Source organism: Excalfactoria chinensis, chromosome 4, assembly GCF_039878825.1.
Source record: "Excalfactoria chinensis isolate bCotChi1 chromosome 4, bCotChi1.hap2, whole genome shotgun sequence".
NCBI classification, from domain to species: Eukaryota; Metazoa; Chordata; class Aves; order Galliformes; family Phasianidae; genus Excalfactoria; species Excalfactoria chinensis.
This window is the reverse complement of record NC_092828.1, coordinates 66,638,612-66,782,790: the sequence shown is the minus strand read 5'-3', so window position 1 is coordinate 66,782,790 and position 144,179 is coordinate 66,638,612. Positions and strand designations below refer to the sequence as shown.

Genomic DNA, 144,179 nt, shown 5'->3' with positions numbered 1-144,179 from the left:
ATTTAAATCTTGTAGTTCTGAAAATCTGCCTTTTGTGCAGAGCATCCAGTTATGAAAGGTATTGACTTTGTCCTGTCACTGATTGGGGTTGAAGCTGATAGGACATGGGAGGGGCATAAAGAGAAGGGTTAAACAGCATCTTGCAGGATAAAGGCTTTTGTTTTAAAAGTTTTCTTATTTGTTTGTGTCACGTAGGATTATCTGTGTCACAGAATTATCTAGATCAATCTATGCCCATGATGGGGGGAAGTAGGCCTGTGACACCCCTGGCCCCAAAAATGGGAAGGGAAGAAGGGCAGGGAGATGGGAGCTAGGCTGAAAAACAACAACTGTGCTCCTGATTGTCAAGAACAAGTGAAGGGAGAAAATAAATTGGAACATGCTTTTGAGCTCACCATTGCAGGGACTTAGGAAAAGCACATGCAGGCATTGTGTTTGTTATGGAATCAAGCATCAAGTGGAGTGGGGTGAAAAGAAGAAAGGTCAGAGGGAGGGAGGAACAAGAAGGGTGGAAAAGAGGCAAGCAACCCAACGAGAATTTTGCTCAGGGGCTGCAAAGATGCTACAGAGACTTTGCTCAAGCTAGAGGTACAGCAATAAAGTAGACTGTAGCATGAAGCTGAGTAGCACAGAAATCGCTTCATCTGGCTAATGATAACCATCAGAAAATAACCAGGGATTGCTCATCTGTGGTCTGCAGAAAAGCCCACTGATGCTTCTCACCCCGAACACCAAGCTGTCAGTATGATGTACTCAAGAGGAGAAGTCCTGTATTAAAGGAGATATATGCACTATGATAGAACATAATTGAGTAAAAAATTATTGCCAAATAATACCCAAGGTGTGGATGTTTCATCATTCACTTATTTATATTGATACTACCCTTTTTAAACTGGTATCACAGCACCCTTCCCCAAAAATCGTTTTCTAGTTTTACATTCCCAGTGGATGGTTGTGGGTGAGGACTGTACTTCTCTGTGAGGGTACCCAGAGAGCAGCTAATTATTATCATGCACACCTGACAGAATTTCCATCTCATTTTCTCTCTTTTTCTTTTATATTACAGGAACTTGACTGCAAAAGAAAAGACCTAATTTTAAGCTTAGCCAGATAGACTTCAGAAAAAACAATTTTAAGTCTAGGAGGCACATTAATAATCTCAGTCTGATTTGCATGCAAGTGGTAGGCCTGGAAGACAGTAGATTTGTGTATTTCCTACTTCTAGCAGTTATTCCAGGTTAATGCAAAAAAGATAATACCTCAAGAAAAGGAGATGTCTTGTGTTTTTTGGCTAGATTTTATGATTTTTTGTCTTTCTAAGATGTCTCCAGAAGTTTATGTTCTCCAAAGGAAGATAACCCTCAGGATGCAGGCAGGAACTAAATTGAAATGGTGGGATTACAGAATAACATTTTTAAGTCTTTAAGTAGATTAAAAATATTTTCCACCAATGAAGAACTCATTACAGACAAATCTCTAGTAACAGAGGATTTGTTGGCTAACATTGACAAAGTCTTGACTGGTACAAGAAGAGAACATTTGAGAAATGTTGTACCATTTTAGACTTCTCCAAGTTTAACAGTGATTTCTGCTGCTCACAATTTTAATTTGTAGTCTCTAGCTGAGTTAATTGAATCTCTTTGAATCTTTTATATGATTTAACTGTAAAGATGCTTACGTACCTCACACCATGGATCTTCGGAATATGAAACTAGCAAGGACTTAAACCAGGCTCTACGTATAAGAAATCAGTTCTTTCTGATTTCACTGGAACTTGAAATTCACAAGATTTATCTGAGGGTACATATTCTGGTATTTAGTTCATCCCTTGAGTCCCAATTATGCTACAATGTACGCTCAACATAATTCCACCAAATCAGTGCTCTTAACTTCACTCCCTATTTCTAGATACCAGTTACTGCTGTGCTTGTTCTTACAACATATCTCCACCTAAGGCTGTGCAAACCCTCCTGCTAACCAGAAGAGAGATGGCATGTGATCCTGGTGGGCAAGAGAAATGAAGCAATGAATACAGATCCTGACAGCAAGATCTTACTAACAATTTATGGCCTCATCATTACACATAGCTCTGACAGAGCATATATATGCTGAAGGGTATAATGAAATTATCACTACATAAAAGCTTGGTGTACATCTATTGAGTTTTTCACAGCTATCTCCCCTGTGGCCCCTTTGTTTTGAAAGTATACATATAAGAGATTCAGCTGTGTCTAAAGTGCTTTCATTTAAGATGTTAAAAATCAAATGTTATTTAACCTCCTATCAGGGAAGTGACATATCAGCACTGTGCCATCTAAAAGATACTACTTGCTCATTTAGTGAAGCTGAAGGTTTGGAATCACTAACAAAACAGTTCTCCTGCTGAATCCTTTTTGCTTTTACTTTATCATTAGGAGATGCAACAGAGAGTGAATGGTGTTTTTTCTGTCTCAGGAGAATCTTGATATTTGTCCACACATTTAAACAAAAGAAAACTGCTTAATATCTGTGCCAACATGTGACACTAGTTCTTGCTGCAGAGTCATGAAAAATTCACACATTATGCATTGGTTAAGAATGTCATCCTTTCCTAAGACCCAAAAGGCAATCCTTCACTTAAACATTGATTCAGAATAAAAATATCACGGAGACTTGTCCCCAGCATGGTACATTACACAAGCACGAAGTATCAAGAAAGGAAGAAAGGTCACATTAAAGAGAAGGCAAGATGTATTTAATCTGGTTAAACAGACTAGCTCTGCAGGGCAGAAACTGTCTAAAATTGTGATTAACTAAAGCCTTACACAGCCATGCTCTTACCCAGTGGAGCTTTTAGGCACTTGAACATCAGCAGTACTCATGATTATGGGAGTTACAAGGAAGTCTGAAGCATTTGATTTTTATTGGCATAGCTTATTCCCTCTGATCTTTGTTTACAACTTACTAGTACAATTGTCAGCCCTATTCTTTGCATTTTTCTATTGACATAACTGCAGCTTTATACTTGAGAATTTGCACTGACATTTTTTACATTATAGGATCAGACCCAATAAAAAATGTGTAGAGCCTATTTGCCAGTTTATCTTTAGACAGTAATATCTTACCCTTTGTCACCCATGATCAGTATGTTAGGAAGCCCAAGGAACTCTTTTAAACTAATGAGATAGTTTGACTATGTATGTGTCAGTTTCTTTAAATATGATCAGAGTTTCCTGTCTTCAGAGGTTGATTTTCGTGGATGTGCCTGTGATATAATGACCTGTTCCATCAGGCTTCTTTTGGATTGACTGTTATTTGGGCAGGTAATTTAACCTTACTTAGTACATAAATCCCCTTTGTAACTTTGTGGGAAGGTGCACGGTAATGTTACTGGTAACCAAAGATCTCTAGAAACCCACTTACTATTGACAAGAAGCTATACTCCAGGAGTAAGATGGCAGTCCTAAGGCAGTAGTCTGACAGTGATAATATGGAGTGGTTTTCTAGTATCTGTCCAACTATGTGGAAGTACTCCAGTCATAATTGTTGGCAATTCCAAACAATACAAGTTTGGTTAAGCAGAGAAAGAGAAAACTACATCTGTTGAATACCTTAACTGAGAAACCTTCAATTGTCTTTCTCATCTCTCTATTAAGTTCAAAGACAAGGGACTTCCCTGCAAAATACTGTGTATTTCCTCGTTCAAATCGCAAATGACACAGTGACATTATATCTGATGCTTAACAACAGTTTTTATACTCTCATGTGATTCAGCATGCAGGTGTTCTAGAAAGAAATTCACAGACAATATTAGCCTGTTATAATAGCAGCCCTCTCTCACAGGAATGACTTTACTTGTATGGGTCTCACCAATAAAGAATTTGAGATAGCAAGCTAGGAAAATGCCTGCTATGCCAAATCCATCCAAATTGTTATCTTTGCCTTTAATAGTCTGTGTAAGGAAGATCGTACAAAATTCTATCCAGAATCCTTAAATGATTATCCATATAGAACCAGTGATACTCTAGAGGTTTTTATCATAATCTGCATATGGTTTCAAATGCACTTCTTTCTGAAAAATATCAGATGGATTTAATTATAATGGTGAGAACAGTACAGGACATTTTAGGAGACACTGTCAGTAAAGAAGCAAACATACTAGATACTGAGGCTGGACTTGATCTTTGATGTCTTTTCCAACCTGAGTAACTCTGTGATTCTAAGATACTTCTTGTGCTTTCTATACCAGAATAGCTCAATACTTTGTAACATTATTTGGATTCTAGTTTAAAACTAAACAATAAAATTGTTCATAATTCTAGTCAAAAGCCATGCGATGCTTCTTTGCCCTTCCACAGTGCTTCTCAGATTAAGAGCATCTGCAAATATTTTATAAGCATTTTTCCAGCCTCCTTGGAGTTTAGCTAAATAAATTGCATGTCTTTGCAGACACTTGTGGAAACACTCCAAGCTTAAGCAATTGTGCATCAAATACTGTGTTGTTGAAAGCCCAGCTCAACATCCTTTTTCACTATCCCTTGGTGGAATTATTTTGTTACTCTGCTGTGTCCTGGTTCTCCTATTCTTTTAGAAAATGTGATCTTTGAGCTGAATTCCTGTGACTGGACTGGTTTATAATTGAAGCAGTTCCAATTTTACATCAACTTTACAAGTTTGTCACCTTACAGAAATCAGTTTTGCTACACAAGGAGGAATACACACAGTGTTCTTTTGTGGCAACTTGAACTATTCTAAGCACAGAAGCTGTCAGATTGCAAATATTTAGATGAGACACTGCAAGAAATATAATGTGAAAGAATTCTACAGCTTTCTGATCAACAGAGTATTCATCACAATGCAACATTTATCTTGAGGTCAGGCACCAGATTGTCATCGTATTAATCATTTTTGTGTCTCAACTCCAGCCTCAGAGAAAAGGGAGTTAAATAACTCAGTTTACAACTACTAAAAATAAACTTGCAGACTTGCTGGATTCCGCCACATTAAAATGTAAACAACTGTCGGCTCCTCTGGAAAAGCTAGTTATGCCCTGCCTCTGACTTCCCCAGGAGAATTTCTATATTTTAAAAATGTTTTATGCTGAAGATTTGTTTCCATAATTGGGACTGGCCAGTTTTCTCAACAGCAAAATGAAAACTAAACTCTTTCCAAATAAAACAGTCGCTACTAGAGGCATGGCACACAGGCCGTGTAGAGGATGGCGTGAGCCATCTTGGCTGGGATGATAGCCAATCATTTTCAAATGTAGGTGCCTCAAGAGAGGCAGATAAATCCGTATTTAGATGCCTAGTTTAGAAGTGCCTGATCAGGCTTCACCTCCCTCACAGAACTCACAGATCCTAGGGGTGACTACCTGTCAAACCGAGGTTATTTGAAAAGGAAGTATTTTGCATTCTATTTTGGGGGCTAAATTAGGAACCACTTTTGACATTAAAAAGAATCTCAGTCCAAAGTTTTAAATGCTTTGTTCAGAATGTTTTTCTTATGTTACTTGCTTTCTGAAACTACATCAGACATTTTGCCTTAAAACACGCACTCATTGCAGTGAGCAAAAGTCTTCTGAAAGTTCTGAGAATGCTTGGTGCAAAGGTGGTTAGTCAAAACACTCATCTGACTAGTGCATAATTCCTCACTATTTAAGATGGCTTGGTTAATCCTTTTCTTAATGCCCCTTCTCAGCGTGACATAGATTGCAGAAATTGCATCTGTCAGACATGGATAATAGTTATATATAGTTATCTTAATGAACATTCATGGATCATGCATACTTTTTCAGATCTGGGAACTAATGAGTTACTATGTATTGAACCATCTCTTTCAAATGTACTGGAAACGTGAAAGAAGAGTCAAAAATAGCCAAAGTAAATGAGAAAGAATGTTTCTTCCCTTCATTTTAGGAGAGGATAAAAACAGAGTGAATATAATATAAGGTTAGAATATGCCTTGATAAGCAATACAGATAATATCTTAGTGTAGCATCATCCAAGATGACTGTCAATTCTGCGAAAACCTGCCAGCTGCAGAGGCTTTACTGTTTCTCCAGGTATTTTCTTCCAGTGCTTCCTTATCATTAGAAACATATTGCTTCTATTAACTAGTCTGCAGACAGAAGTCTTCTTCTGTCTGTCCCAGAAGGATTTGAATGACAGTTATTCCCTCCCTATACAAAACAGCCTCTCAGTTATTTGAAAATGATGTCCTCCCTCAACAGTCTCTTTCTTTAAAATAACATGACTTCAGTCTTATCCCATAAATAATATCATCTACTAACTTGCAGTCTTTCTCCTTGTTCTCACCTGGGGGCTTTTCAGCAAGCAAGTTTGTTCCCAAGCTATCTTCTGGAGTTATTCAAATTATTTCCCTGAGATGAAACTAGGTCTGGCTGCTGGGAAAGTTTCCTACTGGAACCACTTCCTAAAGACGGGTTGGGCTGCATCAACTTAATCTCCTCCTACACTTCCTTTACAGCCCCCCAGCGCTACTTAGCTAATCAGACACTAGTACCTTAGTGTAGGCAATGTGTACCTCTAACAGTGTTACAAAAACATGATTCTGGAAGGCTCCAGCACAACCCCCTACTTATTTCAGGCATTCTGAACAGAAAATGATGCAAACTAACAAAATAATGGCTTCCTACTACAGAAAGATTAAATATATATAAGTTAATCAAGGAAAAAAGCTGGGGGAAAAAAGTAAGGAAGTTATGTCTTCTATTTTCAGGACCTCCAAAATCGAGGCCGTGGTTCAAACACCATGTATTGCCCTTGCCTGTTAATTCCCTCAGGTTCCTCAGTATCCTTGTGTATCCATTTTCCTTGATACCAATCTGTGAGAAGATGAGGATATCAGTTTTCGCACATTCTACGCTTGTCTTTCTTTAGTTTGTAACTGTCATCCTTTTCACTTGTACTTCTCCTGAGATAGAGGCAACAGGTCTTTAGTATGAAATAGTATTATTCCACCGTGACTGAGAGAAGAATTAACGTGAACTGTCCATTGCTTGGGAATGGCCTCATAAGAATTACTAATTCTCCTGGTTTTTTTTTTTTAGTATTTTAACTTCTAGAGTGTTCTTCAGAACATAAAAATGACTTTACTATTCCAGACTTTAGATCCATCTAGCCCTTTATTCTATGTCTAACAAAAGTAAGCCAGGGCTAGATGCTCTGAATAATAAAATAGGCACAAGATAAACAGGTAATAAATAAACACAGGTAATAAATTTAAAATCTGTGGCCAGTGAGGCACTCAAGTCAATCTTACTGTTTAATTTCTTGTAGAGATTATGAACAGATTTAGCCTTAAAACACACCAAATAATCTATAACAAAGAGCTTCACAACTTAAATAAATATTCCCTGAAGAATCACCCTCTTTTTTTCTTTTGTATCTTCCTGCCACTGGCTGGCTTATTTTGTTGTCTCCTCATTCAAACAGAAAAGAGGTTGAGTGACTTTTAATGCTTTCTGTAATGCGCTTCTTTCTGCATAGTGGTATGATAGTTTTTTCTTTCCCCAGGAAGGTAATTATGATCATCACATGGAAGCTATTTTAAAGCTCAGAACCTTCTCTCCACTTTTGTGTTATTCACTGGTCTCTACTCAAAAAAAGTTCTCTCATCCTTTCTATCAGCACCTCATTAAGAGAAAAGTTACCAGCCCTGGCTGACAGTTCAGCCATTTTGCATTTCTGTTCCTTCAGATCTTGGGCACACGCCAGCCACTCCTTGTGGTTGGAGCATCTTGTCTCTTCGTTCCATAATCCATTCCACTGACACTTTAGCCTGTGACATATTCTCTAATATCTCTTCCAACAAAAAGAGTTTGAGTGTGGAAACTTCCCTGTTTGTCCATAGCAAATGTTTCTATGCTTTGCTTATCTATTGGCTCTAACACTTCTCTGGCAAACTTTCTGCTCCTGATGTGTTTGAAAAAGAATTTATTATTACTTTTTACATCCTCCCCAATTTATTTTATTTTATTTTATTTTTTTCAAAATCTACTTTGGCATTCTTTTCAAAGTTAACCTGCCAAGACTTGTGTCTTTTTCTGATCATATCAGTTGGACAGAACTACAGCTTTATGAAGGAAGCCTTGTTCTTAATAACTAAACCTCCAGTTTAGTTGTTTTAATTTTTTCTCTTAGGATAGGCAGCATGTATCTGATAAGGGTTTCCAATATGCTGTCTTCAGATAGCCTCTCCATTACTTAAAGTAAATTTCACACTTTGCACCACCTCTTTTACTAAAAGTTAGAAGAATGTTTTTGATTCAAACCCTAGAAGGTCCATAACCCCAAATGGTAGATTCCTTCATGTTTGATGCTTTTCTTATGCTAGAACTGGATTCAAAACCTAAGATAAATAAGACAAGAGATAGCAGCACTCATGCAGTGGTTTCATGAATGCAAAAGGCCTCAAGTGTTTTTCAGAAAAGAGAAAATGATTATATCAAATACACTTTATTTTATACCTACCATTGACATGGATACACAAGCATTTTATTTTTTATGTGAAATAATTAATTGTAACATATTAAGATAAAGCAATATACTGGGGATATGTATTCCAGAAACTGCTATCAGCTTTGCTTTGCTATGCTGTTACTATTAATTCCAGGCAATGTTTTCCACTTTGACCTTCTATTTCATATAAATTTCATACTCTTTCAAATTTCCAGTGAGTCAGCTTTATTTAGGTTTCACAGGCTTCAGTGATAAAAACAAAATAGGAAAAAAAGAAAATCTAAGCAAATATTTGTATTTAAAAAAAAAAAAAAGAGAGAGAGAGAAAAAAGACATAGTGAGAATCACAAAGAGTGACATGCTTTCTGTCAAAATCCTCCTACTAAACCAAATAATAAAGCCCCTTAGATTCAAATCAGAGTACTATAATTTTGAAATATGCCTTGTTTCCCTTGCTTCAGCTAGATGTTCACAAACTAATTTCTTAAAGATGAAGAGCTGCAGAATTTCCACATTTTTATTGGAAATCCCCTTTGATAATTTTGTTAAAATGCAGTTCTATATTTGGCTCCAAAATAAACAGCTGGATCAACTCCTGTCTTTTAGAGAGAACAAACAGTGAAAGAAGGAAGGGAAAAATTCCTTGAAGATTTCTTTTTCGCTTTTCTTCCAAGTTCTCCAAGGAGCAGGACCAAGATTTGATCCAGTGAAATAATACACAGCACATATATCCCCAAAACCACAGATCCTGATAAAATTCAGAGGACAGCATCATAAGACCTTCCCTGTGAGGACAGGCTAAGACAGAAGGGGCTGTTCACTTGAAAAAGAGAAAGCTCTGGGGAGATCTGAAGGCAGAATTTCAGTATCTAAAGAGGAGCTATAAGAAGGAAGGGGACAAACTCTTTAGCAGAGTCTGTTGAGACAGGACAAGAGGAAATGACTTCCAGGTAAAAGAGAGGAGATTTAGATTGGATATGGATTGGATACTGCCAGGAGAGGTAGTGAATGCACCATTTCTGGAGACTTTCAAGGTCAGCGTGAATAGGGCTCTGAGCACCTGATTTATCTCTAGATGTTCCTGCTCACTGCAGAGGAGTTGGACTAGATGGCCTTCAGGTGTCTGAAATGGTTCAGTGATTCAAAGATTCTATATTCACACATATTGTTCAGAGCCACACCATTTCATTGCTGCTTCCTAGTGTCACAGCTGTGATAGAACTTTATCCTAGAGGCACCTCCCAGCTGATAGGAATTTACCGGTGCAGAGGGATCAATGGGAAAGAACTGTCTAGAAGGCATTTCACATCCTGCTTCTTTGCCCACTACAGAATGTTGTGCTTCTACCCAGTGAATCCAATAAAACAAGCCATGTTAAGTTGAGTAGACATGAATATGCACATATGTATTTTTTTTAAAAAGGCATCTTCCAAGTATGCAATGTAAGGCTATGATAATAGATCACCTATCAGCTCCAGTGAAAATCAGCATTGTTTTCACAAGCAGCAGTTTTACCTAAACCCAGTCTGATCAAGCCTTGGAAGATATTTCTGGCAACAGTAAAAATTAAGGTGCATCAAGCCTCTCTTGTCAATTTGAGTTGATTCAGCAGAGTACATTGGATGCAGATAGCAACCATCAACATCCATCTGTGCTTCTAAATGAGATTTTCCAGACTGAGATGCTCATCAACAAACATAATTGTACTCACCCAAGAAATCAACCTGGAAGTCAGTTGGGTGGACTTGAAACAAATTGGTTACATCTGGAATAAACACCAGGGCTGCAACTTTACCTGCCGGTTCTGACCCTTCACAAAAGAAGAGTTAACCCCAAAACTTTGTAAGTATTCCTTATGAGTATTAGATTCCTTGAAATATTAAGGAAGAAATATTCCCAAATGCTCTGTTGTGTTTTGTATGTTTCAAAGGTTTTGATTTCCCCGTATTCTGCAACATTTAATTGTTCTATAAAGTAGGAATTAAAGTTCTTCTTATTGAAAAACAGATGATTTTGTGATGTAGATTTCACTTTGTGGTTTCTTTTGTGCAATATAATCTTAAGTGAATGTTATTTTTTAAAATTCAGATGAAATTAAAATCTTCAAACTGTTAAACTCTTGTATCTCAAAACTATAAATATATCAAGACAATCTTAATAGAAACCATTTAAGATCAATTGGGAGCAGCCCAGAGGGCACGAGTCTCCAGTTGGCTGGACATTACAGCAAAGAGAAAGTTGTTTGTGTCTTTGAAATTTACTGCCAGAACAGACCCAGCAGACATAAAACGAGAAGTTTAGAGCGATTTTGGCAGGCTACTCTGAATCACTTTATTATTCTACTGTAGTTGAGCTTTTTCTTCCACTCTCCTTGAGGTTTTCCACCCTGACATGACAAAGATAATAGCCGTAAAATAGCATGATTATTAATATAGGTACCTTTCCAATAGGCAACAGAAAACATGAAAACATAGGCTTCTCTGAGCAATTTCATTACTGCCCACCTGAACTATGAGCAGTGGAAAATAATCAGTGGACCTAGCCAGCTTTGGGAGCATCCTGGTTATGTACCTGACTTGGGCCCCAGGAAGGCAGCACACTTCCCAATGGCTCAGGTCTGATCTGCAAATGTTAAACTATGTGATGATATAATTACATGATATTTTGTACTGTTCTATGTAAATGTCTTTCCCTTGTAATTTTAGCTTGATATGAAGTATGTTTATTTAGGTTCTCCAGATTACAGATCTAATATTAACAAAATTTAATGTAGCTAATTTGATTATAATAATGACTGCTGTCAGTAAAAAGATAATATTTTCTATTAAACAATCAGACAGAAAAATGACTTTATAGGAGCCCAAACTTATTATATAATTATCTTGGGAGATAATCAAGACAGTTAAATTTAAATCTTTAGTGTTTAGAAAGCAAGCAGATATATTCTACCAACAAGTTCTTATCAATCTATCTGAAGTTAATCCTCTGAAGGATGATCATAAATTTAACAACAGCAGAAGTTAAGATACTTCTTTTTATCTTAATTATCACTTGTATCAGTTTGGATGCCTGTATGTATTCAAATATTTATCAGCTGTGATGGTATTATTTTTGCCAGATGCATAATGAAATCATCTATCATCTGCAAGCTGCAGTCATTTCTGCATACATGCCAAAAGAATTCTGTCCATGGAAACCAGGGAGAAAACCCCAAGCTTCCTTTTCCTTCGAGGAAAAGAACTTTCTGTCTCACTTCTTTTTTTTCCCCCCTCTCAAACAGATAGCACATTGGGGTGACTGTCCCATAATGGAACCAGAGCACAACTGAAGAGAATTAGAGTATCATGGCAACTCACATATGCTATGGGATCAAATGTAATTGTCAGCAGCACTTCAGGGAAATGAGCAGCAGCCCTCACTTGAAATTCAAGCTGTTGTGCAATCACTAGGGTGCCTCAAGACAAACTAATGAGCAAGACAACTGAGAAGTAATTGTTCTCCTTAAAAATGGCAAATGCCAAAGTCTTTTTGTGAAAGCAAACGATCTTTTTGGATTAGCTGCACAGCAAGCTGTTTCTGGTTTTATGACTTTGAAGTGACATTGCCTTAAATGAAAGCAAAATGCATATTCTAAAATGATATTACATTCTCCATCTCAAGCTTGCTTGTATCTAGAAAATCAGTATGTAATTAACCTTCTTAATAACACCCTACAAAGGAGTTTATAGTTAACTTTAAAAAAATTTTCCTCCTGTACTACCCACACAAAAATGAAGTTGCAGATGATCATTTTGGTCTTTACATAACGTTTGGAAAAGTTAAAGAAAAATGTCTCAGAATTGATCATCCTTCACAGTTTGAAGTAGGAGTCTCACGGAAATAGATAATTTGCAGTTCTTGGCTCTTTTGCATGCATAAAGATGACCCACATTTTTAGCTCTAAAACCTGTTTAAATTTAATATAAGCTAATGTGCATACTTCCAACAAAGCCCATTTGCCACTACGGTAGGGAAGCTAAATCAAACTATGGCTTTTAGTTATTTGCTTGTATATATCACAAAAAGCAGTACATAAAAATTAGGATTCTATTCTGAGAACCAAAAAAAGAGGGAGAAAATAAAATGAAAGGGAGACAAAATTCAAAGAGCACAGCAGTATCTAGAACATTTTTCCACTCTACATTAGTCCTCAAAGCTGAAAGCACTCATCTGCATAATAAAGGCTTACATACAGGAGTAGATTTTGCTGCTAGTTCCATCAGGAGCCTAGTAAGTAACCCATGTGTTCGGTGCTTTCCACGTCAGTGAGCACATGGGAGCAGAACTTCTTTGCTCCAGCCAGAGGCTGAATTTGTCTTCTACTTTTCATAGAGTTTTGACAACACTGAGATTTTCCTGGGTTTCCAAACCCAGAAAAGGCAAAAACTGGTTTGCCTTTCCAACTTGTCTTCATTGTTCTAGAAATACAGAGAAGATGTATTTGTATTTTAAAGCACAAAGAAAAACGAGAGCACACAATTTGAAGTGTCCCTTGGCACATTAATAAATCCTGTTTAACCAACATAGTTCATCAGTCCCTTCACTTCCATTTAGTGAAAAAAGCCAGAGCAAGCTTTGCAGCTGCTACTTTTCAAGACAGCATTTCAGAGTAACACATCCATCAACATGTCTTGCAAACTTATAAATGCTCCAAAGTAATGTAAAGGAACAAATCATAGAGTAATAAATATGTCATGTCATATTCAGAGCTGAGTTATGTGAATATACACTGCTATTGTTTTAAAGAAGGCCTGAAAACACTGTCTACTGCTGCTTTTCTTTCCTACTTCTTCTTTTATTTATAACATAGAACTCAAGCAGAATTTACTTTATTGTCTTTATTTGCATCTATCTGTGTTATCTTGAGATAAAGAAAGAAAAAAAGTTCCCTTTTGTCATTGTTGGCAAATGAGCAAGGCACATATTTAATTACAGATAATTAAATAATTATATTTAATGGTTGATATGACAGTTAGTTTTACATTATTTTAAGTATTTAATAGTAAACTGAACAGTCAGTTATAACAAGTAATTTATTATTTGGTTGCATACTTTCAGCCAAAAAAAATGCAAATCTATGAAGTTTCCAAGTGTGTGGGACCTCATAATAAAAAAAAAATAATAATCTAGAAACCAACAAATGTAATTTTAAAACAACAGAAAATATTAATTAATAATACTACTACCGTTGTCTTCTTACTTCAGCACTGAATCATATAACAGGCAATGATTTCACATGGCCTGAATGATATAAGCTAATTCTGATCTTGAGAAAATCCCATTTTCTTTATGTCCCAGTTCTTCGTGTGTGTACTGGGATAGAATCACTTTCTTCTTTCAGAAAGGTAATTGAGAAAAATACACTAAAAACTGTGAATGAGTTCCAGATAGACAATTCTAATTATCTGACCAAATATGTAATCCAGCAAGATACATATATTTACCTCTGTGATGGGCAAACTTGGTTCTCCTGGTAAGCTTTGTCTAGCACATTTCTTATTCTCCTGGCCTTTTTGTTGAATATTCTTTTAGTTCTTATGCAATAGCTATTACAATGATACATTAACACTATCCAAAAGCATAGACTTCAGAATCCTAGTGAAGGTGCAATCATCCCTGCCATGGTAATCTGGGTGGAAATGTTAGTCTGACCTCACGAACCTCATTTCTGCTGTATTCAAAAAGAGAATAGTCCCATACTGAAATCTCATATCTGAATATACCTGTTCTGTGCTTGGCATAAATGGATCCTGTGAAAAACCACTGCTGTGAGTGACCACAAAGTGAAGTTATATTATTAGATCGGGACAGTCTGAAACACAAATACAGGTTGGGCAACAAAAGCATTCAGGACAGTCCTATGGGGAAGGACGTCAGGGTGTTGGTGGATGAAAAGCTCAGCATGAGCCAAAAGTTACCAAATGACAAGAAAGAAATCAGGTCAGCTATCAGTAATTGTTCCTTCTCCCAGTTAGATAATCGGAGCTACAGAACTATAGTACTTAGATTATGCATACATCTTTTTCTTTTTTTCCTAATTTGATCTGTATTTAAACACCTGAAATCAGAGAAGTATGTGACATTCCTCTTTTTTTTTTTTTTCTCTTTTCTTCTTTTTTTTTCATCTACATAGGAAAGATAAAACTCAACTGGAAAAACAACGTTCTATACACAGTTAGTAGAATCTACACTTTGGGTAGACTCACAACAGTCTTTACCCATCAGACACATTGCACGATTATTACTTTATTTCTTTCAAACTAGGTGAAGGGTTTTCTCAAAACAGAATGAGAACAATTGGAGACAGAATTTTGTCAGAAAATGACTTCCTGGTCATAAAGCTCACTAATAACTACTGTTTGGAATCAGCAAGCAAAGGTCACACAGTTGGTGTCTCTGCTCTCATGTATTAGGATAAATACCAAAAGAAGTGTGAGAGTTATTCATAACTCTAGAAACTGGGAGATACCAAAGATAAATTATGGGGTTAAAAGTATGTTTTAAATTCAAGAGTTAAATTCACATCACACTCCAATTAGAACTGAAAATCTGAGAGTCGGGATCATGAAATGATTGTAATTTTTATTTGAAAGCCTGGAGGGTCCTATCTCAAAACGAATTACTACTAAAGCATAATGCATGATATTTGATGAAAAGGAATAGAATGAACCCATTACTTTTCAAAACTTGACTTCAAAATTATACTAAAATAAGAAAAAATGAATCTCTTAAAAGTCAGTCCTCATATATTAATACATACTAGATGATAACATTGTTTCTATGGTACTGTGCCTTGGTTTTTGTGTGTTGCATTTTTTTTAATAATAATTATCCTTTTAATGAACCTTATTTTGTAAGTTCAATCTAGATAACAAACTATGTTATTGCTTTAAAGGAAAACTTCTGTCAGACAAAGTATACTTTTCATTGAATCTGAAACATGCAATTTAGAAACAACACAAGTAAGAAGAAAAAGATGTTGGGTACAACCAGTGATTTTCGTAAATGACAGCTTTCACAAAAGTAATCAAATATCCCACTTTATAATTAGACAACAGACAGGTGCTCAAGTATCACAGGAAATAAGTAGAAATATTTATAACACTTAAAAGATTTAGTTGCTGAACAAGTTACAAATTAAAATTAGAAATTCCTTGCTAAAAATAAGCCCTAAAGGAAAATCACCGAATCACAGAATTATAAGGGTTAGAAGAGACCTCTAGAGATCACTGAGTCTGATGCCCCTGCAAAGCAGGCCCCCTACAGCAGCCTACACAGGTAGATGTCCAGGCAGGTCTTGAATATTTCCAGGGAGGGAGAACTCACAACCTCTACGGGCAGTTCCAGTTCTCCATCACTCTCACTGTGACAAAGTTTCCTCGCTTACTGTTGTGGAACTTCCTGTGCTCAAGTTTATGGCCATTTCCCCTTGTCCTGTCCCCACAGACTGCTGAAAATAGGTTGGCCATGTCTTTTTGACTCCCACAGTTAAGATATTTATAAATGTTAATAAGATCACCTCTGAGTCTTCTTTTCTCATGGCTGAACAGACCCAGGTTGCTCAGCCCTTCTTTATAGAGAAGATGCTCCAGACCCTTTGTCATCTTTGTGGCCCTCTGCATGATTTTCTCCAGGAGATCTGTGTCTTTTTTGTACCAGGGAGCCCAGAACTAGATACAGTACTCCAGGTGAGGCCTGTCACTTTATTTCTGACTACATCAAGATGTAAATGCACATGCAGGAAGGAAGCTGCATTATAAATATGAGCACAGATTTCTGTTTTTCACAGCTGTCTTTCTTCTAAAAGAATTCTTCCCCTGACATAGATGTTCAACATAATAGTTAAGAAATGGAGACTAAATTGCTCTTCAGTTTTAAGAATGAATCTAAAAGTGGAGGGAATAGATTTTGTCTGTAGTTTCTGATTATTTTTAATAGCAAAATTTTTTCATATAATTCCTTCGTGTAAATATATCTACCCTGCGTAACTTGTAGTCATTGAGCATGAATAGGAACAGCTAATTGGCAGGATTAATAACTCAATTGCTTGATCTGATTTTCTTATTTTCTTGTTTTGTTTATTCTGAAAGCCAGAGAAGAAATCCTAAGAAAAAGCATATATAAGCAGTTTATCATGGTTAAAAAATATACTTTGAATGAAGAAATGCATTTGATCTCTAGCAATAAGAGCACCATCAACAAAAAATATTAGTTTTTTCCTGCCACAGAACTTAGAACTGATTGACAGATGCTGTTACACATCAAACACATCAGTGGCGTTTGTGCATTTTATAAAAGCACACATTCCTTTGTCCTTTGAAAGTCTGATTTAATCCATGTGGGTATCTCATTGGAAACTATATACTTCTCCAGTTTCAGATCAGTCTAGGATTTTACTGCAGGCAAGAAAGCTTATCCCTGGATAATTTTGAGTAGCCGGGGAAATTTATGAAAGTTTGTAATGGGTAACAAGCATCTCCAGCTTCTGATAATCTTTTGTCTCTGGTAATATAAAGTGCCTGATACATCCTAAGCATCTAAGGGATGACGTCACCTTTTATGCTCTGAATAGTCTGCCAGGGCTACTTTTGAATGTGAAATGATCACTCTCAAACATAGGAGGTCTCTATTCAGCCAGTCCGGCATCATTGCCTGTTAACTCGTCTTCCATGACTTGGGGATGATCAGCTCCTGAACCTTTAAAATAACATCCTTAAAGTATTCCCAGCCTTCCTGGACTCCTACACTCTCCAAAACTACCTCCCAAGGGACACTCTCAACCACGGTCCTAATGAGGTGAAAGTCTGACCTCCAGAAGTCCAAGGTGGCAGTTCTGCTGACTACCCTCCATGGTTTGAGCAAGGATTGAGAAATCTAGCATCTCGTGATCACTATGCCCCAGATGGCCTCCAACCTTTACATTCCCCACCAGACCTCCTCTGTTAATAAACAGCAGGTCCAGGATTTTGCTTCCCTTGTTGGGGAACCCCTGCACTGATGGGTGGTTTGTGCTTATCACAACATGCTTCAGAAGAGCTACTAAGAAGGAGAATAATAAATGGGCTAGACTAAGTAGAAGGTCAGCTCTGCAGTGCGCCTAAGTGTTCCTTGCCATTATTTGTTTACATGGGCAGCAGGGTGACTTGCAGTGTGACATCTTTTCAATCTGCATAATTCATTCTCACAGAACACAGAACACACAGATGGGAAAGAAAAAGATGGGAGTCTTGATGAAGAAGTAGTTCCATCCTGTGCTCAGTGACTAGAAAAATTAAAAAAGTTTTTTGTTTTGTTTTTTTTTTTCCCACTGGAACAGCAGGTAAGATTAAGTTGACTTTTATAATACAAAGAGCCAAACAGCTAGAAGATTGAGGGATTTGCAGACAGACACAGAACAGATAAAACATCTGTAGGAGAGAAATAAGAAGGGAAGACAAACTAAACTGGGGAGGAAAGTTACATGCTCTTCCTCTTACCATCCTTAAATGAATCATAGAAGTTCCATTCAGTGAGGAGTGGCAAGTCTGAGAATGCAGTTATGATAGGGAAAGCAACTAGTCTAACACTGTCACAGACATTTATTAACCTTGAAAGGCTTCTTTGTGCAAATAATGGAAGTGAAAACATAGTACTGTTTATGGGTTCCAAAACACTATGAATTAAGAAAGTATAAAGAATCTCAATGTAAACACAAAGACATCACTGAATATATTTATGTTTTGGTGAGCTGAAATGTATTTAGTTGTGTTTCATTTTTCCTCACTATTAATCTCCACTGTGAACACCTGCATGACTCTATGGTTGTTCCAAAGACAGATCTACCAACAGTAAAAAATGGAATTGTCTTTGCAGACTGATGATACAAAGCAATTCAATCTAATTTTCAATAGCAACTCCCAAACCTTCTTTGCACATTACTGTTAAAGATCAGACTAATAGGCGTGCTAGCTCTAACACACTTTACTCTGCTGTTAATTTTATGTTTTTCTCAGTATGCTGTTGTATACAGAAGACTATATCCTATATTTTTAATGTTTTTTTCTTTTTGAAAAACTAGACTGACATGTTTAAAGGATCTCAACAGAAAAAAAATGGCATTATAATAGCAATTAAGACTCTATTGGTAATCTATTTTCAGTTACTACTTCGGAAATATCAAGGCACCTACACAATAAATAAGATATATGAGTACTCCATATACCACTGTAAACAGAATATGGAGCTACAGTGAAGAAGACATAGTCCTGTCCTATAATAAAAATGGAAACAATATAATTTTGTTACTGAATATTTGAGATAGAATGACTGTATAATTTGCTCGGAACAAATATTAACATAGTTGACCTTCTTATAACTCATCATTTCAGTCTTCAGTAAGTCATATTCCCTGCCATTTGGGATTTATGGAGACATTGAACAATGAGTGACACTTGAATAACTAAATATTTCTCTGATATTTGCCAAATTATTGATGTCTGTCAACTCAGTGTTTATTTGAAAGAAGAATTTTGACATTACAGATTTAAATTCAAAATCAGTTTAGGTCTGAAAACTGTTCCAGTGAAACATAAGTAATAAAAAAACAAAACACAAGTCAGATAAAATTGCTCTAGGAGTGGCCACAACCACAGCCTGAACAAGGACTGCATGAGACAGAACAATTTAGGATTTGAAAGGAAATGAGTATTTGCTGGACGGTTTGCATTGCTCTGAAAGACAGTGATTTTTGCACGTTCCTTAATTTGATTCATTTGAGATCGAGTCAGAATACATTTACAATGCAAATAAAATACACACTCAAGTTTTCCTTAGAAGAAATGGTATTCATTTTACAGGGCAACCTGAGATGGTTCTCTCTTATTTCTCAAGTGCATGTTTATATGGAACAGCTAACAAAATTAATATATCTTCAGTTTCCTACAAATACCTGACTGGGAACCTGTATATAGAGTAGATGTAGTGAACTAATGAAAGATGTAATATTAAGACAGTTTATTTTAACTGGTGCAAGTTTGTCTGTAAACGTTTATTAGTTTTGTTGCATCTCCCTTTAGAAAAATGCTAACAAACTTCTCTTGCATCCCAGAAAGAAACAGCATCACACCAAGTACTTACTTACTGTGTACTAACACAGAAGACCCAGATACAAACAGACTGCTCTTCTGGCTGGTTTCTGGCAGCTCACAAAACATACTGAGATCTACCACAACTCTCACAAACTACTTAAAAGTTGAGCATTTAACCCTAATGTTTGAATATCTGAGTTTATTTTAGTTTAGTTTAGTTTGGTGCTTGTAGCTCACTTAGGCACCTACTTTCTCTTGGTGCCTTGAGCTAAGTGAGGCCATGAGTCTTTCCTACACAGCACATGGGGAAGTAGGTATGCCAGAAAGATGTAATTAATTACAACTACCACTAAAAACAGTTCCTGGTGGTTAGAACAAAAGTCCCAGATTTTCCTCCACCACATCCCAAGGGCTGTGGGGACAGTTCATTTGGAGGTGGTACTGCAGAGCTCTTGCCTAGATGTTGCCATTTGAAATGCAGTGGTAAAGCTTCAGCTGGCACTCCCCTATCACAGAAATGAGGGAACCATCTCAGAACTCCCCAGTCAGTGTTGTGTGTTATTTAAGGATGAACGTCTACTTTCCATACTAAATATTACCCTGTTATCCTTAGATATGCTGTTTATAAAGTCACAAATTTTAGGAAGTGACAACTAGTAGGATAGATAACAGCCTTTTCCAACCTTAGGCAATTACTGGGCAGGTAGTGCCTAAAATTATTGGATGTGGCAGAACAGAGGCCTACCAGCCTGCCTCTTGTTCACAGCCCTTCAAAGGTCATGTAGAAAAAAAATCTAGACTTACAGGTAAATTAAATGTATTCATAAACAAGCACTTCATTGCAGATTTTAAAAGATATACAGCTCCTGCATATACAAAGCAATACTTTGCACTTTCATTAGAGTCACAGAAGTTGTGCGTCAGCTCCTAAATTACCCAAATCTGGTCTTCAGTAAAACTCTGTCTTGTGCCATATTAAATTTCTGATTGAATTCCATAAGCTCATCTTGTTAAGCACCTGGAGAAAAGTTGCTCCACACTTTCAACACTCAAAATACCTTTCTTCTATCTAGACCATGATGTCTAATAGGACATTGTCTTATTTTCTTTGGTAAGAGATTTCATTTTTCTTCTCCATATGGCATTAAGAAAAAATCTAAATCTGACAGGAGAGCTTAAAAGGAAAAGTTAGAGGATAAAAGTTATGTTTTGATGGGACTGCCAAGTTATTCTGTTTTTTCTCCAAGAAGGGACTGCATTCAAGATGACTAAGAGGTATAAACAGAGGTTGGCAGTGTTAATTAATTCTGAAGAAATATAACTGGTTCACTTTCTGCTGCATTTTATAACTGAGCATCAAATCCTTCCTGTCTTTCCACTCCCTCTCTCCATACACATATAAAAGACAGATAGACCAGTATGGTCTTGTTATTAGAAAAAGTGAAAAGAACTGGTGATAATTGAAATTGCATTCATTAATCCTAGCTCTGAAAGTATCTTCAAATCCCATAGAGTTTATAAACCTACTTTTGAGCTCCTGACTCTGCCCAATGACTCCTGCTCCTGTGATCCATCACACAGATAGAAATACTGATTTTGCAACAAACAACACTTGACTCATGAATAATCTGATCAATGCAAATAAAGACTCCTTTTGAGCATGAAATATATTATGATCTCTTGATATCTTTATGTTCCAATTTATTTTCCATATTGGAGAACAAATTCTCCTGCCCAGAGCGTGGCAGAACAGTTAACTGGAAAATGAATGTGTTATCAAATTAATATAGACGTCCCCCTGAGAAATCTGATTTAGTGGTTGTACTAGACTAGATTAGATCTTACATTAAAAAAAAAAAATATAAGTGACTTGTAGCAGGATATTCTCATTGGAAAAGAAAAAAATAAATTCCAAACACCTTGTACAATGAATCATGTTTTGTTTTTAGCATCAAAATGAGAAAAATATAAAAGAGTACCCCTAATAAATAGCATTAATGCCAAGCCTATAGCATGAAGTTGAAGACCTGCCCGAGGCTTGGGTGCCAGGATTAACTGAAGATAACTCTAAACCCAGTATTTTATTTCTGTAACTTTTTGTGTACTTCTTCCTTCAGTGAAGAGTGAAGACTGAAGAAGTGAAGTGTGAGATTATAGGGCTTATCTTTTTATTTTTCCTTAAATACTCCCGTTGTTTGTATACCAGGTTGCTAATACATGAGAAGTGGGTTAAAGTATGAAAAATACTACTGATTAAGCCACAGAAACCTTTCTGTCTGTTTGTAAGGAGCTGCAGAAAATGAGAACTAGTAAAAGGTTCCCTTTTTACGTAGCAGCTAATGGTATTTTGTTGCAAAGGACAGAACATGCTAAGATGTCGAGTAGCAAAATTCCTGTCTTCTAAGATTGCATTTAACAAAGGGCAAATTCAAAATAGCACCAATAAAAGCCATAGTAAATATTGACATATGAAATAAACCTAGTTAATTTTTTTTCTGAATAACTCAACACTGGGAGTTAGAAGAATGCTCCTTATCATTAAAGCAGCAAAAGCAAAGAACAGCCCTCCAGTCAGAGCTGTATCAGGCAAATAAAGTTACCCTTAATTCCTTTCAAGACAAAATGATCAAGACAAAAGGAATTATATAATCTCATTGCTCACAATAGCCCAGATCCAGTCCCCTGCTCCTACTACAGTTCCTTTTGGGGGGTGTATTATCAAACATCAGAAGACTTAGAAGTATCATCATTATCTGCAACCAAGCATCAACCAAGAGGATCAGAGTTACTATGAAATCTACCTGTACTGGTACATACCTCCCTGTTTCTGATTGTCTGACTCAAAATCTACAGATTAAAACAAATATGGAAGTCCTAAACCTGGTTCTGTTTGTTTCCAGAGCAATTATCAGTATTGAAAATTCTGACAGAGTAGGAACGATTCTGAGTGAATCAGTACTAAGACAAGCAAAAGGGAGCGCTTACAGCTAGAACAGGACACACTACAGTACATAACTTGCACATTCTTGCCACAGCCATAATACCAGAGCCTGAATACATATCAAATTGTTCCTTTGTCCCACCCTTCCACATCATCCATCTGTACTTGTAACATTAAGAATTCTATCTGGTTGCTGTTAATGAAAGAATACTTCAGAAAGCATCACACTTGGGATCTTTCAAACATTGCAGCTTCCCTGAAGCTAAAACTACTGGTCTGAAATATGGTATCAGTGAAGTTTGAGATCCTGGACCACACAATTCCTCCTTCACTAGGACAGGAATCATCTAGTTTTCTACTAGAAAATGAATTTACAGCAATAGTAATAAAAAAAAATGTTACTTGCTTTGTGTTTAAGAACTTACAATCTTATTACAGTATGGTTTAAAAACTTTTTCTTAAGTCTCCTCAGCAGTTTTGAAATCAAATTCTCTGGTCAAGTGTGTGACAAAAATCACTCACTTTCCATTACCATGAGCATTGCACAAAGTGTTTTAAATGCGACAGTATTTCAGGCTTTTAAAAAATAACTACCTAACACAGTTATGGGTAGATACAGGCTGTGAGCAGCAATGACAACAGATTTGTACTGAGATCAGTCAAAACCACGAGTTTCAAAAAACAAAGCAAAACACAAAACCAAACTCAAACATCTGTGTCTAAGCTGAATCCAGAGAAACAATTCACATAACTGCAGCCGTGAGCTGTGATTACAATGCAGTACAGTCTAAATTACTGGCCCCTGCTCTACAGCTTACATTAATCAACTCTATGTTGATTAATGCTCTATGTAAAACAGCATTCAACCTGGGACTCTTTAAGCCAGTAGAGCTCTATGCATTGTGCTACAGCTCAACTAGGGTGAAAAAAAGCATCTAGCTCAGAATAGCAAACCATATAGCTTTTGGGAACAGCTAATGCAAAGTGGAATGCTTGAGTTGGAACTGCTCCAGGCTCACAAGATCTGACACTAGGTCAGACTTTCTGGTCTAGCCCCTTGGCTACAAAAAGGAGGGTTATCATCAGTCACATGATACATGAAAATAGTAGCAGGAGACAAGACTAAAAACAGGGATCGATTTGGGCTATTGGGGGCATGCTTGTGTCTACAAGGACCGTGAAGTCCAAAGTGATGTGCAGTGGACTTGAGGCACTGAGCAAGTTGTCTGAAAGTAACAGCCATTGATTTAAATAGAATTTACGTGCTTGGTTCTATTTCACATCCACTCACCTATCATTGCGCTTTATTATCAAACTCCTAGGTGTTCTGTGGTACTCAAAAATATGCAGCACACTGGATTTGCTTTACATTTTACTAGCTGTTATATTCCAGAGTGATCTTTTTCAAAGTTGGCAAGATACATGTTTGAGAAGGTTGGAGTTACAGAACTCTGTTTAAAATTGTTGCTTAATTTGTTTATAGGCCACATGAAGCAAAGTCTTCAAGGAAATTTGTGGTGAACTACTTCCTGAATGACAGCACATGTTGAACGCTACCTGAACAGCACACAATGAACTGCTTTGTTCAGAACTATGACAATGTGAGATGTCAAAAGAATTGGTGGGTTCATAATTTCTCAAGAGGAAGTCTTTCAGTCTCTTTCATCCAGCTCTCCATGTCATTACAGAGGGTAAAAATAGAATGGTTTCTTTTTGTTTTTTTGTATTTTTGTTTGTTTTGGCAAAGAGATTCTAATTGCTTGCAAACAAGGACAAAAATCCCATATATTAGATGAATGGTCACCAGGCATGTATCATACACCCCCACCAATAAGAAAATTCCATTACTAAATGGTGCATTTTTTCTAAACTGTATCTGTTCGCAGTGAAGCAACAACAAAAGCCTGTCTGTACAGTTCACAACTGCCTAAAATCTTGCTGTGCGACTTGTCACACACAATCAATTTCTAAGATACTGCATAAGACTGGGAAACAGCTCAGCCACTAAGTCAGTCCAAGTAATTTAGGGTCCTGGTAGATAAAAATGTTAGCATGAGCCAGCAGCATGCACTTGCAGCCTAGAAAGTCAGCAGTATCCTGAGCTGCATCAAAAGAGTGGTAGCCAGCAAAGCAAGGGAGGTGACAGTCCCTCTCTACTTTGCCATTGCAAAGGCTCACCTGGAATACTGCATCCAGGTCTGGGGTACCCAGCACAAGGAAGATGTGGAGCATTTAGTATTAACCCAGAGGATGGCCACAAAAATGAGTAGAGGGCTAGAGCACCTTTTCTACAAAGACTGAGGAAGTTTAGCTTGTTCAGCATGGAAAAGGTTCCAGGGAGACCTTATTGTGACCTTCTAATACTCAAAAAGAGCTTATACGCAGGAGAGAAATCACCTGTTTACACATGCAGACTACCATAGAACAAGGGCCAATATTTTAAGCTAAAGGAGAGGAGATTTACATTGGATGTCAGAGGGAAATTTTTCACTGGGAAGGTGGCGAGGTGGTGGTACAGGATGCTAGAGAAGATGCAGATATGCCATCCTTAGAGATGTTCAAAGCCAGTCTGGATAGGGCCCAGCACAACCTGATCTATTGCCTGATTTAGTGATTAGCAGCCCTGCCCTTGAGAGAGGGTTGGAACTGGGCAAACTTTAACTGCAACTTTCTGGCACTGTTGTGGATATCATACTTCTACTACTATAGCTGCAGCAAAATTAATCTTGCTTGATCTTTCTTGCTGTAACTGTAAGTAGACTTGGGCTACCAGCTATTTGTGATCAGGAAATGATCTCTGACTTGCATAAATCTACAGTTCGTACAATTTATTATGCCTGTACATCAGCAGTATCAATTGTGGTTACAACCTTTTTAATTTACCTAGCAGAGAGTAATATACAATCTTGAAAGGGGTCTATAATCCATAGTTCTGAAGTTGACAAGATAGGAAACCAGCCCTGTGGGAATATGCATAGGAAGGAATGAAGCATTTTATTATGTGTTTATCTTTAAATCCCAGAACAACCTAATTACTTTTGTGTACTCAAATGTTTAATGCCAAGCATACGTTGAACAAGTTGGCAGAACTGCAACCATAATGGTATGTGCGAGGCTGATCCCAAAGGGCATTTCATCTCAGAAAAACTGATTACTGACCAGCCTGCAAGGTCAGCTGCTCACTATCATATTTTCAGCATCAGTCAGTTGCATTAAATATATTGAAAAGCCCTTAGCATAAATAGTTGTGCTTAGATTGAATAATTTGTTGAAACTGATGAGACAGAAGTACTATAAAGTTTGAGCCAAATCATACCATTATAATTGACATACAGATTCAAATGACTTCAGTTCTGCTGATTGCAGGGTAGCAAGATGCTTCTATCTGAAAACAGAATTTGGCTCTATGACAACTTAAAAACAGAAAGAAGCATTTTGAACAGTTGGTAGATAAATACTGTGTACCAAAGGCCTTTGTATTTCAACAAAAATGACTCGCTCCCTCTTTTTAGATGGTTCTTTCCTCAAATGAAGTCGGTCTTGGGAAAACCAGAAAATCAAATATTTGTATTAAAACACCTTTTATTCCAAAATGAGAATCATTCTGTGACCTACAAAGCTGTTTTCAGTTATGTAGGAAATAACTGTATTTACAGAACACTTAGTAAATTTATCCTTGCATTCTGATAGCAGAAAGTCTGTCAGAGGAATTGAGACATTCTAGTAACTGCTTAAATGTTTTATATATTACAGATGGGTTGACATTTAGAAGATCACATCTGACTATTAACTACAGTTTACACTCATTAGTATGATTATGCACAAACTAATAATTAAAGAAGGGGCCAGACCATATGTTTGAGCAATGGTTAATCAACTACCATAATTAAAATGTTAGCAAACTCCCCAGCGTTGTTTAGACCTGCTACAGGGAAGCTTTTCCCCACATGATTCAGTTAACAGCATGGGATGAGGACTGTTCCCAGTCATCAGTCTGTATGTGGTCTTCTCCCGCTGTTACAAGAGTTTAATGCATGGGCAAAAGTATATCTCAGGCCAGATAAAATTCCATGGTCTGTTCAGAATCACAGAAACAGAATAACTTCATTTGGAAGGAAACCCTGATTCACCCCTGCTCCAAATTAAGGCTAACTTCATGGTAAGATCAGGTTGCTCAAATTCTTGTTCACATTTGTTTTGAGCATCTTCAAGGATAGAGATTCTGCAGCATCCCTGGACTACTGCTTCAAAGTTTGGTTGCCCTCATTTATTTTTTTTTTCTTTTATTAGGCAGAATTTGTTGCATTTTCTATTATCTTGCCAACCTTGGCTGTGCACACTATGAAAATTCTAGCTCCATCTTCCCTACCGAATTCTATAGGATACTAAAGACAACTACACACCTCCCTTTATCATCTTATTCACCAGCTATGCATCAACATACTTTTCAAGTTTCCTGGAAGGCTGCACCCAGCCATATTACTCTTCCATCATATACTGAGGTTATGGAGAACCAGAGCCTGAAACCATTAAGATTCTTCTAGATGTTTGGAGAGGGCCTTTACTGTTTTCATTGGGCAGAAGCCTAGCATGGCACGCACAAATTGACAACCTCACTGATTCTGACACACACTCTCAGCTGTTCCCTTGTTCATTTCTTTGCAGAGCTGCTCTCCTCTGTATGTAATAACAACCACCCTTCCTGCTATCCCACCCTGGCTTTCCTAAAAGGACACTTCCATCCTCTGCAGCATTCCTGTGATATGAGGTATCCTGCATCTCTGACCTCAATGGCAACTGTGCACAAACCTTCAACTTGACGTATTTGTTTCCCATGAGGAGTGGGCCTATGTACAGGCACTTGAGGGTGAGAGTCATAAAAGCTCTGCTTTTTTCACCTGCCACAAAGCTATGTCCTATCCTATGGAACCTCATATCCTTTGGTGGAAAGGACAGAAAACATTAGTGGGACTCCAAAGCCCCATAGTCACTCCTGATATTTCCATTATCTTTCGTAGCACATTATTGGTGATCACATAGGTGAGCAGCCGAAGGTAATTGTCCCCAGGACACAGCCTTGGCAATTTCAGTGCAACAATCTTAGCTCTTGGCCTGTAGCAAGCACAGACTTCTTGATATTCCTAGTGTAGGGGTAAATTGACTCACAAACAGAGTTAACATGTATTCAAATTAACAAGCTATGTTAACTCTGGTCTAGGATATACTTGTAGCTGATGTATACAAAGTCACTCCAATATTAGACTGGATATCAGAAGCAGTATAGCAACATTTGTACTGAGGCTAATCCAATTGGGATTTTAATACACAAATTCCATAATGAAAAGCAGTGTTTCCAAGCACTTTCCCACTAATGTGTTTTAGCTATTGCTGGTATTCAGTTTCCTCATTTATTCATTACTCTGGCAATACTACTAGAATACACAGTATAGCCATAAGCACCAGCTGAGCCCACAGTATTCACTGTGACTAGAACCCGAAGAGCTTCCTCCTGCTAGCAGATGGCACAGTTTCTGTCTCATGACACAGAAATGAACTTTGTGTTTAATGTTAATTTTTTTAAAAAGCACATGACTTTCATCTTGAACTCTCTTTGCTATCTGTTTTCTTAGTAGGTACTTCTGACAGCCCATTTTATAATTAATCCTGACATCTTTGGTGTTCTGTCTCTGCACAGAGAAATGGTGCTTGCTTGCTATATTGCTATTTCACATCCCACTGAGTTCAGAACAGAGGTGGTTCTGCTGCATTGCTTGAATGCTAAGCTTTGAGTAAGAGATGACAAGGTGAACCTAAGACTTTGATTAGGTGGATCCATTTTTAGGACATGATTTATATATAAAATTTGCATCAGATTAGTACAAAGTTCTGCCCCATTAAAATCTGAAGTGTTTTTTAAAGAAGTGCATTAAAAGGGTAAATTATTGATAAAGTAACATTATGTTCTAGGTAACTACGTGTTAGCTTTCTTATAACCAGAACAAGATAACAAGATTTTTTACTAATTTACTTATCAAAACCTGAAACATTGATTTTTGATAGTCTGAGACAAAATTACATCTCAGGACCTCTACCACAAGTGAGGCTGTAAATATCTGAAAACTGGAGGCTTTCTTTGTGCTCTCTTCTACCTCTGCAAGCTTTGTCTGCACAAGTGTGACAAAAGCGTAGGACATGGCAACCTTGTTTGGCAAAGAGGACCAAGTAACATGCAGAACCAGATCCCCTTGCTTTATACCAGATAAGGGTATTTTAAGAACAGCTGAACTGTCAGTTTATTGATTGCAAAGATAACTAAATTATTTTATAATCCTTTTCCCACACTTCTGCTGTAGTAGTCAAACAGTTTTGGAAGATGAGAGAGGTTTAATTTTATGCATTTGAAGCCAACTTATTTGTTGATGTTGTATACTAATTAGGTAGGATAAGTATTTAAATCAGCTCTAATTATTATTTGTTTATTTAAATGATACTGAAGTAAGGCTTGTCATTATGTAGCTAATAGGATCGGTGTTTTTATAGAAACTCTATTCCTTTGTTAAAGCTAAGAAATCTAAGAGCTTAATGTGAAATAGAAAATGTTCCTAAATAATATTAAAGATCATGTTCCAAATATTTTACATTTTAGGGTAAAATTCACTCATGGGCAAAAGCAGCACTGCAACAGTAGTAGACACTAATCAACATGCCTATTATTTACTTAATTTTATGTCATGACATAAAAAGCACATGGGATCTTCACGTTTTAAAGGGACAAAGTTAATTTCAAGCCTCCAATAATCATAAATAATCATGCATATTCTGTTCATTACTGTCCTGTGTCTTTGTCAGTGAGTCATATGAATGGGAGTGGGCGAATAGGGTGAGGTTCATCAAGGTCAAGTGCCATGTCCTGCCCTTGGATGAGGTGCTGTGAGATATGGTTTAGTAGCTTAGTGGGTAGTAATGGTTATAGGAGGACAATTGGACTAGATGATCTTGTATATCCTTTCTGCCTTTGTGATTCTATGATTCTGTATTAGCATATGGCAATTATAAGCAGACTTCCTGACACTAGCTGCAAGCAAAACCAGACTGGGCACATCCACGTCCACATCCACTTGCACTGTGCTGCAGAAATTTACAAAGGTCACTCTGAAAATAGTGCCTCCTCTTTATTTGCATAGAAACTAGAACAGATACAGAGTACAATAACACTAATCGACAGAACAAATTATCAGCCACAAAACACTATTTTTCAACAGAGTTACCACCATTAACTATATGTTTTCACCAGTAATGAGAAAAAAATGGCATGCCACACTCATAAAAATCTGCACCAGTGGAGATGACCCACTGTTGTCGCTGATGAAACATACCACCCACTTACCAGTGCTCACTTTCACTGTTTGGTCTACATCAACATTCAGCAAGCATCAACGAATGTCAGTGGGTGCCATTTTGTCTTCATGGAGGAATTCAACACTACATGTTGGCTTCATCTGCACTTCCATGTCAGCCACCATTCTGTCATACTGCCCTTCTGCTGCTGTCTGTCACACAGCAGCAACATGTAATGAAATACTGGCAGGAAGGTTCAACCTCTACTGCCATACCACCAACATCCAGCTCTGCTGTCATAAGCCAACAAAGTAAAATAGGAGGCATTGCATTTGAAGCAGCCTTTATACTTTTGCAAGTTGGTTTTGGTTGTTATTCTTAGTTTTTCAAGACATTTTCACAGATTGTACCTTTATATCAACCAGCAGACTGAAAGAGCTATGTAAAGATAGAAACTCCTGAAAAAGATCTTGCTGCAAATATTGTTGTGACTTTCAGAGATGTGTGTCTCATACTGCTGGCCCAAAAGTACAAGACAAGAATGCGCCACCCACACCGCAGCACTTCTCATGTGCCAGGGTGTGGAAAATAGAGAATTATCCTTTTTTTCTTTCCAATCATTTTGAGCAACCGACATCTTGTGTGTGCAATTGTATACAGCAGGATCTGTCCCATGCCATGGGATACTGGTTTCTTTCATTTGGTAATAGTGTTTATTTGTAACCTGGGATATACTGATTAGGTGACTTTCTGTAAACAAGTGCCTATGGATACATATCATAATTTTACTTATATAATAATTAAGAAGCATGGCTAAACTCCCGGGTTTCTTCTTCATATTACAGGACCAAAAAATAATAATAAATCACGAATCTACTGAACTTGATTGCACTGATTCTATGGTAAGGTAAAAAGCAAAAGCAACACCTTCTAGACTTGCATATGGTTTTGGCTTATTGATGAGAAGACAAGAAAACATTGTGAATGATGAACACTGAAACCGCATGTTGTCACTGAAAGAAATTCCTCTAGTAATATGTACTGAATAATGATTTGACTGCTGTAAGAGATTATTCTTTTATGCCAGGGGCAACGAGAGAGAGAGAAGCTGCAGATTAATGTCCAGGAAGCAGTCTTTTGCGTGGGTTTATCTCAAGGAACATGGCCATCTCAAGGGGTGCTGCACATGACTCTTACCCAGGCACCTAGAGATGTCACATAGGTAGGAAAAAAGGAGGATAAGAGAGGGATTAGCAACAATGAAGTTAGGGGTTTCTGACAACACATTCCTCATGAACAACAAGAAGGTTTCTGACATGAGAAGCCTCACAACCTGCCTCTCCTTCCTGGAGTTGCTCTGTGCTCTACCTGCTTGTTGCCTAAGGCCTGCCACTCTGCTGCAGCTCTCCCCTCAGTGTGATGCCTGCATGCTGAAGAAGAGGTGTCTGTCATCAGATTCTTCACTACAGAATGCCCGTACACTGACAGACTCTCCAGGGCCTGCTACCTGAGACCTGCTGCTTCCTTCCAGACTTCTTTCTGGACCTACCCAGAACTTGCACCCTCTTGCTGCCTAAGACCAGCCATGCTGCTGCTGCTCTCCCCCTGTGCGTTTTGCCCCGGACCATCAGAAGGGCTTGCAATGTGACTGCTGATGAATTCTGGTGGTGACTATCCCTGCTTTATGCAGTTCTTGCCTCTCTCTATCTTCAGTCTTAAATTAATCAGTGTAATTTTCATACTAAGTCCACTATGTATAAATTACAGGTAGAATACTTTCTAAAGACAGTTCTTCAGTGGAGACCGATTTCAGTAACTTTCTGAAATTACTGAATTTTCTTAGCTTTGTGAACCCCAATAAAAGTCAGATGAATACATACAGAATTGTTTTATAAATTCCTGTATTTCAGTTTTTATGTGGAGCTTTCTGTTCTGCAATTTCTAGCCCTTCATCTTACTACCCAGCTTCTCTTTCCAGCAAGGCTCAACCTGCACATGTATCACACTATGTTGCAATGATTTCTTCCTAAATTATGGCAAATGGCTTCTACAGGCATTTTCTGAATCTGTCCTAAGCTGCTGAACTCTTTTGTGTTAATCCATGGAAGGAAAGATTGAACATTCCTGACAGGTTTTTAGACTGAATCAGTCCTTATAAAAATAAGCGAAACATAATGTGTTCGCAACTCATTAGTTTAACCAGTGAACTATTGCCTCTCATTAGCAGAAATCTGAGTAAATATAAAGAAAAATAATTTTATTTAAATACACTTGCAGTTCAACATAATGGCACCATCAGTTTGTTTAGCAGACTCTACATTACAGTCCATGGGGGAATCTGTTAAAATATTGATAGCAGGATGTGGCCCATTAGGAGGACACACAACGTGTTCTATTTTAAATAGAGAATTAATAAAGATTTGTTTGAGCAGGATGTAAGAAGAATAACTGTAAGCTTTATTTCAGTGTATTGCTGGAACATGTAAGGATATCTCAGCTCTTGACTTTCATTCTTTTTTCCTTATACGTATATATTATAGGAAAAGAGAAAGAAAAGGAATAGTCTGAGCTGAAATATTTCTATTGCATAATAAACACTTATCTTAAGAAAAACTACACTCCTTAAATCCACTGAAGTACTCCAATGTGTGGAATTTTTCCTTAATTTTTTGCTGTCTTTTCAGATAGGTTTACCAGAATAGCAGATATTTCATAATTCTGAAGGAAAGCAAAAAAACTTCCATTTTTAACTCTTTTTTTAATAATTATTTTTTAGGCCTTAAAAAATGTATAGCAGACATTAGTATATTTGTCCTTCCTGCCTGCATGGAAATTACTGATGACCTTTAGTAAGTGTTTTCAAGATAATACTTTCCAAATGCTCAAAACAGGAAGAGAATACAACACTGGCAGTCCCTAAGTATTTAGTATTTTTAATGTGATATTCTTCTCTCATTTCACATCTTCCCCCCAGAAAAAGTCATCCTTCCCTCTATTTCTTTCCTCCCTCTGCTGTGGTAAAGAGAGAGAAGCACAAGCACAATGAAGTGGAGAAAAATGAAGCCTATCAAACCAACACATTCCTCAGAACTTAAGAGTTCAAACTAACAATCTCCAGCTCTGTTTCCTGTAAATGGTATTTTGAGCAATTTATCACCATATTATATGATGATAAAAATATATTGATGATCAAATCCTTTATGTTTAACAGATTGTAGTTTATGTAAAGTATTGTTACTTATTTTAGGTAATAGAGCGATATATGAAGACAAGCTCTGTGAAGGGATGCTGACAATGACAAGATTTTGGATGAAGCCAGCTTTTAGCTTTCCTTTTTGGCAGGACATTGATTAGGAGCTCACAGTTCCTTTGATCTCCCAGAAGGGATGGAAATCTGGCAAGTCTGTCACAGCTGCCAAATCTGATTTGATGCTGGAAACAACTTATTTAGAGTCCAGTATGCAAGGCAATTAAAATTAATGCATCTTGGAAACATGTGTGGCACCTGAGCAAATGCTAAATTGGCTCATTAAAATAGGTGAGATTATGATAAATAATCATTAAACTAATTATATCTGACTCATCTATCAAATAAAGGGAAAGTGAATATTCATGAATCCTTAAAATCTAAGAGTTATCTCTAGCTCTTGTGTCTGCTGTTTCCTTTTGTTTAGCTAGTATGCAGTGGTTTCGTTCTAGTGACTTCAATATCAGCCAGGCTAGGTTTACAGCCTTGAACCTATTCATACATAGCAAATGAATAAGCATCAGCTGAATGTCACTTCCTTTGGAAGTAAAACCAGCAAACTAAAACAGTGTCACTGAGTGGGGCCAACTGTCATTCACACTGATGGAGCTATATTAGCATCTGCTGGCAAGATATTGACTAGTTTCGTAAAAGAAGGGAATAAGTCAAGTGTTAAATCCTTAGGGTTCTTCACTGGCAGCTGCATCATAGGATGCGCTTTTCTACATCTATGCTTTTGTTTCTTTTTCACTTTTTTATCCTGATAAATTTCCTAATCCTATTTTATATGGGTTGTTACACCTAGAAACCTTGAGATTGAAATGCAGAAGACTACATTTTTACTAAGTCTTTTTTGGTGCAAGTCTGTCACCTCTCCATCTCAAAATGTAAATTCAAAAATAGATAATTCATTTCTGCATTTATTATCCAAGTAAATCTCAAAAACCTAGAAGACAGAAACTATGCAACATCCCCGGATAACCTGGATGATTGCCCTTATAAGCAAACTATTCCTTAGACATAGTACTGTTTATTAAGATGGCTTGTCACACATATGGGAAAAGTCTAGTAGGTCAGGCATTCCCTGTGAAGGCGCTTCAGCTTCAGAAGATACATATATTGCCACACCTTGGATTTAAAAATGGGGTATAAAGACTGTGTTTACCCTCACATTTCTATAACCAGTTTTATAATAAAATTGAATATAATCTGTCTTGCTGATGGGCAGGATATAAACTATGCATTTTTTTCCACAATAGAAATAATTTTGTTTCTGTAATTTGTGAATGTTTTGCAGAAATGTCTTTATTTGGATCAAGTATATAACCAGAATCACATCACATGTTTACAATGCCTCTTGCAGCATGTTGCATCAGGCAAGATCATAGAATTTCCTGGGATGATAAGGATATAATGATAAGATATAATTGCCTCCACTGCCAACCCTTAAACAAGGTCTGGGAAGGGGTAGAGCCAGGATCCACTCCTTTGGATCTCTCAGCTGTACTCCATGCATCTGAGCTCACCTGGATTGGCCCTGCCTTCCCACCAGGTGCTCAGTCATTGGTTCAAGCCATGACTTAGCATTTCCCCTACATATATAAACCACATTTTCTGTGCCAACAATTCCTAGAACTTCTTGAGAAAAGACAACATGAATGAATGGTGTGAAACAGGCTGTGTTGTTCTAAGTATGAACTGTAGTTACCTGAGCTCTGGACAGAGGAAAAAAAAAGTAGATGTGAAGTCTCTGAGACCTGAAACTGCTAATATGGAACGACTGTTGCTGCTGATTTGGGTCTTTATCTTAAAATAAATAAACAAATAAATAACCCTATAAAAAATGTTGGAAAAATATTTAATATTAACTAAGGTAGTACACTGTGAGGCAACCTAAGCAAGTACTTTTTTTTCTTATCTTAACACAGTATCTGTCCTTCAGAATGTGATGCAGCGTCAGATAAGATCTTACGAAATAGTTATAGCAATGAAGTATAAGCTAGCTGATAAATAGTGCCACTGTATCCTCCATGTTATGAGGATTAACTGGTGGGAAAACAGCCTGAGCATTTCTAAACTGAGGCTTTATTGTCTTCCTGGTGCAAGACTAATCTGCCGTGGTTACCATTTAATTGTGACATGACTCAGCCCATGCTACAACTGTAAATACCTACATATGCACTTCAGGAATATCAAAGCATTTCATATACACAACCCACATAACAAAATATTGAGCAATACAAGCACAAGTATTTCAAATACAGTTAAAATAATTACCACTGCATGTGACAAATTCAGTGGTTTATCATATAAATATTAGAGGCTGCAAAAGTAAAACTATTTCCCTAAAGATTACAAATAAATTCACTGTTCTGCTATCATCCAGGAAAAGGAAAATTCAATAGCTTTAGTCAGTGCCTGTCAAACCTCATGTAAAGAAAAGTACCTTCAGTCTTGTGATATATTCCTTTAAACAGAAAAACAGCTTATTTGTTATTAATACTACAGTTCATAAGTTTATTCTCATCCATAAAAGAAATGTAAACTTTACTCCATGTCTCTGCTTATCAGACTGGGACATGATGAATCACCATTCAGAACACAGAAATAGTATGGAAATAACAGTTTCACTTGAAACCTGATATACTGCATGCTGTATTGAGGTGCAAGGCCATGTAGAATTTACTTCTGGCATAATCTCCAGCAAAGATTTCTCTAACCAGCACAATAATAAATACCTCCTTTCAGATCAAAGGTACACTTCCCACTGAATGCAATCAAATATTTCTGCACTAAATCTCTAATGGGCAGACCACAAAATGTTTCATGGATCAGAATTTCCCAAACAACAGTATAGGAACCACTGTGGTCACTAGTGGTTTGTAGAACTCCATCTGACTTAATGATATTACTTACTTCTTTTTTTCTAGTGGCCGTGTTACACTGCAAGAAGCCTGGACACCCAGGCACAAACACTATACTAAGGCTGATCTGCTACAGAGACAATTACTGTTGCTATAGGAAGCTGAAAGAGCTGCAACAGGAAGAAAAATGCTGAAAAAGCAGCAAGCGAAACTCATCATGTAGGTTCTGGTTCATCCATATGAAAGGCCATTAACAAACACGTGGTGACTTTTCCTCTTCTAAGAGGAAGCCTTGAGAGGTCCAAGATATGGCAGGGCAGAACAAGAGAAGACCAGTCATCGTGGTTTAACTGTTTTGCTGCTTTGTAAAAAGATAGAATTTGCCCCAGGTGCACAACTGCATTTCATAAGCTTTTATGACACCACTGAATGCATTTCCCTAATCATATTTAAAAATTATGCCCATGTTCTTTGTTCAGGAGGTTAGAGCTGAATTTTCTTTCAATGAACAAGAATTTCAGTGGATGGGTTTCAAAACCATTTTAAAAGACGTCAACCTATATGTATAAATAAACCAGAAAGTTAAAAAAATATATATGAAAAATCCCCTCTAGGTTTTGTATCTATGCCTGATTTCTTCAAATCTTATACTGATATACCACTGATAACAAAGATCATATGGGTTAAAAGATATATATTACTTATAGAAACACAGAACGTGCCTCACTCCTTAGGAAATCAGTTAATTTCTATAAAACTCAGTGTTCCTTAGAAGTATTACAGAGATAATGGTGTATGTAATGGTTATAATTTTCTCCTTACACCTTCATTCTCTAGGCTCTTGTAGAAAGGGCCAAAATTTGGACTTAATAGAACTCTTGCCTGGTGATAGTCTTGTGCTGAATTCCTTTACCAGCAAGCTCTTCAAATTTCACATTAAGTTCCGTACTTGTAATACTAGTAATTTTACTGGCTAGAAATTCAGGGCCCAAAGTCATAACATCATTTGGCAATTGAGAGATATCAATTAAAGAAGTTACAGAGGGCTCCCCACCACCACCTACCCCCCACGTGCAGGGTTAGTCTTGATTTGTCTTTTGTTAATATTCATGAAAAAGCTTCTTCATTGTGCTAAGCTGAATATTTTGTGCAGTACTCTCCTAAACACAGATGTGGATGTGACAGGCACAAAAGAGTACTGCCACCCTAGATGCTAAAGAAAAGAAAAAAATTGCTCATGACTAAAAGCCTGTATCTCTCTTTCAAAAGAAATTGCATGTTAAGCTTTCAAATAGGCTCCATCAATACTTCAATTTAATTAGTGTATTAAATTGTCTATCTCAAAAAGACATATATTTCCCATAGAAGAGGATAATTACATTTTTTAAATGTACTTTTCTGCTGGACTTATTTCCTTTTAACTAGTAAAAATAATCCAATCTCAACCACTTAATTTATTCCAAGAGAGCATGGGAAAATATGTTCACTGGACCACAACCAAAGTTAATGAACTAATGCATCAGTCCAAGATTCAGGTGAGACATTTTTTAGACAAGAGGCATGGAAGCTGCATATGACTGGAGTAAACTTGTGAGTTCTGTGGATGCTGACCTCATCTGCCTAATTCTTCTGATACTGATATTCCTCAGGTACAGCAAGAATATAGAAAACAAAATAGACTGTCTTTTGCGCATTGATGTATACCTGTACATTACTAAGGAAGCTGTTATTGAGAGCAATCCTTGCACACTCTGTAGGCACAGAATCTCCATAGTGATGGACAAAAATATCCTTGTATGCTCCTGCTGTATTGTTTTGCTGAATATGGGATTCTGTACTGAGCTGTCACTCTTAATGTTGACAAAATTCCCTGGGTAAAAAAGTCATGTTTATAATGCAATCAGCAGTTTAATGGAAACTGACAGTTCAAGAGAAATTTGGGAGATTTGTTATTTTTGTTTTCCCAATCAGCCTTTTCCAAAATGATGCTGTTTAAAAAAATATATATTCTGACTTGGACAATAGATGCTGCTCCATCCAGTCTAGTTCACTAACAAGAGACAGAGATATTGACTTTTTCACCCCTGTGTCTCAAGTGCTAACTTCTAGGAGTAATAGTGTAATTAAGTCCATGAGTAATAGGATAATTAAGAATAAATATATTTTTCTTCCCATGTTTTATTTAAGTCCAACACTAGAATGTAGCTAGGGAATGGTACTGGGTCTGATCTTGTTCAACATCTTTATCAGGTACCTGGATGAAGGGATAGAATGCACCCTCAGCAAGTTTGCTGATGATACAAAGCTTGGAGGAGTGGCCAACACACCAGAAGGCTGTGCTGCCATCCAGAAAGATCTGGATAGACCAGAGGGTTGAGAAAAGAGGAACCTGGTGAGGTTCAACAAGGGCAAGCATAGTGTCCTACACCTGGGGAGGAGTACAGGTTAGGGGTTGAGATGAGCTCTGTGGGGAAGGACCTTGGTATCCTGGTGTACAGCAGGTTGCCTATGAGCCAGCAGTGTGCCCTGGTGGCCATGAAGGCCAACGGTATTCTGGAATGAACTAAAATTAACATGGCCATGCTTGAGAGCCAGATTCTGTTGATGATATTACCTTTGCTCTATAAGTAACCAATTCATTCTAACTCCATGTGAATCAAAGAGGATTCAAAGTAAAATAATTAGGGAATTGTGGAGTAGGCACAGAAAACAGGAAACCCTACCTTGTTTACAGTGGGTCAGTAGGAGTTTTGTCATGATATGTAATTACAGTAAGACTCCTCATCACAGTTTGCTATAAAATCAGGAGTGGATCCAGATGTTTTCAAAACCACCCACAAGAAAAACTTCAAGATTTTGCTAGTGAATGTTTTAACAAGTGAATTTTTCTTTATAAAACTGAGATATTGTGTGTATATTCCTGTACACCAACTTCCTGCAATATCGTAGCATCCGAATGTATGAAAAATGAGTGGAACCCACTGCACCTGGCGCAATCCAAACAAACTCTCCTTGGCAAAGAGTGAAGGAGTAATTTTTCTAATGATGTAATCACACAACTTTATCTAATTTAGAAGATCAGAGACTAAAATACAGAATGAGAACTACTGTTGTGCACAAGAATAATACTTGATCTAATTTTCAGTAATGTTAATACAGCAGATAAAATGAGTGCCTCAGACATGGCTGCCAGCTTCTGCAAAGGCTTTTTTTTCTTACATCAGTTTAACAGCTGAATGAAACTGATTTTCAGAGACTGGATGCATGCAGCACTCCATACTGCAAATGTTTTTCAAATAAGAGCAGTTTAGAAATAAATATTTGTTCTGCATAATAGCTGACTTACTGAATCAGCAAAAAGCTGTTCAATAGTGAAGAACAGTCTGCAATAGCAGTATTGTTTCAGCACAAGTTTCCTACCACAATTTGACATACATACTGATATATTATTCCTAGCTGTAAGAAATACATTAGATAGGTCTATTATTTATATGTTGACCGTCGTCTAAACAGATACCGATTTGCTACACTTGAATTCCTGTACCTACAAGAATCAATTCCCTTATGTGAAACGAGCTAAAACTTACTGCAGCACAAATGTACTTTACAATGTTTAATCTCTTCAACCCTAATTCCTCGAGCTCTGTGATCTCTGTGGGATCACTCTGCAGCTCCCTTCCTGCCTGCCTGCTTGCCCAAGCTCCCTTCTCACGGAAATTAAAGCAAAATAGAAAAGAATGAATTTGCAGAGCTCATCCAAGAGAAAGTCAGGGTGTCACCAGGGCACACACCTGGAACTAGGAGGTAAAAAATGAATTTGGATTACACAGCATAGGCTTAGCCAATGTTTAGTACAAGACATGACAAAGATTTCATAACAAGTCACTTGGGACAGGAAGGATTCCCTAACAATTTAATTTAGAGGAGGATGCAAGGAGTTTGCAATGACCCAAGCTGGAACTTGCATTTTAAGTTGAGAGCTTTCTAAATATGACTTCAGAACTAAAAGAAACTTATCCCCTGGCCAAAAGTAATTGCTGCTCTGCCTACAAACAGGTACTAATACTTGATCAGCACAAACCATCCATCTTCTGACTTAAGAATTTTGTGCAAGAAAGCAAATCTGATTGGCAGGAAGATATTTCCCCAGGAAGTCTGACTACCTGTAATTACCAGTGAAGAAGACTGAGAATCCTGTTTATCTGTCACTGCAGTTAGAGCCATCACAGTGTTTGACTGTTCATGGTAAATGCTAAACTTCCCAGAACAGCATTTCTATACAACCTACAGACATATTGTCACGGACCAAATAGTAAATCTGGACAGTCTTCAGGAAAGAGTAGCTTACCAAGAAAACCAGCAATAGCAATAAAAATACTTTCAATCCTTGGAAACGGTGTGACCCAAGACAGCTTGCATGCATGTATACATAGTCTAAGAAGAAACATGGAACCACCTGTGTTTTCATTTGTTCAGAGAAACAAAAGCTTTCTTCAAGACAGACTGGAAATTTTCTTTGCAAATAAACAATCTTTGGTGAAATTGTATACTTTACTCAGATCTCACTGCAGATCTCACTGACCAAAGCTGTGTAAAAGTAAGTATATGGCATGTACTCTTCAGAAAGGACAAAATAAGTGGGTGTCTTTCAGTGGAAAATGGAGAAGAAAAAAGCATGTTAATGCTGGTGTCCTTCTGAAACTCAGTGTATGTCCAAAGAGCAAGACCAGTGTTCATGAAAAGGGTATTTATGAACCTTAAGGGTAAGTAATATGCGAGATGATTTAACAATGTCCAGAAAAGGATAGAGTTAGAAGTGGAAAAATCATCAAAAACTCTTCTGAATTTGATATAATTTCAATTAAAGGTCCAGAAGATCCCTTAAGGCTCACCATGAGTAGTATATTTTCCACAGATTCCAACTCCTCATAGCTAGAACAGGTGAAGCAATACAAGAATACTAACCAGGTGGAAGTTAGTGCTCAAAACCACAGTTAATTTAAGTTTGGATGTATTTTAGATAGTGCAAAGTTAAACTGACTCTCCAGTTTGCAGCACACCTTTTGGCACTCACATTGATTTTAGAATGTTCTTCAAAAGATATACTGTATGATAAGACGTCTTAATTATTTTTGCTAAGGTTTTCATGTGCTCATCCACCTCTAAGAATCATTCTTGTTCTGCAAAGCCTAATTTGACAACAATTGCCACGGATCAAGTGACTGTCACTTTTCTGCGTCACATGCACCTCCCTTGCACTGGAATGGAAAGCTATTGTGCTCCTCTCATCAGTCTCCAGTATTTGTCATTGCATGGCAATATTGAATGTATATCATTTAAAGGGTGGAGTTTAAATTACAAAAAAGTTACAAAGGAAAATGTTACACTTACGGAGCAATTGAGTTAGCTTGTGCCTTCAGTGAATACACAACTGTGTGACTGCATTACTCCTGGGTTTAGTAATCTACAGAGTACAGGCGAACTGAGTCAGGGAGCCAATGAAGAATCTGGTTGACCAGCTTGGATTCAAAAGCTGAAAACCAAAATGTGCATTGTAGTGTATCCACATTAATATTACTCTCAGATAAATAATGGATTACTAACTGAAGGGTACAGCTTCGGTATCATTTAGGCTGCAACAATTTTTGTATGGACCACATGAGGAAGAGCAGTGCCAACAGGCAGTGCTTCCTCTCTGCTCAGTACTGGGCAAATAAATCTGAAGCACTGGATCTGTGGTCTGCCAGCACCTCAGTTCTGTTATCTGAAGCCAAACAGGCTAAGCCATGGTTGTACATCTCCACAGCTCTGGGCTTTAGCCTTCTGTACCTTCTGTCAGCTGGTATCAGAAATTTCAGTTGCCATGGAGGAGATGATAAATTTGGGATATGCTTTTTCAAAGATGTAATTTTAAGAACTTGGTTCAAATACAGCAGATAACATTAAATGGCAGTTTAGGAGTGTTAATTTTGCTCTGAATGATGATGCCCGTCTATTCGATTCTACTTACATTCTAGCAGCATCACAGCTAATGTTTACATCTTAATGTTCAGAAAGTGACCTTTAGTTTAAAAAAGGAATTGAAGGAAATGCAGCCATTTTGGAGTATAACAGAAAAGTTTCTTCATGGAGAGTTTGTGTTGTTGTCATCGTCGTTGTTGTTGCTGTTTGTATCCCTAAGATCTTACAAAATAAATGCATCAAATCTAATTTTGTTTAAGGAACTAACTTTTCAATGACTGAAGGAAAAAAGATACTGTCCTAGATTAGTATTTCGATTAATATAATCTGAAATGCAACTTTCTTTACCAAATCCTCACTGCAAAGATGGAATTCATCAGTCTTTTACTTGTCTCATGTTTGCAAGTCATTACTGGTGTACACACAATGAGTGGTGCCGTAGGGGTGAAGAGCAGCATTTTGAGGGCACTAGAAGACTTGCAGGTGCTTGTCTCATATCCAAACCCACCTTTCTTCCACCAGGCACAATAGGTTTATGCTGCAGTGATCGTCACCTCTAAATTTGCATTGCGCTGAATCTCTTAATCCCTTTTGGTACTGGAACTTGGTAATGGAAATCAATTGTATCAGCTGCTTACAGCAAAAGCTGGTTCCCTGGGATCAGCAAGCTGACATTGAGCAGGAGGACTTTTGCAAATGAGAGCAAACATTGGCATGACCTTACCCTGCCATGAGACTACCCTTTGTTTCTAGAGGCAAGAAATGCTATCAATGCACTATTTATTAACTCAGTAATTTTATCAGGTACAATATTTCCCACTGTAGCAAGCATTCAACTAAGCTCCATGTTGCTTGTTGATAGCTGCAGAAATAGCAAGAAAATGGCTTTGACAGATTATTTTCTGCTGACTGACTAGCTGGTTGTTGAAGGAATCCGTCAGTTGCTTTATTGCAGCTGTCAGGTCTGTCCTCTGTCAACACAGCAGGGAGGGAAGAACAGTGTGAAGCAGACATAGTTATGAAAGCATTTTTCAGTTCTGATAGCCAAGAAGGCAAAAAAACGTCATCCATGCCTTGAGATTTGGTTACTTCCCTCACATACAGGTGATGTGCTCAAAACCAAGAGGTATGCCAGCTTTGTTTTAGTTGATTTCAGCTGTGTCTTCAACACAGCTTGTTAAGGCACAAGAGATGTTAAGGCACAAGACCCTTTGGTTCTCTGTGGGTATGGAGCTCCCCCAAACCCATCTTTCAGTGCACCATGGCTGTTTTTCTTGGTGAAATCTTCTGTTTGCTCCCATGTGACTCCATAGAGCAATAATCCTCCCAGAAGGTTGGTCAGTGATAACTGTCCCAGCCCAACATGATTAACATTTCCAACCAGGACTTCTTGGGCTCCATTGGTGATTTCAAACTTGTGAAGCTGTGTTTCATTGCTGACAGTAGTTAAGAATATTATTGCAGACCTGGGTAGCTTTGTAAAAAGCATGTGATGAATTTGTGTTCTAAATCAAGCTTGACTTGGCATGCCACTGTTCTGAAATCAATTTAATCATTCTATTCTCTGCTTAGTTTTATTGGGAGAGGCACCGTGTCTCATCCTCACCGCTTAACTGGTGGTTACAATGCTCACACATCAAAGCTATAGTGAAAATGCGCATATTGTATACATAAAAATATGGACTGTCACCAGCAACAAGTAATTCTAAGCTCTGCCAGCAAACCACGAACAAAACGAAGCCGGCAGCACCCGACTGTCACACCGGAGAGCGTTCAGAAAGACACTCGCGTGGGAAAGATATCCAATAGTCGCAGCTTCCCGCCACCTCCTACTCCGATACAACCCGCGGCCAGAAGCTCCGCGCAGCCGGACATCTCTCCCCTCGCCCAGGCCCGCGCGTCGCCGCCAAGGGGAGACGTTCGTGGCGCTGGGGGCCGCACGCGTCCCCTCGGACCGCCGCCGCCCCCGCCGCGGCTCGGGGCCGCCCGGGCAGCCCTGATTGGGCCCGCGGGGAGGCCCCTCCCGCAGGGCCTCCACCCCCCCCGCCCGGGCCGGCCTCGCGTCGCGCTGCGCCCGCTCCCCAAATACATCTTGGCGGCGCCGGGGAGCGCAGCGGAGCCGTGCCCAGAGCCCTCCGCGGGGCCGCGCGTCGGCGGGCAGCCCAAGCGCCATGGTGAGTTAGCGGCGGTTCGGTGGGGCCGGGGTGCGGCGCGGCGGGGACCCTGGACAGCGCTGGGACAGGAACAGCTGGGCCGGGGGGCTCGGGCGGGCGGCACGGGAGCCGACCCCCGGCAGCGGGGGGCGCGGGGAGCCCCCCCCCCTGGCCAGAGCCACTCAGCCAGAGCCCCTCGGCCAAACGTGAACCGGAGCGCGGTACGGTGCGGTTCGTCCCTGGGAGCGATCGGAGGGGCGGCGCGGGGCTCGAGCCACCGGGGGCCTTTGTGCATTGTGCGGGTTTCTAAGAATTCGCCAGCTGACAGTGCCCGCCGAGCTAACTGCAGCCATTCGGACTGGCTGTACTGCTTCACAATTAGGCGAGCTCTCTTATCTCGTTTGCAGCGCGATTCACATTGTTGCACTTCATGAATTTGACACAAGCCTGACATTGAATCACGTAGTTAAACCCTAACAATAACTTCGCTTTTGCGGGTATTGAGTGCTTTCTATTTGTCGTATTCCTATTTTATTGACTGTATTTCCTATTGTATTGTATTCCTCAGGATTGGCAGTTCACTTTTTGCAGTCGATTTCCGTAGCTTAACTATTTTTCCTACTTTGTCGAGGCTTGTAATTGCAATTGGGAGTGGCTAGAGCTAGCTGTTTCTGTGGTTCAGGCTCAGTGAACATGACTAGCCCAGGGCCACTAGTCCCTTTATAAAATCATCTGTTAACATTTGCATTGCTTGAGACGTTTTTCTCTCAAATGTAGAGGAATACCTTCATCTACCATTTGTTCTTTCTAGTGCTTCATCCAATGCTACTCCTACAATGGGTTTATTTTTCAGAGCTAGTTGCTTCTGCTATGTATATAGTGAGCTGGCTTAATTATGCACAGAAGATGAGCAGACAGGGGAAAAATGTCCCAGGTGAAGATGTGATATTGATATTGCTATATTGGTGTGAAATGAACTGGTTTGGAATGCTGTTCTGAGCTCATTCGCTTCCATTGGAGTATGGATTACAATGTGCTATGTCCAAGTTGGTCTAAAGAGATGTGGTGAAACTTTTGATTGTTGAAATATCAGTAGAGAAAAAGACATTTTTGCTCACTTGGAATTTCAATTGTAAAGTCTCAGTCAACAGTTGTAATGGAGCAATTATTCATTAGTGTAAATTGCAACAGAACAAGTGCAAGTGTTCAATTATCTTGCTGTTAGTAGAAGACAGTGTATTACTTATTAGGAAATGGCATAATCTTTTAGATTTTCCTAAGACAGAATTCCCAATGAAGCCCGTCCCTTTTCCTGTAGTTAAGGATAAGATGACTTGTTTCCAAATTGCAGAAAGTAGGAGCAAGGTAATGAATACTTCAGATCGCATAAATAGGTGCATTCCTTTCTAGCACTAGGAGCAAAAGGTGGTGACAGCCCATACTGGAAAGAGATTCCAGTAGCAGGCTGTTTTTCAAAGTTAATCAGAAAATTTAGGCAATTGAAGCATCCAGGGAACAAGTGAAAATACATTACAAATGCATGCATGGGATGTTCTCCTCACTGTGAAGTTTCTTGCTTGGATTGTGTTGCTCTCTCACTACATCTGAATGTACACTCATAGCTCTGATGAGTACTCTTTTGCTTTGCCAGTAGCAAGAACCTTAAATGAACTAGATGATTTTAAGGGAACATGAGAAATACTATAATGGTGATATAAGAGATTTCACACTGTACATTCTCAGAAGAGAAAAGCAATTGCTGGTATCATGCTGATCCAAATTATCCAGGAAAAGTAAGAAAAGAGAAGGGAAACCATATCTTGAGATCTCTTGTTTTTGTTTGTTTTGTGGAATTATGTAGCCCACAGCTCTTATGACTCATGGCAGTGCAAGAGTATGAGGCAAACACTGCAGGGGAAACCGAATTTAGTTCTATAGTGTTATTTTTAATCCCATTTATTTATTTATTTATTTTGCCATAATCAACAAAATTGCTCACCATCACTTGTCCCATTGGTTCAGTTTTCTGTCTGAGTGTCCAGTAGATAAAGAGCTATGAAATGAAAAATGAGAAGTCAAGGCTGGTATTCATGTTGCGTCCATAGAAGCAAGTACTAAAGTCATGTGTCTTTGTCATATTCTGGTGAATGTTTGTTTAAAACTATGTCTATGACCGCTCTATGACACTCCGTTTCAGAACAGACCCCCTACTGAAATCAAAACATAAATAAGAATCTATAAAAAAAAAAATGCTCAGCACAACAGAAGCGATCAAAACCTGGCTGTGTCATATAATAAAAGGTTATGTCACAGCCACTATGAAGATGAATGCTGTCTGACTGAAATTCTAAACTGACATCAAGAAGCAAAGGAAGCAGTGCAAGAACTCAAGGTAGATTCTGTAGAAAGCGAAGCTATTTTTCCTTTTAATTGAAATGAGCTGTTTCAACAAAAGTATGTTGTAAACTATGCTAAATAGAAAATAAAAAAGAATATTGAGCACTGCAATAACCAGTTGCAATATTCTAAGTTATAAGCAAGGAAATATGTCTTACAAGGTACTTGGCCACTTTTTTCTGTCTATTCTCTAGACAACCAGGTTTGCATTTTTTGTATAAACTTGTTCAGTGGAGAAAATTTCTGTATAGTTTTTTAAAAAGGTTTTAAAATAGTTATAAGAAACTACAGAATAAACTTCATAGACTTTATTTTTTATATTATTTATCTGTTTTTTTGTTTTGTTTTGTTTTTTAATAATGATATCTAGACATCATTGTTTCACCTTGTCTATTTTATTAGTAACTGGAAATTAAGCTATTTGGAGCCTGCATCAGAGTTTCCTTGCTGGAGTTCCTTGTGCACTCTGTGCTATTTCCTTTTTTAATGTCTTTGTGTGTTTATTACATTTAGATGCATAGCTTTTCAATTATGGTTTTTTTGCACTTGAAGTTTAAATTGAGTCAAATCTCAAATTTGACATTACTTTGGGTGTTACTTTCATTGGGTTTTCCGCATCTGAGCTGTATTTATACTATGTATTCAGTGAGACTTCCAAACTAGTTGTACCAGTTGATAGAGTTTTATCTTATCAGTGTTCAGGTATAAGTCTTTGTACAAGAAAAAGAACCAACACTTTTTGGGACAGAGTATTAATATGTGTTCCATTTTAAAATGTCTGTAGGATTTATGCACACGGATAAATGGGATAAGGCTAGGGTTTAAACAACTGTTCCTTTTTTGTTTGGTCAGTCATTTTTTTTATTGTGGTTGTTTTTGTTTTTCTCTAATGAAGATGGGAAGATTTGCTAGAGACAGCAGGTTTTATATTACGTTTCTGCTTATTGATCAATGAATCAATTGCAAAGACCATGTTAATATCTTTAAAGAGTCTTTTAACTTGTAACAAAATATCAACTGCTATTCATTCGATAGCATCCTGTTCTTCCAATTCTTAGGTTGTCCTAGTCAGGTGATGCCACTGCTCAGTCAGTAATAGTGTTTCCAAGTCAATTTAGTTCATTTTTGCCCTATAGTTCATAGAGTATCCTTATACATTTTTGTACACATGGAGTTCAGAGCAATCTGACTTCTACTCTTATTTACTTATTAAGTTGTCTTTACTTATTCATTTGTTATGGAGGGCAGATTCCGTTGCTGTCAGATGTTCTGCTGCTTCATTACCTAATTCAGAGCAAAGATGTTCTCTAGGAATTAATTTTACTTCCCTATAAAGAAGTCTCACTGTGTCCTCTTCACTGCTGTAGACCCCAAATAACTGTGAGGTGTAGCGCTTCCACAGGCTTTCAGTCTTTGAGATAACTTCACCTTATGAGTGTATAGATTTTTTGGGATACTCACACTTATTTTTTAGTTTGTATTTCTTATGACATGGTAGTTTGGTTAAATGGAATCAGTGCCTCTGCTAAGATTACAGCTTTCATGTTTAAGTGTAGGGTAGACTAGCACTTCCGTTTTATTGAAATCTCCCCTTCATACTTCATAGTCTCAAGGCTACTTTTAGGAACTCACCCAGCTTCTTGAACCTGGCAGCATTATCATTATTCTTGATTTCACGATTCTTGATTTACAGACACGATTCTTGATTTAATTGCTCTAATTCAAGGATTGATTCTCTTGTATATTCATTCCAAAAGTAGCTGTTCCAAGAGAATGGTACCCTGCTAGTAAAAGCATTCAGACAAATGCAAATCAGCACCAGTAGACTGTTTTCCCACAGGCAACATGCTGAACCTAGCTGATAAGCAAGCAGTAGCCTTACATGTTATGTCTGAGAGGGCTGTTCTTTCACCATCCCCCCTTTGACTGTACCTCTCACTGCGTAGAGAATACCGTGCTCTCTCTGCTTGAGTGCCAGATATTTTTTCTCTGCCTTTGAACAAGGGGAAAAATACCTGAAGGACTGCACCACAGCGTGTGGCTGTGGGGCACTAGGCAGCCTGAAGCTGTCTCTTGGGGCTGTTTGCCTGTGACTTGCACTTTATGCATGACTATGCCCATTGATTGTTTCAGCTAAGTCCATATAGAAAATAGGTCAGCCATGCAGTGGCTCAGGAATAGAGCTTTAATTGTGTGGGCTGTAATATAGAAAGCAGGGTGTGTGCATTATCATGGAAGAGGCTGGAGGCAGTTCCAAAGATTTTATCAAGCATTGTGGAATCTAGCCCTTAGACAGCTATTTGTATTATAGAGTTACAGGGAATATTCCGTGCAAGTCATCCAACTGTTTCAGTGTAAGTAAAAAACTCTTACAGTAAGGCAATGAGTTAAAATCTTCTTTTTTCCCCCCGCAAATGGAAACTGAAGCAAACATACGCTTATGAAGCGAACCTCTTCTTTAGTCCCATTCTAAGACACTAAGACTGAAAATATATCAGTCTCTTGGAGAAATGATATTTTGTGGGGATCCTGCTGATGGTTTTAGTGCAGTTTAATTCTAGAATGTCATGGATTCCAGAGGGTGCAGTAAAAGACGGTTATCGTGGTGCCACACACAAATGGATGCTGCTGAACTCTCCACTTTTAATCAGCAATAGTACAGGTTTTGAGATCCCAGGGGCAGGTGTGTTGGTTTGTTTTTTGTTTTTTTTTAATGCATATTAAACAGGAATACATTGTGTGGAGGAAACTGCCTTTCTAATGCTGTTTGAGGTAAAAATGTTTAATTTCACTTTAACCTTGCGTTTCACTTGGTTCTTGATACAGACAGAAACTGACAAAAGCTGTTCAAGGGGAGTGGATTTCTCTCTTCAGCAAATGCAGAAACCCTTCACACATGAGAGAACATTGTAAAAGGCACTGGCAGGACACCTCAGCAAGATTTCCAGTTTGTTACTTGGAAAAATTGAGATTTTGCATTTCCTAACAGTTATTAGACATCTTGAAAACAGAGGACAATGTACCCAGTAGCAATCTTGCCTAGTAGGGAGGGGTATCTGCTAAAAGCTGTGTGGCTCTGTAGTCTTGGCTGCAGGCGCTCTGGAGCCTAAAATACACGTTGCAGTTGTTGTTTTAAATAGAACTGCTAAAAATGGCAAAATTTCCATGTCTTTAGAGAAAGCATGCATCAATCTAACTTTTACTTTAACGTTTTTGTTTTTCCTTTTTGCATAACTTGCCTTCATAGTTTTCCATTTGCACAGACAAGTTGTGAGTGCAATACCATTGGCCTCTAACAGAGAAAAATGCTCGGCTAATCAAAAAACTGTTCAAGTTTTGGTGAAAATAGCCAACAAAGCATGTTGAAAATTAGGATTTTAAAATTTCCTTATGGGGAAGAATGGTATGAAGGGAAGGGTAGTTTTGGGGCTTGTCAAAAAATCATGACAGGAGTGATCACAATTAATTTTAGACTGAATGAACTTTTACTGAGGGTAATTTGTGCAAGTCAGTTGAGGAGAGACACGTTCACTTCTTAGTCCAACTGCAGTTTTTCTTGTGTGATCACTGGCGTATCTCATTGCCTCACTTTTAAAAGAGGCATAGTAACACTTTGTATCCCATTTTTGGATATTATTTGCTATTCAGAGGACAAGCTCTTCAAGCCAAATAATAATCTTTTACTATATTTTTGTGTATGTCCCTGATCTTAATTTGGGCCTTTTGGAAAGTTAAACAAATACTTCACCTAGCAACGGTAGTAGAGAAAAAGCAGTAACTCCATCAGAATGCAAGATTGCATTGGCACAATTTCTCAGCTAAGCATTCTGTCCAAGGATAAACCCATCAGACAGAAAGTTGGATAACAATATTTCAGTTAAAGCAAAGACTCCATAGGAATTGTCATTTGTTGACCAAGCATCAGTCCCACTAACTGAACGGTGGCCTTCTTGATTGCTGAAATGTCATTCAGTAGTTCCTTTCTCAGACAGAAACATTTGATTGTGTGGTGGAAATGAAATACTGTGTGGGAGATGCATCTTTCAGTTGTGAGTTACGCATGGCTTGCAAAACATTTTAATAGGTGTGTGAGACAGAGGCTACATCTACTGCTTGACACTGACAATCTCCAGCTGATCTGAAAATTAGCATCAGCTTAGATGAGCTCTGCACTTAGTCTGCATGTCACGTACTCCAGATCATGAGAGATGGAGCATGATAGTCAAGTAATGTGGAAAAAGTCACTGGCCACATGAATGGTAAATTTTAGAACTAATAGAGTCACAGCTTAGTCAGAATTTGAAATGCAGAAGTTTACCAGGATTGAGAGAATGGGAGACATCATGACAAATACATATTATTCCCTCATAAGAGTAGAGACTGGCACTAGGAAGTAAAATTTGTTTTTTGACTGTTAATTGGTATAGCATAGGAAATGTGGTTTCATACCTTCCTTCCTGTTTCTCTTTGGAAATAACTTCCACTTCTAGGCAATTGTAATTTCTAAGCAAAAAAGATATTTAAATGATAGAAGGGAACTAAATGGTAATGGTATCTTTTGAAATAGGATTTGAAGCAGCAAAGAGCAAGGATTAGTGGATGAATACAGGATCATAAGATTTATATGTAGTAAAAGCTAGAAAAGAATATCCATCATTGCCTGTGCTGTGGATACATTTCAGCAAGCAACATATTGGAATAGGAAAAAAACGAGATAAGAAACTGAGAGCAGAAAACATCTTACAGGCTTTGTATAATAAAAAATATAATAATAATAATAATAATAATAATAATAAGCAGTTAGTTTTTATTATTTTATTATTACTTTTTATTATTGTTGCTGCAACATACTGTATTATAGATGGCCACTCTATTTAACATTGGAATAAATATGCAAGAAAGAATTTTTTATGCTACTATTTTAGTAACCTATTTTCACTGGTTTCTTTCCCTATGATCACTTTACAACCATGGAAAACGCTCATGATCATTAGTCAAATATTAATAAATTAATTCAGAACTTAAAGGCTGATAGGTAATTCTGCTTTCAACAAAGAAGCTACATTACTTTTCAGTGTGCTCCTTTTGTTAGTTTGATATATAATAGACAACGTGGAATTTAGATGCTAGTTATAAACAGAGTTGAAAGCTCAGAACAAAGGTTTACAACATAAATATTTCCAGGTGCTCCAAAATACCAAGAGGCATTTTTTTTGCCTTGGCACGAGGTTCTTCACAGAGGGTGTAATACCTTGCTTTATCCTTAAGCTTACATCTCGTTTTATTCTCTGGGAACTCATGCTTATCACTCCTTCCCTTTGCCCTGACTATAAAGAAGCTCTCTTAGCCTTTTCCTTGTGAAATTTCATATATCCCTAGAAAAAAGAGAGAACTGCTTATATAGCATCATCTTTCTGTGCATTTACACACAGAGATGGAACCTATTCCTTGCCATGGGATTTTTTTGATAAAGAACCCAGTTAATGATAAATATAGCTTTTCAGTCAAAGGAGCATCTCTTTACATGATAATAATAATTCAATATCTGTTTGAGGTAGTTCTCTGAGTACATATGAACTCTCCAGGACAGGACCTTGCTTTTGGCTTATTTTTAGGGTTTTATCTTGGTTTACTGTCCAGTCACCATGCCTTTACACATCAGAAATTAGAGAGCCGTTTTTGGTGCTGGTTTATAGCTCCTGTTCAAAGCACAAGTATGTAACACTGCAAATGAGAGAGACTCTAATGTGTGGCCCCTGCTTAACCCTCATAATTATTTACTTTAAAAGTGTTTCTGCCTCAAAGCTGAGCTTCACTAAAAACCAAGGAGAGTCTGTGACAGCTTGCGATACCTTTTAGGCAAAGTTTTAAACAGAGATGCACTTTTTATTCCAGTCTCCATCTTGGTAAGATTTGTGAAAATGATGTGGTTCCTTAACACAGTGGGGGGAAAAAAACACCCACCCAACAGAACAGGTGTTCATGGTTTGTATGCCATTTTAAAGATTTAGAGTATAGTAAATACAGAGTAGGTGCTGGATATCATTTGAGTGGGAAGTAGTACTTTAAAGGGCCTTCAATGTGGGACAGTTCCCACACTTCATGCGAGTTTTATGGTGTCTGGGTAGTTTATCTATCATTGCAGAAGTCATTGTGCTGCAACAAAGATGTTTAACAGTTACATTTGATCTTAGTTTTGCTTCATAATGAAATAAATCTGAGACGAACTCATTGCACCTGTGAAAGCAATGCAGCCCAGATCCTCTGAAGCCCTTTCCTACCACTTTAAGGTTCAGACTTCAGCCTTAAAGGATGACAGGCACTTCACATCCGTTGTGGAGCTGTCATTTCCACATACCTGCGTGCTGCTACGTCTTTGGCTGACACTCCGATTTGGAGCACTAGCCTCTAAAGCAAGACATTCAAGCTGTTGCTTGTTCATTTTGCCTGAGGACTGAAATGCGAAGGCTCCCAGCACTGAAGCATAAACTGCCACAGACCTTGAACTACAAACTAAGTGCTTATACAGTTTCCTACCTGGATAAAAAGCAAGTACCAGAGTAAAAGAACTGTACGATCCTATGGGAATTTTTCTATTTCATTGTTGTGAGATCAAGAACTGTGGACAGTTGTATGTTCTCTACAGTGAATAACTTAAGAAAACTTTGCTTCACTCTCTGCAGCACTCAGGCTCTCTATTATTCGAAAAGCATTTGGATCACAAGCATATTGTTTGGTAAGTATTATTTGTATGATCCTTATCTCATGAAAATCCATGTCCTCTAACAAAATCAGCTCCCACCTGAATCTGTACCTGAACTTGTTGGGGTTTGTTTTTTGTTTTGTTTTAAATTGTGTTTTGCAGCAGAAAACATGGGTAACTATTAAACTGAAAAGAAAGGTGCCTTCTGTTCCAGCTCTGTAGACATAATGGCAGAGAACAATTAGGAAAGTGGCTGATCTCTTCCTCAGAGCTGTTTTCTTTACCTCATGCTCTAGGTAAAGCAATATCAGTAGCTGCAAGATGGCTGTGAAAACATCTCTTCTACTGCCTATTCTAATTGAATATACCTCTTTTATAGATTTGTTTTTTTCCTATCTGAAAAATTAGAAGGCTGTGACTTTGCTGCTGCAGGACAAACTATCTTCACTAATTAGTAATTCTGGCTTTTAGCTTATCATGCATCATGTTTGATCTCAAATGAGACCAGTTGCATGTTTGCTATCACATCTACACACCAACGTGCAAAAACCCAGAACAACAAAGGCCAAGGGCATATTTTGTTCAAAAATAAGAAAACAGCCAAGCCAGTGATTTTGAGACAACAGTGGCAGAATGATAGAGACTAATCCTGTTCCTACTATATCCAGAAGCTTACCATTGACTTTAGTGTGAGTTGGCATGAGTTCTTAAATATGAATAAATATGAAAGGCAGTTGTCTGTGATTTTCAGTGTGCAAATGATGTTGTAGACATTGTATACACAAGTCAGAGGTGACAAACATTACATTTAAAATCTCTGCACTTGAAAGCTACTAGTGAAACACTTTGCTTTCTGCAGACCTAATTTTCAAGCAATTTTGTAAGATCTATAGTGTTCAAGGAAGCTTTTAGTACTCCATCATTTCTACATCTTGCTTTTTGTTATAATTTAAAGCTCTGAACACAAAGGGAGTATTTGAACACATGCGCTGTAATAAGACACTATACTCAATGTTTTATGTTCCTCTGTGACACTCCAGTATCTTTGGAAAACAGTACTGGTGTTTAGGAAAACCTGTGGGCCAGTTTTAAGCAGATTTAAGCAGATGAATACATGCAGATACAAGACTCAGCAAGATAAGTGTCCTTGAAGATGTGGAAGAATTATTCGGTCATCTCTGGATGCTTTACAGTTAATACTGTGATTCTTAAAGGAGAAATGACTTTATGCATTGGCAATTTGGCAGTTTTAATAAGTTTATTGTTTCATTTGTTATAGAAGATGCAGCAATCCTGGATAGGTCATAAATACAAGCTAAAGATTTTAGTGAAACATACTCAGAGATAGAAAGCTATTCATTTATTTTTTTATTACAGCAGGTTACAATAGCTTTTTACTTTCTTTGGCTCTAGAAAGTGTTTCCAATCTGTGAGCTAAACAAAAATCAAATTTGTCAGACACACAGAGTTATAGGTCTACTCAAAGGAGAAATGGTAAGCTTGAGAGATACAGCTGTAAGTAGGTATTTGGAAAGAATCAGTAACCACAACAGTTAACAACTACTTCGTGTTCTAGAATCACAGTGCTTTGCCTTTGCCTTTTTTGAATTCTAATTTACATTCCACTGACTAGGGGCAAGACTTTGATCTTTGTGTTTAACTCCTTCACATGGCTATGAACATCGTATTTCTGCAAGTCAAGCTTTTATTCTTGAAATGACAGAAAGAGTGCTGAAGACATCGATTTATTTATATACATTCTTCTTAGTGCTCACTAAATTCTGTACTTTTGTGGACTGCAAATGCAGACTAAAGGGAAATGCTGTATTTAAAATGCATTCCTTTAGAAGTGTGAAAATAATTTCTGGACATTTGGGATAGGTTTTTGCTAATGTTTGTCCTCACTGTTACAGTTGCTTCCCCCACTGTGTACCTGGATCACTTAAGGTGTCACCAATAACATCACTTCATTATCAGGAGTTCTGAAAATATTTAAATAATGAGTTGTGGTTGTAAACAACAGATTGTACTTTCATGAAATATCTCTAGGTCTTCCTCAGAACTAGGGCCCATGAGCAGTCAACATTAAGAGCTCCCACAGTTAAAGTAGCTGGAGTTTTGTGGGCACCACCTCCATTATAAGTATTTAGCTGATAGTACTACCCATGTTTTGGACCTGTAGTGGAGTTGAGAGGATGCATCACAGTCAAAAACTGCTATTTCTGCCTAAGAGCACAATGGAAGAGCAAAGAACCAGGTGCTCTGGGGCTGCCTGCTGGGCTTGCTATGGAATGTTTTCATGGATAGCCTTTGACTAACAGGAAGAGAAAAAATTTCCCACGCTATCTTCTCAGCATGCCTCCCTGTTATTTAGTCCTAACATAGGAAAAATATTTACTCTGTGAAAGTGCATGCGATACTTAAAATGACAAAGATGTGTCTTATAAGTTACATTTGGGAATCAGTCCTTCCTTTAGTTGCATGACAAAACATGGGTGCAGTAATTAGGATTTCCCATGTGTGTTTAATTGAAACCACTCTAGGCCTCTCTTAGGGTTATATTTGGATCTAGGGATTTGTTGTAGACCACTGGAAGGAAATGGGTATCAGAAATTCAGTGATATTTAAAAACTAGAGATTTAGCCTGTCTCCAAGCCCATTGGTTTCTATGCTAGGGCACAGAGCTTCTTGTTATTACAAGATGTTAAATGTTACAAGATGTTAATATACAAATGTTAAAGCAGAAGAAATGCATGTCTCAGGATGACCTTAAAATGACATACATTGGAAGTTTTGAAGTTTACTTATGTATTCCCTGAAAGTTTTTTTCTGCTGATTGCCACGAGAACAAAGTTCAGCGTTCTTATTTTCTGCATCTCCTAGCTTTGAAGTTGTCATTTTTGCAGTAGATCACAGTCCATGAGATGTGTATCACTGGGGAAATAACTGATTGCATTTCTCTGTTTCTTAAAGCAGTTCATGAAGAAAAAAAAATGTACAGAGGTGTTATACAGGACACAGGGATGAGTCACCACACTGACTTTGGGTTTAGTAAAATATTTGGGCTGTTAAATTAACAATTGGTTATTATGGGTTGTAGTATTGTATCATAACTGCATTACTACCTTGAACGTAGTTTAGTAGTCACTGCAATTTCACTAGACAGTGAAGTATGGGCAGTGATATTTCCTTCCTATCAAAGGTGTGCCGTGATTAACAGAACTGTTGTGAGTGTACTTCTTTTAGAAGTAGCCACAAAAAGAGCTAAATCTGAAAGTCAGGACACCAGAATTAGGCTTGCACAGCACAAAATGGCATTTTGTGCTTTGAAGTGAAAAATAACACTTCCCTAAAGGGCTCTGATGTACAGACAGATTAGAAGTAGGGACAACTTGTCAGAAAGAGCGGTGGACATTTACAGGGGAAAAAGCAGAAGTTAATGCCTGACAAAGCATATTCCTTTCTGGAGACAGAGTAGAATTTGAGATTGCTGGATCTAGTCATTTCTGGGGTACCACTGACTTATTGTGAAGTCCACTGTTAAAAATCATCACATCTCACCTGATCTATACGAAGGATAACAGTCTTGTCTTTCAGATATGGCCTTTACTCAAGTAGCAACTGTGCAGTGAAAGAGCCTAGAATCTTGCTGAAAAAAATAGGTATTACTGTGTAGTGTTAGTACAATAGTATCTACACAAGTGTAGTAATGATTTAGGATTCAGTGGTCACCTAACACTCAAGTCCTTGGTTTTGTGGTTTTCTTTTTACACTTGTGTTCATTGTGCAAATTGGTCTTATTAATGTTTTAATTAAGCTTGCCTTGTTGCTGCAGACTTAAAAATCCTATCCCTCCAATGTACTACATGTAATGTGTACATTACATGATATTCTTGGCCAATGACACAGTTGTCCTCAGGTAGCTTAGCAAATGTATTTACTCTGTTAATGACAGAACTAACTTAATAGAAAGGAATAAATGAGGCATCCTCAAATTTCAGTGAAGGTTTAGTCTCTGAATGCAGAGTTGCAGAGAAACACCTTGGTCCTCTTTACAAGGACACGTGTCTTCCAAGATGCCCTCCACTTAAGTCAGCAACTGGCAGTAACTGGCATTTTTCTTTCTATTATGACTTTCTGTTACTCAGATATTTGGAAACAGATTTGCCCATCTCCTCCAGTTACGTATATCTTGTATTTCCCAAAGCAGCCATATCCAAACAAATTAACTTTTTGAAGGTATGTGCACTTCGAATGTGTTCAATGAAGCAAAGTTGGCTTGTTTACTTGTGCAGGATTTAGTGAGACTAAAAAAAAAAAAACAACAAAACTTATTTTGACTTCTTATAATATTAACTTGTATCTTGATGCAGACTTGATCAATTTTCTCTGAGCATTTTAGAAGACTCCTTAAAATCTTAGGAAATAGTCAAATCAAAGCTTTGATTCTTCTGCCACACATGGCTCTTTAAGTAGAAAAAGTCAAGTGTTGCTGTTGCATTTCAGATTTTTAAGACAAAATTATAGGATTTAGTTTTATTCCCTGGGATTCTTTGCTGAAAAGAACTAAATGCACATTGAGCTGTTCCTGATGAGGTGATGGGTTCGAATCTGTCTTACTAGGAGTTACATGTGGTTTGCCTGTATGTAAAGAGACAGACTATGTAAAGATCCTGCCTTGCTCTGTGCAGAGGCCTACTGGCAAGGGTTTAAAAGGCAGTGATTTCTGAATCCCACAAGGATTAAAGCTTGGTGGGAACTGCAAGTCTCCATTTTACATAAAGACAAGACAGATGTTAACAACTATTTCCGTTCAGGCAATGACTTCCAGACCACACTAAGCTCCTTCAAGCACTGCAATTGCTCTTGAGCTGCAGAAAGATAGATCCAGGTAGTAATATATTTTGAGGGGTATTTTTTGCATCAGTCAATATATATTTTTAAAATCATTGCTCACTGTGTGGAAGTTCACCTAACTGACTTGTCTGACTAAAAATAAGAAGTAACACTATAACATAACATATGATACTCTGATCAAATGACGTAGCTTAGGTAAAGAAAAAGGTAAAGAAAATTGCTTCTAATTTTTCCTCCCATGTCTTTAAGATTGAATAACAACTTTAGCTACTGTTAGCAAGTGTTATTGCTTAATTCTTATAAATGACTGCATTAATATAAGGCGGTTTTACTGTGTGATTTATTCACTGTGCTGTATTTCATGCAATCGTCAAGGAACTGTTTTAGCAGAGGAAAATATTCAGAAGCAGCTAGTACAAATAATCACACAGGAAGACCTTCTGGCTGTAAGACAAGTACAGATGTAAATACACAATGAAATGTTTGCACAAAGCATTTTGAACACTTTTAAATTATTCTACTGCTATGACTATGCTGTGTAAAGTCATCTTAGTTTTTCTGAGTGGCACAGTGCCATGTTTTATTCAGCCAGACACTAAATAAATGTGTTGCTTGTAGTTTGTTCTCGCCACAGATTATTTAATTTCATTTTTTCAGTTTGCTTCCAAAGGTAAATATGACAGCAATTAATAGAGCAGAGATGAAGAATTCATATAAAACACCGCTGCTCCCGTGGGATAAGCTCTCACAGAGCGTGTTTGGAAAGGGATCAAAACCAGAAACTTTTTCCATATTTTTTTCAAGTGCCATATTTTTTTTTCTCATGGTCAGAAAATGTTTTTAAACATTATGAAAAATGGGAGAGCTGAAGTTTATAATTCTTGAAACACGCTTGCAAATGTTTGATTCAATCTGTGACATGTACCATATCTCATCTTTCTTATAACTTTTTAAAGTCCATCACACTGCTGGAATTTCTTCTTTAAACACAACAGAGGCTATTCACTGTCCTTCTCCTAACAGACATTTAAAAAGACACTGCCTAATTACAGTTGGAGAGAGGCAGGTTTTCCTAGAAAATTATGTGCTTTTCTGAATTTTAGTTAGATTAATTGCAAGGTACACTTAGGATACCAAATGGAAACTTGACTTTTCAATTATGGGAGACTTAGTGTATATATACTCTTTATTTTCGGTGTTTGAATCCTCTGAAGATGTGATGGCATTAGGCTTCCACTTTGTTTCTTTAAACGTGTTTTAGAGGGTCTTGTCATTGCAAGCGAAGTGCAGAATCTTCCTTTGGTCACCACTTTAAGCTTGTAGTGCCTGTTAAGTTGATACTGGTTTGAGCTGGGATGTACACTATCAAGGAACCATTCCCTTTGTTCCTGGGAAAATAAGAACTTCAGGACATTTACACTAATAATACACTAATTAATATACCATCCTAACATGCCAGTGATCTCCCCCTCGCCCAGATAATTCCGGATTACTGGCTTCTAGAAACAGAAAAATAGTTCCACCAGCAATACGGAAAAAAACAAAGTTCCATCACAGCCATTGCTCTTCTTATCCTTTGACAATGGTTCAAATAAATATATATTTATGTTACCACTTTTCTTAGCAGTATTTAAATACACTAGTTCAATAAGAAGTACAATTAAGTACAGGAAAGGTAGGGTTTTATTTGTTTGCTTTGTTTTTCTCTTTTAGTAATGTAATATGAGGTTTTATAATGGCTCCTGAAGAAAAATGTTTATATATATAAAATGGTGCTTATACAATAACGAGAAACAATATAAGTTGATGTCCATATAGAGAGCATGGTTCTTGCTTGGAACTTTCACTGGCATGTTTGCTACACAAGAGTATGCAGCAGTAAAAAATAAAGTACATGCAGTAGAAACGAGTAAATTTCAGCATCAAAATCAGAAATATAAGATCTTATGCAAATGTTCTTTTCCCTATTTTTCTTATCATTATTTCTTAAAATAATGCTTCCATAGTTTCAGTAGATACCCTTTAGAAGCTGGCCTGCCATCATCAGCATTACAGCACACTTGAAAAGGGCCTTTTCTGCAAGATATTTTTTCCAGCAGGACGTCCAGCCAGAGTTCCCTCAGCTTGTTGCTACTTTTATCTGCATCACTTATGCTGTCTCTGCAGCACTCCCCTGCTGTGTCATTCATTACAGCTGTTTCAAAAGCAGCAGTTCATAACCTGTATTAGGGATTTAGTTATTTTTTGCCTTGGTCCAGTGGCCCTCTGGTTGTCTCAGAGAGAGGAACAAGCAGTGCGGTGCATAGGCCAATTAAAGCCACAGTGCCTCTGAAGGAAAGCCTTATTGGGCTGTATCTCTAGGGAGAGAAATGTAACAGTTCAGCTGCTTCAAGAGTTGCCGGAAGCTCTCAGGAGTTATCTTGTTGGAGTATTGCATGAGGATGAGGGGATCTGATTAAATGAGGTGTGGTCAACAGGAAATGAATTAAGGCTTACTGAAATAAATATAACAGAGTATTAATTCCAAATTAAACTGAAATGTCCAACTCTGGTTTTAATGCATTGTTTGAAAGACATCACCTGTAAAAGCATAAAATCCCTTGGTGTTTCCAAGTAACTACATGCTATGTTGTCTATTTCCCATTTGTTGACAGTCCCAGACTGCTGGCTGTTGTGGACAGGAGCTGTGGCTTTTACAGAAGGCACTAACCCATGGTCTTGGGTAGTCCGCTGTTCCAGACAAATAAGTGCTAACTTCAGTCAAATAGTTCTCTGCTCCAAGAGGGAGATACCTTTGGCATTGATTAAGTTGAGATTTAAGCATCCATTACAAATCAGTTTCATTGTGCCACATCAAGTAGTTTTAATAACGGCTTATGAAGAATTAAAAAGATTTTCTCATTGCTATTTGCTCTTTCAGGAGCTTCATCCATCACCATGAACAAAGATATATCAGATAAAACAGCTCCTCTGCCTTAATTGCTAGAGCCACAATTCAGCCAAGCACTTAACCATGCACACAGTTTTAACTACATGAAGCATTCAAATCAGTAGGGATTACATGCTTAAAATACTGCATGCGCAAAGCTTTAGGAAAGCCATTATTCTAATGCATGCATGGTAAAAACTACCACTTCATTTTAGAAGGAGAAAATAAAATAATACATTTGTGTTTGTTTCTTTGTTTGTTTTTTCTTTCTTGTTTTCCAGGGGCACATATCTGTTCCTGAGATGATTTCTAGCTACCAATAATCTTCCACAGAGGTTGCTTCATCAAATAGTCTTGCATCTTCTTCTCTTGTTAGTAAACATAAGAATACTATTAAATACCAAGCCAAGTACTCTTACCCTCATAGAGAGACTGTACAGCATGTTCTGTACAAAACTGAAAGACTTGAAGATCACAGGGGAATGTCCTTTCTCCTTACTGACACAAAGTCATATTGCTGATGAACATGAGAAGGACTGCACAGAAAACAGCTCTAGAGCAGCTTTGCCCGTCTGCAAAGAAGTCCATGAAAAAGACATTCAAGGAAACCTTCCACAAAGGAAAACAAGCAGAAGTAGAGTGTACCTGCACACATTAACTGAAAGCATCTGCAAACTAATATTTCCTGAGGTAAATGAATACTCTGTATTAATACCATCGTTTCATTATATACATTAAAATGCATTTTATGCAAGCCTTTAGATATAAGCCTTTTGAAATCTGTTTGTAGTATTGTGTAGGTAAACAGAAGTTAAATCCTCATTTCATCTTTTCCAATTGCTTTTTTATACAATTTTTCTACACTCAGTTTTATCTACTCTTAAACTGTCCCTTCCACTGTATTTCCCTATATTTTGCCCTGTATTTGCAGTCTCTCACTGCTCATTTTGATTGTTCCTCTTAAGAGATTGCATTTCCAAAGAATCATGGAAATCCATAATATAGTGTGATCAGGATAAACTTTTGATCAAATTGGTCCTTACATCATTTAGACTACTTATGAACTTAATTACCTCACTTTCAAATATAAAAAGTGGAGGACATTATTAGAATATATAATACATGTGTATGTTAATGCTACTCGAGGAAACTGTAATTAGGTTTTAACATAAACTGCCAAGTGAGGCTATGGATGCCCCTTCCCTGTAAGCATTCAAGGCCAGGCTGTGTGGGACTTTGAGCAACTTGGTCTAGTGAGAAGTGTCCCTGCCTATAGCAGGGGAGGTTAGAACCAGATGATCTTAAAGGTCCCTTCCAACCTAAACCACTCTGTGATTCTTTGAGTCTATAATGTGTCTCTATTGTGGCAGATAAAGTCCCCCTGAGTTAAGTAACTAAGTTAAGAGTTTTGTTGGACATCGGGCTTAAGATATGAAGTATAAACATGCGGAGTTTCTAGCTTCTAATGTAAAATTGGGATCAACACCTCCCATTATTATGGTTGGATTTGGTGATCTTGAAGTTTTTTTGCAATGTGGATGATTCTATGATTCTTGCATGTGATGGTTTCATTTGCTTCTTTCAGCGTTTGCAGAAATACAGAGAATATTGCTTGGAGATACATATTGAATTGGATGGTCTTCCACTTACTGTTCTGGTTTATAAATATATGTGATTTATATTGTATTTGTATATGTGTTAGAACATTTCAATTTAGATGTTTACTTGGAAACAGTCTTCAGTAGATAGTGCCTTCCTTTCCTGTGATATTTTATTCTAATGATAGTTTTCCTTTTCAAAATAGAGAAAGTAAAATGTGCAGTGGAAAAGCTGATTTTCTTAGGGAATGGGAACCATAAAAAAGACAAACCAAAGGAAACATCACAGGCAAATTTTAAATGGCAGTGCAGTACTATTCTATGACTTAGTTTTTCTTGAAGGTTGGTTTTCAAATGAAAGTACATACAGAAGACAATTATTCGGGTTGAAATTCACATCCTGAATGTGGTATTTTGATTAGGAACTAGAGAAAGGGTATAGAAGAAGCGAATTGATTTAAAAAGAGTTAAATCTTTATTGTCATCTGACAGTTTGGAGGTAAAGCACATCAATTTTAGAATGCCTAACCACACATGCACATCAGATAAGGGGCCTTAATTACACGTTATAGTGGTACTGGAGTAGTAGGTACTGGTACATGGATGGTAGGAGGAAGTTCTTGGATGTCAGTGGGAAGTTCTTCACAGAGAGAGTGGTGACGTGCTGGATCAGGCTGCCTGGAAAAGCTGTGAACACTCTGTCCCTGGAGGTGTTCAGGTCCAGGTTGGATGGGGCCCTGGGTAACCTGGGCTAGTGCCAGACCTGGAAGTTGGTGGCCCTACTGTGGCAAGGGAGTTGGAACTTGATGATCCTTGGGGTCCCGTCCAACCCAAGCCATTCTATGATTCTATGATCCTGTGGAGCTGAAGGCATCAACATGATCTAAACCCCAAACACAGAAATGACACGTTCTTTCTAACAACTATACCGTCTTGAAAAAAAGATGGTGGTCCCAGGGACAGCACAGTAATTCTTCTCTGTCTAAAATGTTATGATTAAATTTTCAACAATGATATTTAATCAATGTAGCTTTCTTTCTTCCCCAGTTTGAAAGACTGTATCTTGCACTTCAGAGAACGTTAGCAAAGCACAGGATAAAAGAAACCAGGTATGTATGTGTAATAGGCTTGTAACTTAACTGTGCGGCAGAAATGTTTTGCAGAGTTCATAATGTCTGGAGTGCTGATTAGGAATCAGGACTTCTGGAATCTGTGTTCTGTTACCTTGTTAAATTGGTGCATGATGTTTCATGCAATCTAAGTTTGCTTAATGGGCAAATTTAGCTATTTGTGCAGGGAAACATTGCTTAAAATAAGCAGATGTTCTGGGAAAACTCAGGGAATACTCAGACATAGATGGAAAGATGGATATGGTTGTCTTAATTCCCACTCGTATGGCCTTATAATAATAAATAAAGCACTGGTATTTCTAAGTGTCTGGGAAAAGAATTTTAAATTCAAATAATCATTCAAAAAAAATTGTGGTTTCTGGTGTGAATGCTTGCATTCTTGATAGCTGGTCAGATGTGTATTATAATTGCTGACGGAAATGCTTTCTCTGTCTTTATTATGTATCGGAATATGGGGAATTGGTTTGGAGCGAAAAAATATATAGTATACTATTCTGAACAGTGTACTAAGGTGAATCTCAAGCAAATCTAAACATCTGTATTGCTTTTGCAGGAATATATATTTAAGTTAATTCAAGTAAGGAAATTCAGATAGTCTGTATCAAGGCTCACAGCTTGTACGATGGTTGATCTAATCCACATCTCATCATTTTGTGTCTGATATTCAGGCTGATATTTATCAACCTCATAGAACTTGTAGGGCTGCTGTTCTGTAACACAGAATTTGGGATTTCTACCAGTGGACAAGTAATTTTGAACTAAATAGAGTTGATTGGTATTTCCTATCAAAAACAAATACTTTATTACCTCTCTTTATCTGGATGTAATTCCAGGAAATGCTTGAGTGTATACTTAAATCTATTTGTTTGTATATGCATTATTATATTTATAATATATATAAATATTTATTTAATATATATTAATATATAAATGTTAATGTTAATATATATTAATATATAAATATATATATTTATTATATGTTGTATATATTATTAGTGAACATGAAATACACTTAGAATTACAAATAGCAAAATACTAGTGAAACAAAAAATAGGGTTGTTGCAGTGTAAGAGGCTCTAATCAATGACAGACTGCAGCATTCGGCCTCAATCCATAATCTGAGTGCAGACAACTAAATCTTAAATTTATCACAAGTGTGCAGGATAATCTAAGATCCTACTAAGTCCCATTTTGAATGAGAAAAAAACCAAACCTGCCTATTTGATTTGCAAAACTTGATCTTTACAGTGTAAATACCGAGCGGGTAATTTCTATTGAATGCTATTTCTATCCCATTTGTCCTCATTTCTCAGGAGTTTTATTTGTATTTTTATGATCTTTGCAGAAAAATTGGCGATAGAGAAGATTTTGAAAAAATAATCAGTGATCACGCTATTGCAGCAGGTAATGTTTGCTTGTTTAGTAGTACACATATATTACGTGTACAAATATTTATTTAAAATGATATATCTATAGATATATAGATATTTCATTTTAAATATATATATATATACACACACACATATATATATATAAATTGGGCTTGTTACTGATAAATAATTTCCTCCTTGTGATGGCTGAAGTAATGCCAACATCACATAGAGTAAAGAGTAAATTGTTTCTGGGCAACAAACAGCTCAGAGTGTCAAAATTTGAGTTAAAACATTTATCAAGTCTGAGCTGACCTCCAGCAGCCAACATCTAGAGAGAGTTGTAATGTACTTTTAGTAATATGTTATGGTGTTATACTGGTGAGAAAAGGTTTGATTCTTCACATCCTCTGAAGGATTCTAGTCTATGGAATGACAACTGCTTTAATTTGGAATATGGGAACTGGCTACATCTGTAGTAGCCAGTACTTATTGAAGCTAGTATATTAACATTTCCACAAAGTGAAACATTGTCCTCTGTAACCTTAAACAGTAAAGCCAGCCATGTGGCAGATAACCCTTTCCAAAATGATAGCTCGTAACAGCTGGGGAGCTAGGATGTTTCCAGCAATCAGTTTGCATGCAGCTATCCTTTTAAATTGAATTTGCTGTGAAGATGTGAGCTGTTCTGTGCTGACTGGTCTCAGAGCCCTGGAATATTCCTAGAGACATTTGAATTATTGGATTTGGCATAGTATGTATATCTGCACTGATCTGATTTTATTATTTCTTTTTTATTATTATTATTTTTCATTCTTAGTTTATTTCTTTATATCAAGCTAAGGCAATTGGTTTAAGTCACGCACCAAAATGTGTATTCATTCTGTCTACATTCCCACCACAGAATAATGAGTCTTGGATCACTCTAGACTACAAGTGATTCTCCATGTTTTTCAGTCACCAGATAGTAGAGCCTTAGTTGGTCATGGCAGGACTCCTAAGTGAGAAGACCCTCAGTTATCTGTGCTGGATTGGTGAAGGATATTGCTGATTTCATTAGTTTTAGGATGAAAAAATTAGAGGCTAGCCTGAAATTCAGGATGACGACTATAGTTCTGATTTAAATGTGGTTCCATTCAGGTGTTCCTGTGGAGTCTCTAAGAGAATCTCTTGGTGAAGAGCTATTCAAAATATGCTATGAAGAGGATGAACACATACTGGGGGTTATTGGAGGAACCCTTAAGGACTTCTTGAACAGTTTCACTACTCTGCTGAAGCAAAGTAGCCACAGTCAGGAAGCAGGAAAAAAGGACAGACTTGAAGAAGTTTCCATATTATGCCTGGAGAAAGATCAGGACTTCTTAAATGTGTATTATTTCTTTCCCAAGAAAATCACAAGTCTTATTCTATCTGGCATTATTAAAGCAGCAGCTCACATTTTGTATGAAACTGAGGTGGAAGTCATGCTCATGCCTTCTTGTTTCCACAATGACTGCGCTGAGTTTGTTAATCAGCCCTATTTGCTGTACTCTATACAAGTCAAAAGCGCAAAACCATCTTTATCTCCATGTAAACCGCAGTCTTCTCTTGTGATACCCGCCTCTGTGTTCTGTAAGATTTTCCCATTTCATTTTATGTTTGACAAGGATATGTCTGTTCTACAAGTTGGAAATGGGATAAGAAGACTTTTGACCAGAAGAGAATTTCAAGCTAAGCCTAACTTTGAAGAATATTTTGAAATTCTTACCCCTAAAATAAGCTGCACATTTAGTGGAATAATGACAATGTTAAATATGCAGTTTACAGTACGAGTGAGAAGATGGGATAATACTGAACTGAAATCATCTATGGTAAGAGTCTTTTTATAACCTTTACTTCAATGAGGAATTTGTTTTCTTCTCTGGAAACATGCAAGATAGATGGAGTTTTAAAAGCCATAAAACAAAATGTCATATTTTACATCACTTATCTTCCGACCTCTAATACAAATTGATAATGATGGTCTATTTGTAAGGTAATTCAGTTTTCGAAACCAACATTCAGTGAAAATTCTCCTCTTGAACTACAACAGAAATAAAATTTGACTGTTAATTTGATTTTTAAAAAGAGTCATTGGAAATATGGAGGGAAACTTCTCCTGTGCTTCAGCAAAATGTGTTTCTTGTTTCTAAATTCTTGCCTTGCACGGTGTGCATGAATTCTTGTTTCTTTAACTGTTTCAGGTAATGGATCTTAAAGGCCAAATGATCTATATTCTTGAATCCAGTGCAATCCTGTTCTTGGGATCTCCATGTGTGGATAGGCTAGAAGATTTTACAGGACGTGGATTATACCTTTCAGATATTCCTATTCACAATGCACTGAGAGATGTTGTTTTGATTGGGGAGCAAGCCAGAGCTCAGGATGGACTGAAGAAGAGGTTAGGAAAGCTGAAAGCAACCCTTGAACAGGCCCATCAAGCACTTGAAGAGGAAAAGAAGAAGACAGTAGATCTTCTGTTTTCTATTTTTCCTGGAGAAGTTGCTCAGCAGCTGTGGCAGGGACAAGTGGTGCAAGCTAAGAAGTTTAATAATGTCACGATGCTTTTCTCTGACATTGTTGGATTCACTGCCATCTGTTCCCAGTGCTCCCCTATGCAGGTTATAACCATGCTTAATGAGCTTTATACTCGCTTCGATTACCAATGTGGAGAGTTAGATGTCTACAAGGTACAGCATTTTTTGCTTTTGTATGGGGCCACGGGGCAGGAAAGGAATTAAAGACAAAATAGGACAGAGAATAATAGAAGTCCAAAGAATATTTTGCCTTAAACCTTCATTATAAGAAAAAGATATTAAGATCAATCATAAAACATAAGCAAAAAAAAGAGTATATCAACAGAGTGAGCAATACATGCAGCCAAGCTAGAAACCCATCAAAACCTAAGAGGTCATTTCTAAAGTGGATTTCAGTTACAGTGCTGTGAATCTGGGGTAAATCAGTGTGTTTAATGTAACTACAGGTGTCTGACAGTAGGAGAGCAAGGAAAACTATTCTATTGTCATGCCCAGCAATAAATATTAGTCGTGCATTTTTGTCTTTTAGAGGTTACCACAGGACTTATTCTTAAACTTAAAACTTAGACTTAAATAATTTAGCAGGACAAGCAGGACTCAGTCAATATGCAGATAACACATTAAAGCCACAGACCATTCTTTTATATGTCAAGTATTGTAATATTAAGGAACAAATATACCTGTTTTAGGTTGAGACTATTGGAGATGCCTACTGTGTCGCTGGAGGTTTACACAAAGAAAGTGAAACCCATGCTGTCCAAATAGCATTGATGGCCCTGAAGATGATGGAGCTGTCAGACGAGGTGGTGTCTCCCCATGGGGAGCCTATCAAGGTCATATATTTTATTTTATAATATTTTATATGGTAAAAAGGGAAAATTCTGATTGGTTTAGGGGTAGTTGTTCCAAGGAAAATTTTCATTAACTCAGACAAGTTGGGGAATCAAGTGTGTATAGGTGGAGAGGCTGACCATTTTATTTCTATGAATATGAGTGTTGTGGATAAGTAAAGATGAAGCAGAGGTCTTAAAATCAACCGAAATGCTGCTAAATTAATAGGTGCACGTTGATATGCTGCTGTTTTTGTCTCCCTAGCAATCAATTTTCCTATTTTCTAATTAGGAGACTAATCCTCTTTCAAAATAGGAACCTAGGAGAACATAAAAGTGTTCTGAGGTAACAGTTATTAACATGAATCATCAAAGACATGCTCTAATTGCAGTAATCCACATGTCTTTAAATGATTCTGTTGCTGGTCACTGTAAGAATGCTGATAATGCTGGCAAGGCCACTGTTAGATTCAGTGCTAGTTACATTTATGACCTCTTTTCAATGGAGACATAAACATGTACTGAACTTTCCACCTGAAATGTGGTCTTGTTATTTTTAATACAGGTGTCTTGATTAATTATGTCTTTCACCGCTTATTTTTAATACTTGCCTGGTCATTTGCCCCTTTTGAAAAGGAACTTCAGACTTCTTTGATTATGGTATATGGAATGTTTGTATTCTAAGACCAAGAAAATGTTTTTTTATGAGGATTAGAGACTCCACAATTATCATAGAGAACAGCAGTATTAAAAATGGTGGAAATAGATACCACTATACTTGTATTTCACAATATGAAATTAAATTATGCCTGAAGATATGGAAACATATTTATGACAATATCATGTTTATAATTTCCACACAAATGCTACTTGTATAGTTTTGAATCATGAATGTTGTTACATTCTGAAAGTAATTTTAAAGTAGGGAGAAAAAATAAACAACTTCTAGAAGCTTCTTAGAGGAAAAATGAGTCTATTTTTAATGAAAGTATGCATTTTTTTAAAGAGATGCTTCACAAAAGCACTGACTGTATGGCGAAGCAAGAAGTATGTCACAGTCTACTGTGATTTCAAATACTAGTTGTCAAACAAAAAGCCACGACTGCAAACTGCTATTTTAAATCAGACTTTTATATCATTGTATACATTCTCGTCATCTTTGCTGTGAGGGTGGATTTTGCTTTTCTTGCAGGTTTTTCTGCTTTTTCACTCAAAACTAGAGCTGTGACTTCTTAATGTTATGGTATTCTCTGTATATGTGAAGAGTAGCACACACGGTAGATATGTGGATTACCCAACATTGTGCCATTGTTTTGTCAGAGTGCTGCTATGATGAAAACATACTTATATGTAGACTCTAAAGTCTATATATGTGTAATGCACACAATATTGTTTTTTTAAAGGACCCTAGAAAGCAGCACCAACTAAACAAAACTGAAAATTCAAACTCTGAATGTGAATAGGAGGTATCAAATGTTTCTACTGCTGAACAGCATAGACATATTTTCTTCACTGTTCCCTAGGGCTTGTCTTCTGACTTTAACAGCAAAGCAATTACTATTTCAATTTAGTCACTTTCATCAGTCTAACATTGTGCCACACAGTTCCTCCTAGGAAAACATTCAGGTGTCGTAGTAACTCCTGATGGTGATTCTAGATCATTTCACTGCCAGAAAGACCACCTTTATCTCAGTCATGTCAGATGAAGAGTGATTTACTATGCAATGCAAGGTATACTTGGGTTACCTTCCACTCTACGAACAGTAATGACCAGAATACAGACATATTAAGGAGACGGTACTAACTTAACTTACATTAGCAGCTCATAATTTTATTTTTTTAAAAAAGGAAGAATTTTAAAAATTTTAACCATTTTATTTGTCTTACTTAATTGTGATATTTTCTGCCTTTTCTTTAAAGATGCGTATTGGCCTTCATTCTGGATCTGTCTTTGCTGGAGTTGTTGGAGTTAAAATGCCTCGTTATTGTCTCTTTGGAAACAACGTAACCCTTGCCAACAAGTTTGAATCTTGCAGTGTACCTCGCAAAATAAATGTCAGCCCAACGACTTACAGGTATATTATGGTGTATATCAGTAAAATTTCCACTTGAAGTAGTTAATGTAAAAGTCATTCGTTGTCTTGACTGCTCATGGTTGCACATTGGTTATTTTTACTCAGCATGCAACCAGCAACAACAGAGTGAAACGGAACAGGTGATACTAATTTTTTAGATGTTATGATTCAAATAAATGGAGAACTTGAGGCAATGTTGCTTTTTGCCCTGAAGATATACACCTCTTGCCTTTTTTTTGCTTCTCATAAAATTGGCTTATTTTTGAGGTTAGTGGCTTTTACTGTAAAGTAGATGATGTGCGGAAATCAAAATCTATAACCACAGAGTAGTTATAAAGCAGGTATGTTTAATCAGTGCTGCACACACACCAGATGCAGATGGGTAATTCCTCCAAGCCTCCATACCAGAGAGCAAGAAAGGCACATACTTAAAGAACAAGCTGCTTACATATGCATTAGATTTCAAAGAAAAGGTTGGGTTATTACAATAAGTCCCCAAAATGATTGACATTTTTTCCCCGCTCCAAGTCTTAGTTCTTTTATGCATGTGTGCTATCTCTCAGTGTTCCTCTGGTGGTCTTTTGAGGAAGGCCAGATGTCTTTTTTGCTGTGTACTTTCAATTTGGAGGATGTTTGACTTGCTCTTTCCAGTAGTCTTGTCAGCTACAGCTCTGTCCACCAATCTGCAGCTTCTCCATTAATTTGTGGTTTCACTGTCTGAGCCTGCTACCTTGCATTCCAGAAATAGGATAGCTAACAATGTTATTTAGAGAAACCAGAGACCCACTGTCTGTACCAACTAAGTCTGTAGAGAAGCATCTGTTATAGGCAGCCAAAATCTGGCTTATCAAGGTCAGATCTGTAGCTACCAATTCAGCACCTTATGAAGGCACATAACTGTTAATCTAACTTATTTTCCTTAATTCATGGATACCAAACTGAGGCAGATGTCCTTGAAAATAACAACCTAATCAATTTTTAAGCATCACTTTACACATCCCCATTCTCTTTTGATTAGGGAAGATGAATGAATAGGTTGCAGTGAATCAACTATGATAGTGTTTATTTTATGTGTGCCTTGATCCCAGCTCAGTCTGAACCTCTTATTGTGGAACCTAGGCTGTACTATTTATTATTCGCTCAGATCATTTTAGTAAAGGATATTTGGTTTCATGCAGATAGTTAGCAAGCTCTCCCATGGAAAACGTAGCATCTTTCCTTTGTCCTCTAAGCCTGATACTCCCTTCATATTATCTCTTTAGTTATACTTAAAATTACCTTGCAAATGTGTTTATTCAGAACTGTAGCCTGAACAGCTGGCTGTTCATACTCAGCTTCTATTCAGTGCTGTGTATCTGATGTTGTGTCAGGGCTGTGTCAGAGAAGTTGGCATAGGATATTCTGAAATCCTCTGCAGCAATACTGTGCAACTTAGAGGGTGCAAAGCTAAAGCTTATCTTCTGTGGGTGATGGCAGATGTATTAGAGCACACATAAGTAACTTGGGTTTGGATCATGCAGTCTAAATAGAGACGTAGCATCATCGTCTCCAGTTCTTAGCTGAGTCAGAAGAACTGCAGTGGCCAATAATGACTTTTTCCATGTCTGCTTGGCAAATCTTTCTGAATCAGATTGGCTATAGCCTTTTCTTAAAATCATTAGACAGTACTTCCGTACAAAATCTGTTTATATTCTGAGGCGAAAGTGGCTCTCTGTTTGTCTGCTTATTCATCAATATCTCAAATAAGTAAACTGTTGGAAAAGAATCCTCACACCATAATTATTTGGATGCCTAGAAAACAGGCAACTGAGTCGAAGGGTAGACAATAGTTATTATTGCCATTGTATGTTTTTTCACCTGAGCGAATGATGCGATAACAGTCTTTGTGTTTAATGTTTTTACATGGATTTATATACACATATAAACACAGGATGACATCTTGCACGACTCCTATCTGTAGTAATAATTATTTGGATCCTTAGGTCCTAGTCATCAATATTTATCCCTAAAGAACAGCGATCTGTGTCTCAGATATGGAAGACCAATATGTTTTGTGGGAAAAAAAAACCTCTTAGAAGTGGTAGGAGGATCTGAATAACTTTGTTAATAATCTTGTCAGTATTTCATTTATTGGAACATTAATTGTGGTACCGGTTTCATGTGTTAATTTGAATTAGCTCTCATTTTTGAACTATCTGCATCATTTTTTTCAAGAACAAATACAGCACCTATATTCAAAGCACTGACAAGACAAAAAAGAGAGGTGATATTCCTTTTTGTACTGGTGCCTGACTTAATGAGTCATCAAGGTTAGCAAATAGTTTTTTTCAACTTTTCAGTAAAAATTATAAATATTAAATACATGCTGACTGTTTTATAAAGAATTCATGAACAATTATTAATTGTATTTGTATATAGTAACAATTAGTGATTGATTCCTTTTTAACAGAAGCAATTTGTTGTTTTTTTTTGTTATAGATTGTTAAAGGAGTATCCAGGTTTTGTGTTTACGTCGCGCTCAAGAGAAGAACTTCCTCCGAATTTTCCCAGTGATATCCCTGGAATCTGCTATTTTCTGGATGCTTACATTCAAGGAACAAGCTCACAGACTTGGTTTCAAAAGAAAGATCTGGGAGATGGCAATGCCAATTTTTTGGGTGAGGAAACAGGGATAGACTAAATCATCCACTGCATTCACAAGCATATAGAATAAATGTATACATATTATGGATTATTTTTTTTTTTGTAGAAATTGAAAAATGTTTAAAATATTTGAAACATGAAAGCACTTTAGTTTGAGAACACCTGAAAGCCAGTATTAAAATGTCAGGAAGTATGTAACTGACTCCTTTATGTTTTTCCTTTACGTAAGGATACATGATTTAGCGGAGGGTTGTTAGTTAGGGTGGTATGGTTAGGTTGTGTTTGGACCCGATGATCTTTAAGGTCTTTTCCAACCGGAGTGATTCTATGTTTATATGATTCTAAGGAATGTAGTCACTAAAGTAATATTGCAACTTCACTGTTTAAAATGCCACTGAAAAGTACATGTTCCCTGTGGTAATTTGTGAGTGCTACATAACAACCCTCTCAGTTTCCTCTGCACTGAGAGTTCTAGGTGTATTGTATATGCAGCGTGTCAGGAAATGTAATGTGCAAGTGATGCAGCCACATGCAGTGTTGTGAGCTGGTGCTTATCAGTGACCATTAAAAATTTATTTTATTAGTGATTCCATAAGAAAAATTGTCAAAAAAATATCATCACTGCTACCACATACTCCTTCAAGAACATCCTTTGGGCTCCATCCTTACAGCTGCTGACCATCTTCTAACACTTGCTGAAGTCAATGTGTTGAGTGTGCTCAGCATCTTCTGGATAGGGCTGTTAATTGTAGCTAATACACATATACATAGCGGAGTTTCCTGCTTACTGTTTCCTGAACTTTCTTCTGTGTATAAAATGAATATAGATTCTGTATAATCACTGTATAATCACGTACTAAAGTTTCTGTAATCATCAAACAGTATTTTAGTTCTCGGGGTTTTTAAAATACTTTATAAAAAATAATATCAACTTGCTATTATGTATTAGAGCAATAAATGTTTTTCTTTGTTGTTGTTGTCATTTACATTTGAAATATTTTAAAAAGAGTGTAATAAAATGTGCTTTGGAGTGTTTACTCAGATAAGAAATTCCAGTCAGACTGTATGACATGGATCAAAAGTATACTGGTTTAAAGCCATGGTCTTTATTCAAGGACAGCAATGTGGATATGACATGTTAAATGAAACACATAAGCTACACTCACTTTAAAGATGTAAGAAGGATCAACAGGTAAACAGAAATGCTTTAAAATACATGAATAGATATATGTTAGTATTCCTACAGTGAAGGCCTTTTTATAGTGAATGATGGAACAGGAATGAAGAACTCTCAAGGCTCTGCCTCTGGAAAAGGGCAGGATGCAGTTACTGTGTCCTGAGCTTAGGATTCTGCCTCTGTAACTAGCAGATTCATCTGCACGGAAGTGTCTCTGTGCTGTACAGTTTGGTCCCAGCTGCAGGCTGGAGAGCTGCATTTCTTACACACACAAATATTTCCAGTAGTATCAAATAATACTTGTTATTGTTCTGACCTCTTTTACTCTTGAGTTTTGGCTTATTAAACCATGAATGATTTTTTTTTTTTTTCAAGGTACCTCTCACTGAATCAGATTTTGCTCTCTGAGTATTTACAGGGAACACTTCAATTAGACTATTCATTTTCTGAGTCCGAGTGCCTCATTCTGAAGATACTTTTCTAATCCCACTGCAGTAGAAACTTGTACAGAGTGTATCCTATCAGAAACCCAAGAAGCTATGTGACTAGTGTTACAATCATTTTCAAAGCATGTTTTAATTCCTATTTCCTGCAAGTATCATTTGACCAACACTTGAAGCATTCCATCCTGCTGTTTCTTGAGATGTTCTACATCTAAGATGCTTAGAAATAATTCTCACACTCAAAAAAAACATCCTTGAAAGACTACATGTATGTGATAAATATATATATATATATATATGTTTGCACGTACGTATCTGTAAATTTTAACAGCAGCATTTCAAGGAAACAAGATGTCTGCAAATCTTGGTGACTGATCATCATACCCAGAGACCGGTAGCAGTCCCATATGGGTGTTCTTGGAATTAAAAAGGTGGAAGAATTGTACTATTGACTAAACAAAAATAATTTCTTTCTCTTTATTTACAAATGGGAAGAACTCTTAGGTTCAAATTTCCTTTTGTCCCACAGGGAGAACTACTGCTGGGCTGGAGGATGGCCCTTCTGAAAGCCAGATTCCATATACATCTGTTATTCTGTAGGATGTTCATCTTAATTGCTTCTGACCCCTTCCTATGCATAGCTCTGTAAAATACAGTGTCCCCTAGACCGAAGATCTTACTACCGATCCAATTCACCTTCCTATGTCACTTCTTGTAACTCTTTTTAAATATACCCCAGGCAACACTAAGATTGCTGTGAAATTCCTTTTTGTTTCTCGAACTTCTATAAAGAAGTCAGAACATTCTTACGTCTATTTCAGCCTTGGTTCCCAGAAGTGTCCTGATAAGATGCTTAAGGATACACATTAACCTATATGGATGAATCACAGAGGCTAAGCTTGGAAAAGACCTCTGAGATGGTGTCCAACCGTCAATGCATCACTACCATAACCATAAAAACATGACCCTAAGTGACACAAGTTTCTTGTGCTTTAATCTCAGTGAGATAAATACAATTCAGGGACATTTTTTAGAAAGATTTGGGAAGGTATTTTTCAACATGCTTATGTCCATATCTGTTCTAAAGAAAAGCCGACAAATCTACATAATGCTACTGATATAAAAAATGAATGTTTTAGTATTATGTCCGGAAACAGTTCTGTTATTATGTGAATTATTTCACTAGCTCATCAGCTGAAAAGCTGAATCCTGTTCACGTTTACATTGTGTGACTGTATCGTAATTTCTTAGGCAAGAAGCTCGTGGAATAAGTGAGAATTGGGTCCTCTGAATATAGCTAAAGTAAAAGATATATGGGGAAAAAAGAAAATAATCACTGATTTTATTTCATTCTGGTGAGACCTAATACAGTTTCAGAGAAACGCTGGAATTTTTTTCCTAATTGCTGGTGTCAGAGGAAGTGCAATTAGTGTGGGGTTCTGCCCTGAACTACTGTGCAAAAACAAACCTTGTGAACTCACAGAAAGTGGCAAAACATAGAAGTACACAGATCACTGAGCCTGAGGCCAAGTCTACTTTCCTGTGAAATGCTGTAACCGAAAAATTCAGACCTCCTCATATGCAGTTTACTTCTCCCATTCCTTTGTTTTGCATTCTCTGCAGAAACAGGAACAAGTACAGAGGGAAAATCGGTATTTCCAGCTGAAAGCCATCAGAGTTAAGGGGAATTTCTCTTGAATCTTGGCAAGGGGACCCACTTTCAAACCCCACCCATCCTATAACCTAGCAGCTACTGTAACTGCTGCCATTTTTTTTTATGCCTGTTCATTGTTCTGAAAAAGCAGTGAAAGGGGAGTTTTGGCTTCCTGGAACAGCAGTAATTTTTGTGGCTATTTGCCATATAACATACAAGGACTATGTTGCTTTCAAAGCTGTGCTTCAGCTTTATCAGAAGTCAGCTTGGCATGAACTAAGATGAATTTCAAAGCTTTTTCTGAAATAAAAGCTTGGATTTTCCACTTATGGAATCTGCAAGATGTGGGCCACAAAATTCTTTAGAGGCCTCTTAACACTATTTCTGGTATAAGAATCTGGTGAATCACAGAAGCACAGAATTGTAGGGGTTGGAACGGGATGATCCAGAGATCATCGAGTCCAACCCCCCTGCCAAAGCAGGTTCTCTACACCAGGTCTTACAGGTAGGCGTCTGGTGGGTCTTGAGTATCTCCAGAGAAGGAGACTCCACAACCCCCCCGGGCAGCCTGTTCCAGTGCTCATTATCAGGTATAAGACTTTGTTTGTTTGTTTGTTTGTTTTGTTTATTTTCCCAATCTCATTTGCATGAGTTCTTTGTCAGTCCTTTTCTGTAAAGGGAGAGAATAGAACTCACAGTCTTCTGTCACTCAGCAGCAATTGATAGTGAAGCACAAATAAAAGGGATAATCAGTGGTTCTGGAACCTGTTCAACATCAAGACTCAACAGTTTAAAGATACGTTTTCTGAGTAAAAATGATTAATATTGCTGAAGGAATCTTAAAAAAATAAATGGATTCATATTTCTGCATGATGCAAGTACATGATGAAAAACCCAAATACCAATTCACGGATCATTATGATTTGAAACAGATAAAGGGAATACACCATAATTCAGATTGCTGTCAGTGAAGTCCATTTCCCTAACTGAAATCCAGCAATACCATATAAAGGGTTTTCTAATTCAAATTGACAGTAATGATACAAACTTTAAGAGCAAAATCTGAAGTAAAAAATAAAAATAAAATAAAAAAAAAAAAAGCAACTTAATAAAATGCTGTGGCTTACAGTGGTTGTATATTAACGCAAACCACATTGAAATGAGTGTAAAAGTTTTTGGCCAACCAGTGGCTCTCCCAAAGCTATTGTCTCAGCAACTGTCCTTTAATACAGAATAAAAGGATCCTATGTTGCTTTTTACTTTCCTGGATCTCAACAATTCCCAGATGAAGTCAGCATGTCACGTCAGTTAAAAATGCATATAGCACTTGAAAGGTGCAGCAGCTTTTCTCCTACAGTCACACACTGCATCTCTCCTGGTTTTCTAGTGGCCAACACAGAAAACTCATGTCAAGTAGACAAGGCTTCAATGGAACACAAAGGGGAGAAGATGCCTTCTTGGAATTGTTATGGATAGCTCTTTCTAGAAGGCTTCTCATGCCAGCATTCCACCGCTGTGGCCAGTACCACAATCTCTTGCTCTTGAATACCAAAATGTAGATGGCAGCAAGTCACAAACCAAGTGCACAAGGGACCCCAAATAGGAATGTGATTGCATGCTACAGTACATGAACAGCAACCTTTAGGGAAGTACATCTTGCACAGCCTGAATACGAGTTGTTTGATAAGCATAACACATGCGTCCTAATGCCTAACAACTGGTAGGGCTGGACTTTGAAAATGCAGCCCAGTATTACAACTTGTCTAACATGTAGTGCATCTGTTGACTTAAAGCCTGTCATCCCCTAGGTGAAACCCAATGTTACCTGAAGACTTATCACATAGCCTTGACTCAGCAGGCACCTGGAATGGAAAATAACCCTACTCAGCGAATCACTCGATTGAATTTTTTAATTCAATGTCTTCCAAGCCTTTAAAAAGGGACTGCAATGAAACTGCAATGAAATTGCAATGAAATTAATCGCTGTCGGGCAGAGATTTCGACGGTTCCCTGAGGAAAGAGCATCGGGAACAACAAATGAAAAGAGAGAGAAGGATGGGCGTTCTCATGTTTTGCAGGCATCGCGTCAGCAATAGCTCCGCAGCATTCTGCTCACGCAAGCCTTCCCTTGTCGGGGGTGGCGGCGGGGCGGCCGGCAGCAGGAGGCGATGGTTAACGCGAAGCAGCCGCTGCTTCACTGCAAGCGGCGGTGAACGCCGACCCCCGCACTCCCACCCTCCCGTCCCCAGCTCTCTCCCCGCAGCCACATCCCGCAGCCACATCCCTCAGCCGCCTCTAGTCCCGCCTCTGCCTCCGATTGGAGGAAAGCACGTTGGCCGCGCTCGCCATTGGCTATTAGGGTGACGGCCGCGCTTCCCATTGGCTGTCGGCGGATGCCAGACGGGCCGGCTGCAGGGGAGGTGGCGAGGCGGTCAGGACCTCTCTTCTGCTCGGCGGCAGCGGCGACGGCATCATGGTGAGCTCCGCGGATCCCTCTCCCTGTCCGGGATCCGGGCATCGCCAGAGGGTGGCTGGGATGGTCGGATCGGGCCCAGCCTGGCTCGTGGCGAGAACGGGCTGAAGCAGCCTGTGGGGGTTGAAGCGGGAGGGCGGCTGGGCCCCAGCCGTTTTGGGCTTGGGGCGGGGGTGGCACGGCGGAGTGGCCGCTTCCCTCGGCGGTGAGGGGCTCCGGGGTGGGCTCGTCGGGCCGGTGTCATGGGGGTCCGTCCGGTGTCGTGGGGGTCCGTCCGGTGTCTGACCGCGCTGCCGCCTTACCCTCCCGCAGTACGGGTTCGTCAATCACGCCCTGGAGCTGCTCGTCATCCGGAACTACGGGCCCGCTGTCTGGGAGGACATCAAGTAAGTCTGTCTGTTTGCTTGTCTGCCTTCCGTGGGACCTGCTTTCTTGGGTCCAACCCGTGAGATACAGCAATGGCCTTCTTCATTTTTAAGTAGTGATAAATTATGGGGCTGGGATTTCGTGCATCTTCATGCTGAGACTGTTGTTTGTGCTGTTCATTTATTTACCATAGATAAGTAGTACTGGTACATAGCCACAAGTATAAGATGTATTTTAAAAAGACGAGTGGTTACACTAATATTGTAAGGCCTCAATATACTACATAGTTAGATGACATAGCTTAATGTGATCTTTTGATATTGTATGTTTTAAGGGAGAAGCTGATTATCTAACTTGGAGAAGGCAGCCTTCTTCCAGTTGAATGTTTTCTATACTGTTTTATCCAGTTTATTTTGGGACAGTTTTAATTGCCAGCACAGCTGTCTTATTGATCTGACACAATTTTTTGGGTACCCTTGAGTAGGAGGTTTTTGTGACCACGATGGTTGTTTTTTTTTCACGAATCCATTCATTGAAATGGATTAATCTTATCAGAGCATCACAAAACATTGGTTGAAGGGGCATCTGGAGGTCGTCTAACCCACTCTCTGTTCCAGCCAACACTGTTGACTAAACAGGGTTTAGCTGTCTTTTTTATCAAGCTATGCCTTTGAAATCATCAGAGATGGAGAGTCCATAGTTCTGGTTCAGCAAGTAGCCACTGTTCCGTTCCAGGGATTCCAAGGCTGTTGATCTATAAACTGTACTTTGCAAATGTAGTCCAGTGGACTGCATGGATGTCTTCACACATCCTACTTCTCATTTTTGCACATGCTTACTGTGGAGCTGAACATCAACTAAAGCCTTTGGTCAGCACTACTCAGGCAATGTTTTGGAAGAATGTAATGGAAAGGTATGAAATGTTTGACTAACTCTTAGCTGTGTAAGTACAGGAAGCTGATGGGTCTTGCTTCTGTCTTTCAGTTGGGAAGCCTTGTCTTGTAGCGTTCAGTAGTCAGGCTCTGCTCTTAAAGAGAAGATGGCTTTCTGGAAAGAACAGTATTGTAACAAGGGAGCCAGCTGGGTAGTGAAGTATTTACATGAGTACAATGAATGGTAGTGAGCAATGTGGAGAGCAAAAGGCAGTCACTTGTCCTTCCAGGAAAGAAAATGTTGTCACATTCAAAACCTTGTGCATTGTCAGCTACCAAGCATCTGAGCTTGTTCACTCATCAAAATGTGCTATAACTGTCCTGTAATGGTTAAAAGGAGCTGGGTAATTATTGTGGCATAGTTATCTTTGAATAACGTAAGCAGAAATCTCCTTTCATAAATTCAGCTTGGGTTCAGCTGCAGCGATAGAAAAACTGTTCAATGTATGGTAGCAAAGTTAATGACATAGCTGTCATTTTCCTTTAAAAAAACGTACTAACATGGTGGCATGTAAAGGCTGTGAGAGCTGTGTTTTGGCCATTGAAGTCCTGAGTACCTCAAAAGAACAGTGCCTGTCTCAAACTGGGCATCCAGAATTCATGAAGCCTTTTGACCATTTTGTTTGTTACATGTCATTATTTTCTGCTCTGTGGCAGTGCCATAATTACAACCTGCCTGCCATGGGGGGGTCACCAACCACCAGACCAGGATGCCCAGAGCTGCATCCAGCTTGGCCTTGAATGCCTCCAGGGATGGGGCATCCACAACCTCCTTGGGCAACCTGTTCCATTGTGTCACCACCCTCTGAGTGAACTTCACTCATGTTACTATGAACCATACTTAGGTATCACATATAGTTAAAGTGTTAGATAGTCCTTCCATTTATTTTTGGTGGTGTTTCTCAGCAAGGGTTAATTTGCAACAGAAGCTTGCTCCTAAACTCCTTTTAGACATCTCACATGTACATTTGGATGTGCCTAGCACTTAACATTGGTTGTTTTATCATTTTAATGCCTTTGGGATTTTTCCCATCTAATTGTTAGATTTTCTATTCCTTTCTTATGCACTTCTCATCCAAGAACTGTAGAAGAAGTCCAGGTACCTTTCAAGCAGGTTATGGATTTTACCATGTAGACATATATAACTATATATCAGAGTGCTGGTAGTGACTTCATGTGAATCTTCTCTCCTGCATTGTTGAGCTGCAGTGAGCTTGCTCTGTATGTGCCTTTCCCAATCCACAACGAATTTATTACAAAGAATAGATGATTCTCCTTGGGCCTGAAGGTTATGATTCACAGCATTTATAGAGTCAGTTCACTGCATTTGATGCTCCTTCAGATCCCCACAGCAGACGGATCTGGATGGAGGTCAGGATTTTTAACTGTGCGGATGCAGAGTTCTATAATTAATCTGGGAAAGGCCTGGCTAAAAAAGAAATAGTGCCATACTATGGAATATGATGTAAGTATGCAGGCAGTATCTCTTTAGGTACTTTGCAGCTTTCCCAGAACGGCGAATTGCTTTTAGATCTGTCATGATACCAGGTGTTATAAACATATCACTCACTCTTATAAATGATATTTTTAAAAGAAATGGTATTGCAAATACCATTTCTTTTAGTCCACTTATGTAAAAGGAAGCAAAATGTTTCTAGCTTTGTGTTTTTTCATAATATTTTTAGTATTTGTATTAGTAACAAAAAACTTGGACGTTTGTTATCTGTATCTTCTAGGATTATCTTGTTTGGAAAACCTACATTAAACATTCTCATCTCCAGCCTGTAAAACTGGGAAATAGCTCAGAGCTCTGAAGTCTATAAATATACCTATTTACTTTACCCAGGACGTCATTTTCCTGGACAGATTCCCATTTTTTTTCCCCCTAATCTTGTAACTTAATATAATTTATGTTTTTCCCAGTTGGCTGTTTAAAATATCTCTGGCCCGTGCATAGCATGTGCAAGTCTATTTTTTTTTTTTCAATTGAGGAGACTGGGAATATTGAATCAATATTTTAAATACATTAAGCAAAGCGTCTTTGTGAAACACATGGAAAAGGATAAGCATTTTGAAAACACAAACCACATGTTAAGTACTGCAATGAGTGGTGAATTTGTAATCCTAATGTAAGAGAGGTGCAAAGGTGATGATTCTGGTTTCACCAGTACCTTCTTTAGCTCTGACACACGTAATTCTGTTTCACAGTGTTTCTCTTGGATTGCAGTTAAGCTCAACAAACCCTTATCAGTGAGATCAGAATCACACTAGGTTTCTAAGTGCAGAAGTGTTATTTTGTCATTAAGATTGTTTTGACTGGTCTCTTCAAATTAACGGGCACTTTTTCCATCCTTGGTATGCCAAGAATAGTTAAGCACAATGGTGGCACAAGTCCCAGAAAAAACAATGCCTATCATGGAAGAAGTCCTAGAGGTGGTCTTCAAAGTGGCTGCTGTTGTGATGTGTTGAAGGTGACACACCCAGAGCATGCTTTTAAGGCCAGAGTTTGATAGGAAGAATTCCAGTTACAATTCTGATTTCTGAAAGTGTTTCTTACTGTTGTTATTTTAAGTTCCAGCTTTACAACTAACTACAGAGGTAGAATAGCAAACTGCATGAATTCTAAAGTTCTGGAATCAGCAACCTTCTACTTGGTAATGATAGATTCAAATCACTTTTAATTGCTACATTCTGACAGCAGAAATACATTCAAATCCACTTTGTGCAAGTTATACTACATAAGTAAAAGATGTACCTGGGACCAAGCTGAGATGGCATCTTGTCCTACTATGTCACCTGTAAGATCTCTTGAGAGAGCAGAAAGAGAGCCTTAAAACAACTAAAACCAGAAAGTATTTCCAGCGTTTCCAAGAACTTAAAGATCAGCAATAATAGCAAGTTTTTTCCTATGCATTCAAATGAAAAATACCTGTAATTAGAGAATTAGTTGTTTTTTTTTTCCATACCATGTCTTTTTGAGGGTTTCTTTTTTCAGTTTGAAGACCATGAGTGAAAGAAAAATGTGCAACCTGTGGTTTAACAATTTGTAGTGCAAGATCTGTTCTCGTTTTAAAAACAGTTTTAGCCTGAATATTTGTTAGCGCTTAGCGTCTCATTCATCTCTGTGAATTATTAACATTGCCTTTGAACATTAGCACTGATTTTTCAAATGCTAAACTAGCTTCACAATGGAAAAGACTTTCAAAGGGCCAATTGTACACATGTAGGGTTGCCTGTGCCACTGTTCCAAGCTGATAGACCAGCAATTTGAGGGTGTTAGCATGACCGATAGAGGAAAAGCTGCTTCAGGACTTGAGCCTGCTTTGATCAGCTCTGTAGTAATTTTTCTGTGGGCCTGAATGATGTCAATGTCAAACCTGTACGTAGGAAATGTCCTCAAATAACTGTTGTTTTCTGTGGTGCGTTTGTTAAGATTGTTTTTCCCCAAGTTTTCCACAGATTAACGTGACTTATGTAAATATTCTGGAGGAAAACACATTTTAGGAAAGCCTAGGCTGGAGTCTTTGTTCCCCACAATTGGGATAGCTCTGTGTAATCATTCAAAATTAGCCCAGAGGGAATAGAAGGGCTTCCAGAGCGTAGCTGGTAGGACAGATAATGCGGGATGTAAGTTTTGAACCATGAAATAGCAGATCTGGTGTGCTAACAACAGAAGTCAGTTCAGGCAAGAGCATCAGACCACTGAGATTTTTTTATGTTTTTGAGCATATACTTATCGGGTAGTAAACCCTTCTTTTGCCTCTAGAAATGGAAATGAGACGTTACTTGTAAATCATGCTCTATTTTACATAGAAATTATTTTGAAAGGAAGGATGTGTGAAAGTTAAAAGCTTGCTACTGTAGTTCTGCTGCCTCATTAAAGATTTAGTAAGAAAAGGAATTGGGAATTTGCCAGGACTTGTTGCTTTTGGTTCATTTCCAGTTAAGCCCTTAAGAAATTTACCATGTTACTGCTGCTAATAATTCTGTGATCAAGCACAAGAGTCTGCAGAGATTGTCTGGTAAAAAAAAAACAACAACAAAACAAAAAACATCTGAGAGTAAATACTGCAGTAAAATGTTTCAAGGGAGGTGCTACGGTTTTTCATAAGGATGTGAATTATGAAGTTTTGTATGAAATACAGCCAAGCAAATGGGAATTCTGTACACTGAAGGTGGCCGTTTCATATTCCTGTTCTAATCCCTGCTTGGGAACTACTTGTCAGCCAGGAGGAAAGCTGTTCAGATGAGAACAATTGCAGCCTTCTGGTTTTTTAAGGTTCGCACACTGATTTGTAGTCACACCTTGTTCTGCACAGGCAGGTTTGTTTTCATACGTGATACTCATAGGTTGTGGAGTAAAAAGAGCTGTATCTCGCTGGAGGAATGATAGCTGATGGCCAGCCAACCACAATGACTTCAAAAAGCTGACAGTATGCTATCATGGTTATCATATTTCTTCATATCACTCTTGCCATAGAAGCAGCTCCTTGGTGTGAATGCAGACAGATAGATAGGGTAATCAGGTAGGGCTCAGGCATTTGGGTGAGAAAACTACAGTCATGGGGAAACCACCTGGTAGTTGCCCCATCACCTAAATGAATGTTTGAATGGCTTTGTCCTGTTTCCTAGACTGCTAGCATTCACGTTGTGTTTACCCTCTCTGGTGCTGATAGCTGTGATGCTCTGCTGCCTAACAGTGTTATTAAAGGACCTGCAATTTTGCTGAAGAACAAATGCCTCTGTAAAAATGAGTGTTGTCATGTTGCATTGGCCATTGGTGATAAATGTACAGCAGCATTTCTTTATCATGTGAAGCTTTGAGGATAATCAGTTATTTCTGAGAGAAAGACTTCATCAAGTTCTTGTGGCTGTCAGGTTACCAAGGGAAGCAGAAAGGCTTCAGAAATCCAGTTGACTGCACTGGGGACAGGAGACAAGGCTTCAGCTGATGTCACTGAAGTGCCTGTTGTTCTAGGTGTACGGCAGCTTTTGTGAACTGATAAGGGAGCAGATTGGGTAACCCGTCTAGCAAAGAAAAAGCACAACAGCCCAAACTCTCTTCCTTTAGTTTAAGCTGCAGGTCATTGCTTAGCCATGCTGGATGCTCGCCTCCTCTGCTAAGTTTTATCTGCTGGGGGGTGGAGAGCTCTTGCACTCTCAGAAGGGTGTCCTTAAAGAGCTGCCAGCTCTGTTCTGTTCCTGTGCCCTTAAAGATATTTTCCCAGGAGATCCCACCCAGCAGTTCTTTGAGCAGCCGGAAGTTTGCTCTCCTAGAGTTTGGGGTCCTGTCTTTACATTTTACCAGGCCTGCATTCCTCCAGATTACAAACTCCACCAGGGCACAATCACTGCAGCCCAGACTGCCTCCAATCTTAACCTCTCTAATGCTCTGCTCCGCATCAGTAGTCACCAGGTCCAGTAAGGCTTTGCCATGGGTCAGTGCATCTAGTACCTGGACCAGTCCTCAGCAGACTTCAGCAGTCTCCTGGATTGTCTGCCACCTGCTGTGCTGCTATCCCAGCAGATATCTGGGTGGTTGAAATCCCCCATCAGGACAAGAGCCTGCCTCCTGCAATTGAAGCAAGAAGGCCTCATCAGCAGACTCCCCCTGATGAGGTGGCCTGTAGCAGACCTCAACCACTAGATGCCCTTTACTGAGCTGACCCCTGATTTTCACCCATAAGCTTTCAACCTGGTCATGGCTGTTACTTAGACACAACTCTTTGCAATCTATCCTCTTCCTAACATAGAGGGCAACTCCACCTCTCTCCTACTGTCTGTCCTTTCTGAAGAGCATGTAGCCCTCAATCACAGTATGCCAGTAGTGAGATTCATCCCACCATGTTCCCACTATAGCAACCAGATCATAATTTTCCAAGCACATCATGGTTTCCAACTCCCCCTGCTTATTTCCCATGCGGCATTCATTAATGTAAAGACACTTCAGCTGTGCTTTCTGGCACATTACCTTTCAAGATGGACCTTCCCTCAAACCTCTGTTTTCACCCACTGCTTCCTAGAGGGACATGAGAAGGTTTTGGAGGGGGGATTGGCAACATTACCTCCTCGAAGGAGTTTTAAGAAGATCATGCAGGAATTTCTCACGCAGAAAAACTTCATCCAGTGGCTTTTACAAGTATGCAGTGCTTTAGAGGATGTTCATTGCTTTTTCAGATGTGTATGTTTTTCTTTGTGGTTTGACTGGGAACAGAGACTAAGTGAAGGCACAGTGTGCATCCGGGACGTGGGAAAGTTTGCTCACCCTTGTGCAAACTTCTCCCTAAACAGCATTTGACTTCCAGTTGCATACCGTGTTAGGGGAATCAAAGAACCAAGATGATTTTTTCTCTTCCTATTTCAGTTCAGTAGTTAGCAAATGTAAACTTCACTTTCTCATTTTTGACTGATCTCATATGCTTCAGGACAGCGTTGCCTGCTAATAGCCCTAGCTCTCTTCCTACTTAGGGAAAGATGGAATCTGTGTTGTATCAGCTATTTTCAGGAATCAGTGGGACTTGATAGCCTGCGGGCTGATTTGAAGTCCTCAGAGAATGGCTGAAGGAGAGGATCAGAAGAATGAAATGTGAAAATAAGAGTCACAGGGGACTGTGTGCATACAAACCATTTCTCTTGCTTTTTTATTAATGCACTATTTATTGACATAATGAATAAATCATTGCAATAATTATTCATAAAAAATAATACCATCCTTTATCTTTTTCGTGTCTGTTCTTTCATTCCTTTTGTGAACAACATCTTGAGATTATTAATATTTTTTCACGCCATTACTAACAAAAGTTGTTCCTTCTGCATCCATTCTATAGGAATTTTAGTCTCACCCAAACACTGCAGCCTCATTTTGCTGCTTTGGGAAAGTTGTTTCACTTGTTTTCAGCTCATAATGCCCGTTCATACACGTCATAACAAAGCAGACAGATATTTTAAATACAAAAATAATCTAATACTAAGTGTTTGATAAATGGTAAGAATGCAGTGGGCATGATTAAAGCAAGAAGCAAATAAAGGATTTGAAAATAATGCATTCTTGACTTCTACTGATAGTGGACAGATTGTCAAAGACTTATAATTATTCTCTGGAGGGTTAACTGACCATTAATTTCATTTAGATCAATAGAGTAATATAATAAATTGGAATCGGGCCTTATCAGCGGTACCATTTGTTATCTATCAGTTTTAACACAAATCAGAATAGTTAATCCTCAGTCTTCTCTCTGTTGAATAATGCTGAGAATATTTCTGTGTTTGTATGGATGGGTTATTCAAGTGAAACAGTAAACTTGAGTTGTTATGTGGACATTATTTGTTTGTTTGATTTCATTTTTGAAGTAGGTAATGCTGGCTCTATAGAACTAGAAGTTAAGCTTCAGTTAAGGAATTTTGTTCTGATTGGTGAACTGTTATATGGTGGTAAAGACAAAGATTTCATTGTAAAAGATGTTGTAGGATTTTAGACAGTAGGTTTAAAATCCATTTTTAAAGGTTTAAAATTCTTCCGGTGATTGTTACAAGTCTAGAGCAGTTAGAATATTGGCTTTTAAGCAGTATGTTTCCATTCTATCTTAAGAAGCATTTCTGTCTTACTGTAGTAAGAGCCCTTCATTATCACTGTGCTAATAAATGTTCCTTGTGATTTGTTTGATTATTAGAGAAATAATTCTTTCAGGGGTTAGTTGATGAGTATCTCGATTCATACGGCACGCCTAGTTTTGTTAAAGAATGAGATCTTTTTTTGATGCCTTTTCTATTCCTGGATATTTCCCTTTTTAAAATACAAATTCTATCTTTATTAGTTCTGCAACTTTGTTGTGAGGCTCTGTACCAAAAAGTTATGTTTATTTTACCCCAACTAATTTCATTTAGTATTTTTGAAGCATAAATGGTCATAAGATAGTGGTGTTGTATCTTAATTACCCTGAGGTGTGAAGCAGTTGTATTTTTAGCTTTGCATATTACGTACATTCCTTAGTGTATAATTTGCAGACTTGCATTATTTATAAGAGTAATACCAAACAATGTATAGCCATTTTGCAGATTTGGTGTTTCTCCCTCATCCAGAAATGTTTTATTTCCTTTATAGGAAGGAGGCACAGCTGGATGAAGAAGGACAGTTTCTTGTCAGAATAATATATGATGATTCCAAAACCTATGACCTGGTTGCAGCTGCAAGCAAGGTTCTTAGTAAGTAGTATGGATATCTTCTTTGACCACTCATTATATGTAAGACTGAAAAACACCAACAACGGGAAAGTCCACGCAGCATAGAGAAACAGGACTTAGCACAGAGGATGTGAAACATTATAATGGTCAGAGATTAAAAAAAATAGCAGCAGAAAGGATTTTATTGTTATTTATTTATCTCAGATATTCCTTTTATTCCTTTAAGTGATTGGTATTACTTCCAAGTAATATTCTAAGTCATAGATACATCTTAAATTGTAGCAATATATCTAATCCTCAAAGCATCATCAGTGTTACAAAATGGTCATGAAGTAACAATGTATCACTGTAACAACCTTGCTAATGCACCCAGATTTCAACCACTGCTTTGGCAGCAGTCCACGCCTTCTGCATCCTCTGCTGAGCAAAGATGCTGAGTTATGAAGTGATTTATGACACATCTTATTTCATATCTGCTGTTTATTTGGGTAGCATTCATTTTCAGTAATTGCATCACCGTCCTGTGGTTTAAAAGGTATGATTATTCCCATCAGCTTTCTTTTATCTGCAGACCCATACTAGTTGTCATGTTGAATTGATGCAGCTGATGTACTTTCATGCTGTTGTAAACCAGAAGTAGCTCCCCAGATTAAGGTGTTGCTGAGTTCCTTTATTTGCAAGTACTGCTTCCTTATCTGTATCAAAATCTAAACTGCTATGCATAAGCAAAATGCATAAAGATAATCTGTAAATCCTCCTGAAATTCCTGTATTTGATATGCATTGCTTGTTTATGCACTCTGACTCTTGTTGTCCTCGTATTCTTGGCCTTCTGGATCTGGGTGCAGTTTAGATACTGTTAATGTGTGAACTGAAGCACATTTTCCTGTTTTTACTAGATCTGAACGCTGGCGAAATTCTTCAGATGTTTGGGAAGATGTTTTTTGTGTTTTGTCAAGAATCTGGCTATGATACAATTCTGCGTGTTCTGGGATCAAATGTCAGAGAATTTTTGCAGGTAAGACTTTTATGCCAAAATGTAGGCACAGGGGACCAGACAGAAGTAGGGTCAAGCCAGCAGGTTAGGATGGAATGTAGAAATAAAAGTTGTACTGTGTAGCTTTACAATTATTTGTGTAGAGGTCTATGGAAGATGTATGCCTTGGTATTTGTATTCTTTAGAGCTTTTTTCTGCCTAGCATTTTTGGCATTGCTGTTCTGTATCCCTCTTGGTTAATATAGTCTTCAGTTACCTCTTGAAGTACTATTTTTCGCTTTGAACAGTCCTCTTTGTTTGATTTCATGAACAGTGAGTTGAGAGGGCAGGTAAGCTGGCATTCATGGAAGCAATCATACATCTGAAATTTTCATTGTAGCTTCAAATTAAAAGTTAAAACAGGAGTTTTCACAGGTAGCAAAAGTATGGAGTACAAAAGACGAGAAAAAAACACCAGACTGCCTGTACATGTTAATTAAAAGGGCTTTATGTTGTTCATATTAACAGAAAATGTGGTCTTCAGACCTGTAGGATATTTCTCATCCAAAGTTCTCTTTGACTGATTATAGATAGTTGTTATTTATAACTGTACGTTATGTACAGGGCTAGGGCTCATACACAGCTTGTTTCTAAGATAGGGAATTGTTTTTGTATGTCAGCTGAGGATGGGATAGAGCAGCTGTTCTTTTTTTTGTGCTTTCCTAACTTCAGAACATTGTGACATTGTGCTGTAAACCAAGACAAACTGGAAGTAATTTTTCAGTAGCATGGAAGAAATGTAATGACCTCTCTGAAGTGTGATTTCCAAGTGTAGCAAAGATGGGCATCTGTTTTTTGTCACTTAGAAGTTATTCACTTCAAATACAGTTTCGTATTTGTTATATAGATCACTCCAAGGGTGAACTATGTGCTGTAATGAGTTTTAAAACATTGAACTGATGAAGGTTTCACAGGAGATTGCCCACTAGCTATGTCAAAACTGTATTGATTTTCACTGGAATTTAGCAGCATTTTGTCATCTTTTCCCTTAAAATTCTCTCCAGTAATAGAATGTGAAAAGAGCAAAGTGCCTGTTTTGCTGAAATACTGTGGTATTTACTTGTGTATCTCATTACTTGCTCTGAAACCTGTAGTACTGCAGAGCATCCTGAACATATTCATCACAGACTTCTTTTACAAATCTCACAAACTGTAGTTGCTGGGCAAAAAGACAAATTATGTGTATGCTCCATCTGATGCATACCAAATGTGCAGTCTGTATACCACTGTCTGTCTGTGGGTTTGGACATCCATAATATATTATAGCTCAATCCATAGGCTGCCTTCAAAGGAAGCATATAGATCAGTGTAATTTTTAAAGATGTACTGAAATTATGGTTAGGGTTGAGCAAGAATAGAAGACATGAAAAAGAGATACAGCTATCCAATTCCTCCATCACTTTGAGTACACTTTGTTAGTCCCGTTCTCTTCCTTCCTCTCCTTGCCTTTTCCATCCAGTATCCTCATCTTTCTGTCCCATAATATGAATAATGATGGACGCGTTTGTAGTACATACCAAACCCCTGCAAAAGTACGAACTGCATACATTTATATTCTTGTAATTAGAGTATTTTAGGCTGTTTTGTTTGCATTTCAGTGCTAGAAGATGATGTTAGTTATTATGTACTCCTGTAAATTCAAACAAGACAGATGTATCAGTAATTGTGCCCACAGTGTGCTTTCCAGCTTTTAATTATTATGGAAAATCAACATTATCCATGATTTATTGTTTTTGCAGCTTCTAACAGACACATTAGGTCAGGAAGCTTATTTATATGCTCACTAAAATAGGTGCAGATTGAGTTTGATATGCTGACTTCTTGTCAGATTCTTAAAATACATCGTGTGATTCCAAAAGAACTTTTTGAAACCTGTATTAAGCCCAGGAATGTTTGAAAATTATAGAGGGCTGCAGGTTTTTTAAGTGTGTGAAAATAAATCTCATGTTTATATTCTATTTTCCTTGACATTTCGGAGAGAATTTAGTTTATTCATAAATGAAACACAGACACTTCAGGCTTCAAGAAAGAGGAAGAAGACAGCACAACCAAATCTAATATTTATACTTTCTAGAAAAACATAGGGCTGGAAAAATTGCAAATCATATTGAAAGAAGACACTGTACTGAGAGGGAGCAATGTGAAAAGATAAAACCTCCTAAGCAACTAAAAGTGTGTTTTTGTTATATCCAGTAGCTTCCTACTGTAAGAAAATCAAACACTGGAGTAGCGATTAGTTCTGTCTCAGGTAGGAGGTCACTTAGGTGGCGATTTATTTGTTCGTCATTTCAATGCTATAAATTTAAGGGGATCAATTCCTCTCATACAATACTTTCCACATGCTCTGTACAGCAAAGAGCTGAACAGCATGTCTTTATATTTCAGGTGCCAGTCATAACTCTTTAAGACTATCTAGGATCTGTCTGATTTATTATTACTGTCCATGCTCATTCCTGCTTGGAGATCCTTTCATGTTTCACAATGGGGTGAACAAGCTCTAGAGTTAGTGTCTCTGGTAGCAGCACAAGCTCTGGCATTCATCTGAGTAATCTGGTAACCAAGAATTCAGGTAGAGAACTTAACCAATTATTACCTCTATCTGACCACTACTCTGGCCTACAGCAGGTGGACAATCTAGGAAAAAAAGACAAGGTCTTCTAGGCCATTCAGTTTAGGATGGGTCAAACACAAGGAAAAATGGGGTTGCTGTTGGAAGTGACAAGTGATGTGATATCTAAATGACAGGCTGTCGGAGTAATTTTGATGCCTGCATCTGGATGCACATCTCTACTGCTTCTCGACTGCATATAATAAGTGTTTTGCTCACTCTGTAGTCTGTATGCATGGGGGAGAAAAGATGCAGTGGATACTTGAAAGCTGCTACAATACATTCTGGACAGGTCCCCAGCTCAAAATGATTGGAGGTTCAAGAGCAAATTACATGGATTCACCTTTGATGTTTCTTGGACAAAGTCAGTGATGATGTGGTATTACGGTGGGAAAGCGGTCATTCACAATGAGGCTACCATCATTTCTTAGCAATGCTTGTGCCAGACTTAAATGTTCATAATGAGACAGCCATACCAAAAAATGCCGTGCTTAACTTCTTCTGGAAATATGTTGATGACTGTAGAACTTGATAGTTTACCCTCTATTTCCATATAAAGAGTCTTGTTTCCAAAATAATTCTCAGCTGGTCCATTAGTTTGTTTACCAAAAACACAGTTCTTAAGGCAATTAAGGAGATTCAGGAGCACTTCCTTGGAGTCAGCTCTCACTCTTTTCTCATCCAGACTCTCTCACAACCTCTCTTCCAACTTAATTGTCTTGAACCCCATAATAATCAGAATTTGCCTTCAAACATTTTTCTGCTGTTTGCATCTGAATACTCATTAACAGCTGGAATAAACTGACTCCCTCACTGTTGCCTCTTCAAGTTTTAGTTTGGAAGTGTTGATATAGCAACAAAAACACGAGTTTAAAACAAACTAAAAAACTGAAGGAGGAAGTTCCAGTCTGGGTACATCCTACAGAATTCATTTCTAAGAGTCTCATTTCCTCTGGAAGCCTTCCAGGAGAAGAAGCAGCTGTTTAAGTGCTTCACAGCTCACATGAAAACAAGTTCCGTATGCTTCCATGGATTTGATGATTGACAGATGCTCCTGAAAGGTGGAAAACGGGCCAGCCAGCACACTGAAAATATTTTCACCTCACTTTCCATTGTGCTAGAAGAAAATATTCAGAATCTGGTGATAGCAGTTGTTTGGGGGACTGGGAGAACTACGTTTGAAATATATGGTAATGATCTGGGCTTAGGATGTAAAGGAAGTGTGTATGTTTTACAACAGATAAATAATTATTTAGGTTGCAACAGTGTTTAGCAAACCAGATTGCTTTTTGTGTATTGAATACTTTACAGTAAATGGCAAGCTGGAGCCATGGTAATTGCTTCCTAAACAAAGTCAGAGCTGTCACTGTATTCTTAGTGTGGCTTTGATCTCTTTGTTCTCTTTGTTATCCTCATTAGATATGCCTCTCAATTTCACATTTAGTTTTCCTCTCCAGATGTCAATTTGACTTGTTAAAATTTAAAAGTAAAATACTTAAGATGTCAAAGACATCAGTTGAAAATAAAAAAGACCTTTTTTTCCCTTTCTAGACATTTTCTGAAACATTTTTACAGTAGCCATGTTCCATGAATCCTGTTGCTGTTTTTTTTCTTACTCCTTATTCTCAAACATAGTCTGTATTTGAGGTCAGGCCCTGCAAACTTGGGCTGACTGTTACAATAATAGAAGTAGCCTGTTGTTTCATTGACAACAGAGGAAAGACTGATGTCTATAAAAGCACACTTATTTGTATTTGATGCCTTAATTTAAATATATAGGGGCTTGAATTTGGAAGGGGTGCAAATGAATGCACTTTGGATTTGAGAAACACATACAGTCTTTAATCACCAAAGTTTTGAAGCACAGCATGGATTCTTAGATTTAGAGTAATTTTTTATAGTGCTAGTTTTGCTGCTGTTTGTGTCCAAATGTTTTCACAGTAGATGAAAAGAACACCTTGAGCTACCTGAAATGCTGAGGGCTGTTTTAGAAGTAGTACAAGTGCACAGAGAGTGTGACCAACAGAAGAAGGGATGGGGTCAGATTAAGCAAGAAATGTACTTATTTTGTTCAGAGGTAATAAGTGAATGTCTTATAATCATGTTTTAAATTTCTTCTTCTAGAACCTGGATGCTCTGCATGACCATCTTGCTACTATTTACCCAGGTATGCGAGCCCCTTCCTTCAGATGCACTGATGCGGAGAAGGGGAAAGGACTCATTCTGCATTACTATTCAGAAAGGGAAGGTCTACAGGATATTGTCATTGGAATCATCAAAACAGTAGCTCAGCAGATCCATGGTACAGAAATAGATATGAAGGTAATGCCTGAAGAGTTGTTCACATTTAAACGTTTATGTCATTAGATAAAAGTCAAGAAAAGTGAAGTGATAGCAAGCGGTCACTGTAATTGTTGCTGTCCTCTATAAAACGATGGCTTTAAGTACTGAATCAAGAAGAGCCACTGTTGTTTGAGCGGCTTGAAGGACAGGTCAGTCATGGGCTGAGAAGGCCAGCATTAATTTGCAGGCAGACCCAGTCAGGAACAATTCAAAACAATTTCCCATTGTTCAAAGGAGAGGACATATAGAAACTAGGCACCAAGTTACTGGGGATGCTTTTTCCACTTTATTTTAACCATGGCTTGTATTTCTTATTGTCTGCTGTCTGTTCTGTGAGAACAGACATTTTTCTTCATATCCTAGATTCATCTATATCTAAACTGCAAGGTGGGTGTACAGTGATTATGCCATGCTGGAGGGTGGAGTTCTCCTTCTGGCCTGCATTCCAGGTCCTTCCCAGGCAAATATATGTTTGTGGTTCCTATACTACTACAGGGTGGGAATGTGGCTGGATAGGCAGCTACAGCCCCAGAAGTGGAAAAATGTTCCTCAGTTACTCAGTTTATGTGATGAGTGCGTAATAAGTCACTTGTGAAATGGGAGACTCCTGTTTTGAATCAATGCAGAGTAACAAACAGATTTAATTCATCAGGCCTTGCATGTGTATCTGTATGAACGCAGAGTGTGATCTAACATGTGGTTAGCTTCAGGTATATTGGCTGAAACCAACAATATAAACACTTCTTGGCATTAGAAATGTAACAACTCATATTAAATACTTTACATGATGTAGAAAAGAATCTAAATGTGTACAACAAGCTTTCTTTTTTGTTTCAGCTATCGCTAAGTATTCTACTTCTCTAGCAGAGTTACGTCGTATAATTCAGCTAAAGTAATAATGTTTTGTTTTAGCATTAATCTGGCTAAAGCCTAAAATAAAAAGAATGCTTCAATGTAATGTTCGTTCTGTTATTACTGTAAAGTATTTTTGTTTAATTATTTTCTTGCTAATGCAAGAGATTTACAAAGGCTCCCATGACAATGGTAGTTACTACTGCTATCCTTTGCCTTTCAAGCTTCTTGTTATAAGCTAACTCAGGTTTATAGTGAATTGCTTTTGTTATATGGTGATGATGATATACTTAACATCCTTTATTTAAATTCTGCTTGGTAGAAATCCATATTTACAGCAGGTGTTAGTAGTCAGGGAAGGATGCAGCAAAATTAAAACATTCCTCTTTGTAGATCTCTGTTTATTCCAGCTTCTTCTGCTGTGTTCCTTCAGCTGTTATGAAGCTATAAAATAAACTAGATGGAGGAAGTGAACTAAGTTCAAAATAACATTTGTTTTTTCTGGGTTATTTTTACCTGTATCTGTTCCCTTATGGTATTTGGTTTTCTTATGTATCACAGAGAGTTCTGCCAGCATAATCGCAGGGTTGTACAGAGACAAAAGTGATCAGTGGGGCAGGGGATAAATCCAGGGTATGCAAAACAGCTACCAGAACAAACTTTTGACAAATTGTGTCCTCAGTCTGAATGTTACTTTCTTGGGAACATTGCATTGGAAAAAGACCAATGCTAATGCTCAGCTTGGTGTTCATAAGGACCTTTTCAGCTGGGCAGTCCTCAACATATGCAGGTACATAAGATTACTGATTCCCAGGTGTAGAGTTTGTACTTTGATTTGTTGCACGTGATTAAGTTTCTGTCAGTCAGTTCAGTCTCTCTGCATGGCAGTGTGACTGTCTGGCATATCAGATACTCTTCCCCGCTTTATATCATCAGCAGCCTAGACCCATCATCCACAGTATTAATGAATAAGTTGAATAGGATTGGATCCTGTATTGATTCCTGGGGTATGTGGCAGCCCAATCCTATTCTGTTAGCTTGTTTTTCAGATATTCCACAACCCTGGAATGAATTTGTAGGTATTTTCAGTATCTGCTGTATGGGGTGCAAAAAGAAACTAAGTAATTACATGGTCACATGAAGCAAAATAAATATTGAAGAAGAATACATTGTGACTTTTGTTTCCTAGATTATTTCTTTGGTTGGAAAAATGGCCAAATAGAAAAAAAAGAATGTTTAATTTTACCCTCCTTCTGCAGATTTAACCAGAGCTATTTTCTGTAGACATGCATACATAGGAACGCATGTTCTTGTGGTATACAGTAGCTCTTCTTCCAGAATGACATCCTTCAGGAAACGTGCCTTTTAACATCTGAGGTATGTGTATGCTAAAGGCAAGGAAGAAAAAAGGTCTGATTTTGTCTCTGTTAAACTCTGTTAGTACCAAAAGGAGATTTTGACTTGGATTCACAGTTGCAACACAATAGACCAGTGAAGCTGAGCTTGACAATAGTCAACTGATTAATTTAAATCCAGTTTGCTTTATCTTCCCCTATACTGTAATCCATTTTAGCTAAATAGAGTTAAGAATATAATTGTTTGCAGTAAGCACTGTCCTAAGAATTGTTCCTGACTTTGAGAACGCACGAAAAATATTCATATTCTGCCTGTCTCAGTATAAGAACTAAAAATCTTCATGTTGCTGGTTGCTGACATTCACATAAGATCTCTATTGGAAGCCTTCTGGCTGTACCTTCTCTTGCTTCACTTGTCAGAGGTTGTTCACGTATAAAGGTGAAGGTGAAGTCAAGACAGAGATTCTCTCAGGGCTACAAATGATACAGGACGATGAGGAATGTTGGAAAATCCTACAAAGCCAAAAGAATATGGTGGGAAAATGGGCTTCTGCAGTTCTGTTATAATGGAAGAGCAGATTATCAAAATCTGACTTTTAGACTGTCAGGAAAAATGATTTACAGCAGCAAATGAAACGAAGCCAGAAAATTCTTGTCAAGGTGGTAATTTCTAACTGTCATTACTAGCGACAATCCAAAAAGCAAAGCCAGAATGTGACCTGCTGGGGAGCTGACCTAAAACCTGGCTGGGTACTTGTCATTGAGAACAAGCAATACTAAGTCATATATTAAAAGGTTACCTGTGTATGAAGATAAGGAAATCACGGAGCATAATCAGCCTCTAATTATGATGCAAGGGCACCTGGAAACTTCACCAGCTCAAGACTCAGAGGTTCAGTGAAGTGAGACAATCTGTGCCTCAAAACCAACTACCAGATGCAGACATCCCTTCAGTCTTCACCTCAGATGTGCAAAGCTAACAATGGTGCCACTTCCACACTTAATTGATTTGCCTCAGGACCTCCCTGGAACAGCTGCAGTGAAACTGATCAAGTAGCATTGCATGGTCAGTTCTGATCAGAAGGGATCAAGAATTTCGTCCTGTATTCAGTGTTAAATGGCAAAAACCTGTATTTATATTCAGCTTTACAATGCAAAGGGAAAACATCCTGTCCAAGAACATTCTGTCTCTTCCTGATGCTGCAATACAAGTCTATATTGTGGATCTGCTTGTAACTGTGTCATTTCTCGCAGGAGTATCACTGGAAGTTTTAACAGATACCAAGTGTTCAGTATACATACTGTAACACAGTGATCCTACTTTATTAAATATCTTGCGTGAAGGTCACCAGACAAACCACAGAGTCATTTTTAAAAGAACTGCTTTTTGAATTGTCCCTCTGAAATATTAGTGTGACTTTTCACTTGGCTACACACAACATTTTTTTGAAAATACATCTTCTGAAAAGCACAGGTGGATAATCAGGAAGATATTCTCTTTGAAAACAGCAGAGAGATTTTTCCCCTCAGTTTTTAACTGCTGTTACTATGGTGATTGTGCTCTTATACGTGGTGAGCTGATGTCACTTCAGCTAAGACAAGAGATGAAGGGAAAAGAAATAGACTTGATTCCTGGCTTTGTCAGTTCTGTCACTGAACTTTCATTTGTCAGACGTTTAATAGAGGCTTCCTCAGTAATATTTAAGTGATGCTGAAATTCTGTGGCTTGCAAACTAGGCTGGCGTAATGAGACAATGGGAGAGTTCCATCCTAGTTAAGCTTATTTCATAGATTGTAGGGCAGGTCATTAGACCAAGTAAGTATCTAAAGAAATAGGCTGGACTTACAGAAGTGAAAGGAAAAAAATGTAATGTGTTAAGTTATGGCCAGAAGCACTGGTTTTAAACTTCCTGACAAATATAAGTCCCAGCTATTCAAGGCAACATGACTAGAATTTAGTTACTGTGGATATCACTATAAGTCAAGAACACGCACAGAGGATGTATTTCTGACTAGATAGTCTGAGTTATTCTGTGTAGTATCTCGTTAGCTCATTTAGGATGGCTTCCATCTTCTAGGATGGCAAAATACGTACATATATGTTGTCCCAGTTTCAGCTGGAACAGAACTGATTTTTTTTCTTCAGAGTGTCTGATACGATGCTATGTTTTGGCTTTAGGAGAAAAACAATGTTGATAATGTATTGGTGTTTAGTTGTTGCTGAGCACCGCTGCACAAGCAAAGGACATTTCAGGATTTTGGCTTCTTATACTATCCTGCCAGCAAGGGTGGCTGAGAGGGCACAAGGAGCTGAGAGGGTAAAGAACCAGGACAGCTGACTTAAACAGTTCAAAAGGATATTCTGTACCATAAGACATCATACCAGAAAAAAACATGAAAAACTGTGGGGAATTGGCTCCCACTGCTGCTTGGAGGCTGGATAGGCATTAGTCAGTGGGTGGTGAGCAATTGCTTGTCTGTCACTTGTTCTGTACATATATGTGTGTATGTTAATCTAAGATGATCAGAGGGCTGGAGCATCTCTCCTACAAAGATAGGTTGAGGGAACTTGGCTTGTTTAGCTTGGAGAAGAGAAGGCTCTGGGGAGACCTCATTGTGGCCTTCCAGTGCTTGAAGGGAATGTATAAACAGGAGGGGAAATGGCTGTTTACAAGGGTGGATAGTGATAGGACAAAGGCAAATGGTTTTAAACAGATGGGAGATTTAGGTTAGATATTAGGAGAAAATTTTTCATCATTTTTCAGTGGTGACACACTGGAACTGGTTGCCCAGAGAGGTGGTGGATGCCCCATCCCTGGATGCATTCAAGGCCAGGCTGGATGTGGTTGGCAAGCCTGCCCTCGGCAGGTGGGTTGAAGCTGGATGATCATTATGATCCTTTACACCTAAGGACATTTTGCCATTCATTCTATGAGCTTATCTTGATGCCTAGGAGTCTACAGTGTTGCAGATGGACTTGAAGATACCCGGGAGACTTGCAACTTTGTACTGTTACTGACACAGTGACAGCAACCTTTATCCATACAGGTTAGGCACATAGTATATACTGGGTGGTGACAGTCTTCAACCCCATGCAAGCTGCAGTAACTGCAGAGGGTCATATCAAAGCATGTAGCTGTCCTAATTTAATGTTGTTTCTTGTTTGCTTGTTTGTTTTTAAACTAACACTGGAGCTTTGTTTATTGATGTATTATTCATTCTAAGAAAAAAATAAGAGTAGCAATGGAAAATTACTTTCTGTGCTGCATGGTAGCAGAAAAAGAACTGTAAGTAAAGGTGCAGCATGATAACAAAGTACTAGTATGCACTGACTAATATGGTCATTAGGTGATGATATTAATTTCTTTGAATGGTCATGTACTGTCAATATTTCCTGAAAAATAATGGATTTTTAGAACTTGTACGACTGCATTCCTGGATGGTGAAGCTTTTTTATCCAAATTATGCATTTTTTACTGGCAAGAACAACTCTGTGAAGTAAGATCGAAGACTAGAAATCATCTGTAAACATAAATCAGTTTTAGCGATAGTTCTACAGAATATGAAAAAGGTTACTGTATATAATCTCAGCTATCCCTTGGCGATAATAATAGTAATAATGAAATAAAACCTGTAAGTGTGCTAATGTGTGAGGGGAACATAAGAACTAAGATGCTAACTGCATTTTATCAATCTTCAGTATGGCCACAGTCTCTCTCAATTGCAGGGATAATGATTTAAATGAAGAGGAAGACATGGAAGACCCTTAAGCTGTGAATTCAGAAGAAACCTAGGATACCATCTACTGTGTTCTGCTTTATTAGATAAACCCATGTAATTTATTTTCTTCAAATGACCTCTGTATACTCTTCCTGTGGCTTACCCCTTATTAACTAATAATTTCCCATTTCTCTTTGCTACACACTGCCACGTGGATTACCAACAGAGCAGAATTTTTAAAAGAAAGTAAGCATTATCATAATTAACATTTGAACTTGTTCTTGCATCCAGCTTCAGGTACCTGCACTGGTTGGTAAATGGTAGGCTGATCTTTCTCTAAGTTACACGCTCAATAGAAAAATTAGTGCATCAAATTATATAGAGCACTTAAATTAGGTTCCTACTCTCATTTGCCCACCAGAAGAGCAAATCTATATTTGAATAGGGGATTAAGGAACACCACCTTCTTAAATTAAGCCTCATTTAGCAATAAAATTTTGTGTTGCTTTATGCTGCTGCATGTAAATAGGAAGAAATAAAGTATCATCACTCCCCATGCTAGCATGGCCGACAGCTGTGGACGGGAAGCGTTTGAAAGTCTAAACATCAGTGTTTGTGCATACCTACTTTTTATTTATTTATTTATTTTATTATTACTGTTTTTCTCTGTGACTCGGTAATGTGTAAAAGGCAGAATTAGGATGCATTAGGGATTTTAAGAAGTCTTTTTTTTTCTTGCTTCAGTAGGTTTAGGATCAGACTTTAGATGGAAGTAGAATAAGGTGCAACGTGTTCCCAAAAGTTGCTGTTTAACAGTACTGTATAAATAGAATTGTTCTGTTCCAGTCATTAAACCTAATTAGACTTGAGAAGAGGTGAGTTTGGCCTCTCAAGATAAATTGTGCTATTCTGTTTATTATTAGCTTTAATTATACTACAGCTTACGACTCCCTGGAAACAAAATAATCCCTTTTAATTTTGTCTTTTTGACTAACCTTAATAAAATTACAGAAGCTAAATGCTGCATTCAAGACCTTTATTTATGATTTTGCTGATGTAAATTTTCCTGGAATTTAATACAGAATGTAACTCAGAGAAGACTGTAACTGCTTCCAGTTTTATTTTTTGAGCATGGTCTTGTGGTCAGCACTGCTTGCTTGGGCAAGAGCTGTATGTTTAGACCTCTGCTCCCTTTGCTACTCTTCTGGCTGGCTATGACATGCCCACCCTCTGGTCAAGCACTGTTTGCTGTTACATTGCAGGCCTTGCAAACAGCTTTCATTAAAATAAGGATTAAGGTGCCTCATGAAATTCAAGACTTGCAACAGGCCCATTCGTGGAGAGGAAGAATCCTATTGTGTGACACATACCAATGAAAGCAAGCATAATCTGAGCCTGAATCCCCATTTCAGGATGTGCATTTCACTCAGGCAACGTAGATATCAGCGATGTATTGTTCATGCAAAGAGCAGCTGCAGCTAAGCAAAGGAATAATTCTTCCCTTGGAATTAAAAAGACTTTCTAAAACAGACATACTTAATTAGGATACAGAATTTTTCAAGATACAAATGCTGTTCTTAGATTTCTTTCTGGTCTAAATGCATCTCTTTCTTCATAGTAGCATTCTGGTTAATACTGAAAAGTAAGGTTTTTAGTCTTTCAACTTTTCCTTCTTTTTTTTCCTAGGTTATTCAACAGCGTAATGAGGAATGTGACCACATTCAATTTTTAATTGAAGAGAAAGAATCTAAAGAAGAGGACTACTATGAAGACCTTGACAGATTTGAAGAAAATGGTACCCAAGAGTCTCGCATCAGTCCGTATACTTTCTGCAAGGCTTTTCCTTTCCACATAATATTTGACAGAGATCTGGTGGTCACACAGTGCGGCAATGCAATATACAGAGTCCTTCCACAGGTTAGATGATTCTTATGCATAAATTGTAATGGAAAGTTCTTATACTAGATCGTGCAGGTGTTTTCTGGGGGGTTGTTTTGTTTCTTTGTTTGTTTTCCCCCATAGATTAATAAAACAGGTTTAGGATTTTTTGTCTAGAGAACATCCCCATGTATAATATTTCTTGTATTGTGCTCTCGCTGTTTGAAAAAGAACTTTGAAAAATAGCCCTTAACTTGCAACAGCTCTGTTCCTTAAAGATCATATTCGTAATGTGAAGTAACAGAACAAGGAATATGCTCGAATGGTGAATACTTTTCTTGCCTTTTTCGTGTGTGTGTGATTTCCTTCTGGATTTTGCAGAAAAAAAAAAAATTGAAAGAAAAGCTTAGTAAATTCTTCTCAAAGTCATTCACTGAACAGCTGTAACTGTTGAGCCTACTGAGGGTGGCTATCGGGATCCTTATGACCAGACAGCTCTTTAGAGAAAATGGTTTATCGTTGAAAAGAATGTTTGAGGGACAGTATTTATGAAAACACTGAAAAGCCTTTTTACTCATTTTTGTGGCGGGGATACTTTGGCAGATAATGAATATGAAACAACCTAACACAATTTTACAAAGTCATCTTGCAGGCTAGAATTGCATTTTGAAGCCAATGATACTTCTGAGGTAAAATCCTCAATTTAAAAACCTTGTGTTCTAATGAAGAAATGCATAAAGTATATATTCTCTTCCATTCAGCACTGTAATTTAAGCAAATTGAATGTAATTATTCCATGTATGCTTTTATTATAACATAATACAATTGTTTCTTTCTTTTTGTGTTTGTTTTTTAAATTTCAGCTGCAACCAGGAAATTGTAGTCTTCTGTCAGTGTTCTCCTTGGTCCGGCCTCATATTGATATTAGTTTCCATGGGATCCTCTCACACATCAATACAGTCTTTGTACTGAGGACCAAGGTAACTGGAAAATATTCACTTGGCATTTCTATAATTAAACAGGCTTTGGAGAGAAAAGAAGTGTGGGAGAAGCAGAAGTCTTCAGAGAACATTCTTGCATAGTAGTAAGCTTGATTCCTTATCAATCTTAGCCAAGAAAAAAATCACAGGTCTGAATTCAGCCTGTTAAATTGACTTAACTGCTAATCAGGAGTGGTGAAGTACATTTATTTCTCATCTGAGGCTTCCCTGGCAAGAGACCAAACTCATATGTGGCATTTTACTGAAGGAAAGGAAGGGCATTTGCACTTAGTTTTACTTCATTGTGACAAGGGAGGCAAATATGAAATGTGTTACCATTTAGGCTGATGTATTCATACACAGTTCTATGTCCTTCTCTCTTGAGAGAACAGGAGAGGGGATGCAGTCAGTATGAAACAATGAATGTGGAATGTAGAGTTGCACCTACTGTGCCAAGGAACTTCCTGAGAGAAGCCAGAAATACTTCTTAGGAATTCTATGAAGTTCATAGAATAGACAATCCTTTTGTCAAACTATTGAAGAAAACAGGAAGTTATGAACTTGAAAATAGGAAAGATGCCATGATTTGTATTTCTGAGGCAGAAAATCAGTGTTGAAGTGAGGACAGTGTTTGGTGTTCAAGTGATAATCGTGTTTTAAGATAAGATGTAACTGTTTCAGACATCATGATGACCTTCGTAGCGAAGACATTCACACAGATGTTGAGAAGTAACACATGTACCAATGCAATGATAAAATAATTGTAATTTTTTTTTTTCACCAGGAGGGGCTGTTGGATGTAGAGAAGCTGGAATGTGAAGATGAGTTGACTGGCACAGAAATCAGTTGCTTACGCCTGAAAGGGCAAATGATCTACTTGCCTGAAGCAGATAGCATTCTCTTTCTTTGTTCACCAAGGTACTCTAAACAATAAGAGTTGTATAATACTGCTTTTCATTGTACAGTTAGTGATTTTATGAATATCTATGCAAGTAATTTTACAGAGATTAATTGGCTTGGGTATGGATTTAATTGATTTTGTTGTGTTTATACCAAAAGAGGGAGGAACATTTGAACATTTGAACTTGGATGGTTATGAAATAATTCAGTATAAGCACTGGGATGCTCTGGCTTAGCTTGGACAAGTGAAACTACCTCTATTCAGCAACGTTTGGCAAGTCTCAATGTTGGTTCCTATTCTGAGAATGCTGAGATGTCACTGATTTGGTTTCCTGTATGGATTCGTATATTTTTTTTTTCAGTAATTTTAGTGTAATAGAGCAGCGATGTTTATGAAGAGAGTGTTTGGAATTTGGGATTGAATGGAGAGCTTCAGCTGAATGCTCACTGAGCCAACATACTAGACTTGCACATTAATCTTGTGTATAAAAGTGATGTAGAGAGTGGATGAAGACAGAAAGATGCTACCTTAACATAATCTAACTTTTATTTGTGCACTGAAGAACGTGCGTTGCATATGTTTATGGAACTCATGAGAATTTTGTATTTAAATGCGAAATCAAGAGCTATGTTTTAACACAAGTGAACTCCAAGGACTTTGTGGAAGGAATATTTTATGCAGCTCATCAGATTTTTAGAAGCACTTTTTTCTTTTTCCTCCTATTTCGCATTCTCTGCTCTTCATCTGAGGTTTAATTGCTTCTTTGGCAAGCTTAATTATAACCCTGTCTGCCTATTCGTGTCTGTCTATTTCTTCACATTGCAGTGTTATGAACTTGGATGATTTAACCAGAAGAGGGTTATATCTGAGCGATATTCCATTGCATGATGCTACCCGTGATCTGGTTCTTTTGGGAGAGCAGTTCAGAGAGGAATATAAACTGACTCAAGAGCTTGAGATCCTCACTGACAGGCTGCAGCACACACTGCGTGCACTCGAAGATGAAAAGAAGAAGACAGACACGTAAGATACAAATCCTGATTTTTGAGCTGAAACAGTCACAGCAATATATTATTTATAGGTACCTTCTTCATAAAATAAAAGAATCTTGGAAGAACATAAAAAATATTCAATGCCAGTAATTTTGAAGTCAAGAAAGAACCTTTCACTTCAGTTCCTTAAAGGGCTTTATTCTTAATTTAGATTGTCATATGTCATCTGCTGCGTAGGCTGCCGCCTACATTAAAATAGGTGTTTTGATGGCTCCTTCCCTTATAAGTACACTAGAGCAGTGAACCGGCAATCCTTTTTACTTTTATAATTAACCTAAAATAGTTTTGCAAACTTTCTTACCTGCCATCTACTTAATAGATATGGCAGAAATGCTGAAGCAGTAAGCAAAAATGATCCAAGACACTATTAACAGATCTTGTTAGAAGAATTAATAATATGTCTATGTTACGTAAAGACCTTACTCAAAATTCTTTCTATTTTGCCTGTGCCTTTCTGTCTGACTAATTTAGATTACTGTACTCCGTTCTACCGCCATCGGTGGCAAATGAGCTGAGACACAAGCGTCCTGTTCCAGCTAAGCGATACGACAATGTCACCATTCTCTTCAGTGGCATTGTTGGATTCAATGCCTTCTGTAGCAAGCATGCCTCTGGAGAGGGAGCTATGAAGATTGTTAATCTTTTAAATGATCTTTACACGAGATTTGATATTCTAACTGATTCACGAAGGAATCCATTTGTTTACAAGGTAAAAAGTAGATTTTCAAGTAATTTAACCAGTGATTTTTTTAATAATTTACTGTCATGTTGCTCTTTTTTCATCCTTTGGAATGTAGGCTTTTACCAGACTTTGAACTGCATTGCCTGATACTACTTAGCTGAAGATGAGTATGCTGTTTAGCTCTGTGTGAAAGAACTCTAAAGTGCATAGTTTTTTGCAGTGTTTGTGCATAGTCACTTGTTAGTTGATGAATGTTGATGGAGACCAAACAGTGGATGTGAGCACAGTGAGGTGGTGGGTGGTGCTTTTTGGCAGTGGTGACAACAGTGAAGGGTCACCTCTGCTGGGCAAGATTTTTATGATTGTGGCATACGGGCTCTTGTTCATTGCTGGAGAAAAATGCACAGTTCATGGTAGTGCTTATGTTGAAAAATAGTGTTTGGTAGCTGAGAATTTACTCTTAATAGATAGTGTTATTGTGCTCTTTGTTTCTGTTCTAGTTTCCATGTTAATAAATACGAGGCATTACTTTTTGAGCATGTACTTGTGTCTTTGTATGTATAAAATCCATTGCTAGTTTTTAGTCTAAATTAAATTTATGTCCTGTACCAGATAAATCAAGGGTGAGTGAGAATAAACATGGCTTTCAGTTTCTATACAAATTCTAGAATACACCAGAAAAAAGGCTGAAGTTCACCTAATCGTTGTCTTTATGTTGTTGGAATATTATGAATTTTTATCAATAACAAGCAAATATTTTTGGAATTAAGATGTTATTAAAGTAAGTGTTGGGAAAACATTTGAAAGAACAGCCTTTGAAGGAAGTGCTGCGTTCTTTTTCTTGTACTCTGAAATCCATGAAAATAAACGGAACAATATGTATCTTGCTAGGTGGAAACAGTTGGGGACAAGTATATGACTGTGAGTGGTCTTCCAGAGCCTTGCATTCATCATGCGCGATCTATCTGCCACCTAGCATTGGATATGATGGAAATAGCAGGCCAAGTTCAAGTAGATGGGGAGCCTGTACAGGTTAGTAAATGTGTGGGCTTGAATGAAGAGCCCATTTTTTTATGAGATTATAGAGTTTTGAAATATGATAATACTAAAATCCCTCTCCATGAAAACTATTATTTTGAGATAGATCTCTATAAATGATGTGAAGAATCTCCTTTAGATGTGGTATTGGCAGTTCCCCAGACCCTCAAAGGCAGTTGCATAACTATTAAAATAATTAGATCCTCATCATGTATGTTTGTTTTCTGAACTTTTTGAATCTATTCAACAAATTTGCATTATGCATCAGTACAATTAGTTGAGTCTTCTTCATCTCAATGAATAGAACAGTGGTATTCCCTCACTGACATTTTCAGCCAAGCTCGTGATCCCATCATGGGAAAATATTGCATTAAATAGAAAAGTACATTTCCATAGGTAGTTATGGCAGTGATTCCAAAAACAGAACAAAAAAACCCACTGAGAACAACAACAAAAAAACATGATACAAAATGCAAAGCACTGGAAATGAAACTAGTAAACAGAAACTGCATAATACCTGTATTTAGTTGGAAGCATGAGATTAACTACATTTATTTTGAATACTGAAGCTGATTTTTTCTCTCTAAAGATAACAATAGGAATCCATACCGGTGAGGTAGTCACAGGTGTCATAGGCCAAAGGATGCCACGTTACTGCCTGTTTGGCAATACTGTCAATTTAACAAGCAGGACAGAAACTACTGGAGAAAAGGGAAAGATCAATGTCTCTGAGTATACGTACAGGTGGGTGATTCACTATTTTAACTGGTGTTGAGACTTCAAAAGAAATCACTTTTTCAGTGTAAAATCAATGTGCCTTTGGAACTGATAGTGATGAGGCATTGTTAACGCAACGAAAGTTAAGTGCATGAGTTCTGATGAAACCGTATGGCAGACTGTATTATGATGCTTGTTGTATTATGATGATTGTTGGTTTGTAAATATAAAAATGATCTAGAGATAGACTTGATGCTTTTATTAACTTGCTCACATATGTGCATGCTTAATATTTTAAGTTGTGTATGGTTTGCATGTGTGCACTTACATTTTTCCTTTTTCTATTTTCAGGTGTCTTATGACACCAGAAAATTCAGATCCTCAGTTCCACCTGGAATACAGGGGTCCAGTTTCTATGAAGGGTAAAAAAGAACCAATGCAGGTTTGGTTTTTGTCCCGAAAGAGTACAGAGACAGAGGTATGACTAACCAAAGTGTATTTTTCTTTTGAACAAGTTATACATTTGACAAATTTAATCTAAACCACTGAGATCCATTTTCATTTGCAAACAAAATGTTCCCTGAAAGAAATGAATGGTTTTCTACTACACTTCTGTTAATGCATTTCTATCTCGACAGCAGATTGAAATCCTTGAATATTTGTCTGTGGCGTTTGTGCAGTCCCCAAAGGAATATTTTAAGAGGTCCTTGAGGGAATGCCAGTGTTTAAATACAAATATCTCTTTACATACAGATTTCTCCACTGTTCTAGATTTTGCAATACAAAGGCCATAATATAATGTTTAACCGATGTCTGGTTATCAGCACTTGGAAATTTACCATTTCTGTGAGTGAATAAAAGTGCCTTCAGATATTTAGGCAGCAATCCAACAAATACACACTGGCAGGTTTGCACCTGATGTATGGGGTGCTCTGTTAACCTCAGATGGATCTTCTTGCTCAGAAATTGTTGTGTGGTAAAGGTCTTACTTCAGAAATACACAGAATAAAAAATATATCTTCTGAATGACATATGGAACTAAATCTTGTTGTCAGAATGACAGTAGGGTAAAGCTCTTCAAACACTAAGTGGTCTTGTAGCTTATGTGACAATTTCAGAAGTTTGCACACGTAGTAACCAGAATCTTATTGAAAGCCAATGAGATTTAGACTCAGAAATGGACTATGAGGTTTTACATTTAATCACGTTGCTTTGTGCCAGCCTAGCAGGTGTATACATTCCACCTACTGCAAATGGAGAAAAAAAGTGTGAAAGTAATATGCACAGCTTGAATTCTGTCCAAAGGTAATACAAAAAGTTTTAAGCTAATGTATTTAATCTAAGAAACACCTGACTAGAATAATGTAAGTCATCAGTTCCTTCTCTGAACATACACATCGCAGGGACTTAATTGCACTTCTGAATTCTTGTGTGCTTTGAAAATGAATTTTAGACTGTTAAACCATTATGGCCCTTTAGAAAAGATTTAATACAACTAGTAGCCAAGTGTATGAATATTGACTGTTTAATGGTAACCCTCAATATTAAATCTCACTATTAAACTTCAGGGAACAGCCTGTATTTTAACCCCCCTGGTCTGTATTTTAGTCTATATTAGTTGCGCTAACATTTGGGTGCCACTTTTGATCATACTTTTATGATATTGTTTTATATCAAGGTTAAATGTAACTTCACATGGCTACTATTCTTTCAAATCCATGCTTTTATATGAAATACGTATAAGTGAGCACCTTAGGCTTATTCTTTCTGCATTATAAATGATGTCCTATTATTTGTATCAGGGAGTACTATAATGTTAAATGTAAAGATTCAGAAGAGTATTGAGTCAGGTGCGTTTTTTCCTTAGTTCAGCTTCACATGTGTTTAGGGTTCTAGAAGTTTATGATTTTAAATATTGTAGCTTCTTTTTAGAGAGCTTGTAAAACAGCTGGTTTTGTTTATCATGGCAACAGCCCTGACAGATACTTGCTGTTACTATTGTCTAATAATTCAGCTTTGTAGAGGAGAACATAGGGACAGTAGTAAACATGGTAGAAAAACACTGTCAGTCTGGTTTTCAGGAGTACATAGTAGTCACAGTTTAAGCACACTTGAAAAGTCTCTCTTAATTTTTGTTAGGCTTTTTTTTATATTCCTACACTCAGATGTACATATATTTCTCGTACACTTAACGACTTCTCCCATCACGGGTATCTCTTTTTTGTTGTAATAAGTTCTGGAGAACAGGAGTCTAGAAGGATAAGTTCATGTAGCGTATGACACTGATAACCATTTTTTCAGAGGTGATTTTGAAAACTGAAAGAAGATCATCTTTTATGGTCTTTTCATTCTTTTTCACTCCCTCCACCATTTCATCCATTCACAAACAAAAAGATGCACTAAGGTTTCCTCCTTTAAGATGTTCTGAACTGCTGTTATTTCTGATACTTTATAGACTGCATATAATAGTAGTAATCCAAAAGCAGAAATCATATAAATAACTTTTAATGTTTGATTACCTTATTGTAATTACTTTGCTAAGGTACAGCTTTGGTTTTCTTTTCAGATACTTATTCTATCTGACCTTTCAAACACACGTGCATTCTTATGATTATTATCATTTGCAGTGTGATTAATTTCAGTTGGAGCCATTCATAACAATTAATATGGCATGTTAACATCTGTTATGAATCCGTGTGGTAAATAAATGTCTTGAATGGTCACTTCCTGAAGATATTTCTTAAATCTCTTTGAAGATAGTTCCTCTGATTGTTCTTCTATTGTTTTATATCCCCACCATGTTTAAATCTAGAACTGGTTCGTATCAGTGGTTCTCTCCCTTTGTCTGTTATACCTGAGAGAATGGCAATCATTTGCATCTCTGTTAGCATAACAGATACTGACGCCCAGTGATCAGTATGTGATAGGGGAAGTGGACAAAATGCTTACAACTGGCACAGAGATATAAAACCAGTGCTTAAATTATGCTGTGTCTTCACTGGGCCTGTAGAATATCATCAGGTTGGAGCAACTCAGCATACTTCAGACTGTGTTCCTAAGTTGGCATCTCTATTTTTCCCTCTTAAGAACTCTATTCCATAATACCATTCCAGCAATATTCAGAACTGCATCAGAAATATACATAGAACCAAAGCAACCATGACTTGTCTGCTTGCTTGCATGAAGAGGTTCGCCTGCAACTCTTTTCAGGAGGAACAGATTTGTTGTAAATCATAAAGCATGCAGAGAACCTCAGATGCCTGACTGCGGTTTCTATCTGTCCCCGCTTCCAAATATGTTTCTCTTCTCCCATGTCCCCAAATTACTTATGGGAGCAAGTCAAAATATCTCGAGTAGTTCCATCAGGGAATGTAGGAGTTGTTACATTCCTACGTAGAAAAGAAGTGTGTGTGTGTTACCTATGCTCTGCTCTGTTACTTACTAATACTGGTTGCAAGTTGTCAAACATATTTTGTTACTGCATTGATCCACTATGTTGTTGCTTCAAAGAAAATCCCTTACTTTTCAAATTCTACTTGCATGCATTCAAGGAAACAAAGCAAGATGCATTCTGAGCTGAGGGAAGAAGAAAAGGATCCTGAACAGGGTGCAATACTGTCTCCAAATAGGGAGCCAGGCAGTAAGGATGAGTTATGAATATTACTTTACTTCATATCTCCCATTGTTATGTGCAGTACCATTGTCTTTTGCTCTTGTCCTGAAATGATACTCATCATTTTCTTCCAGGCATGCTTGCTACTTTTTCCATAGTGTTTGGTATTCTCTCTGCTATGGGCATGTATTTCAGACTCTTCTTTTTTTCTTTTTTTTTTTTTTTCCTTTTTTTTTCCTTTTTTTTTTTCTATTTTTTTAAATATTATTTTTGCATGTCAGTCCTGTGGCCCTTCCGATCACCAGTTAGTACTGAATAAAATTCTATAGTATGCATGCCACAACCACTTCAATCTGATGCTTCACATCTTCATCTTCATCGCAGTGGTTGCACAAATCAGTGACTTTTCTGAAAAGACAGGAGGCATTTCAATTTCTTGGCAGAACAAAGAACTTAAAGAACTATTTGTAAAAAGCAGTACATGAAGCATCATTATGGAAACTACTACATAAAACTTGTTAATCAGATTTACTTCTGCTATGACCGTGCTTCCTGTTCATATTGCGAATAACACTTGATGCGCTGTTGATTCCTGTTTAGAAAAAAAATGGTACCTTTTGATGTCATCCAGCATTTTGGCTTTGTAGATGCTGTGTAAACATTTTCTGTATTGAAAGGAGGCAGTTGTTTGTCCAGCGCTGCCATCTGAAGCTTGTGCCAATGTACTTTTACTGAAATGCTTTTCATTTTTCATATATTTTGCATTGATTTATATTAACTACATGAAGTTGTCATGTGAATAATAGATGGCCAGACAATTTTAGGCCATCAGTAGTGCTCTAATTCTTTTCTGATAGAGCCTTCAGATTTGACGGGCGTGCTGCCAGGACATGGTTGTCATGGCTGCATTTTGTTTTGGTCTCTAAATTTCAGAAATGACTTTATTTTTTTCCTTGGGAGAACCTGATTGTATTCTTGGCATCATGGTAATTAAGGGATGTCGTATGCAAACATAGTAAAATAAGATGAGATTGCAGATGCTTCACAGTTTTAACATACAGTGCATTTTTGTGTGAATAATATCCATTCTTATGTCTGTCATTTTCTGAATACTTGCATTATAAATTATAATAGTGCAATTACTTTGTGTATAAAAGTCGTCTATACCTAGTATACATTATCAGCACAGAATATATATGTATAAATGTTTCATGTTAATGTGAGATATTGCAATAAATTATTTTTTCCACTGATTTTTAGAAATTCTGGGGTTTTATTTTCAATGAAAGTTGTGTTTTAGTGTTGCATTTGATACAAAAGAAGCACATTCCCCATTCTGCAATTCTAGGTTTGCATTTAAATGATTCCTTGAGTCCTTGTTTCAGTGTGTCTCCCATGTTCTGATTCCTGGATCACATCCTCAATTTAAAGTGGTGTTCAAAATGTGTGGGGTAATACTCCAAAAACAGTAGAAAAGATCACAGAAATACTTAACAATCAATAATGATTGGGTATCCACTCTGAGCAGGATGTATATTACCAAGCAAAGCTTTAAGAATGGATAATGAAGAGGAAGAGCCGCATACATCCTTTTGCATCAATCACTATGCATCAGAAGCTCATCCTAGCACTCTGAGAGACTGCCCAAGCTCTGCTGTCTGCACAGCAGCTCTTTGTCCTTCATGCTGATCAAGCCTACCAAAACTTTAATGGTGATCCCTGTGATCTGTGACATCTGTGGTTGTATAGAAATAATACAGAACAATATAGGAATATGGTTGTATGGCATAGAAATAGTTGATGCAGAAGACTGTGAAGTCATTGAAATGTTTGTACTACACTTCAAGACGATTTAAGATGACATGCCAGTAACTTAAATAGTGCTCCGAGTTTATCGTTTCTTAATAATTTCAAAGTATTAAAGCTCCTGCTAAGCTACTCTGTAAGATAACCAATTTCTTAAAGCACTAGAAACTAATACATTAAGTTCATATAAGTGCTTTTTATCTCAAGGAAACCAGTATGATTTTGTTATTAAAATTAAATCTTCAGGCAAATCTTTCAGCTCAACGGCTAAAAATAAAATGTGATTAAATGTTTCTCTGTATTTAGTTCTTTCACATATGCTCTCTTGCCTCTTTGATTTAAATACAGGGATCTACTTTCCCAGTAGAACTTCTGTAGTTGAAACTTGAGCCAAAATAATTACCTAAATGTCTTTCAAAGGCATTTATAAATATATCTGGTTTATCTTAGTAGGCTTATCTTAGTCTGAAACGAGAAGAAAAGCAAAAGCAGCACTGAAACTGCAAATTATGGAATGCTTGGCTGCAAATAACCTTCTGGATCAAATACTTTCCTCTGAATTCAGATTCACAAAAGAATTTACCCTTCCATGGTATTACTAACAAAGGTTGGCCTTGCAGAGGACTCCACTACTCCTTAGAGTTAGCGCTGTAATTGACTTGAATAGACTGACTGTTGTTGGTGTTTCTTGGATAATGTAAATACTTTTTATCTATTACAGAGCTTGAAAAACAGCAGGACTCTTACTTACTAGGTTCAATAAGCTCTTAGCAAGCTTAATAAGCACATAGTGTCAGTCTTTAGAGGTTATGTTATAAAGACTCACAACCCAATGAGGTGATCTGATAATATGGCCCTTTTTTATAGACCTTACCCATGTAGAATTCCATTAAAACTTGACTTTTTAAAATTAAAAGTGGCTAGGCCGATATGTCTAATAAAAACTATTGCCCAGAGGAGTTTTAATTCACCCTTCCCTATCTGCTGCTATAGGGCTGCTATTTTTTCAGTTTTGTGAGGGAAATTTCCATTTTTATTCTTCACAAAGGCGTCATTAGCAGCAATGGATTGTGAGCATCTAAAATATCATCCAGCTCTTCACATATCTAAATTTCTACATCTATACCTTTGTCTATATAACACGCACATATAAAGGGCATCCCACAGGAAAGAGCCATGAAGACAAAGGTGTAAAAAAAACCAACAGGTTAAGGGAGATTTTCATGATCTGATTGTGGTGTTTAATGAAGGCTGAAGTACAAAATGTATCTGGCTAGTTACAAGTTCAGGTTTGAAAGACAATCATATGCAGAAGTAGGAAGTAGGAAACAATATGGTAACACTTGATATGAATAAGTGATGGGTGGACCTGATGACCTCAGAGCATTTTCTAATGAATAAAACTTCTGTAAAATCTAAAGCAAATAAATGTGAGTATGCTGCAGCCCAGCTATGCACTGCAGTGTGCACCTGAAACTTTGATTGCCGTTTCAGTAACACTTATCCCCATGGAGCGAGAGCAGGGTCTGAGGCATCCATATCCTGATGGTTTTAATTCAGTATGGTAATACTATATTCAATAGTGTATGTACTATTGCCACAATGTATGAAGTGATTATGGAAGGGGAAGAAAGGGAATGGGAAGGAAAAGGGGAAAAACACTTATAGGATTATAGTAGGGGAATTCTGTCACTGTGTCGGCTTATCATCTCCAAGCAAAGGGATGTTACTGCCTGACAAGAAGGAAGCAAGTAATAAACCAGTAAACAGAGGAGTGCCAATCTAACTGAAAAAGAAAGAAACAAAAGGTTCAATTCACTGATTTATAACTGCATAAAAGACAGGCAACATAAAAGGCTTTTTTTTCTCTATTGTTCTTCAGACCTCTGACCAGCTTTGGGTGACAGTTGTGGAAAACCCTGCAACAACATATGCTGTCTCCACCAAATCAGTCTTTATATTGTCAGGAGGAAAAGGCTAATGTTTGCTTTCATCATAATGGTCATTGGGTCCTTCTGCCAATGTGACTATTTTAGAGATAAAGATAACCAGGAATGTAATAACATATTTAAAATGATTAGTCTGGGATAAAGAAGCTTACCCTCTGTTACAGAGGTTTTGTGCTGCAGACTCTTCTGTGGATACCATATCCTGCAGTCAGATTGACATTCCCTTTATTAATAGTTTCTTTTCAGAAGTAGTTGTGGAGATTTCAACATATGTAAAACACCTAAAGCATCTGGCATTAAACCTGTGCTTTTTACTTTTTATATTGCAGATTGTCAGGGTGATTCTAGCCTCCCAAAATTGATTTTACACTCTGATAAATGTGGTATCCTGTCTAGAGCTTCAGTGACAGACTTGTGATAAAATGACAGAACTCAGCTGAGTGGAGAGAAAAGACTGGAAGGTATTCAGTAGTTTCTCACAGTTGTTAATCATGATCCCAGACTGGTGAACAATTAACTGTGATTCCTAGGCTTACATCAAGACAAAAGCACGATGTTGGAACACACTGCATGAAAAATCGAACCAGCTTCATAAGTCTCAATGAAATACACAATGTACTAAGTGTGAAGAAACACACATCCATTTCTAACAAGGCCTGAACACTGAGTGTAGTATTCTTAGAAAGAAAAGAAAGGTTATGTCCTTTTTTTGTTTTTGCTTTTGTTTTTATTTCAGGTATTTTATGCAAGTCAATGTAATTAATGGCAATTTTCCTATGAAAAGTTCAGGGAAAAAAAAATCATTCTCAACAAAAAGCGTGTATAAAGAGCTTGAAACGTAAGTATCTTTTATTATTCTTTTATTGAGAGAGGGTATAGTGAATCATTCAGAGATGTGACAGCCTGTACATGAAACCAATGCCTTGCTTTCTGTCACATATAGGAGTAATTGTGGGCATTTATGTAATGATTTAGAGGGTTAAACAACATAACCACACAGGACACATGGCTTTTCACAAAGACTTCCTTTCTCTCATCATCCTACCCCTCAGTGTATATACATACCTATACATATAGTTTGTTTAAACTTCTGTGGAGGCTACGTTGCTCCTTTCCTTGCTGCCTCAGCCTGCACCAAGGAGAAGGACAACATTCAATAAGTCTATAATACAAGTACTACTGTAATACAAGTAATACTGTAGTAATCCTGATGAAGTGGGCTCTCAAACTGCCCCCGTGGTCCCTCTTTTCTGGTTAATGTAAAATGTGGAAGCGTCCTTGGGAGCACAGTTACTGAAGGGTCACAGGGAAGGATAAGGGTATGACTAAGAACAGGAGGGGAACACCTGAACTGCAATTGGAATTCAAAAAGAAGGCACTCAGATTACAAACAAACATTGTTTTGTCATCTATAGCTTGTACCATAGATGTGTTCATGCAGCTCAACCAAATGTAAGGTTTGTCGCTCAACTTGTGATGTCAGTATTTTCTTAATCTATAATTAACTCCAAGACACCAAGAAAAAGTCAGCATTTATTCATAAAATGCTGTTCAATGATAGGCTTTTCACTTAGTGCTATTATTGAACATTATTGAACTTCCCACCGTGGTTATCTGTGGGTGAATGTTTCCTTGTATTTTCAGTTGGAAAACACAGCACTACAACTGTAGGCAATCTCCACTGTCTCTTGCATCCCCCAGATGTGTCACGTTCAAACTGTACTTCCTTATCTAAAAACATTTTTCCTGGCACTGAAGCACCTCAGCACTAAGAAACATTGCTTTCTGATAGAGTGCATTGCTCCCTGTGAAAAAGAGCCAAACTGAACCCAACATTTTAAGGAGACTTTGATCTGTTTTGTCCTTTCTGTCCTCACCAGGCTAAAATCTCTTCAATAAACTGTTCAGAAAGAAACAACAAAAAAACGATACTGCCACACTGAGACCAGTTCCAATCACCTCATCCCTGTCTTTTTCTTCCTGGCTAATGGCAGAGCCTGCTCTCTGTCAGAAGACCTCGTAGTTTCTGCTGTGGGGAGCTTAGTAATCCCCACCCCCTGTGCAGTAATGCCAGTAAATCTATACAGAACATTTTCACCCTACCCACAGCTCCTGCTCTGTGCATGATGCCCTTCTAGCCCTTTTCTTTTCCTTTTTTTGCAAAGATTGTCCCACCTCCTTTGACAGAGCTCCATGCTGTTCCCACAGGCCCTGTCACTGTCCCCAGGGGGCAGACCTCAGCACTGTCCTCTGCTCCCTGCGAGGAGCTGCAGCCACCATCAGGCCTGCCCTCAGCCTGCTCTCCTCCAGTCTGAACAAGCTGGGGGCCCTCAGCCACTCTCTCATTTTCTCCCTACAATAGCATCTCTGTTGTTCATCCCACGATTAAGAAAACCCAGATTCTGCCAGTGAGAAAACCCAATTCAGCCTCAGTGCCACATTTGCATCAACTGGGTTCCTTTCAGTGAATATTATTCGCTGCTACTGAAAGGACAGAGAAAACATTGCTGTGCCCTTGATCCTTTAACTGATTTTCCCAGGGTGCTGAATTCACTCTTGCCTGCCTTTGGACTTCCCTTTGCTACTTCAGTGCTGACAACATGAAAAACCAATACTGGGTAATGATTGGAGGATGATACAAACCTAATGGATTTTCTAGTAATGACTTTTCCCTGCGCCCCAGGGAGGCAGTAGACTTCCCTATAGGTCACATCTGATTGACATTATCAGGCTCTGGTCCTCTCAGAAGGGAGCCGCTGATGACAACACTTCCTTTTTTGTGTGACAGAAGTGGTCGTGAAATGAGATCAGGTTGACTAGCCCTAGGGGAGCCCTCCAACCTGGATGGACCTTCATCCACACCTCTTTTTGCCTGTCCATCAGGTTCCAAAATCTTGTATCTTCTGTATAATGATATCAGGGAAGGCAAGGTAGTCAGAGAAGGAAACTGCGTGTCACCCCAGGCAGAAACGTGCTTCCATTCCCTTACATTTCTTAAGTCCCCTCTTTCTACCTGGTGGCTCCTTGTGTAGTGGCTGAGTTGAGTTGCAAGCCCAACAAGGATTTTCTGGGGGGCAGTCAGGCAAAGTTTTGTTCATGAGTTTGTGAATCACCTTATTGTTTCCTAAAATTTAGCAGGAAGAGATTTTTTTTGTTTGTTTATTTTTGGTGATTTTTATTTATTTATTTATTTATTTATTTTTTAAAGGCAGCAACTCAGAACTGGTTGAATTATTAAAGGCTGTAAATATTGAGGAAAAGTAAATCCTAACTTTATCCCAATCCCAGCAAAAGCAGCGTTAGTGGTCTCAAACAAGTCAACCTGAAACAGCAGCAATCCCAGGGTGCAAATAGAGCTGGCTGAAGAAGAAATGAGTTTGTCTAGTATTTTTTTTTAATCTAACTCTGTAGGAAAAGGTGTGATGAACCAGGTAGTTTGACTCTATCATATTTTAATATTTATTATCTGTTTGTTTGCAACTGGGAGATAAAACATTCCCAGGAAGGAGGAGCTCATTGGCTAGAGCTGTGTTTGGTTCTGAGTCATTTGGCGCAAAAAGCCATTTGCTTTTATCCTTGACCAGGAAAGAGGATGAGGAAAGCAGATCCAAACTGGATAGAGTTGCCCCCTGCTTAAGGAAAAAAACATCTGAAAGAACAAGGGCAAGGGTTTGGTCAGCTTTCTTCTCTGATTGCAGAGGGGTCTCTTGTAGGTTAGTTCAGGGGAAGGCCCAGATAAAACAAAACGAAACAAAACAAAACAAAACCTCTTCTCTAATAGAAATTTTGCTCTGAAAATAGCTTATGAATTATGACATAAGGGACAGTGAAGCCCTGTGTGAAGACTAAGAAGGTGCTACATATTAATGCCTAGTTTAATGCTGGTAAAGTTAGATGCGTAACTAGCAGTCAGTCAGTGCTCTGCACTGCATATGGTAATCCTGCATACAATATGAAGAATTAATATCTCACTAAACAGCCATTTGTATACCATACAATTTTTCATGTAGCCTAAGTATCTAACATGAGAAACATGGAAGCACTCCATATGTCAGAGGTAATGAAAGTACTGCTTAGAAGTGAACTGATTGTTTTCAGTAGCTTGTAAAGCATTCTTTTGACACACCAATGTATAAGAGCAAGCTGTAGTGCTACTTTTGTCAGTAGAGCACATTAACAAAAGAAAGCCTCAGAAGTGTTTGAAAAAGAATGTCAGGCACTCCAGGACATTGTTGTGTTCATTCTCAAGAAGAATAGCTTCTCCCTGTGGTATGTTCTTAAAACAGAATCTAGTAAGGCAGGTCTGGGCTCCATGTAACCAAGGCTGTGATTACCAGCAGCAAGGGCTGACTTCTGATTTCAGGATATTGCCTTGAGCAATTGCCTAGCAATGCTCTGATGTTTGAAGGCCTGTTTTTCCTCACTTGCAAAGATGAATCAGATGGCTAATATTATCTTTGTTAGAAGAAGAAAAGATAACTCCAACAGGGTAAATAATTAGGATAACAGAAATAACTCCTAACCTGTGAAGAAAATGTTTTATTTTGCACTCCAGAGGAGCAACAGGGTCCATCTCTTTCCTCATCTTCTGGTAATTTGAATCCCAATTTAGGATCTCTATCAGAATGGCTGAGTTGAGACTTGTAAACAGAAAAGGTAGTATGGCATAGTTTGATTTCTTTAGAATCATAGAATCCTTAGAACTGGAAGAGACCTTTAAAGAGCATCTAGTCCAACTCCCCTGCAATGAACAGGGACATGCACAGCTAGATGAGGTTGCCCAGGGCCTGATCCAGCCTCACCTTGAAAGTCTCCATGGCTGGGGCATCCGCCACATCTATGGACAACCTGTTCCAGTGCCTCACCATCCTCACTGTAAAAGGCTTTTTCCTTATATCTAACCTAAACCTATGATCTTTAAGATTGAAACCATTTCCCTTTGTTCTGTCACCACAGACACTACTAAAGGGTCTGTCCTGTTTCCTGTAGCTCCCCTTTAGATACTGAAAGGCTGCATCAGGTTACCTCACACTCTTATCTCTTCCAGGCTGAAGAGCACCAGCTCTTTCAGTTTGTCCTCATAGGAGAGGTGTTCCATCCCATAGATATTTTTGTGACCATCCTCTGGATGCACTCAAACAGGTCTGTGTCTCTTTTGTACTGAGGACTCCATATCTGCTCGTTGTAATTCGGGTGAGACCTCACCAGTGCAGAGTAGAAAGACAGGATTGCCTCCCTGGACCTGCTGGGCACATTTCTTTTGATATAGCCCAGGATACAGTTGGCTTTCTGGGCTGTGAGGACATGTTGCTGGCTTGCATCCAGCTTCCTATCCTCCAGCACACAGGGTCTTTCTCAGCAGGGCCGTACTCTATCCTGTCATCCTACAGTTTGTATTGGTAGTTCATGTTGCCTAGACCCAGATGCAAGACTTTGCATTTGGATTTGTTGAACTTCGTGATGTTCATCTGGACCCACTATTCAAGCTTGTCTGGACCCCTGTGGATGGCATCCTGTCCCTCTGGTGTGTAGACCATACCCTACAGTTTGGTGTCTAAACACTTGACTAAACTAAACACTTCTCATGCTTGCCTGTTGACCCCCTCTATTCATTTTTTTTTCCATCAGAACTTGCATAATGTCCATACTGCCTTTTTTAATTCACTTCTTAAAAATTTGGGCCAGGGAACACAGATTTATAGTACAAATTGAACTTACTGACTAAGCATTTTCCAGAAATGCTTCTGGGACTTTTTTCCTGACAGGTAGCTAAAATCTGTTGCACTGGGACTTATGGTGAGAGAAAACTATTGAAAAGCTAACAGTCAAAATTACTTATGTTTGTGAAAATACTGAGTAGTTACAAATTGTTCTGCAACAATAATTGTTCTGCAGCATACAGACTGCAAAATCTAATGTCAATAGCAGTTGGAAGAACATGCATTCCGCAGATACTGAACTATCCTCCAAAGCAAGAATATGAAAACAATTGATGTTTTGCTTGGTCACTGGAATGAAAGATAAGTTTTGTTATACGGGAAAATATTCAGAAACATTTGCTTCCTTCAGCACACTGTCAAAGTACAGAGTTACATACATCAATTTCTGTTTATCATTTTATAAGGCTGAAAAGATGGTATGTCTGGACCAAAGGGCTAGTTTAATGATTAGACTTATATCTCTATGAGAGGCTTAACCTTAACTTTCACGTGAACCATGTTTCCTAGGAAAATGGCCCCTGAACCATGCTGCGTACTGGTAGAAGGACACTCCATCCTTATAGTTAAAGCTGTTCTGTATCCCATGAGGTACTGATGGAAACAGAGGACAAAAGACTAGATTGGATACCTCTTCTTTGGGTACCTGCCACATCAGAGGCACCTTGGTTCTTGTGAATGCTCACTCCTGAGCCTCTTGTCCCAGTTCTGTGCCCAAGAAACACTCTCCCAGCATCCACCCTCTGAAACCGGGCATTAAATACGCTTTTCAGCTGCAATTAACAAATGCCTTGGGGACAATCAGATTGCTTCTTTTGCTTTGTTTTTACTTAGTTGTGAATTCCCTTCTTACCCTGCCTGATCTCATCACACCCAAAAAGACCACAAACCTTTCCACTCCTTGTGGTTGGTGTTCAGGTCATTTAATACCATCAATATTCGTGTCATTTGAAACATGCATCTTGTGGTCCCTTACATTTTAGTTTAGGAAAACACTAAACAGTTGTTTTATCTATGATGGATGAGTTGATGCTTTGCATTGTAGCAGTTACCTTGTGTAAAAGGATGCAGCATAACTGAGTATTTCAGATGAATGTCAAATATTCCATATTCCACATAAGAACTTATTAAAATGCCATTAATCCTTGTTAACTTCTTTGGTAAGGATTCTGTAACAATATTCTTATTTAACAGCTCCAGTTCAAAATGAGATAACTTTTCCCAAGCAGCACAAAGTATTCTTGTTACTGCTTTTACAAGGAGCTTATCTTAGAACTCTTCAAAGGAAAATGCATTGGATGCAACTTACTAGTTACAAAGTAGATCATACTTTAAGAAAGAGGCGTTTGTTTTAATTGCTTGAAGAGAAGATTTATAATTCAAAGGCATAGTACCACAATTTTCTAATCACATCCCTCTCCAAAAGAACAAACTCCTGCGAAAAATAATAAAAAGCAGCCTTCTTTTGGCTGCTGTGCAATTTGGGTTAACTCTATCACCAAATGAAGCGGTGCAAAAAGATTTATTAGCAATTAAATTCTGAGATGGAAATTGCTTAGAGCAGTGGGAAGAGATTTGCTGCTTTCTGAGCATTAAGTCTCATTTAGATAGTGTAGAGGAAATGCTAAATCATGGCTTGAATCAGTGACTGAGCACCTGGTGGAAAGGCAGGGCCAACTCAGGGGAACTCAGGTGCATGCAATCCCAGGCCTCATTTAAGGGTTGGCAGTGAAGACAAGGGCACATTGCTGATCTGTGTGTACTTTGGGCCTTCTGAAGGTAAGCAGCTTTTTTCCTTTATTTTTGTGCTCATGGCTTTTGAATTTGATCAAGTGCTTACTTGCTACAGCCTAAGGCTTTGCTACTCTGCTGTGCTTTCCATCATGTTATAAAGTCCTTTTGTTGTCTGGGCACTTTTGTGCTCAGCAGCTATGTCTGTTCTGAGGCATAGTGTGGCTTTGTGAGTGGAAGAGGACCTCACCAAAGGGTATGTGAGGTGTTGAGTTTCTGGTTCTTGCAGAGGATTTTCTCCATTGACATCTGAGCTTTCTTAGCATGCAGGAGTAAATGAATAATATGAAAGCAGATGAAGGTAGGCAGTGACTAAGGTGATATCCAAAAACACTTTAGCACTTTGAATCTGGTGCTTCTTGTTGAGAGACAAGACAGATGCCTTACAGTTTTCAAAGGGTGCAGGACCTTTTGTGTGTCCACAACTTTTGACGTACTTGAGAAAATAAGTCACAGAAACACAAAATATCTGGAGTTGAAAGTGGTAACTTCATGCAGTCGGTGATTGCCCAGCCGTCTGATTTGTCCAGATTTCTCTGTCAGGACTTCCTTCCCTCAAGGGGGCCAACAGCTTCTCCTAAATTAGTATCGTCTTTAATCTTACTTAGTATGCATTTATGTCTTGCATTTATAAGGTGTTGGAGAGATCTGGCCCCAAAATGAAGCACCAGGTGTCCCTGCTAGTGACTGGCTACCAGCTTGATGTAATTCCATTTACCATAAATATGTTCCTGTACTGCATGATGCCACTTTATTTCCCTCAGGTTTGTTTTTGTATTTATTTTCTGAATTGTAGAAGTCTCTCCATTGTTTGCTCAACTTTCTTGTTTTAACAGTGAACAGGTGCTTACAATTAGTCTTAAAGTAGACATTTCGAGATGCTTCTTTAGTCAAATAGTTTTGTTTTCTTGTATCTGGCTTGTTTCATGTGGGGCACTGTTTACTGCTTTATTCATACATTTCTCAGAGGTTTGAACCAAAATAGCTGAAGAAATTTAGTCAGACTGCAAGCAAGAATCAAGGTGCAGTGAAACCCTTCAGGATTAAATCATGCACAGTCTGAACTGTGCATTCGTGTGGACATGACTTGAAGTTGTTTAGTATTTTTAGGGTGGAAAATTTCCACTGAGCTTACTGAACTTTGGATCAAGTCTTTAACAATTTTTAAGGCTTGAAAAATAAGGGTTCATTAAAGGTTACAAACACAGCAGACCAAGTGGCCAACAGGCAAATCTTGCAGAGTACATTCTCATAGCCAGAAGTAGTAGTAGTAGGCTGTCTAAATATGTTTTCTTTGGCAGTTGGTACACAAAAAACTTGTTTTAGTGAATGCTTTTTGCGTGCTTTAAGGCACATAGGCAACCCTGAGAAGCCTATGTAATTCACAGCTTGTGTATGTAAGTCTTTGTTTGTGTAACTGATCCTAACTTTTTACCCCTGGTTAGCTCACCATTTAAAATGAAGCCTTTAAAGATGTGGTGGGTACTCTAGTTATAATAATCAGCAAGTGTATAATCATCAGTCCTGCCTCGAACACTTACTTTCTAAGCCTTCAATGAGAGAACTATGCAATGCTTACTTTGAGACCTACGAGGAATGTAGTGTATGTAAATCCAGGTGTTCATGACTTCAAACAACTGGCTAGATTGAAAGTGCCTAGGAAAGTGTAATGGTGATTGTTAACTTTTGCTTATTTTGACAAAGTGAGCTAAAAATCTCTTCCATGAAAGACCCTGAAGTGCACTAAAAATATGTGGAATTTTCTAAGGCTCAGGGTCACTTCTTTGAAAGGAAGCTCTATGCTTAGCAGTGCAAAAGTAAGCACACATTTGATCAGGCTTAGTGTAGCAAATTGATAATATTTTTCTAGAGGCAAAAGGGCTTCAGTGTTTAAGACCACAAAGATCCACATGTGGATTTCTTTATCCTCTAAAGTCTGTTTAAAAAGCTTCTAATCCTGAAAGAAGCTTTAAATGTTGCTGTGACTCTCTCTGTCCTCAGAAAGGGGTGGGTAAGGAACCCCTGCTCATACGTTAGTGGTTTATATAGTGGGAATGGCTGCTATGCAGGACTTCAGAGGTAGCTGCCCTTTGTTATGTGGTGATTTTGCTCATAGTAAGGAGTTAGCTGAGGTGAGCCTGTGGTGGATGGAGACACACACAGAGCAGGATAATTGACAGGAACAGGGTGATCAGAAGCAACATTAGCAAGCTGTAGTGCTTGTCCTATAGTTACAGCAGTATCCTGTTTGGAGTTTTATCAACCTTTTCATGTTTCAACACTGCAAAGTAACTCCTACAGTATGCGCTTAAGGATATTTCCTGTATCATGAGGTTTAACAGACACATTAGCTGTTAGCTTGAGGATGCATTTAACTTGGGATACAGTTACAGTAACTAGCTGTACAGGAGCTGCTCCAAAAGTAACGCCTCCTATTTTGATCACATCAACTCATGACATTGGAGGAGTATGGCGGTGGTATTGTAGTAGAGGTTGAAGCTTCCCACTAACATCCTACTACATGCTGTTGACATGTGATAGAGGGCAGCAGAGGGACAGTCTGACAAAATGGCATCTAACATGGAAGGATGTAGGAAGTGAAATGTGGGGAGCACTGTTATCAGCTCAGAATTGGTGAAGATTGAGGATATTCTTCTTTGCCCTTAACTAGCAGTAGATCAGTTTGCTTGTGAAGCTCCTTAAGAGATCCACTGCTTAGCTTATTTTAATGCAAAGTGGAATCAAATATATTTTTTGTTTGTTTACCTCAGAAATCAATCTAAGCATTGTACTGCATAGACAGTGCCACTCAGTTCAGGCTGGGTAATATCTGATTCATCCGCAACTCCTTAGAAACATTTCTCAAGCTCATACATCATTATGAGAGAGAAATAAACTGATTCAAGTTACACTGAGAAATTCCATATCAGATGCTGAGAAACTAACTCCATGGTTCTGAGCAGGAGAAACCTACAGTAAGTAGTAACCTACATCTGCTGGTTAGGCTGCAGTGAACTAATCTATTGTGTAAAATTCTGCTCCAAAACCTGACCATTCTGTGCTCAGTTTGTCTGCCAAATAAGCAAGAACCAAGCCCAGCTGCTGGGCTCTTTTGCCCAAATCACGCCTTTTCTCCTTGCATAAATCCTTACTTCTCTGTCACTCCTTTAGAGATGTCTTTTGTGAGAGATGGAGAGGTCAGCTTGACCTCACTGAATGTCAACTTGCTGATAATGAGGCTCTGGAAAGGAGACAAAAGGTCTGATTAAATGGGTGTTTTGTACCTAGGCATAAGATAAACTCTCTGCTGATTATGAAGACTTGTTATGGAATTTTCTTGCTTTCCAGCCCATTTATTGTTAGTGGAAATGTACTGAATGCGTAAGTTAGAATATAAAAGGTCTTACTTAGAAGAATAAGCGGAGGTACTCTTCATTATCATCACAGCAATAAAGACACCTTCCTGGCATGAGAATCCTGTGTCCTGTTGCTGACTTGAAACAGACTGATACACACATTGCCACAGTAGTCTTGTGAATGTAGTTAAAAAACGAAAAGGAAATAAGCCAATGAAACTATTCAGAAGATGTGATGCAAGTCTCAAAACATTTCCAGCCTCCCCCCAGACATACTTTCATTACAGGTTCTCTGTCTGTTAGATTATACAGCTTTCTTCCTTGTACTTTGATACTCTGGTCTGCTGCCTAAGAGTGTAAAAATGAATATTGTGCACCAGGAAACATAGCAGTAATCCAGAGAGATAAAATTCAGAGCAACAAAACACAGGCAGTGTGATTCAGCATTAAAGCCACAAGATTCTTAGACTTTTTTTTTTTTTTTTTTTTCCCAGTAGGATTTAAATCAGCCTTTCATATATTTTATCCATTTAACCTTGAAATTATGTTGCCATCCTGAAGTTTTATTGCCTCCAGCCATGATAAACTTGGTCGACAGAGCCTATAAAATGTGAGGTCAGTAGCTCCATTGCCTTAACAAATGAATCTTTTCTGTGATTAAATTATAATTCTGCTATGTATTTCACAGTTGTGAAAGCTTATTAAAAAGAATAGAAGGAAAGCAAGTTTGTTTTCTGTCTCTGGAGTCCAGCAGTGTGAACTTGGCCTAGGTTTATCCTCTTGCTTAGATGCTCTAAATTTCTCAGTTTTGCACTTCTAGTAGTTGGCAGACTCATTAGATTTCATTTATTTACTTATTTTTGTGTTGCATCACTGGCAGACAGACCATGTACTGTAGGAATGTGCCTAATAACAATAACTTCTGAGTCTGATAGGCAAAGCTACACTGTCCTTTGCTGGAAGAAGTAAGCCGTATAACAATGCCTTTGTGAGCAATAAGAAATCTGCTTTTTCAGCATAGCAGTACTGCATCTTTATGATGGTTAGGGAACTCCTGGTGTGATATTTTGGCACAAGTGTTATTTCTCTTTACCCAGAATATTCAAGTCAGAAGTGCAAAGTTGCAATGAATGTCTGTTGTGTTTTTCTATGATTTTTTTTTTTCTTCTTCTTAAAATGGCAATTTAAAATAAAATCTTAGGTAAATATTTTTCATTGTGTGAGGAAGGTTAGGCTTTCCAAAGTTCTTTCATTAAAACTATCTAGCACAGTTAAATAGCTGTAGGCACTAAATAAAACAGGAAGAATAAGGGGTACAAGGGAAGGGAGCCATGGAAGATATTACTGTCTCCTTTATGTCTTAGAGATGAAGAGAAGTTGGAGAAACAATTAGTTTTGTGCCTCCCCAACCCATTAACATTCTTGTATTCCCTTCTTTTTTTCCACGTGTGTTGGTTGGTCGTGGGATGGGTTATTCCACTGAGGTATTTCAGGAGTTTTCAATAGAAGAAAGAGGCACATCCAGAAGAAATTGGTAAAAATATACTCGAGCAGTTCTATGATTGTAATCATACTGGCACCACAAAACAATCCAAGCTGACCACCTACATCAGCTGTGAAAGAAGGAGATAAACATATGTCATCCAAAGCGTTCGGTTTAGTCTAGGAGGCAAACAAAACCTTGCCACAATTCAAGTGCTTAATAAATTCAAAATACATAATCCATCACCTTATGAAAACAGAATTACTGTTCTTAAGAATGTTTATGGAAAAAAAGACAGATGTTTCTTAATTCTAAACAAAGCACATACAACAACATATTTTACTGTGGAATGTGTACTTAAAATATTTCCTACTTGGAAATATGGCTTTCTTAGCCATTCTCTTGCTTTTCTTCCCCACGTGTTCCCTCTCCCCTCCAGATCCCAGAAACTTCCTACTCTTGCTGTTAGTTCAGCATGCTGTGTAAACAAAAACTACTGCAAGATTAAGTTATTATTTTCAACTGTTTTACCTGCTATAGGCCATTAATGGCATGGCAGGAGGCCTATCAACAAGAAACAAAAAGCAAACACAATTATAACCATTATAGTGTAAAATACATTGTTTTTTGTTTATGGATAGTCTAGGACTTGGGACAGGAGAGAATAAAAAAACAGATGTTTTAAACTTTTTTTAAATTTATCACCAATAAATGTTAAAAATTCCCTTACCAAGTAACTCAGATATGGTCAAGGCCTTCTGCTGCTGAGTTATTCTGTAGCTCAGATCGTCATACTTAATGTCAATAATCACAAGGTTCTGTCTAATGACAAATACATGTAGTTTTACTTCAGAGTGCTGTCCATGCTTACCAACATCCATTAGTATGGACTGAGTTCATGCAGAGCGTTGGTTTCTTTTAAAGTACAATCAGATGGGAATTATAAAAAATGAGTTAAAAAAAACAAAAACACAACAAAACAGAAGTGTACAAATAACAATAGTTTTAAGAAGAGGTTATTGGAGGAACTGATCTTCAGTCTATGTTCTAAGAGCAACTCAGCCTAAATATACATTATGAGATAAACTCCTATTTCTTAAAGGCTGCAGAGATGAGCTTGTGTGGAAATTTTAATCATCCTAAGCCACAGTAAACAGTGCTTGGAAATGTGGTTTCCTACTGTTGTTTATGTGCAAATGCCAATAACATCCTGGTAATTTTAGTGAAGGTATTTGTGCAAAAAATCTCTTGCCCTATACTCAGAAGCATAGTTCTATCCTCTGCCAATGGCCTCTCATTCTTGCTGCCAAAGTGGAAGAGTAGGTAAATCTTTGTTGGAGCAGGACATGTGGAATGATTCAGTATGAATGAAGAGCTCATCTTTATGATACAGTGACTACAGATTCAGTGTAACTGCTAAATAGAAGATAACTAAACATTAGTGGAGGGAAAAAAAACAGACACAAAAAACAGTTGCATGTGTTGTCATGACATTAAAGATCAAATGTAGTAAATATTATTCAAAAGCGTGAACAGTTACAGATGTGGAGGTTGAAAATGGTGATGAACTTATTAATTTGATGTTCACTGAAAACACAGTATTGGTTATATGAAATGACTTCCATCCAATCAGTTGATAATTCTAAAATTAAGGTAATGTTAGATAATAAAAATAATCCTTTTTTTCCGTGGCTTTTACTAGTAAGTCCTCCTACAATTGTCTTTCAGTTACTAGTGATACTGTACAATAAGATAGTAAGCAGTGAACTTTTCCCGTCTTCTGTTTTCGGAAATTAATCAGTGTCTATGTTTTATAGCTCACAATATGTACTTTTTAATAGTTGGGCTGAATTCCTATTGGTTAAGGCTTGGTAACAGAAGAATGTTCTGTATTTTCTCTTGCCTAATTAAATGATTGTGGAGCTGTACATAATGTTTACAGGCAATAATATAATCAAGAAAGATAAAATGCTCTCAAAGGATTATCATCTTTTACGTATTATAATAGGTGCAATTTTCATAATCTCCATATAGTTTCTGTCCAAGTATAAATGTATGGCAGCATGTGCAGACTGCTGGCTCCAAGAGTGACAAAACTGGAGTCATGGAAGCAATGAAATATTCATAAATATTTCATTAGTCAGATTTTTTGCTGTTGTATATAACTTGAATCTTTGGATATTATGAGTTTGTGTAACATTGGTATTAATACTTGTATTGGTGACATATCTTTGTGAATTAATTCAGTTTATAAAACCATTCTAAATGTTCTTTGACAACTGGATTGTGTCTTTCTAGCAAAAAAACAAAACAAAACAAACAAAACAAAAAAAAGAACAACAATGAAACAACATAGAAATCCTTCTATTATTATATGATGCTTTTCCAAGGAAAATCAGTATCACTTTATTGTATTGTAACTGTAAGGCACACATTCCTTGTTTAACCATAAGTATACATGATATTTCTTCTATGAATTTAAATGTATTCAGATTATGCTAGCTCAGCACTACTACTGAGCAACATAGCTACATGCATAATGTAAGATTTAGCATAATTTCATGGATAAAATTTGTTGCCAATACCACAGAGACTTATTTTCACGCTAGATCTCTTCTTTGGGTATAGTCTCAGGGCTTGTTTTTTTCACCTCTATGTAGAATTTTCATTTATATGGGTAGAATCACACTGCTTTTCTACTTCAAGAGAATATGGATGACCTACTGGAGAGGAGCTCTGCAAGGAGGGACCTGGATGTCCTGGTGGACGACAGGTCGGCCATGAGCTAGCAGTGTGTCCTTGTGGCCAAAAAAGCCAATGGCATTCTGGGGCGCATTAAAAAGAACGTGGCCAGCAGGTCAAGGGAGGTGATCCTCCCCCACTACCCTGCCCTGCTAAGGCCTCATCTGGAATACCATGTCCAGTTCTGGGCTCCCCAGTACAAAAAAAGACAGGGATCTCTTGGAAAGAGTCCAGCGGAGGGCCACAAAGATGGTGAAGAGCCTGGAGCATCTCCACTGTAAAGAAAGGCTAAGTGAACTGGGTCTGTTTAGCCTTAAGAAGACTGAGAGGGGGCCTGATCCAGGTCTATAAATATCTGAGATGTGGGGGGCAAAGTGATGAGGCCAGACTCTTTTCAGCAGTGTGTGGAAACAGGACATGGGGAAACGGCCACAAACTAGAACATAGGAAGTTCCGCACAAATGTGCACAAGAACTTCTTTACGGTGAGGGTGACGGAGCAGTGGAACAGGTTGCCCAGGGAGGTGGTGGAGTCTCCTTCTCTGGAGATACTCAAAACCTGCCTGGACGCCTCACCTGGTGTAGGGAGCCTGCTTTGGCAGGGGGGTTGGACTCGATGATCTCCGGAGGTGTTTTCCAACCCCTACAATTCTGTGATTCTGTGAATATGGTGCCAAATATTTCCTAAATATTTTTTCTTTTTTTAGAATTTAAACAGTATTAATGCAATTTTACCAACAATAGAAAAGAGTATTACACTTGTGACATTTTTGCTGCAGTAAAACCTAGCTCTTCAGAACTTTCACAGCTTTGACAGGAAGTTTATTAGAACAGTTTTGGGTTCACGGATTTTGTTGGATGGATTGTTTGGTCTGTGAGTAGGTTTCATAACCCTACCCTTTCTTTATTCTTTATGATGAAAAGTTATATAAAATGTAAATTTTCAAGTAGGTTATTGGCAAAAGCAACAGAGAACATTATTGTTTAAATTGGGGTATCTTGTTTATGGGATCCACAAGTGTTAGTTGTATCTACATGTTCATACTTATCTAAAATATATAAACTCTTAAGTAATTTATTAGGCAAAACTGGTTATCTCACAATATTTTTAGTAACACTTAAGAGTGTATTTTTAAAAGGTCACAACACATTGTGCACACTGTTTGCACACTTAGAAGTAATTGATCATTTCTTTATTAGGTAAGCCATTAAAGGTGATTACCTGATGTACTCTGGACTCTTCTTTAGCTTTGCGGAAATGTATTTAATGGCATTTTCTCCTCCAAAACTTGAATAGGTGACAGTGGTAGGGTAATGTGTTTCTTCACATGGGGCAGGGCAAGTGGAGTTGTGGGTTCCTACTGTACATAATCCTTTTACCTCTATATCATCTGAAAATTCAGGAGGAATAGCTTTCACATTTCTAAAAGAGCATTCAGCATTAAGACTTTTCTAACTGTACAAAATGACTTTTAACTGATATATATATATGTATATTTAACTGATATATATATATATATATATTGTTTTTAAATAAAGACTTGTGTTGGTTATCCTTAGTAAAGTAGATACTTTTTTTTTCTCTTTTGAAGCAACAACTATCTGTAAGTAACACTTAGAAAACTGCATTATAATAAGGGTTGAGATTTTGGGGCTTGACTTATATTTTCCCCTCCCGTGGGTGTACAGCACCTGCAAATCTTTTTTGCCCTCATTTGGAATTGATGTGCTTATTACTTCTTGTCTATGAAACAGTTGGAGAAGTCTGTCCATGTATATGCTCTTGAGACAGTCCTGGATCTTGATATTTGCCTGGCTTCTATTGGCTAGTAGACAAATGCTGGTGTTAATTTACTGTCATCTGTCATCCTTCTATTCAAATACTAAATAGAAGTCACAGAATTCTGTAGGTGTGGCTGCTCATGATGCTGAGGAGCCATCCCTCTAATGAGGCTCTAATGGAAAGAAGTCATTATCGGAACCTGAAGAAGCTGGAGGCAATCAGTATGGGGAGAGGGAGAAAGTTAGGGCAAAACTTCTTCCTGAAGTATAACCTGCAATACGCAGTCATTCTTTTTGATGTGGGTGCTATAGTTCTGTGTTTGTAGTGCCTGTTGTCTTTGCCTCTGGACTTGTTTTTGCTTATTGGAAGGAATACCTAGGTATGATAGGAGTTGATTTGATGCATTCTTTCCCCCAGAATAATTAGCTAGTTTATATGTTTTCTTAATTATCAGCTTCTTTGAGGGGGGGGGTCACATCACATAGCTGCACCCAAAATAAAAGAAGATTTCTAAAATTTATGAGTAGTTACTAATCAGATTCTCTGGAAAATGTCATTAATGATAGTCTGTTGTAATGATTAACACATTCCATATCTGCTGTGTGCAGCTCATCTGCTCATGGGAACAAGGTACGCGAGAAAACATTAATTTTATTTACAAAAAGATAGGATCTTAAGATCCAGGGATTTTCAGTTAGATTTGTTTTCTCAGTCATCAAACTTTTGATTGAATCTGATCTCTGTTTTCAGAATATTAAATGAACTGGGATGTGTTCTATTTTTGTATTACTTTCAATAATTTGGGGTATTTTCTGTTATTTGGGATTTGCTTACAAAATAATAATATGAAATTGTTACTTACGGATTGCAGGATAAACACAATTGTAAGACTTCATTAAATCACATTCTATTCCATTTCCTTGAAAAGAAACATTCTTTTAGGAACTTAATTGAACGACCTAGCCCTTAGCTCTATTTACGCTAGACTGAAAAATAATATCATCAAAGCCTATGTGCTCCTTCATACTTCTCATTATATGTCTGAGATAACAATTCACTCCAGCACAGCACAGTGCGGGTACTAAACCAAAAGAGGTGCATAGTGATAGAGAACACAAGACCGGGCCAGGATGCTCCCTGGTGGAATGAACATCACTGTTGTGTTCCAGCCGAGATTGCTTTCAAGGCTGTGTCTCGGTCTTTGTGTTGGCTAGCTAAGGCAAGGAATTTCTGATTGTAGTGGTAGAACTAAAAAAACAAAGGAGGTGGATGGAATATACAGCTATGTCCTCAATGCTTCAGACTTTATGGGAGATTACTCAGATAACAATTTCTGTCACAGCCCTGAGACAGTCTTTTCTTTCAAGATTTTTTTTTTCTAAAGATGGCTAATGATCAGATGCAAGTCCTCAGTAGACCAAATATTTTGCTTGTAATCTCAGAATTAAAAAAAGAAAAAAAAAAAAAGACATACAAGTAACTTAAATAATCCCAGCTGTAGTTACCCTGCAAAGATCACCTCTGCCATTCAGTAGTGAGATATCTCCTAGTGAGGTAGTCTTTATATATGTGTATATGCGTATAATATTTAAGTATTATGATAGTGCTAAGAAATACCTGGAAGAATAAAAGGCAAACAGCCGCACCAATCCTGTATATACCAGGCCTTGCATTCCTGCAAACAGCCATTAGTACTGTAAGTATCTTGATACTGAAGCTTGATATCAGGCTTGCATTCTCCCCATGGATATTCTTGAATGATTGACTGTAGGGTATTGATAACAGAAGATAAACGTTTGTCCCTTTTAATATAGATACAGTTTTCTCATATTTTAAAGCGTTAAATGCAGCATTTTTGAAACATACATCAGTAACATTGCAATTTAATTAGAGGCGATTACAGTTTATGCTTTTGGAATTTTGAAGTCATCTCCACTCTCACACAGCAAAAACAGGACCTGTTCAGACAACCCAGGGCAGTTCTCAAGTTGCACCAGGAGAGAATACCAGGATTCTAATAAATCATTAGTATTAATGAGATGTGCTGATGGACAGCTACTGTGGTATCTTTGCATCAGCAAGACTGCAGGATGCTAACCTGAGTAAAAACAGATTAAGCAGACCATTGATATCGCCAAAAAAGTATTTTTTTCTTATTGACTGGAGAAAACTTTCTTCTTAAAGCTAATGGTGGCATGATACATATTTTAACCTCAATCTAATTCAATGTTGTGTCTCAGAAGAGAATTAGCAACAGTGAACACTGATAAGGTCACTCAGTGGTCAAGGAGCTTACCTTCAGTTGCTGAATTGCAACCTGCGCATGCATGCCAACTGGTGTTAATAAACCTAAACCATCAAAGCGTGGAATCTCTTTGGGTGAATGGATAACAAAAGTGATACCAGCATCAGTATAACCAAGGGCAGGATCATCGGTGAATTGCTCCTGATGCAAAAATAAATAAATAAAATAGAATCATTTAAAACAGTATGAACCTCCATTCATAACTTAGATTCATTCCTTTTACTTGCAACTACCCCACATATTAGTTAGCTTTCTACTGTTCTCTTGATTCTGTCACTCCTCTCCCTTAAAATTTCCAGAGAGCACAAGTGAATGTTTAACTCTTCTATGACTGTAGGTTTTAGTTTTCTTTCTTCATCTCACAAGGTGGTATTCCCTGAGTTGTGTGTGTGTGTTTGTTTTTTTTTTTGTTTGTTTTTTTCTGCTTAATTACAATACTAATGAGGCCAGAAACTATTGACAATGCAAAGACCAGACCCTCAAGTGCTTGTATAAAGTTAAATTACTTCTGTTGTTTTTGAGCTGTATGTACATTGTATGCATACATGCTTGCTCATAGCTTTCAAAACCATTTAGCTGGTACAGAGTTAACAGTCATTCTGAATTTTTAACCCCATTTTGGATCTTTAAAATACACTTTCACTCATGAACAGTCTTGGAAAAGGAATTTATGCAAGAAATCTGAATGTCTGATTAAAACAAAACCATCTATTTATCTGTGAGTTTTTATATGTTATAATCATTAGTATAGTTGTACCTGTTGGACATCAAAAAGTAAATGTAAGCCTCTTCCAGACAAGCTCACACTTCTTGCTGGAAGGTCATTGTAATTAAAAGTAAAGCAGTTTCCATATTCAGTGAAAATGTGTTCAAAGTCCTTCAAAAGAAAAAATAAATAAATAAGGAAGAATAACATGAGGGGGGGGGGGGGGGGAAGAACTTGCATTAATGAATCAAAATGGGCTAGTTGGTTGGGTTTTATCTTGTTGTTGTTGATTTTTCCCCAGAGGCAATGCTGAATTTTACAATTAGGAAAGATGGAAGTACTCAAAAAGCATTTCAACCCTTTCTACAAGAGATGACCTATAGAAATGGAAAGGGTTAAGTCACATAATTCATTAATGCACATGAGCTAGTCAGAATCATTTAATGAGGCTGTTGGTTTTCTATACCTATAATATGCTGTTGAAATGATAAATTAAAAACCAACAACAAACATGTTTTTCCAGTGGTTGTTTAGTGGAGACTGTTTCAAATGTATGCATGATATGGCATATGAGGGGTACAGGATTTGCATTTTTTTTTTCCCAAGCCACTTCATCATTGAACTCTTGATAATATGACTGCATTTCATAGCTTTAATTTTAGCTATTACATACTTGAGTCTTTTGAGTCAAGAGAACTCACCAGTGACTGAATTTTTATTTATTTATTTATATTAATCTAAAGACTGGATTAACCTGAAGGACTGTAGGACTGACTTTTCTGTTCACTTATTATATGGAAAATAGGAATTGCTTTTTGGAAAAATTGACATAAATAGGAGGATCTCATTCTTTTGTTACCTTCCAAAATTCCCAAAGATAGGTTATATTAATTTAAAATTCTTTTGGGCTCTGCTTGTAGTTACCCTGGCTGTCCATGTTCTTGATTTCAAGAATAAAACTAATTTCATCAGTTGAATGCATCTGCAAAACTACGTCATGCAAAGAAACTCCATTCAAACTGATGTCATAGGTTTTCTATGAGGAAGATGGATGGGCAGAGCTTGAAGGCATGACAGTTTTCAAAGGTCACTATTTAAGTGGAAGTGGGACTAGGCAGGGAGTAATTCAGACTGAAATTCCATGCTACAGCTCAGGGAGTCCAGTAGGCTGCCCTGCATTCAGCAGGAGAATGAGGATCCTCCTTAGGATGATCTACAGCTTGATTTATTTTTTCTTCTTTCCATTGAATGGCTGTAAAGGAAAGGAGGGGGAGTACCTGGCAAAGCCAGATATATGAAGTCAACTTGTACCAATATATCCCCTTTATCTTCACTCCTCTGTTTCAGCAGAGGCAAGAGTATTTACCTCTGGGCGACATGTCTTTCCAAAAAATTCACATTCCAGCAGTGTGCTGCCATTCAGATAAAATCCATTTTCCCTTGTAAACTCTTTAATGCTGAAGTTTTGGTTTCCAAGAAGGAAGCCATTTAGGTCTTGGAAATATTTGTCTTCCTTAGCAAATTTTTGAACAATTCCAGACACAATGTTCCAAAGGAAAAAAATGATTTGAAGGTTACTCACTGCATGAACTTGAAACCTGTCAATGGGAAGGAGAAAGAATTAATTGGAGCTCTGCAGAACTATTGGACCAATTTCAGCGCTCTTTTTGCCAACTGTATGACGTGGTTTGTTGCTTGTTCTCAAACTATACTTCATTCCTGTCCACCACACTTGCACTTTGATCTCTAGGACATGGATAAACAGTGTAGTCTTAATTTCTAGGAAACATTTGTCTTCAAACAAGAGAACAGGAAGGGGACCCCTTACCAGGACTTTTATAAAAACACTTCTGTTGTGTGGGGCTACTGAAAAAACAAGTAAACAAACAAAACAGATTGTCCATCTACCTAATCCAGCAGCCAGAACTATAGGGCCGATTAAAAGCTGGATGATTGTATTTACATGAGGAAAAGTACCTGGGAGGACCAACTGTGTTCCAACTGTGTTCCTTCATTCATAAAATTGATTTTGAAGTGCATCCCATGTACCTGTGTTACTATGGCACTAAGTCTACCTTCTCGTGAGCTCTGTCATTGGTGCTACAGTAGCAGGAACCAAAGGTGATCCTTTCTCCTAGAATCCTTCTGAACAAATTTCAAAAATTATGAGATGCTGGGTGTGCTAAAAATAACAAAGGAAGATTTGTGCCTCTGCTCTGACAGCAAAGAAAACAATTACTGAAAACAAGAATGAAGAATAAGCACAATAGGAACAGCAGATGGATGTGAGAGCACATTGTCACTTAGGCAGACAACTGGTAGCCAGCTGTGTTCTTGCTATGTGCTACCACTATGGTTAGAACAAATGAAAGATTTTAATACTGCACACTCAGCTCAAGGGACTTCTATTTGTGGTGTATATTCTACAGTGTAACCCAGAAGGACTTTACATAGGGCAATGGGAATGAAAAATAGTGAGGCAGAAAGGCACTAAATATTTGGGACTTGGACCTTCTGGTTGATTCTGGCAACAAGAAGTAGAATATCTCAGAACTTATCATTCTTGAGAAAACAATGTGAGTAAAATTTATTTATTTCTAAATTAACACATATTACATGTAAAACTCGGACAGTAGATTTATTGCTTTCTTTTTTAAAGCAGTTACATCTGAGTTATGGCCACTACCTTCAACTTTAGTGAAGTTCCTGCTTAAGTGTACGGCTTTCAAACATGCCAAATGCTTTCTTATTACAGATCTCACTAACATCAGTTGGAACTGCAAAGGGTGAGCACTAATGAGGAAAAAAAAATAACTGCTTTGCCTAAAATTTCTACATTTGTATGAAGCTTATATTTATATTTAAACTTCTCTGAAAATGTAGTCTTTGATTTTTAACTTTGATGAGTGATCACTGTCCCTTAGTTGCACTACAGAAGGAGCACTCATTGGCTATGATTTTACACAGAAGAATTTTTATACTTCTGGGTTTTGAATATTAAAAATCTGTAGTTAATTCTTCATTTGAAGACAGGAGAAGATTAAAAATCCGCCTTCCTTAATTCTCACATTTTCTTCATTAGCTGAATAGGATGGTGGAATGCAGATCCCTCACATTTGTGTTCCGTGGAGCCCAACTGCTTTATATTAGCCAGATAAAGATTTGTCCTCTCAAGAGAAAGCAATAAGCATAACTTTTACCTGTTCAGGCTGCAAAAAGTCACAGCAGGGAATTTGACATTTTCCACATGCTGAACTACCACAGTAGTGGTGGTTGGCCAGGTGAAGTAGTAGTTAAAGCGACTGCAGATTTGCCAAATGACGATGCCAAGACAGCTTGTGACCACTAGCAGCCACAGCACTCTGCGTGTCCTGCTCTGTGTCTGAACAATGTTATGCACTCCATGGAATGATGTGGATGAGGCAAACTCCTGACGATACTTCCTTCTGTCTTCCATGCATGGCAGAAGTTTCTTTGTTAAGTACAGTTGTATCTGTTCCAATTTTCCTAAGTGTTGACCAAATGAAAACAAGTTTTTTTTCAGATTAGCGCTTTAAAAATATTAGTACTTTAATGTCTCTTAGGAAAGGGACGATGCTGGAAAAGCATCTAGAAGGAACCATAAACACTTTGATCAGTGCACTTCCATCTAAGGGTAGAGTTCAGAAGATGTGTGCAAGATTAGCTGAGTTCTATAATCTCTGCCTGAGAACAGACTATACTGTGCAATATTTTATGCCAGGTGATAGTTAAGCATATCAATATAAAATGAGTAGTTCCCTTTCCATGGAAAAGACTGGGTTTCTGACATAGCACAGGATGCAGTAAAAAGCTAAGCATCTGATTATTACAGTAAATCCTATTAAAGTCTTGGTCCTTCCTGCTTTCTCTGAAAGATAAAAAGGAAATTACACATTTTTTTCAGAGTTTCACCCTTAAATTACTGGAAGTTTCTATGTAGAACTTGGAGGGTTACAGATTCAAAAGGAAATCTACTCTCCTATCTTTAGGTTTGTATTAGTAGATTTAAGAGTGTGGCACATTTTCTTGCATGAAACATAAACTTTATTAAACTGATTTACTAGATGTTGTTACAGTTGGGAAGATGAACAAAAAGATGTGTGAGAGTTATCTGCCAAAGCTGTCTTGAGCACATCAACTCTCTAGGATGTTGCTTTGGCCTGTGGGCAGACTGTGCTAATTAAATCCCAGTTGGTTCTGGATTTCAAAATATTTCTGAAAGGAAACAGCTTTTTATGGTTTCTTAATAATTCATATAAGAATTTTAATTTATACTGAGATTCTTATGACTATTTCTGCTGGAAAACTGCTCAAAAGTTCCTCTCCTAGCTCTAGTGACTATTGGATCCTTTTGCAGGGTTGTTTAGTCATGGATGCTCTTGTAACAAAGGAGGAATGATTATAAACTGTTTTCTCAGCAGACCATAATACTGACCCAAGGAGTATAGGTAGAACAAAATAGATTTTTTCTTGTTGCAAGATATAGATGTTGGGCACTGTTTTCAGGGTCTGAAGACACTGGGTTTTTGTGTTTTTTTGCCTTTAAGCATTCATCTTTGGTCTCAGTCTGGGTCTCTTAAAAAGAGCAGTGACCTAAATATATTAAAAATGATTGTACAATGTCATTAAATGATGATGATGCAAGATAGACAATAAGACCTTGGGCAAAGGTTACGTCTTAGCTCTCTCAAGAGCTAATTGTTTGATATGTATATCTTTTGGTAATGATACAAAGCACTTTTAAGGTTGACTCTGTGATTTAAAAAAAAAATAAAATAATTAAGTGGATTTAAAAAAATATTAATAGAAAATCCAAATGTTAAAGGATGTATAAGCAAGGAGGTGAGTAAATCAGGGGGATCCAGACACAGGAGCAAACAACATGTTTCAGTGTAGACAAATATGGAACATGCATGTAATAAGTAAGGCAGACAGACCGACATTCAGGATGAGTTGCAGATAGTTTGCCTCAGGAAATGCTGATTGCTGAAGAAACTGTGAGGACCATAACGGTTAGTCAGAGAAACCTGGTTTCTCAGTCCAGTGCTTTTAAAGAACAAATGAGTTGTCTACATATGTAACCAGGGATATCTGGCCAGGGACATACTATTTTGAGTTGGTCTAAAAACTTCAGAAATTCACATTAAACATAATGTTAATACTGTAAGCTGAATTTAATTAAGATTTTTTTTTTTAACCTTGGTAAGTTGACAATTCGTCACAATCCATAATTATTTGAACAAGGAACTGATAGGTAATAGTAATAGGCTCTTTTGATCTATTGAAGGTGGGAAGATGTAAAAGGACCCAGTGAAAAGAATGGGAAGTGAAACTCCTTCACAGAAAAAATAAAGTACAGCATCTTGAAAAATCAGTTCATCTTCATCTAGCGCTGTTATTATCTGGAAGGAGTTATTTCAAGGTGGCTACATGTGGCTTTTGTGCAAAGGTTACTTAGTCTGGATAGTTTCAGGGTTTTCTTTTATCCTTAATCTAAAAATCATTAAATTATGACATCATTCAGAAAAGTCATCACCTAGTTAAAGCTTTGTTACTTATATTCTACATGCGTACAGGCCCAATAGTTAGAGAGAATTCCTCATGTCCTAAGTGAAACTTCTATTTTCTGCAAGCTTTGTTTCATCTTGCCCTTCTTTATATCTTGATGCTGTAACCTTATCCAAAATAGAAGTTATATATAAGAGAGACAATGTTTCTTGTTTTGTTTATCAATCCTGACAAAAATACCCAAAAGTAACTAAATATTTTGGTGAGGTGCTGTAATATGTCTAATTACTTACCTTTAGCATCCAATTGGGTGAATCTCCCCAGCTGGTCCATGAGGCTGTGCTTATTTCAGTAAGGTGGGAAAGAATACAATACTGTGAATACTGTAAGCTGCCTTATCACTATAATCATTGCTAGCTAATGGCTTTTATAGAAAACTAAATGGGAGGTGATACTTGATGACACAATGCTGGGCAATTTACCTGCCAGGGTTGCTATGTTTTTCCTTTAGATATCATGGTCTGCAAAGTAAGAGAAGATTAGTTTTGAGAAGATTATTTTTATGGCAGGATCAGATGTTCAAGTACCTATTAGACCAATAATAGTTGAAGTCAGGCTTCTGTCTTGTTGCATCACCTTGTAAGTTAATTTTTCATAATTTCTTTTTCTTTTGAAAGACATATTTGGAAAAACTGTGCTGTTCCAAGCTGAATATGTTTCTTTAATCAGGTAAGGAGGGCAGTGAATGTCTGCCACTGGGTTCCTACCAGCAGCAGGATGTAACTCACCCTTACTTTGAATAGCTGTCCTTATAACCAGGTCCAGATTTCATGTTCTTGTGGGCTTCAGCAAGAAACAGGCTGAAGTTCTTGAGAACTAATCCTGAGGGTGAGGAAGAAGATGCATGCAGTTGGTCATTCCACTTACTCCTTATCCAAAAGAACAGAAACCACTTTCATGGAGAATGAATGGTGTGATCTTGTTTGAAAACAATTTCTATTAAGCAACAGGGCATCTAATGAAAGGCAGTGGAAAATAAGGGAAAGCTCAAACATGAGATGTACTTTGTTAGTCTTTTAGGAAGATTTAAAAAACTGTCACATTCACTTTATGATCTGTAGGGGTTGAAGATCTTGGGGTTATTTTTTCTTCTCACAAAGGTCCAATTCAGTGCCTGCAGCACGCTTGGGTTCCTAAGTGTGCTAACTTGGCTCCTCAGTGCCTCACTGACATTCAGAGTTCGCTGGCTGTTTTCTGTCTGTGTCACTTAAGTGGTGAGCTGCAAGTCAGATCATTGAGCTCCATTTAGCCATTCCAGTGTGAAAAGCATATTTCTGTACTCAGCTTCTTGGAAAGATGTCCTCTTCATTTTCTTACTTTTGCCTCATGGATGAGGCTTTCTACTGCAGCAAGCTTTGAGCAGTACTTGTATTCACTCAGGCAGTAAAGTACTTAACAGTAAACTGTTTTTCAACATCTATATGTAACTCAGCTGTACCTAATGCACTGCTGAGCAGTTATTTGCTGATCTGCTGATTCCTATCAACACAAAGCACTCTAATTTACTGTACTCAGACAACATGCTTACGTCACTTAAAACTTGCTTGAGTCCTTAAACCAAAATCATATTGGTCTGTTAATACTGTTATGAGCATAGGGTTAAAGATGTCCAAACTGCAAGGTGGTCTGTACACAGCAAATATTGATTCATCTTACTTTCTTGAAAAGTGAATGTCTTACAAAGAGTGTGTGTTTATGTAATGCATTAGATGAATATGGCATATATTCTCCAATTTACAAAAGAAATCAGTTTCAAATTTTTTTCTTTTATGGTTGTTTTATGTTAATTCTTAAGCAAATGCTAGGAAGTGAAACCACTCATCTTGTATTTGTTCAGTGTTCCCATGTGGCTTACAGTTTTCAGACCATAAATTGGTCATAGGGATCTTATTTTTTCCATTCACTCCTTGTCATATGTGTCTAGCTATCTAAATCACACAGCCTTTAATTCTTAATGCAGTAAAGGTTTGGAAAACCAACTGATGACATGGGTGGTCACAAGTTTTGTATTCATGCATGTTGTAATTTTTTTTCTCCGATGTGTTTTGAAGTCAGTCCTCAGTGCTTTTGAATTCTTTTATTGTACTGCCAACTTTAAAAAGGTGCTTCAACCAATGTGACTATGCAGCTGTTTGCTGAAACAAGGAGATGAGATGTTCAGATATGTTATATATCTATAGTCTACTTGCAACAGAATGTGCTGTAAGAAAACTTATGGGCCAGTGAAGGAAAATGCATACCTATATACATACACAGGAATACATATTTAGCTTTCACTGGACTTTTATCCATAAAATGACAAAATATTTCCTATCACCATCTGTTTTGTTGTATGAAACTCTTTGCTTTGTATACGTTAATGTTGCTTAAAATGATCATTCTTTCCTCTTTTTAATAGAAGCTGCTCAACTATTTACCAATATAGATGGCTGCAAATACTCATGCTGAATCCATGCATAAAACAGCAGTAAAAACAAAACACTGAGAAGAAAAAAGTGACCACCATCTGGACTTTTATGATGTGTTGTCACTGCCGCTTTATGGCAAGTGCTGGGATACGTGCAAAATGGTAACTAACTGTAAATGCGGGCATCTGTCTTGCTCCTTCTTTCAAAGCAGGTTTACCAGTGGATTCAGCAGTGAGGGGCTAGGCTTCCAAAAAAGGAGCTCAAAGAGAATTCAAGGACTTTTTGGGCATGTCTCCTTCCATTGTTCCACAGAATCAGCTGTGTCTGAAGAAATTTTCTGTTCTCATCAGTGTTTTCTAATGTTCTGCAGGTGCAGGCAGTAGAGATTTCTCTACTAATTTATCTGTTTTTATATTTATCTTGTCTTACAGTTATTTAAACCTTTTCCTGACTCTCTGAATATAGAAAACTGATTATTAGTCTTCACTTTGTAGGAAAAGTATTATCACTTTTCCTTGTGGTCTTCCCTTGAGCTATACAAGTCAAGCAAAGTTCATTCCCTTTCTCTTAATGGACCATATCTTCTATGTCAAACATTTGTGTTTTGTTTTTTTTCTTGCCATTTTCTTCTGAGATTTTTCCAAGTAGTCTTTATCTGTCTTGAAGAGTGGTGTCAGGGACGTAGTGCCTCAGACATCCTTTCTGAGGCTGGATGGAAAGGAAGTTTCACATGCCATGTAGAAAGCCGCAATGTGAAGTGAATCCAATGTGAATTTCACTTTCCATCTGGTTTGGTTATCATTACTGAAGTTCAAAGTTCCTCTTTGCTTCACTGAAACTGCACATTATTTCAGCACATTAAGATCATTTTGAATACTAGCCCCCATCTGCCAGCATGCTATTATACCTTCCAGGTACTTCTCATTTGTCAATTGGAGAAGTGTACAGCCTATTCCATCATCCAGGCCATTAATGATAATACTGAATAGCATCAGATTAGCAAATTACTATTGGAGTTTTCTGAAGCAGCCCTTTGCTCTTGCTAGGCAGCTCTGCTGCAAACAGCAGCATAGGCTGAGGCACGTGGAGGCATGGCAACAGCTTCAGTTTCTGACTTCATTGCACCTGACTAGTAGCCAAGTTTCACCTGTTAGGAGGGAAAAGTAAAAACTTCCCTGTACTGAAGGATAGAACCTTGCAGTGTGTAGTTGTGAGGTTTTAAAAGAGGATAAATTAGTCTAGAGGAAGCTCCATGGCAACCAATGTGTTCTTATGCATATATATGACATGTTTTTCATAAATGTATAGTTTAGATTAATATTGACGTTTTCTAGGGTTGAAAGGATGAAGATTTGGAAGTAACAGTGTGAGAACACCTTCTCCATAA

At 37.8% G+C, this 144,179-nt stretch overlaps 3 protein-coding genes across 5 annotated transcripts; 2 read left to right on the top strand and 1 right to left on the bottom strand.

Moving 5' to 3' along the window:
• The first annotated feature begins 43,952 nt into the window (after positions 1-43,952).
• Positions 43,953-74,129, top strand: GUCY1A1 (guanylate cyclase 1 soluble subunit alpha 1). 3 transcript variants are annotated; one of them, XM_072336419.1, is made up of 10 exons: positions 43,960-44,092; positions 53,152-53,204; positions 61,239-61,647; positions 63,603-63,664; positions 65,031-65,089; positions 66,196-66,905; positions 67,278-67,763; positions 68,300-68,443; positions 70,361-70,515; positions 72,994-74,129. In XM_072336419.1, the coding sequence occupies exons 3-10, from the start codon at positions 61,399-61,401 to the stop codon at positions 73,193-73,195; spliced, it is 2,067 nt and encodes a 688-aa protein (XP_072192520.1). In that variant the 5' UTR covers positions 43,960-44,092; positions 53,152-53,204; positions 61,239-61,398; the 3' UTR covers positions 73,196-74,129. The 3 variants fall into 3 exon arrangements, with proteins under 3 accessions (XP_072192519.1, XP_072192520.1, XP_072192521.1); XM_072336418.1 differs by lacking the exon at positions 53,152-53,204 and having other exon boundaries at positions 43,953-44,092; XM_072336420.1 differs by lacking the exons at positions 43,960-44,092; positions 53,152-53,204; positions 70,361-70,515 and having other exon boundaries at positions 61,260-61,647.
• Positions 74,130-78,562: 4,433 nt separating this feature from the next.
• GUCY1B1 (guanylate cyclase 1 soluble subunit beta 1) lies at positions 78,563-112,412 on the top strand. The gene is made up of 14 exons (XM_072336422.1): positions 78,563-78,908; positions 79,218-79,291; positions 88,305-88,405; positions 89,283-89,401; positions 94,152-94,349; positions 101,984-102,214; positions 103,039-103,155; positions 103,940-104,073; positions 104,882-105,079; positions 105,580-105,817; positions 106,682-106,822; positions 107,418-107,572; positions 107,897-108,023; positions 111,097-112,412. The coding sequence occupies exons 1-14, from the start codon at positions 78,906-78,908 to the stop codon at positions 111,118-111,120; spliced, it is 1,860 nt and encodes a 619-aa protein (XP_072192523.1). The 5' UTR covers positions 78,563-78,905; the 3' UTR covers positions 111,121-112,412.
• Positions 112,413-127,190: 14,778 nt separating this feature from the next.
• On the bottom strand, positions 127,191-140,657 carry ASIC5 (acid sensing ion channel subunit family member 5). The gene is made up of 10 exons (XM_072336459.1): positions 140,618-140,657; positions 137,996-138,302; positions 136,162-136,393; positions 134,847-134,966; positions 134,081-134,230; positions 133,402-133,549; positions 132,647-132,703; positions 131,224-131,392; positions 127,991-128,082; positions 127,191-127,390 (listed from the first exon to the last, which is right to left on the bottom strand). Exons 1-10 carry the CDS (start codon positions 140,655-140,657, stop codon positions 127,191-127,193), a joined length of 1,515 nt encoding a protein of 504 aa, XP_072192560.1.
• Positions 140,658-144,179: the final 3,522 nt, after the last annotated feature.

Bases quoted from the DNA above. Each gene is read 5' to 3' on its own strand.
- GUCY1A1 (XM_072336418.1), top strand. From the start codon at position 61,399: ATGTTCTGTACAAAACTGAAAGACTTGAAGATCACAGGGGAATGTCCT. The intron at 65,090-66,195 runs GTAATGTTTGCT...GGTTCCATTCAG, and splicing joins TGATCACGCTATTGCAGCAG to GTGTTCCTGTGGAGTCTCTA. The intron at 67,764-68,299 runs GTACAGCATTTT...TACCTGTTTTAG, and splicing joins GAGAGTTAGATGTCTACAAG to GTTGAGACTATTGGAGATGC.
- GUCY1B1 (XM_072336422.1), top strand. The intron at 88,406-89,282 runs GTAAGTAGTATG...TGTTTTTACTAG, and splicing joins AGCTGCAAGCAAGGTTCTTA to ATCTGAACGCTGGCGAAATT. The intron at 105,080-105,579 runs GTAAGATACAAA...TGACTAATTTAG, and splicing joins GAAAAGAAGAAGACAGACAC to ATTACTGTACTCCGTTCTAC.
- ASIC5 (XM_072336459.1), bottom strand. From the start codon at position 140,657: ATGGACCAGCTGGGGAGATTCACCCAATTGGATGCTAAAG. The intron at 134,967-136,161 runs GTAAATACTCTT...TTTCTTTTGAAG, and splicing joins GAAAGACATGTCGCCCAGAG to GACTTTGAACACATTTTCAC. The intron at 127,391-127,990 runs GTAAGGGAATTT...CTTCTTTCACAG, and splicing joins GACCATATCTGAGTTACTTG to CTGATGTAGGTGGTCAGCTT.